We start from the raw sequence: 144,179 nt of genomic DNA, 5'->3' as shown, positions 1-144,179 counted from the left end.
CGAAGTGTTTCAGAACATATCGCGTTTGATAGATGGCGTTCAGGAGGAGCGATTTCCGGCAGCTTTTGCAAAGCTAGGTCCTCGCCTGCAGTAAGCAACACCCCTCCTTCTCTTCCTCCTCCTCCTCTCAATATTTTCAAACTAGTGCTACCTAAAGAGACGCATGATGAGAGCAGTGGTATTTGCAGCATGTGTAGTTCTTTACAGGCTCTATTTAAATGCAAACGCAAGTGCACATGACCTCGTGGTATGCGACGCGGATGCAACGATGACTTGCATTTAAATGCGACGTTTCGGGAGTAGTGAAGTAAGCATGAAGGAAGTGGTGAAGGAAGCATGGTGAGCAGAGGTGAGCACACACAAAAGTATGAAGCATAGCGATGTAGGCTTAATGCTCCAAGACACCTGACGAGCGCGTGATCAATCAATCACTTGCACGACTTGTGTTTCATATAGACCGTTTTTTCGTAGGCGCCGCCATATTGTGAACGCAGTGGCGCCGCCTATGAGCAGCGCCATACTGGCTTGGGTGAAAGCGGTCTTTTGCATGGCAGGTATACGCTTGGCGGTAGGTTCTGGCGTTTGTTTTCGCGGTCGTGCGGTCTGTTTAGTATGACGTGCGTCTTCTACGTGGTAAACGGTTCTGTGAGACGTGCTGGAGTGGTTTAAGGCGTCATGGCCGGAATTTCTGTAGGCGTTGAGGTGTACAGAACACGCAGCGCGATATGTGTGCTCGCATATTTGAGCCTACAATCAGCCTCGGAGATCAATTGGGTATTTCTAAATGTTCCAATCACTAATGTGACCTTATTGCAGTATTATCCTCTATTTCTAAGCTGCGGTTTAGGAGCCCTAAAACATACGCGACGATCGTAACAGCCTGGGTACTGTTCTGCTACGAAAGGAGCTGTGCTGTTTGACAAGCGTTCAAACTATTCACTGCAGGTTACATTGCGTGACTACTTGGTTGGATGGGTGAGGTTTCCACCCATGAATAAAATAGTTTTGGCTAGTAATAGCAGCATACCTTACAGTCTGAATTAAGCTTGTCCAACAAAGCGACCGTTTACGAACTGCGCGAGCGTCCTAAGCAGTAGTAGGTGCTGGATTACAGATATCTCTGTTCTATATAGCGCATGGTCCAAGTATACGGCATCAGCGGGTATATATTTACAAACGTTGTGCGGCGTTAGCCCGTTTTCTCGTGCTTTTTAGAGAAAGAGGATGATAACCGAATTTTTTTTTCGGTTGTGTTCGTTCAGTTCTCTACGACGCCCTCATACGTATTACGGAAATTTTGCGCTCAAAAATAGCCATCGCATTCTTTTTATGCGAACCGTCTCATATATTATGGCTGTATACAGGCCAAAAAGGCAATGCCAAAGCTCACAGCTTCTATGTGTATCGTGCTGGCTCACCAACCGCAGTGGTCGCTGTGTTGAGAATCGCCATGGGCCTCATGCAGCAAGGCTAGCGTAGACATATGGTAATTTCAAGCATACTAGACTTGAAATGCGTGAGAACGATGCCAGTGTATCACAAATATTTGATAGCGCCTGCCGCTCAGATGTTTCGTGGTTGCCTTAGGTTGGCCGTGCACGAGCATGCGCTCTTATGTTTTACTGCCTACGCCAATCGATCAGACAGTGAGCTGATTTCGCTTTACAGATTATGCAGCTCCAAAGCACATATTAGAATCTATGTGAAGCGAAGCGGTATACGCTGTGCGACTGTGCTATGCAACGTGTGACCTGATGCAATGTTTATTGTTCTGCACCTCGCAGGTCCCAACTTTAACCAAATTCAAAGTTTATATTTAGGTACACTACACCGTCCAAAAATGCAACCACCAAATCAGGTCGGTGACACAGTGTCAGACGTCGAGTCAGCAGTGCCACGAGGACGAAGGCGACCGACGTACGATGCTTGCGAAACGAAAATATATATATATATATGTATATATATATATATATATATATATATATATATATATATATATATATATATATATATATATATATATATGGAAGGAAGCGTTTAAGAATTCGATAGCGTTTGAGTGGAACACATATCACTTGAATGGGCCGCCCCGTGTACCACAAAGAGCGATTTCATCTTGAGCGCCGAATAGAAATTATTTAACCTTACGTGAGATCTTAGATCCTATGTTGTTGGATGTTTGTGGACTGCAGGCTCTAGGCGTCAGATGCTCTAGGCGTCAGATGTCAGGCTCTAGGCGTCAGATGCACTACACATCTGACGCCACTGTGAAGGCGGAGAGTCACACTTCTCTCCAAGAAGAAGTGCACTGGCTCTTTTCTTTCTTTTTTTTTTTGAACTCTCACCTATTCTTGTGGTGTAGATTGGTGTAATACCTTGCACACACAATCGTCGCAGCGCAATCTGTACGCCCTGAGCTTGTCTGTTTTCAGTGTCCAAGGCTGGTGAGATGCCACGTAAATCACACAAATTATTTTGAATTTAACACGGCTGATAGCTTATAGGAAGTTGGCCTCAATACAGCGAAAAACGACCGGAGAGCACCAGACCGAGAAAGACACATACACAGCGCTCACTCACAACTAAGATTATTTCGTCATCACCGCGCAATATACAGAATGTTGTTTTGTTTTTCTTACAGCTAGTCAGTATACCTCTACTAGGGTGGCTAGCCTTCTAGCCACCCTACCTCTACCACCCAATGTGTCTTTCGTGTTCGTGGGCAACAATTCAACCAATCACAGCTCTGTGTGCCACTGGGTTCCTTGTAGCACACCAGATGGCGCTCACCTCCACGGAAGCGGCGGCGCCGGCCGTGCAGGGGAAAAAAAGAAACAGAATGTTCACCGTCACGCATAGCATTCGCCGCAAGCGTTTCCCGATAAAGATTACGGTTTCACAAACTGCAGCTGGCGCTTCGCGGCAAGTGCAGCTTCTGCAACTGTGATATGCAACGTCAGTATGCACAATTGCGTGGTGCTCAGGCTCGGCAGGACCCAGTTCAAGGCTACGTCACATTGGTCTATGCCGGAAAACAGGTGTTACCACGGCTTCGCTGGCCAACCACCTTCACAGCGGGGGATTAGAGCCCATTTTTTATATGCACCAAATTTGCAAATATGCCTGTGGCAAATAGCACAATTATAATCCTCGATGTACATTATTCGGTGAAGCGGCCCTTACATATACGAGAAATAAAAATGTTTAATTGTGTAATTACCATAATTACCCTAACGTTTTATTTATTTGTTTTACGGCGCATATATTAAGCGACGAATTGTACCTAGTGAGTTCGACAAGCCGTACTCGGAACGAATTTTCTGGACTGCACCAGTTTCGAGATATTAATTCTCAATGTGTCCGACGAAATACATAGGTTTTCCGGTTACATTTGTGCTTTAATAATGCATGAAACAGCGTTCTCTTTAAAAAAAAATGTAAATGGAACGCCAATGCATTTCATCGTACACTTCGAAAATAATATGTAGAAACTGGTACAGTGCTGAGAATATGTATCAAGTGGATACGCCTTTCGAACTCCCCGGCTATAATACGTAGACTGAAATATGTGTCGTAAAGTATTTAGTAAAAAATAATTAGCGTAATTACGTTAATTAACAAACTTGGCATTTTCATTTCTCGTAGAAGTAATGGCTGCCTCATCGAGTAATTTAGGTCAATGGTTAGAATTGTGCTATCTGTCAGAGGGAATGTTTAAAACTTGGTGCAGCTAAAAAAAACAAAACACCCTATACATGGTTGAGCGGTCTACGGAAAACGAAAGGCGAATGAAAAGAAAGTATGAAAGATAAACACGAAGGATTAAAGTGGATAAAAAGTACTTACAATATAACATGACTGTACATAGCATGCGCACAACCCAAGCAATGCCACGAATCGAGGAACTCAATCCTCTTTGACAAAGCAACCAGAGGCTTGCTAACACACGTGTCACCTAACCTGGCTGTTTTCAAGTCCTCGAGGATTTCTCGATTAAGCTCGTCCCAGTGACCTTTACTAACCTCACGTCGTTGCAACTACGGTACGCAGCTGTATCCACGGTAACGAATGCCAAGGTAACGGCATGTCGTTTTGCACTGCTTTAATCGCGATTATGTCGTACCAACTCGCTCAAACTTCCACTTCAGCATCCTTTACATCGAGGCTTTCTAATGTTTGGCACTTGTTCTACAAAAAGCAATTGCCAAGGACTTTTCACTGCCTGCTTGCTTTGCAAACGCAGCTGCATTGATATGTCGCCGTATCAATAGCAATTTATACGGGTTCCGTGCCTATCAGGCTGAGTATTGTAACCGTGTTGCATATCAACATGGTGGTAGCGCGATTTTCGTCGCACCCCACATTAAATATAAACGTAGACTGGACCTTTCCATAGATCTATTTCACTGCAAAACTGCTTGGATCGAAACCGATGCCTTGTCTTTTCCAAATTATTGTGGCGGAATTATTATTGGCTGTATTTACCGTTCTCCATCATCTTCCATACCTGATTTCCTTCGTCATCTTAGCTTTTTAGTTCTTCAAACAATTACTAGTGAAAACAAGCCTGTCCTAATTGTAGGTGATATAAATATTAACTTGCTCGATGTCGACAATAGTACTGTATGCGCTTATTCGGACTGTTTTTCTGGCTTTGGGCTTGAGCAATTAATAACTTCGGCCACCAGGATTTCCGCTCTAGGAAGCAGCTCCCTCTTAGACCATGCCCTCACTAATATTTCGCCGTCACCAGAGTCTGGTGTAATTGACATAGACATATCAGATCATTACCCTGTATTCGTCACATTCAAATCTAACCCTCCTAGGCCAGATCCCTGTTATCTTACGTCTCGTCTTGATATTATAAAGTTTGTAGATGCAATTGACAAAATTGACTGGACAGTTATAGCTACCAAACTAAATCCAGAAGAAGCGCTTCAGTTATTTTCCTCTTTACTTTTAAAAGCTGTTCATGCTAACACTGTCACTGTTAAGTGCAAAAAGAAATTTAAATTTCCGCATAATCCTTGGATCACTAAGGGCTACTTGTGAGCATGAGTAAAAAAGAAAACATGTATAGGAAGACTAAAAAACAGCCTTTCAATGTTAATTTAGCATTACGCTATAAGAAATATTGAAACATGTTGAGTAATTTATTGAAGAAATCTAAAAGGCAATATTACGAAAATGAATTCATGAAAAATAAGTTTCATCCAAAAGAACAATGGCAATTTATCAACGAGTTTTTGAATGTACCGCGTTCTGGCAGTTCCATTGAAGAAGTAATCTACAATAATGTGACTATCACTGACCCACCTAGCATTGCTCGTGCGTTCAGTAATCACTTTTATGAAATTTTTAATACTACCCATGTTCCTTCTGTTTATCATACGAGCCTATGCGATAAATCTTTCTTTTTGTTCCCTGTAACATCTGAAGAAGTCCTTACTGAGATTTTCAACTTAAAGGACACAAGTCCTGGTTTTGATGGAATTTCCGCATTTCATTTAAAGCTTGTTGCTCCGACTATTTCTGATGCTCTCAGTAACTTAAGTAACCTTATGTTCAAGACCGGTATATTCACTAGAAGTCTAAAAAAAGCTAAAGTCATTCCTGTTCATAAAAAGGGTGACAAAGCTCAAGTCGGGAACTATCGCCCTTTATGTATTTTACCTTCAATTAGTAAAGTTCTAGAAAAATTAATACTTCGTCGTATTAACATTCACCTTAACAAATTTAGCTTGCTGAAACCCTGTCAGTTCGGTTTTCGTTCAGGAAGCTCGACTAACTTATATTCGACATTCACTTGATCTCGGATACTTTGTTCGCTCGGTCTTTTTAGACTTTGCTAAAGCCTTTGATACAATAAACCACAAGGTTTTGTTTACTAAACCGGAGTCTGTTGGCATTTCTGGTCCAGCTCTTAATTTATTAAAAAGTTATCTGTTTAATTGTGAATTAACAGTGTACGCAGGTGGGGCTTTCGCTGAAAGCAAAATTATTAACAAAGGAGTGCCTCAGAGCTCGAATTTAGGTCCACTATTATTTTCCATTTATATAAGTGATTTACCTGACTGCCTTAATTATACCCTGCCTATATTATACGCCGACGATACGACTGTTGCCCTCTCGGATAAATCATTACTTTCGCTAACTTTGAAACTAAACAGTGACCTGTCAAAAATTACTGAATGGTGTAACGCCAATTTTCTAGTTATAAACCCTACGAAAACGCAATTCATGTTATTTAAGTCATCGCAGAGACATTTACCTTGCTCTCCGACCATAACTCCGAATGGGCATGACATTCCTGCCTCCACTTGTGTTTCTTTCCTCGGCATCAAATTAGATCCCCACCTTAAGTTTACTAACCACATTGCACACATCAAACAAAAAACAGCATTTGGCATTAGAGCACTACTCAAATCACGTGCATTTTTTTCCCAAAGAAGCATTATTATCGTTATACTTTGCTTTCATTCATAGTCATATCATTTATGGTATCGCTTCTTGGGGTAATACTTATCATTGTCATCTTTCCTCTATGCAGCGCATTCAAAATCAGGCTATCCGCATTATAACGCGAAGCCATTTTTTCTCTAACGCTTCTTCACAACTACGTACAAACCGCATTCTTCAAGTTACTGATTTGTTTAACTATCATTTAGCGATATTATTTTTCAATTACTAACTCAACAAGTTTCTTACAACTTTGTTAGTTCTGATCTCCTTTTTAATCCCAATAACACAAGGTTTGCAGCACAAAGAAATTTCTTGTTGCCTTTATGTCATACGAATTACGGAAAGATGGCTTCCTCTTTTTGCGCGCTTAAGCTTTGGAACAGTCTTCCATATTCCATTAGGTTGTCAACTACCTTGTACTCTTTCAAATATGAACTCAAGAATTATTTGCTGTCTGATTAATTTCCTACAATGCTATTTTGCTCTTTAGAAGCTGTGGAATCACCAATGATTGTGCATCTTTCCTCTTCCTTTTGTCTTTTATGTGTGTCGTCACTCAGTTTCTAGGTTATATTTTGCTTATTTCATGATTTGTTGCTCTGCTCTGTATTCCGCTTTATTTTTTGTATAACTTCTAATCCAAGGGTCCCGGTGCAGTCTCTGACTTTGGGACCCTTGTCTGTATACCATATTTTGTAACAAATTGTTATGAACGAATAATAAACTGAAACTGAAACTGAAACCGTTGAAAATGTTACATAGCGACAGTTATTATGTAGCTGTGGTTAACGAGACAACGACAACATTATTGGTACCTTCGCTGTTCTCATTAAACTAAACGCGGTAATAACAGCTCTGAAACTTCGATGCATTCTTCCGTGCAACAAGGGGATTGCGCAATAAAAAAACTGAAGAACCTGCGTTTAGTGCAAGCTTTATTATATGAGTGAAAAAAGATGATGTCAGTATACTAACAAAAGTAGAAAGAAGCTGCAATATCTCGTTTATGTTATTTGAGACTGGCTTGTCAAGTCTAAGTGAAATTCGAACACAAAGAAACTAAATAGAGGGTACACTTCTGCAGATCTAGAGGGTACACTCAACTATCTGCAGATCATTAATTCTTAATGTATCTTCGGTGATCAAGATAGTCTTCTTCCGAGGGTTCTTGTATTGTTTGGGAAGCTAAAGCTAACACTTTTATATGCAGCCATAAAATTTAGTAACTACTTATCGTTTCACGTAAGGGCTGCTACATGTCTAACAGGTGTTGAACACTTTCTGAACCTACATCTCTCGTAATTCACACACACAAAAAAATGAGTTTTATTCTGTTCACTTTCCACATACCTGTTCTTGTTTATTGATGACATGTTTTCTTTGGCGTTTTTTGCTGTTCAATTATACGTTATTTGTTCGTGCTTATTTCATCAATATTGTACACTCAGTTCACTACATAAAACACATTGTTTATCTTCTACTGTAATTATGATTTTATAGTTATTATAACAAGATTTGCCGATTTCAGGGAATCTTATCACTTCCTTTTTTACGGTGTAGGAAATCTTAGCACCAAATCGAGCATATCGCCGCCTTCTCCAGTACGTTATATTGTTGTACGAATGAAGGCTGGTGATTGGTGAAGTAAATCCTTCCAGCTACGCTTAACAGTTCGCTATCGTACGCGCGGGCCATTCATTTGCAAATTAAACGGGAAAAAGGGCACCAAAACGAAGTGCAGCACTCCCCCTCTGGGACCTCTCACTATGTGCCTTACTTAACCATGCACTCTATCACACTTGAACTTTAAAATTAATTGCAATGAAGCGAACCTGAAAACTGAAACAACCGTCAATGTGTGTGTCACACTGATCACACCATCACTCGCGAACAAACAGCTGCCAGCACTCGGGAAAATAAACGGCTCAATCGGATGGCGTATCGCAGAAGAGTCCTCGACGGCGTCTGTCGCTCGGCGGCAGTAAAACGAGGTTCTGCTAACCCTGCTGCTGCCGCCTTGAAATAACGCTGCGTTCATTTTTTTAATCAAATGGCGCCGAAGCTCTCAGAAAGTTTCTTATTTGTCCGAGCTCGCTGAAGAAGGGCTTTCTTTTCTTTTCCCCAGCGAACGTTCGTTTGTCTTGGCTACAGAAACAGATGTGCCCGAACTTCTGTCTCGCTGATTTCATTTTTTTTTAAAACCTAGCCTGATACTCTATTTATACATCTTTCATCAGCAAGATTTCGCCGGCGACGGATTTGCCGGCACTGCAGTGGCGTTTATAAAGTAAATGGTGACACTATACTTTCACCGTACGTCTCCTCCTGCATGAACTCTAGGCATTTCCTTAAAATATTTTTTTCAACTCTTAAAGGACCTCCTCTTCGTCTGTGCGTACGTGTGCTTCGAAATTCCACGTATACGCATATATTTTATTGTTTTATCAGGTTAGACGTAAATGAACGTACTGGACATTTCTTTAGGAACTTCGGGCTCGGATGGCTGTGCGGACAAAAGGAGGCGGTAGCGAAAGCCAGCTTATGAGGCGGCATTGGGCTGTTCGGCAGGCACCTTCTTTACATTATTTGCAAACGACGCGTAACAACCGCGTACTGCTGTAGATTGAGAGTGCAGGATTATTGGGCAGAAGAAAAACGTCTGTGGGGTAGCTGATGGTTAGGTTAGCAGACTTATTGTCAGCATACTGACAAGTTAACTGGCTACTTGCGAGAAGCGAATTCCTGGAGGACAAAGAAAGCCATTGGGCTTGCTACGTCGCTCTCTCTTTATACTAGATGGTGAGAGCTGCGTGCCGGAAAATACGTCTAGAAATGTAATATGTAATAAACAACGTGGTTTTATAATGTCCCGAAACTCTACCGTGAGCTATGAGAGACGGTGTATTGGAGGGGTACGGCCCCAATTTGATTGCCCAGGGTTCTTTAATGTCCACTCAAAGCACATACACGTGCGCTAACTTTGTTTGCGTGCCCCTACCACAGCACCGGCTCAATGCTACCACCACCGCCGCTGCCACCATAATTGCCACTAAAAGTACTACCAGCGCCACCATTACCTCCGCAACAGGAACACTAGGCGCCAGTACTTTTTGCAAGATGTCGAGAAAATCACCTGCAGATAAAGGATCTAAATGTAGAAATGTGCAGAAACATACAGAGCGAGCAAGACAGTGAGAGAGAGGTGAAAGAAAGAAAAACAGAGAGCGAAAAATTGGTTTATTATCCTACACTGGGGAAGTTAGATTAAAAGTCGTGAGCCATTCTACTCTGTGAATGTGGATGGCCAGCGAAGCTGTTTAGCACACGACGCAGAGGTGACATAAAATTTTGAACAAAGGCACGAACATATTTATTGTCCTGATCGGTGGTCATCGTGACGATAGGTATATATGCACACACATTCTCGCATCACCTCTGTGATTAAGTGCGTTCGTCACGTAAGACAATGAGTGGCTCATATCCTTTTAAGCAATGGTTCATACCACCGTAAATAATAAAAAAAAATCAACGCGGCGTCCCCATTACGACGACAGAAGAGAAATGAAACTCTAAGCTCGAATGATGAGAGGCAACGGAGCCAGCTCTGGAAGAAGACGACCACGACGCACGCGCGACATAGGCACCAGCGCGTTCGAGCGGTTGCGCCGAGGCATAGCGCCTAGGGGCGCAAACGAGTCAGCTGTGGAACAAGACGACGATGCTCGAGCCGTTGCTGATGATAATAGTTTTCTCTTGCCAATGCATGGATCATGCCCCTTATGCAGTGAGTGGCAACGGAGCTAGCTGTGGAAGGAGACGACGACGAACGCGTAAACAGTGGCACGAGTTGCCCCGAAGTGCGCCAACAAACTTTAGTTCGCAGGTTGTTCGGGGACGACGGAAATGCCCTTGCCATATGCAGCCTCGCTGTAAAATTCGAGGCAATTACGCCCTGCGAAGGTGGATGATCAGTGGAGCTGTAAACACAGTGGTAATAAAACGTGTCGTAAAGACTTCAATGGCATCACTCATTGTCACTTAGTAAAGGTGGTCAATGGCTTTGTGGCCGCTATCATATACAGTAATCGGCATACTCGCAACTGCAATAGTAGTAGTAGTAGTAGTAGTAGTAGTAGTAGTAGTAGTAGTAGTAGTAGTAGTAGTAGTAGTAGTAGTAGTAGTAGTAGTAGATTTAGTAGTAGTAGTAGTATTAGTAGTAGTAGTAGTAGTAGTAGCAGTTCATTTGCTGCTGCTATTCGGCTGGCCCGGTCAATCAGGTCTCGCTGGTCGTCCAAGGCTGTGCGGGAAAGAGCGGCTTCCCACTGGGATGGGGAGGCGTTGGGTATTGTAGGAACGCCAGGTGGTTTGGAGCATTCCCACGTAGAACGGTAGAGGTTTGAGTATCCTCCACAGAAAGGACTTTTGTCGGGACACTCCGTAGGGTAAAATGTGTGGTGGAAAGCAAAGCTGGGGAGCGTATTAGTTTGGAGCTGGCGCCAATTGAGCGGCTGCATCTGCACGGTTTAGTTTCACGTGGGATAAAGGGAACGATCCACGGGATAGTATGTAGAGATGAATGTACGTGTATGTAAGTGGTACCTTTTCCACTTTGTCTGGGTTGGACTGGCCTCCCAACGGCGCCCGGAGGACGAGGCCTCGGGCTGTCGCATAAACGTGCTCATTGCCAGGGAGAGACGCATGCCCAGGTGTCCAAAACTAGTGGGATATGTTGGCTCTAGTGTAGAAATTTATGAGCCATCGGGGAAATCCGGCCCTGTGCGTAGTTTCGACATGCTTGCTAGGAATCTGTAAGAACATAAATTATCTTATCTAGGGGTTGAGCACTGATGGCAAGGCCTATAGCGCATTCTTCAGCTTCAGTGGAATTGTCGGTGCGTATTGTGGCTGATAATACTGCTTCGCCCCTCCAGTTGGCCACCGCTGCCATTTCAGCTGTAATGGGGGGGTAACACGTGGCGTCTGTATAGGTGTCCAGGTCGTTGCTGTATGCTCGGTGCACTGCCATTGCGCGTGCAGCGTGCCTGCCCTTATAGTGTTCGGGGTGCATATGCCGAAGTACCGGGCCACTGTAATGCTTTCTGGGATGTTTGGTCTGATTGACAGGGGCTCGCGTGGAGCAAACTCTGATGTCGGGTGTCGTAATTGTCCGAGTACGTGCCTTCCAGTCAATTTACGTTTCTGTCGTCCGATCTGATTGACGTTTTGAGCTTCAATAAATTCGGCCATGGTGTTGTGCAAACCAAGCTGTAATAGTCCGACTGTTGAGGTGTAGATTGAAATGCCTGTCGCCTTACTTTGATAATGTCAAATCCATGCACGTACGCCGCTGGGTGGTTGGTTGGAAAGGATCGGTGTGGCATCGCAAGCGATATGTCTGCGACACGAAACGCGTAAACCACTCCCTTTTCAGTGCCGACAAGTCCACATTGAAATTGCCGACAACGAACGCAGGGGTAGTTAATCGCAACTAGCCTACGTAAAGTGAGTAGCCATGAACCCTACGGGACTATGAGCCATTGCATTTGTGCTTGCTTACGGGGGGTATGAACCATTGATGATAACAGTTTTCGACATGCTGTTGTGTAAGTTGTATGCGTGAGTAGAAAGAATGTAAGCACCATTCGCTCCACTTTGCTGAGTGCTTGAAGGCTCAGCCTTACGGGGCTTTGAGCCATTGCATTTTTTGCTTGCTTAAGAGGGTACGAGTGCTTACGGGGGCATGAACCATTGATGATGATGCTGATAGCTTTTGTATGTGGACATGAAATTTCTACGGTACTCTTGCCATATGCAGCTCCGTTGTAAAAAGGAAATATAGAGAGGCTGAGTACATGCATAACGATCACAGCCGTTCACAACACACGATGACGAACAAAAGAAAAGTGCAGCGAAACAAGAAGAATTCCAGGCTTCCCCTTACTTGGGCAAAGCACGGTTAAAGTCGCAGCCTGCGCTGACGACACCCCCACGTTTATGAGAAATGAATCAAGCTTTCGTTTACTTTGCTGAAATAGTTAAGGAATGCAAGTCGATGTATGGCGCCCAATCGAATTTAAATAAAATCAATGCTTCAATTTTTGGCCCGACATGGAAGACCTTCCGCCAAATATTTAAATAGTTCGAAAGGCGAAAATACTAGGCGTCCTTTTCGATCAAGGAAAAGTGTCACCGCAGATGTGAGAAGTAGCCTTAAAAAGAATGGAGAAAACACTCGAAAACGTAGCAACACCGGATCAATCAATAAAGAAAATAGAAATTATCAAACAAAAGTATATGCATGCGGGCATTCCTTGTAGCAAGAATACCTATCGTTCCCCGGAAAGCGGTAAACCGAATCACAACGTTGGTAAATGCATATTTATGCGAAACCAAACAGCTACCTGTAAAAAACGAATTGCTTCGTTTAAAATAGAGACAGAGGACGACAAAGCTTGCAAAACCTCGAAATATTCTGGCGTATACTAGCTATTATAAAAACCACATCAAGTATACTCCAAGACAACAATCTTCAAGGACGTGACATTGTAGCATACTGGCTAAGCACGCTCCGGAAGTACTTGGACATCAAACAACACAAAGCTTCAGACAGGACAACCATCGACCTTCCGCAAAATATAAAAACCATGGAGATCATAATAAAGGGAGGATTCCCTCAAACAGACAGACACCTAGGAAACGCTGGTGACGCAGATAAATTAGACCTCTGCATGGAAGAACAGAAACACACACGAAGGGAATAGATAAAAAAAATACCCAAGAAATGAAATGGTCAGTCTGGTTTAGAACACCGACGCCGCAAGAAGTCAACGACTTCGAATGAAAAATATGATGGCAAGTTACTCGTTCCAAAGAGAGAGAGAGAGAGAGAGAGACGATATAAGTTCCGCATAACAACAAATGAAAAATGCCCGAACTGCTCCCGAAAAGAAATAGCCAGACACTCACTCTTCGAGCGCATGTCAGCCCGCCCAGTATGAAGGATGGTGCAACGAACATTTGAAATAAACTGCGACAATATATACCCACACGAATGAAGAATTTTTTTTTTTTTTTGCAAATAGTTACGCTTCTCACGATGTTTGTCATTTGAAAAAGAGGAATGTACCAGCAGAAGGTAAAAATCCCAAAAGAGCAGCGTTGCCCGCCATGAAAAAAAAATTACGCTTTTAGGATTGCACTTTCTGTCAAACGAATTAGAGAAAGACAGGGAAGCGTTCTTTCTACAACCATATGCACAATATGATTTAAAACAAGGGAAGGTAAACTTGAATCGCCAGTCATACCGTATTGAGCAACATAGAAAAAAACACACACACAACAAAATGCGCAAAGAATCAAAGAAAAATTTGATTTGCAAAAAGTTCATTACAAATGTTGTATAACTGTATTATGTTCTATATTATTTCATATGATTCAAATGTGTTGTCAAAAGGAACTAATTTGTAAAGTAAAGTTCATTGCATACATACATACAATTACGCACTTATGTAATTTTATAATCCTGTGCACGATTGTGTTTCTTGCTAACATTGGTGAACCTTCGGAAATAATAAAGAAGAAATAATTCGTAAACATAATAGAAAATTCTGTGAACTTCTCCTCTGAGCATTGATGTACACTGACACTATAAGGTGAATCGAATTTACTTTGTCATGAAGTTGTATATAAAATGATCTTGTAAATTACCACAGCATATCAATGCTTTGACAACTGTCTTCTCCATAGATATTTCTGGCGAAAGCATGCCTTCTCACGCTGTGAGGTAGTTTTTTTTTTTTTTTTCGGTCTACGTAGAACTGGGTATCACAGAAAACTGTCAGGTTGTTCCTAAGGCATTCGAACAAGTACTGTTTGCGATGGAGCTTCAAGACGGCTTTCTCGGAGTCTCGAATCGACGCCCCGGAGACGCCCTGCCACTCGGCATTTCTTTCACGCATCGCTGCGCCGTCGGCAGCTAGGAAACGTGAAACCGTGCCCAATTTTCCAGTCGCATCTTCCATTACTGGCGTGTTTGCGGGCGAGTGAGACGTAAAAATACGCTTCCCTGCCGGCAGCACTAAAGTGTCGCAGGCAAAAGATAGAAATTGGGAGATATAGCGAGCAGCGATTACACGATTATAGTAGAGTGCGCGCTCGGTTTTCGCACTACTGCGCACGGCTGGTGACACCGGATGCAGCGACACCTATAGGCAGTTCCAAAGAAAGCTCCCGAAGGAAGAGATTCGACCGTGGGCGGGCAGTGAATGATAGCGATCGTCCTCAAGCGACGTGTCACTCGTCACTGGAACTTCCGACGACATTGACCCGCGTTAGATTATCATTTCCCACCTAACGCCAACGGATCTCCCTTTTTTCTTTTTTTTTTTCCCTTGCTGAGATGAAGATGGATGTAGAAATCTGTCAGCGTGTGCCGCCGAAAGCTGCTCTTTCTCGCTTGTTATTCGATTAAAGTGAAAAACACGAAACGGTACGTATTACTTTTCACCACCGAATGTATAAAACTTGTCACGAGAAAGTCGAAGCGCAAACAAAGAAGTCCCGTGACAGTCTCGAGCTAACAAGAGAGGAGAAACAATGGAAACGCGTGCGCACAACGCCAGCCGTAGTCTTGTATACACAGCGCAGCAACAGCACGGATGCGCGACTGTAGCGCAACACTCTCGCATGAAAAAGGCAAGATGAAAATTGGACGCCACGAGTTGGTGACGGCTATACTTCTATTTTGTTAGGGATCACGTATAACCAAATCTCTCCTAAGAAGATTACCCGTCGAATTACGCTCTCAGCAGCGCAACGTGAGGCCGTTATGAGCAAACACGAAATAAAGAGGAAAGGGATTCTATTACAAACCGTTCTGCCGCCTGGATCGTATAACGTTGCGCAAATAACGTGCGGCGTCGTTTTGTAACCTTGAACCTCGGGCAGCATAGTGCGCAACAACAGCGAACCAAATTGCGAACAGGCCACAGCTGGTTGCCTCGGCAGCCACTAAAGCGCGGGAAAAGCAGCGCCGCGAACAATTCAAAGAAGCGCAGTCGATCCTTCGTGCGCCGCAAAGTTCAGCGACGCGGCGAAGCCCTTGAGCGCAATCTCTGGAAGGCGTCGTCCTCTCTTCATCGGGCGGCCGTCGCACGAAGCCTGGCTCGTTCCTCGGGGAACGTATTGGCCTTTCATCGGTCCACCTCGACACATTTATCTCGGCGGGCGTCCAGCAACGCCGTTGTGTTTGGGACCAGCGGGCATCGTCTTTCCCGGAAAGCGAAGGACACCCACCCCGCAGAGTCATCCACCCAAACGTATGACGCGACGACCCGCAACTCAGCTATATATATATATATATATATATATATACTGACAGCAAGGAACGAATGTATAGGGAGCCCTTTTCAGCGTCGCGGCCGTGCAGCGAAGCTCGGTGGCCTCCTTATGCGGCGAGCACCTCCAAAGTAGGCCCCTGCCACCTTCTCTCCCTCTTCTCCTATCTGCCCCTTTCCTCTCCCGTTCGCCACACGCTCCGCGTTCGAACATCCGCGACAAAGCGGTATATAGTGCGTTATGCAGAGGGTCCTGTCGCAGAAGAGGACGACATTGTCTCCCGTTTAGGGATCGAAGCGCGAGAAGATGACAGGTTCTAATTTGGGGAGGATCGCTCCCTTTACCTATCGCGGGAAAAGGCGATGATTATTTTAGGCCTGCGCACTTAATACATAAGCCCTGCCACGAGTTCTGAAAAGCGATGTTACGTTCTCGAATACGACTGGAACGTCATACGAGCAGCGCTAAAGATAGGACAATGCAAATGAATGAAAATCGACTGGCGTGTATTCGAAGATACTGCAATACAGAGCAAGTATACTACAAGCTACAGATAACAGATGACCATTTGAAACAACTTCGGGGCTATTTGAGACGTCGTATTGGGGGTCTCCGTATTAATTTTTAACCCGTTGGGCTTTTTCACCTCCCACCAAATGTTCGGTTTGACTGGTTGACTGACTTATTAGATCCGATGTCCCAAAGCAACGTGTACTTCTTGAGATACGCCGCAATGGAGGACTCCGCAATAATGTTGGACCACCTGTGGTTATTTTAGGCGCAACTAAAAATATAAGAATACGATCATTTCTGCATTCCGATCCCGTCGAAGTGCAGCCGTCGCTGCCTGTTAATCAAACCCGCGACCTGTGTTCAGCAGCAGAACGCCATGGCCACTGATCCATCGCCCAGATGACAGCTACGACGGCTCTATTAGGCACAGGGCCAGCAGCTCCTAGTGTATAGCTGCCATATGTTTCAGCCGCTTGGCATCGACGCCGGTGCATAGTTGCGCACCTGTGTGTTGTCTGCTTCGCTTTGCCCGGTCTTCTCCGCCGTGTCTGTAGAATGTTAAAAAAAAAATAAAAACAGTAGCCCAAAATTGCGCTCGCACTCTGGTCCCTTCGAAAACGATATTAAAAGAAAACGTTGATAGACGTCGGTAGATCGCACTTCCTGGAGAACAAAACGTGACATTTGTCTAGAGTTGAAGACGAGAACGCCGGAAAATAAGTGGAACGCGGGCAGCGATCACCACGTCGAAAGGCTCCAGAAGTTTTTCCATGAGATCTTATATTGCGACAGAATCTGTAACAAAGACCACCTAATCATTTATTTACTAAAGAAAGCGGAATCGCATGACCTTTAGAAAACAAGTGATAACATTTCTGGAAAAAGTTTAAGGCCCTCATGTCAGAAAAAAGTTGACAGTCACTTAAGTATCCTTACGTGATTTGAATGCCAATGCAGTATGACTTCACAACTCCACTTTAACCCACCTTGCTCTAATTTGTAGCTACCTTAATCCACTTTAATCCACCGTGCTCTAATTTGTACAATCTTTAAACAACTTTAACTCGCCTTAATCCTCTCTAATCTATCCTAATCCACTTTAAGCAACTTTGCTCTAATTCGTGCCAATTTTAATCACCTTAATTCACCTTAATCCACTTTAGTCCACCTTGCTCTAATTTGTACCTACCTTAATATACCTTCATGGCCTGCTTTCTTTCTGCAGGGACTGCATGGTATGGCCGACCTGTATGGTATATTTGTTGTAGCAACTGTAGTGGCCTACTTTCTTTCTGCACGAACTGTATGGTATAGCCGACTGCTTCACCTTCATTCACTTTAATCCACCTATCTTCTGTATTACTACTGACTTCACACAAGACGCTGATGGCGTCAGTATGATGATCATAATTTTCTTACCACTCGTTGCGGACAACATCGGCTTTTCTGGCTCATGAGATATAATGCTTTCGCATTTTAAAAAAAGTCGCAGTTTCGCACGGAAGGCGAAGCATCCATTGCGATAGCAGATTAGTATAGTGCTATACGAAGCAAGGACAGTGGCTTGATCGACCATACAAAATTGTAAGCATTCTCTTACTAAATTAACAAGCGGGATGTCAGGCGCGCACAAGCCAACATGAATACATCTCAGTCGATGTCCGTGAAAATGGCCGTCAAAACGCTGGAGTGAGGAAGCTCGGTAGCAGCAGCGAGCGAATTCACCTTCGTGCTGCCTCTGCTTTCAGCGCGAACTAAGCGGCAAAAAGACAGCGCACACGAAGCTATCAGCACTTAGCCCCTATCGCAGATCACTTTCAAGATAGATAAGTCCCGTGCCATACACAGCAGCCGCCGAAGTAGAACGCCACCCCCCCCCCTCCCTCCCCTACCTCAGCTGCCTTAAGCGCGAATGAAGGTGGCGTGCTTCCTCCCCGTCTTTCTCCATTGCTCGTGCGAGATTGATTCGCCATTGCAGGCTCACCCTCGCACCCTTCCACTCACACATACAGCATGCGGTGCGGGAACGTTGTTATCACTCTTAGGCTTTACATGAAATATCACGGCGACGGCGACGGCAGAAATGCGCCTGGAATGTACGTTTAATTGCTATTCAATGAAAGACAGAGAAGGAAACCTAGTCCAAACAAGCTAACTTACCGCTCCGTTCCCGACGTTACACTGATGTCAACACCGTAGTTTCAACGTAGAACAAGATAAAAGGCGTCCGGAATTGAAATCTGACACTCACTTTCTCTCCTAAGAAAGTATAAATTATCCGCAGAACAAATTCAGAGTGAGTTTCCAAAAGTTCAGTAATGTATAAAGTTAGGCAAGTTGGTGGCTAACCATCATACATACCGTTTGGGTAAGCAGCGTACTGACAGTACAAGGCGGAGTGACAGAATACATGACACTGTGTCTCTTTATACACATTTTGTCTCTCCGATTTGTCCTTGTCAATTCGTTGCTACACTCACACGGTATGACGAGTTTCGAAAAGTTGATCGCCCAGCGTAGACTGATGCTCTGTTCTGCCCTCAGCTTCACTTTAATGTTTGCCATGCTCGGTCAGCATAATGTGTGTCGCACCCGACTCTATATGTTGACTCGACGTTGGCAATTAATGCTTAAGCAGTGTAAAGTCTTCGTAGACCTTTCTCGGTCACTCTTATATCTTGCTTTATGTACATCGAGGTTGGCGAGGGTGAGGATGCTATCATATTTTATGATAATGATGCGTATTTTATTTAACGGCGTTTGCGCCATCTGTGGTGAAAAGGTTACGCGAGTCAATTTATGGAAATGTCTTACCATGACAACTCGCTTTTTTTTTTCTCCTGCGCATGACGTCACATACACCGCCCTTACTGCCGGCGCTTGCTGCCACACTTGCGAAGAGGTGACCGCGTCTTTCGAGAAAAGAAAATCAGGTCTAAGCCTGCCGGCACTCCCTGCTTTTTACTTTGAAGCCGTTCTGAAGACGTTCAGCGTCTCACGTCTCGGCCCTTTACGAGACGTATTCCCCGTAATGAACTCATTAGCGCCCATGCGCACAACTTTCGAAGCCGAAGCAAACGGTGGCTGACCTCGGTTACGTAAACTCGTTCGTGGTGGCCTGACGTCCTTGCGCAAGCGCTCTCGACATTTGTTGAACCGCTATGCCCTCCGCAGCTGTCCTTGGCGAAATCAACGACGAGCGAAGCAATCAGTGCGTTTCGTACAATACTCGGCATGAGAGCAAGCTGTAGCTGCGCCGTGAGGATCCCTTTTGTGCCTCTTGGCTAATCTTTCCGCGTCTTACAAAGCCAGGCAGCACTCAAGTATCAAAGAATAAATATAATGAGTCACTGTTCTGTGATTGCTTGACTATCTGTTTCGAAATTACGACGACCCCGCACGTATCTAGGAGATCAGGCCGAAACCGAGAATTTCGTATTCTAAGTACTTCTAACGGAAAAAAGTTTTGTATGCAGGGTTATTATGCGAATTCGTGTGGTTGCTCTGATTTTGGTCGTTAATGCAAATTTGAAATGGCGCTGAAGAAATCGCGAAGTAATAAGTGAGAACCCAGTCCGCTACGCCAAAGCCGATTTTAAGTTTGCATGATATCTGGCAAAGTTAGTTACGCCAACGTATGGTTTAATCCTTATAGGCGTCAAAAGGACGGACGGCTTGATAAATTCGCCTTTGACGTGTGCGCGATTTTGTTTCTTGTTGCGTCATCTAAAACAACTTAGTCTGTAGTTGCAAACAAAAATCTACGATATTATTCTGAATTGGTCTTGAACTGCAACGATATGCGTGTAAAGCCGTGGCGACTGTTGGCGACACTTTACGCATTTCGAAGCGACGAGCGCTCACGTTACCGGGGCTCGAGGTTGCGAGCTCGCGCTGTGCCGGCGGGTTCTGCACATCGCGCTTGCGTGAAACTGCGCACTGTCAGCGTCTCTGACTGTTACAGCGTAACAGTGAAAGTTTAGAATGCAAGTTGTCACGTCAGGATCGTACGCGGTGGCTTCTATACGAACAGCACATCGAAAGCTTACGAATCCAGCTGCATTCGGAAGAATTTTAATTCGGGGATTTCACGCGCCAGAACCATAATTTAAATGTGAGGCACGCCGTAGTAGAGCGACTGTGGATTAAATTTGATCGCCTGGGGTACTGTGCGACGTCCGCATAATTCTAGGTACACGAGCGTTTTTTTCAGTTTCTCGTTCATCAAAATGCATTCGCCTAAGCCGGCATCGAACTCGCCACCTCGAGCACAGACGCGCAACGCCATTGCCACAAGGCCACCGCGGTGGGTAATTCAGAAAATAAATAAAAAGGCCCTATACGAGGCTGATCAGCTAATGTTCCAGCAGGTGCTTCACGCAAATGTAGTTTAATTCGTTGCGTTCCGCATTCGCTTCCTCACGAAAACCAATATCAGAATCGGTCCTAACCGCTTGTTCTACACCAAGCTTCAAACATCGCTTCTTGAAGTTAACGACGTGCTGCCTCCGAGAGTTTCCCATGGTTAATGCTTCCACACTTGAACGTAGTTGTCTTTCTTTTTTTTTTTGACAGCGCGCCCGTCATGACGGTAAGAATCGCCTCGGCTCTCATCCTTTGGAGCAGACGCTGTGTGCATCGTGTAGAGAAACTCCTCTGTGTAAATTGCATTGGTTCTCAGAGCAGTATTGATTATTCTAATCATCCCTGCATGGCGACCCCGCATACGGTTCAGTAGCAGATATGACCAGTGGAGCCACTGAAAGAGACCAGCTTTCCTCACCATGTATACAATAGACATTTCCCATGAAAGCCCTTCGTGCGCCGCCCTCATCATCCACGCTGCAATGCTGAAAGTGCGCATTTGCACACTTGCGCGCCGTTGGTGTGGCTTCGAGCTGTAATGGTGTGTGTAATGGTGTGGCTAGCCGTGGTGTGGCTTCTAGCTGTAATGCATACACGTGCCGTGTATTCATTACAGGTTAGCCAAACGGCCCCTCCTTACTGTAAAGTATAGGCAGGCACGTTACCTTTCGGGTAGCAGTCTTGCTTGCTTGCTTGTGGAGCTTACCCACTACGGGGGATTGGCCAAGAAGGCGGTGTTTAAAGGTTAAAGGAAAGGGGGAGAGAAAAAATCAAACCGAAAATTAAATCGGGATGGAGTATAACGTTCATGTTAATTTTTAAAAAAATTATAGGGTTTTACGTGCCAAAACCACTTTCTGATTATGAAGCCCGCCGTTGTGGAGGACTCCAGAAATTTTGACCACCTGGGGTTCCAGAAGGTACACCTAAATCTAAGCACACGGGTGTTTTCGCCCCCATCGAACTGCGGCCGCCGTGGCCGGGATTCAATCCCGCGACCTCTGGCTCAGCGGCCCGACACCATAGCCACTGAGCAACCACGGCAGGACTTAAAAAAAATATTTTAAAAATACTAACGTGACAGATATAGGAATATTTTTTTAAATTATACATAAACAGCAAAGTTTGAATTCTTACTTCTCTTCTGGGGGGGGGGGGGGGGGGGGGGGTATTAGAAAGACTTCGAAAACACAATCAGGGATTTAATGATCTATCCAGTCTTCAGCCTGCTCCCTGCTTTCTTTTTCTCTCTTTCAATTGTATATGTGTATTTCAACCAAATAATGAAGAATTACGGCAGAACCATTCTTGGGTTAACGTCTTTGTAAGCGATAGCTTGCCTATTAGCGGTATTTTAAACAGTATTAAAACGTGTTGAATCACAATCACAATCACAAGACACGGCTAGACTGACTTTGCAGAAACGCGCCAAATCGCAAGAATACGATGAGAATTGCACAGCAAATATCTCAACGTTGCCAAAGACTGGCTCATCCCCTCTTATATATATATATATATATATATATATATATATATATATATATATATATATATATATGTATATATATATATATATATATATATATATATATATATATATATATGCGCATTTCTCCCGTCGCCGTGAGGTTCCGTATAAAGTCCAAGCGCGATAACACTGCCGCCGCGCGCCCTACGCTGTATGTGCGAGTGAAGGCGTGCTAGGGGAGGCGACGATCGCGGCTCAATCTCGCCCGCACGAAACACAGGAAAGTGGAGAGGAAGCTCGCCGTCTTCCGTCGTGCGCGAGTCACCCAACGTTGCGAGGTATCGCGGAGGGGGGGGGGGAGATACAGAGGGGGCGGCGTTCTACTCTGGCTGCAATTGCGCATGTGGCGACTGCGCGTAGTCGCACGGCCGTATCTTGATAGCGATCTCCGTTGGGGCAAAGTCTAGGTGCGTCGATGGCTGGTAGCTTTGTGCGTGCTGTGCGTTCTCGGGCGCTCACTTTGCATTGAAGCGATAGACAGCACGAATGTCACTTCGCTCGCTGCTGCTGCCGCGTTTCTTCACGCCAGCGTTTAACAGCGAGTTTCCGCGGTCATCGAGTGAGAAGCGTTCATGTTTGCTTGTACGTGCGTGACACCATGCTTGTTAATTTACTTAGTGTGCCTATGCTTGCAAGGTCATACGGCCGATAAAACTACTATCCTCACTTCGTATAGCTATTTTGCTATCGCAATCAATGCTTCGCATATCGGGCGAAACTGCAACCTTTTATGAGCAAATGGTTGCTATGCGACACGCCTTGCGGAACAAGTGTCTCAAGCGCTGGCTTTCACGAGTTCATTATGCCTTTTCAGGCGTGCGTTCGCTGTCTAATGGTTGGAGCACCAATCTTCCATGCTGGCGAGCATAGGTTTGAAACCGAGACCATGGATATACTTATTTATTTATTACTGAGTATATTTTTAGTGAATACTAGTGGCCCCAACTTGTCCATAAACTGGCAAACCGCACAGTGGTGCGAACCTCCAAAGGAATACGTCGCTTGAATAATAATACTATTAATAATAATAAAAAAATAATAATTCGCTGGAAAAGCGGACAGTCCAGTTGAATGCATACAATGCATTACCATTCATTCGGCGTACAACCTCGGTTTTAGTGCGCCAATGTTTAGCCCCAAGTGCGGTGTCCGTCATCTCCGAAATTCCGTCATGTCCGTCATGTCCGAAATTTCCTCAAAGGTGGAATTGGGAATCCAACAGCGCAGCTGCCTGCCAGCGCATGAGTAAGGCTCTTGCGCCTTCGCCTCTAGCTTACACGCCAAGTGCACTAACCTTAAAGTTAATTTTGAGATGTTACAGGCCAAAAACAAGACACGATTATAAGACACGCTGTAGGGGGGACTCCGCATTGATTTCGACCACCCGGGGTTCTTTAACGTGCACCCAATGCGCGGTACACGGGCGCTTCTTGCATCTCGCCTCCGCAGACATTCGGCCGCCGCGGCCGGGATTTGAGCCCTCGCTCTCGAGCTGAACAGCGGAACGCCAAAGCCACTACGCCAGGTTGCATGGCGAGTTGAGCCAAATGTACTGATACGTTTTTATTGCGATTCGAGCACTATAGCTTCAGTGCTCGGTCAATTATGAAATGCGCGTGTTATCTGCATAAGGGCAGATATTCGTGCGTTGCAGGCGGTTCGCGTGTTCTGACTGTGAGCAAAAATATGGCGCCGGTTGAAAAGCGAGCCCTTCGGTGGCTTAATTTCTCAGGTTTACATTATTTATTGTGTTGTACGTTCGGCGTCTTTTTGTGGTTAGAGACGGTTTCATGACCACTGATGAGGCAAACTGCAGTCTAGATATTATTTCCCTTGCTTTATTCGCACGTATTACTTTTCTTTTTTCCGAGGTTGTGTACTGCTGCGCGCACTTTCAACATCATGTCGTATTCGTAGCCCGTTACCTTTATTTTGTTTGCGCTGCAAATCTGTGCGCCTACTTTTGAGATGCCGGTAATTCAGGCTGCTAACATGTTACTCCTATCTTCTGTTTCGTATTACACTAGTTGCTGTGGGGGAGCTAAAGTAGAGAGTATACCACGACCACGCTATTTGTCAATGTCATGCAGCGTAAAATAAACTAAGTAATTTTTACTTCATTTGTGCGTATCTTTTTATACATTCCTGGGGAAATAAATTATGCTTATTGGGTCCATGCACATATTACAGGCAGATAATTACTTACATATAAAATATTTATAGTAAGAGATTCAGATTCAAATAGACAGCAAGAGACCTCATGCTGATTTCTCTGTTTTTGTAGCAGGCAACGAAGTGTTAGGTGAGTTGTTATAAGTCGATTTGCTCTAACGGCGGGAAACTGGTTGGCGGGAAAAACTGAGATTTTGGTCCCATGTTGCGACTTCAACGAAAAATTGCTAGACGGAGACTTTAGGAGGAAAAAAACCGACACGCGTCTGTATCTTATGCAAAACTGCGCGTGAGCACGCGCGCGCAATTTGCGCTGCGTCTACCGTGAAACGAAAGTGCCTGATGGGAAAAACGTGTTGCGCACTGCAGCTTGGCTTGTGCCGCGAGAGGAGCAAAACCAACATGCCACGCCAGATGCTGTGCACGCATGGAATGAAAGCTTGCTCGCTTCGCAGTTTCATTTGCATTTCTTGCTTTTGTTTTCACTTTTTATTTGCGCGGGTCTTTCTTTTTTCCTGTTTCAATCTGCCGGGCCTTTTCAGTTTTCTAAGTATTCGTTGTTGTTGCTGTTGTGGTGGTGGTGGTGGTGGTGGTGGTGGTCGTCATCATCATCATCATCATCATCGTCGTCGTCGTTGTTGTTGTTGTTGTTTCAATGCCTGGTACCATGTTTTTGCTCTTGATTTGATAAGGCATGTTCCTTTTGTATCGTTCTTTTTTCTCGTTGGGTAATTAGGTTATAAAAATTACGACGACGCCGATGATGATGATATTGGTGGTGGCGGTGGTGGTGGTGGCGGTCGCGATTATAAAAACGATGATGATGATGACCTGATGGTTCGTGGAACACTATGCTCCATTTCATAATTAAGGAATCAACGCTGCGAAAGCTACGCAAGTAGTCCGGTGCCTGAACTCTCACTCCGTGTGCCTCGCGGTGCAGTTGTTTTTGATGTGCGGCGCTTTCTGCCGAGTAACTATACTTCATGCACGTTGCGACTACAACTTTTGGAAGTAAAAGTTAGCTCAAAACACGCATTGTTTGTGCACCTCTGTTCTTCCAGCGTATGCGACGTACTGTGTTTCGGTAGCGAGCGCGCCGACGACCGGTGCTGCTGTGACCGCTGGTCGCAGACAAGTGTGTCCCTCCGCTCGCTCGGTGGTTCAGATCTGCGACGCCTTCTATGCAACAAACGTGTCGTATCTTGTGACATAACAGTACGAGACCTAATGTTACATCAAACTTACATTATGCATACGTGTAAGATTCTTCAATATGTTATAGCACAATTATTTGTGCTATCAGATATTATGCGTGGAGTGAGATAAGTCTCCCTAGCCTTCGTATATAGCATTGCCTGCTGCGGGCGAAACAGGATACAGGGCATTTATTCACTGCAAAACAATTTGCACCTTTAAAAGTGAATGCTGGTGTAAAGCGGTATATAACTCACACCCTTACGCACTGTGTAAGAGGGTAAGGGTTTGAGTTGTATACCGATAATTGCCCCACCTCTTCGTCTCTGTCTAATACACACACACAGACACACACACACACACACACACACACACACACACACACACACACACACATATATATATATATATATATATATATATATATATATATATATATATATATATATATATATATATATATATATATAGTCATATCATGAGAAGCCAATAAACACTCACACCAAGGCCAACATAGGGGAAATTACTTGTGCTCAATAAATGAAATAAAGAAACGATAAGTTACTGGAAATGAAAGTGGATAAAAAAAAAAAGACAACTTGCCTCAGGTGGGGAACGATCCCACAACCTCCGCATTTCGCGTGCGATGCTCAACCAATTCAGTTCCCCCGACGCCGTTTCCCCATCCACTTTCTTGGGTATTTATGTTTCGTATTAGAACCCTGGTAGTGTTAGCCAGCGCCACCACTCACAGACCTTGGCGGCGGAAGTGGAACATCCTATCTGCCGCAGGCGTCACGAGAACGTGATCGTTCCCCATTTGCGGAAAGTTTTTTTTTTTCATCCACTTTCATTTCCATTTCTATTTATTTATTTATTTATTTATTTATTTATCGGATGCTCCCACAAAAAAGGCCGGTCGTATATGTACCACATTGTACATATGCTAAAGTGGACGGCGCGGCGTTCTTCCCTTCTTGGGGGTTTCTTCCGTGTCACATGTGTAACAATCGGCACTCTCGGGCAGAGCGACGCGGCGCCCGTGACAATACGTGAACACAGCGGCGCAGACATCGATGTTGGCGAGTGTAAACAGAACCAAGCTGCGGGCCGAATTCCGTGGTCGGCACGGGTAACAGCTTGCTTCGACGTGGTGCTTCCCGGAATCGCGCGCCCGAATTCGCGTATAGCAGTGTTGGCCGCAGATCGTCTCTGTCAGCGCCTCGTACATCGGTGCGGCGTGCGCGAACCACTATCGGGTCACACGGGCAGCGGCAGTGGGGGCCCCAATTTATGACTTTTGAGTGCACGCCACGGACTCTGCGGCTTTCTCAGTCGCGGTCAGCACGGAAGAAAGGGGCTCGCGAACATTACTCCGTCAAACGAGCAGGCGTTAGTACAAAAGCAACATCCGTTCGTAGGTGACACTGTAAGCTATCCTCACGTCGAGTAAGAGTTGTTGTTTCACATATGTATGCCGAGCCGCCGGCTTTGTCGGCATTTTCAGGGTCGATGATATAGTTTTGCCGATGGCGAGAGCACACTTAAGTGCAACGCTGCTTCGTGCACTGCGCAGGAGGCCTAGAAGTATGCTGTCGCCTTACCAAAGCCCGAGGTTCTTGAAGAATAATTACAAGAATATAGAGCACGCTGGTAACCTCAGAACCAAAGTGACGCGTTATAGCTTACCTTGAATCGGTCGCGTTTCATTTTATAGTGACGGCGTACTGCGGGCACTTAACATCGGATATTGCCAGCTGCGAGCATCGAGGTTTTGGATTTCGTCTCTTTCCACGAATCCCAGCGCACAATTTTGATACGCTGACTTTGATACCTCAAAATGTTGATTGCTGCGAAGGAAACCGTACGCAAAACCCACAGCGGCGTTTCTGACATGCTGGAGCGAAGTTACAACCAATACGAATTAGCCTAATTGATTACTATACAAATTAATTTTAACTCAAATACCACTTCATCTTCTTTTTTTTGTACTAATGCAATCTGAGCGGTCAGAAATAAAGGTGATGAAGTTGTTCCAGTTTCCCTTGATGTGAAATGTGTTTGACTTGGTGCGTGCAACCTTCTTAACGTTTTTAGCGGTTAATCTTTATAGCGAAACCAACACTGCATATATATTGGCTTGGGATAGCCGACTCTAGCCAGTTAGTTCTCAGAACACTAGCCATTTCTCACAACTGCTCTGAGATAATAGAAAGCAAGAAACTAAAAAAAAAACTTTAACGTGACTCAATTCCGTGCTTTCTGGCAGAGGAGCCCGACAGGCACGTCGAAAGTCGCATTGAATGGTGGCACGTCTCTCTTCGTCCACTACTTTGCCGCAATTTCCGAGCGCTTTCTCCCTCGTTCTCGTTGGCCGCTACGTAGCAGCAGGCAGCGCGCCGCGTGCCGACGCAACCCAACGGCACCTCGGCCCGGTATCGATCCCGAGCACGCCGCGCAGGCGGCCGCGTCGTCGTCCCAGTGTTTTGCGGCACTGACTGCCCGTCTACTTGTTGCCAGACTCAAGAGGGGGCGCTGCAAGCCATTCTGCTGCCACCTTCGCTGCCCCGCTTTCCCTCCATTTTCGCTCCTGGGGAAGAGAGCTGCCCAATCCCGGCGATTCTCCCACGCTCGTCCCTTAGCCGGGAAACGCGTCGCAGCGGCGCACTCCTTTTACCGTGGGCGAGTCCCACTTCGGGCACCGATATTTGGGCGCTTGGGAAACTACGCGCCATCTGTCGGTGGGTGCGTGATCTTTAAGGAAGACCTCGCGCCACCTTTGACGAAGGAGTTCTCGTCGCGAAGTCATGCCAATAGGTGTCACCTCATTGGCAGGAGCGTCTTCCCGAAGAGACCTAGGTTGAGAACGGGTTTGCCGAGCGCTTCGCCTCGGAGTCAGCGTCGCTGGCGGACTCGAGCTTCGACTCTTCCCCTTTCGCGCCGCCTCCGTTCGCTCCGCTGTCGGGGCGCGGGGAGCCCCGCCGAGGAGAGATAGATTCGAACGCCGCGCTCCCAGGTGTGCGTCGACGAACGCGGATGGGTGGGCTGCTCCTCCGTGTTTTGGCGCGGTGGATGACGACGACTCGGACCCTTCCCGAACCCGCTTCGGACCTCCTCGGCTAAAGTCCGGATGTTCTCGTCGGTGTCGTGGTCTTGTAACAAAGGTACGCTGCACCCTGACGTTGCTCTTTTTCTTTTTTCTTCTTTTTTCGCGCGTTTTGATTGGTCGCCAAACACGATTGTCATCAACGTCATCTTGTCGAATCAGAAAGCAGAAAGGCTGAAACTCAGCTCGAAGTTGGTGATTTGCATACCACCGTTGTCGCTTGTACCAACCCTTCCAGATAAGAACTGCAGTAAAAAAAGGACGTTTTCGCGCCTTTGATGGAGATGGATGTTAGTGTCTTTGCAAGTATGCCCGATTCAGTTAACAGCCAGCCGGCTTCAGGTGAGTAAGGGCATGGTTGAACTATGTAATTTGGGGAAGAAAGAAATTGCTGCTGGCGGCAGTGTAACTGTCTAGCTCAAGCGGCTGACACCTAAGTGGTGGCGAGCAAAAGAGGCCGAATTATGAAATTACAGGACAGGCAGAGAGGACAGCTAAAATGATAGACATGGCTATGAGAAAAGGAAATTTACACTATGTTTGTGACTAGTCTGCCTCAAAAAGAACATGCATTTTTTTGGTGGTCTCTGGTGAACCGTGCATCTATCGTGAAACGATGTCTGAATATTAAAAAAAAACTTGCAGAACTCAGGTGCCTTTCCTACTAAGTCTCATGTATAAAACTGACGTTTTCAGCTGAGCACGTGGCACCTTAAGAAAAATCATCTTTGTAGCAACGAAAAAGTTGGACGTTAGAAGATTTGAATTTAGGATAGCGCAACTTCGTGTCTCAAGAATCAAGCTTCAGAGGTCGGTTATTTGAGGGCTGCCTTTAGCACTCTACTGTATTCAATAGAATCGGACGAACTGTTCATGCTGTTCATTCTTTCATCTATTTTTTATTACTCCGCCAATTCAGTAAAAACAGCTCATAAAAATTTGCTCTTCTTTGACGTCGATTATATTAAATTGTGAGCGTGAATTGCTGTCCTGATAAACGTATAATGTTTATCGCAGCCTTGTGGGAGAGCGTTCCTATCGTCTGTGACTACTTTTGATCCGCACGCGAAATGCGAAGGTTGTGGGTTCGGTTCCCACCTGCGGCAAGTTGTTTTTTCATCCACTTTAATTTCCATTAATTTATCGTTTCTTCATTTCATTTATTAAGCACAAGTAATTTCCTCTATGTTGTCCTTGGTGTCCTGTCTGCTCCTTTCTGTGTCCGTGTTCACTTCGCGCTAGAAACCAAGATAATGTCAGTGTTTGTTGGCTTCTTATGATACTTTTGATCCGGTCGCACCGAAAATGCTGCAAAAGCGCGATGTTATTTCTGTGATTTGAGTTTCTGCTCTCTGACCTAGTCAACTTCGACGAGAACGTTTTCACCACCGGGCCATTAGCGTGTGGGTTATTTCAGTTGAAAAACATTCATTATAGTGCAGTACAGCATTATAAACAAGGATCGAAGAAGTGATTCAGTCATTGCTGAAGGCGAGGGCTTTCGTTACCAGTTTCTCCTGGCTAAAGAATGCGTACGCCACAAATTTTACTCCGAATATACTTCTCGCTCTTTCTTATTTTCTTTCTGAAACAGCCATTTGTCTGTCTTCTTCTCTCTGGGAACAAAAAAAGAAGAATGTGCGTACGAGGAAACTTTTTCAAGTTTGGTCATTTGAAGCAGAACAGTAAGAAAAGCCTTTTAAAAGTACAAGAGACATTCAGCATCTTGAACTGCATTGGTCAAATATGAGTAGCCGCAAACTTACTCCTTTTGATTATATAGTCCTGTAAACCTTTGATAAAAGAATATAGGCGTTGCGCGAACATTGATGTAATCTTAAGTTATGTTGGCAATCAATTGTGAAAATTTCAGGGTTAAAACCACCTTTCATCACACATACAAGGGCCATCGGAGCCTGGAAATATTTAAGCGTAATATTCATAGCTGGAAAAACTGCCAGTTTTGTAACATAGATTGCTTTACCTGCCCTAGTTCCTTAGTGGCTATGGTGTTCCGCTTTATAAGCACGAGGTCGTGAGATCAATCCCGCCGGCGGCCGCATTACAATGGGGGCGAAATGCAAAAACGCCCGTGTACTTAGATTTAGGTGCACATTCTAGATGCCCAGGTGATGAAAATTGATTCAGAGTCCCCCACTACGGTGTCTCATAATAGGATTGCGGTTATGGCACGTAAAACCCCATAATTTATGTTCATACGATAGTTTCGTAGATACCGGCCACTTAATTTCACATTTGTCAGTGTTCTGCAATGTCGACAACACATGTTGGGAGCTACAATAATCTAACTTATACTAACATAACGGAAGTCGCAGGGGCGAAAGACGTGATAATTATTTCGAATGCGACCTCACCTAATTTCGAAGATAACGTTGCGCGAAGTCACAAGATTGCTTTGCTGGCTAAAAAAAAAAAAAAAAGGTAGCTGGCGTGCCTGCCTCACTCTAAAGAAAAGTTAGAAAAAGCTCGCAACTGCAAGCAAATCCTTAGCAACAGCAGTATTTGCTACCTCTCACAGACAGTTACTAGCTGGTTACTGTGACTTGTTGCCAGCTATTTACTAACGCTGGAGCCTTGCTGGTGCAGTCAAGGTAAGTTAGTAATGGCTGCTACCTCATCTTTCTCGTGATGTATTGTGACGGCAATACTATCATCTTGCTGCAAGATTTAAACTACTGTTGTTCCTTTTGTTAATTTAGACTAAAATTTATCTGTTATCTCGTCGGCACATTCATCTAGGCATTATATAGGTTACACGAATTTATGACCGCAACTTTATTTACTTATCAATAGGTAGAAGTGCTCATCGCAACAACGTGTTCTCGCCAAGACTGCGGTAGTGTATAAGTTTTCGGTAACTCAATTTTTTTTTCTTCAAGCTACCTGTTTGTTCTGTTGGGCTATGTGTTGTTCTTTTGTAGTGTGTTTATTGCCGGGTAGCGTACGTCAGTAACCCACAGCCTAATGTTTCTTGTATGACTGTGTACAAATAATTGTGTAATGATAAAGGAAAACGAACGTGCAAATGCGATACTGCTTTTTAGTTTTACCTGGATAAGCCTAATAGAAGGTGCATAATTGAGTCCCGGAAGTACCGCTTACGTACTCAAGACAGACCCCAGTAAACTTTTCATAATGAAAATCCAGATGCATTCGTGACACTACTAGGTTTTGGAGTCAGGGCAAGATCATTACTAGTAATGGCTACGGCCTTTTTTCTAGTTAGCAACTGTTACAAAAGCTACCGTTACTTACTGCAGTTATTAACATGTTAATAAAATATGCGACAGCGAGTTAGTAACCACAACAACCTTCTTCTGCTAACATTATAATACATTTGGTTTTACGCGAAACACGTTACCGCTATACAACGTCGAACAGAAACAAGGAATACCTACAGTCAGCGTTCCATACCAGCAGAAGCTCCACACTGCAATAACTGCTAAACTGGACACTACAAGAACAGCCGAACTACCGCTTGCAATGTCTGAGCATTTTTCTTAAAATGATTCCGGATAGCAGCAGAACAACCTGACTCTTTTCTACTGCGCTAGCAGTCAAGGAGGGAAGCGTTGATAGATGTTAATATATCGCGATTCTAAGAGATTTCACACAGGGTGACCAGTGTTCCGGCAGGCGAACCTGTTTTTCTCGAAAGTAAGGCTCATCATCCTCAGCTGTTTCTTTTTTTTTTCTACCCGGTTGGTGGATTGGCATCACGTGGTGTCGCTGGTGGCGGGGGCAATCTGTAAAAAATGAAATAAAGGAATTAAACATACTGAAAAACGAATGAGCGTTGACGTATTGGCGTTTGCAGGGTGTATACAGAATACGTCAGTATTTATTCCTTTCTTCGGTACATACTTTTGCGTATTGTCATTGCCAACAGCCTGACCACGTGAAGGCATTCCATTACGTGGGTACTATTCTGGACCTGGAAACTGTGAAACTCCGCCATGCTGGCATTTTGAGCCAATCGGGAAGGCAGGCCCCGTGAGCCAATCGCCACTAACGAGACCCCGAATGGGATGATATGGCAGACCTTTACAGTGTCCAGAGGGCGCATGCCGTGTCAGTTTTAAGGGCGTAACTTGCTTTTACCGTGTTGTGGCGTTTACACGAATGCGACAAGTGCGGCGTCCCGTCGGCATTTCTAGCGCATCACATTCAGGTAAACGGTGGCAATGCGCTTGAAACGCGAATCGCAGTAGAGGGTATAGCTCGAAACGGGCAAAGTTGTCTCGGGCGGTGCGTAAATGTAAATGCCGGCGTGTATAGCGCGCATCGAGGGAGCGAAACGGTTGCCGCCACGAGCCGCCCTCAACGGCGGAACGCATGTCGCCGGAAACAGGTTCTACCTTGTTTTGGATAAAGGAAGATGCGCCATACGTCAACGACGTCGCATCACCGTGATGCACTAAAAAAATGCGACGCGTTACGGTCGCATTCACGCAAACGTTGCTGATGCGTCGGTACGCCTCTCTAATGCACTTCACCGTGGTTCATTAGGTTTCTATACACCGCACTACGTTTGATCCACTTATCCAGCTTGTGTGCATAAAGGTGTGATTACTCGAATTGCCACACTACGGCGTAATTTGTCTCGGGAAGGCAAAGCTCAGCGAAAGCGAAATACATATATTATATATACATAAAGAGAGAGAGAAAAAAAATATTGACGAGGACGTAACAGAAGCAACCTGAAAAACCAAAAAACCAAGAGTAAGAAGAAGCTGCGTTGATGACTTCCGGCGTGGTTGGACTTATTGCTTTGTTACACAAACTTCATTCGCTTAATCGAGTTGCGCTCAACACGGTACAGCTGCCCCGCACGAAGAATTCTCTTCACGTTCTGGCTTCCAGTAAGGAGATTGGACATTACGCTCTCCTTGGGGCGACGCCTGAGAGTAGCAGGCCATGGTCTTTCGTTTTCCTGTCGCTGTCCGCTGTAACAAAGAAATGCAGGAACCAGCGGGCGACCAGGGGCTGCGCCGCGAGCGAGAAATCGAAGCAAGACGTTTACGCTAGTCTCCCTGTGGCAAAAATCAGAGCGAGATTTTCAGTAACGTGAGCTCGTTTCTAGGGAAAATAAAGCAGTAAAAAAAAGACAGCCTGAAAACAGTCGCGGTGTACGCGTTTGAGTACGCGCGAATTTTTTTTTTTTTTTCTTTGCCCCGTCCTGCCCAACGGTACGCGGCTAAGAATGATTTCAGATGTTGAAAGTACACTAAAGAGAAGCAATAAATCAGTTTATATTGATAAAGTATTCTTTCAAAACACCATGTTGTCCTTAATTTTGAGGTGAGTGAGCGAGTGAGTGAGGGAAACAACTTTATTCGGTCCACAATAGACGCGAGTAAACTCAACATCACCTAGCTAGGCCAACTATATATATATATATATATATGTAAGCTTTATTAAAAGAATAATCAGAATAATCGCTAATGGTCGGGGCCCCTATAGTCCAGGGCTCCGCTGGCTCTTGCCATCTTCTCAGCTCTCTGGATGAGCTTGCGCTCGTTCTCGCGGGCCGAGCTCGACAGCAGTGCCTCCCATTGCTCCCTCGTGGTGTTCGTGTCGGTGTGTTCTATGCTGTGTAGCAAGGCAAAGCTCGCCTTCGTGCATAGAGTTCAGCGACAGCATTTCCCGGTAAACATTACGGTTACATGCATGAGCTGCAGTTGCCGGGAAGCGTGAGAAGCAATCGAGGATCTTCGAATGCTATCGTGCTCCCCTCTTAAAGGCGAAGCACATGCGTCCTCCAATTCTATTCCTTTTTTTTGTGCTTGCGCACAGCGAAATATTCTTAGAAAAGAGGCGACCAACCACAGGTGCTGCAGTGGGTTGCTAACCAGCCAGATCACCACCTTTCCCTACAGTGTTGCAGTGCTCTCTGAGCCCATCGTTTAGACATCGCCCGGTTTGGCCGACGTAGTGTCTGCCACACGATGTTGGCCCCTGGTATACGACGCTTTCTTTGCAGGTTACGAAGCACGTTCTATGCTTCTTGTCGCAGCCAACCCTTTCTTTTTATTAACGGGGTTGCTGCTTTTTGCATAGTTTTCTCAGCTTGTTTTTCACGGCCCCGAACAAGCTAACAAAACTATGCAAATACAGTAACCCGGTTGCTGATCAAAGGATAGCCTGTGACAAGAACGATAGAACACTGTTCATAACCTGCATAAATGGCGTCGTATAGCAGGGACCACTATCGTGCGGTAGACACTACGTCGGCCAAAGCGGACGGTGCCTAAACGATGGGCTCAGAGATCACTGCAACACTGTAAATAGAAAGGTCGTGATATGGCTGCTTAGCAACCCACTGCAGCACCTGTGGTTGCTCGCCTCTTTCTGAGAATGCTTCGCTGTGCGCAAGCTCAAAGAAGAAATAACGAGACTGCTAATCTAAACTGCAACCATTGAGAAGCTAGACCAAGACTGTGTTAGCATGCCTCCACTATCTTTAATGATGAAATCGTCGTCATATCTGAGCACATCTCTGCTCGTGCATGCCTGTATTGCGGCATGGTAAATAAACAGGGATCCCCCTTCCAATAAACGTTATGTTGACAGTTAGCGCTTGTGTGTGTCCCTTCCTGCCTCCGTGTGAAAAAGTTTCCGCGCAAAAACACTATACCAATGACGTCTCACCAACAAGGCCAGAAGTCGATCGTTGTTCCGTCATTAACTCCTTTAGAATACAATGACGTCTGTCTTTACCATGACAAAAACAAACTAGATATAGGCCCATCAAAATACATGATGTCACGTCTATAGTTGGTGCGAGAATTTTAAGGCGGCGTCATCATCCCGTTTTTCTATGGCTTACAGTGGCCCCTTCTCACCGTGAAGGTGGCTTTCTTTTTGGTATTGCAGAAGCGTCATTTACTTATACAGCTCGACAAATATTGTCCATTTATTCTCTCTTCAGGCTTCGGATAAATTTAACGCTCTGCGTACGCAATCCGGCTTCGTGTCACTTCAATATGCCGAGCACTGCTCCGCACGACCACTTTGCTGAAGACACTGTACCATGTTTGACGGTGTGTTTCACTGACTCAACCGGCACAAAATATGAGCTTGGATAGACGTCGCCAGCTGGGAGAAATAACAGACCGTTAAGTCGGTGCTGTACTTTGTGTTAACGAATTGCTCTTTTATTCATGCAGCGCCGAGTCATCAAAGACCGTCACGTTTGACTTCCGCAGAATGAAGCGCTTGTAGATGAGCACGGCGTATTTTTCTGGCTTTACGCAAAACGCACTTGTCGTTCCTCCTAAATGCTCACAGTCGTGTGTAATTTGCGAGATGTATTCTTCATTATCGTTAAAAGTACGGTGTGCTAACTTTTACAAACACGGTCTGTCGGAGTTCTGTCAGGTTCTGAACCCGACAGAACTCCGATCAGATAGTTAGACAGTCAGCGCGGTGAAGCCAGCGACCGTGCCTCGAGGAGCCGATGGTGTCGGGTTTTATTGGTCATGTGTTTACGGCTACTAAAACGATCGAACGGCATGACCCGTACCCGACGGCCGTAAATTACATGTACGTGCGCTGCCGCCATTGTCGAGCCCTGCTCGTATTTTTTTTCATTCCACGTTTTTTCTTTTCTTTTCGCTAGTGTATCACTTCCCGTATCTTTAATTGCCTCATTCGAATCGTTTTTTTTTTTTTACGAGCGTATGCTTATGAGTTATCTTTTGTGGCATGATAAAAAGCAGATGTTGGTGCACAAATGCGGCACCGTCTGCTTCCGGCTTCGTGAAGAAATAGTGTTTTCCTTTTCTAATTAATAATAATAATAATAATAATAATAATAATAATAATAATAATAATAATGGGCACGTGCGTGTGTGTGTGTGTGTGTGTGTGCAGGAGAGGTTGTCAGTTAGTCAATATATATCAAAGGTAGGCCTACTCAAACTAACGTACAGACAAGGGAGAATATCAAAACAAAAAAATTATTGACTGGCCTGCTATTTGGCCTGCTACTCTACTTAAGGGAATGGGAAGAGGGGAAGAAAAGGGCTCACAATGGGGGGTAATGGAAGGAACGAGGTGAAGGACACATTGCATAAATGTTGCACAAGCGTGAGTCGAGGCCCGTGTCGCCTAAGAAACGTGAAAGAGCACGCGTTGTCTCTATCGTCTGCCAACTCTGTGGCCATGCGTCTAGCAAGAGGTCTTCCGACAGTGGTCTATTGCATTAATGTCTCAAGGTAGCTGCCATTGTCAGTCTTTCGCGCGCATACTCATGGTACACCCCAAGCACATGGTCTATAGTCTCTACAACGCCAGACACTGAACAGTCCGGGGAGTCTGTCCGTCCAATGATGTGCAAGTATTTGCGCGTGAAGGCGACGCCTAATCGCAGTCTGTGTATCAGGCAGGAATAAGGGCGTGGAGTTCCACGTGGAGTTCCAATGAGGCGTGGGATCCAGCCTTTTAAGGCGGACGTGACGAGCGTCTGGCTGGGCCCAGTATCTTCTTGTCGCACTCCTCATTAATTCCGACAGGAGGCATGTGATGTCCGGTCTGGAGAATGGCACTACAGTTCTCAGTCCATTGCTGAAGGCGTGCCTTGCTGCAGCATCGGCCATCTCATTACCATTGAGCCCACAGTGTCCCGGGATCCATTGGAACACTATGCGGTGGTGTTTTTCTTGAGCGCATGAAAGTAGCTCGGTGATCTGCAGAGCCAGAACCTGATATGAGGTGTGGCGCAGGAAGCATCGCAAAATTTCCAGCGCGGGTTTCGAGTCCGTGAAGCTGCACCGCCGTTGAGGTCGTTCCCCGCAGATGTGGCGAATCGCTTCCCGAATAGCCACGAGCTCTGCACGATTGATATAGAATTATGATATAAAACAAAACTTCAAGTCGTCCACTGGGCGGGTATCACCACAGCTGCTGTCGATGCCTTCGTCGACGCGGATCCGCCAGCGTGCGCATGAACATAGATCTTGTATTCTGACAAGGAGGATGCCAGAGCAAGTTGCCGCAGTCCGCTAACAGGAACCAATGATTTCTTTAGTATGCCGGGGACATGCACGCATACGGAGGTTGAACCATCGCCCACGGTGGTTTGACGGGGTGATATGGAAAAACATAGCCTGATGTTACCTGGGGTAGGTGCCAGCGGAGTGCACTTGTGAAAATGCTGTCCAGCAGTTCTTGCAGAATCGACGTCAGTGGATGGCGATGGTGTCGTGTAAGCGTAAATACACACGAAGTGGTTCGTGGAGCATGTATACCGATAATGGTCAAACGCGAGCTTCCTCAAGTGTGCCTTTGTTGGAGGCATGCCGTGGCAAGCCAAGGCATATTTTGCGTGCCTGCGCTCAATACGAAATAATGTAAAAAAACAAAATGTATATGAAAGCCGCGGTTGGCGATGACGCATAGTTCACAGAGAGTGCGTTGAGACATATGTGAGGTAGTGTGTTAATCCTCTTATGCATAATTCTGATAGTTTGTGAACGCGTACCGGGTGCTTCTACAATGAGTTTAAGTAATATATTAAAATAGCTGTTTGGAAATTAGAAATAACCGGTTCCATTGGAGACATAGTGCCAGTGGTGCCGACCATTGGGCGACTGGTGATACGTGGTAATTCATCGCTACTTAATAAAAGTCAATTACTGAACTTTGAAGCTGCTAGTCTCCGCGGACTCATCGTAATTGGGAAATGGAAGCGTGCTCTCCATACAAAGCATATAAAATTCTGGATCTGGAGAAATGCGATTACCCGGAGAACTGCGGCATGGCGAATTTCGGCTACCAGAGCTCGCGAAACCGAAACAGGGAAGCTGCTACGAGAGCAAAACCGCGTCCCTCGAGGCGAAGTTTTGCTTACGTCACCCAGTAGCAGGCAGCCAGCGCTTTGCAGCTCCGTGCTCCTATATTTGGTCCATAGTTGATCTAGCTCCCGCATTTGGCTATCTTTTTCTGTTCGACAAGTTGACACGTGTGTTTCTAGGCCTGTTGCTTGTTGAGGTGCCTGAGTATGACAAGGCACACTTCTATCGATCCATTCGTTTGTCTCTCTTTCTTTTTCTTTTTTTCTCAGTGAATTCCGGAAAGGGGAGCTACGTTATTTTGACATATTTCATCAATTGAACAAACTCACTCATTCTAGTTAACATTACCGTAGAAGTCTCGCGGCGTTGTATCAATGCTCTAAAGTTTATTGATTGATTGATTGATTGATTGATTGATTGATTGATTGATTGATTGATTGATTGATTGATTGATTGATTGATTGATTGATTGATTGATTGATTGATTGATTGATTGATTGATTGATTGATTTGTTTAAACAGACTGTGAGCAGTGGAGGGTTCTGTATTAGTATTGACCATCTGAGATTATTTAACGTGCACTCAAAGATATCTGCCAAAGTGTCTATCACTTGTATTCAATAATCCTTAATTGGCACCTCGAAGACGCCTTGTTACAGGGTGTATGACATGAGATATACATCCGCAACAACTCCGGGTAATTTTTGAAACAAGAAGCCCGTACGAACAGTTTGAGCCATGCGTTAATCGCATATCTACGTAGCAGCGGCACAACGCCACGGCCACTGAGCCATCGCGGTGGGTCAGTAAGCTCTTTTCAGCGCCGAAACCTTTATATGCAGACGGACCTACGCGCTGCGTCATGCATATTACGTAGCGCTCTATCTATTGGGGTCGGTAGCCAATGCTATGCATATGTGGAATGTAACGCAAAAAAACATACCCCCTCTCCTTTCGAGGAAGGACAGAAAACTGACTACTCGCTCTTCCGGCACCGTGTATACTAGGTGCGTCTTTTTATGCGGAGAATTTCAACAGCAACTTTCATATCTAGGCCCCTGCCGTTTTCGTTGGTAGGCTACGTGGCTAAGCGTGCATTAAAGCAAAAAAAAAAAAAGAAGAAAGTATTAACGCTAAACTTGGAAAATGAGTAAACTTTGCTAATGACCTATTTAATTACTACCTTTAGGGCACCTATTTGCGATATTGAGGTCGAGGGATAGTGAAGTCGTAAGTTGCTCTGTGCGCTTCGTAAGAATTAAAAGGAAATATGAAATACATGCTCTCCTCGTCAAACTTAATAAGGCCACCTCGAATGGGGCCAGATCTGCCACCTGACGGCGATTGGGGTTCTCCTTACACGCACAACGTTATTCAATATCAACTAATTAATGAATGAGGCTCGAGATGCGAGAGAGGACGGGCTCTGTCATCGTGGTTTTGGGAAATCATGCGCAGTAGAACCCGTCATCTGCTCTATTATACATACTCTGTGTTTCAGCGAACACTCGAAAATCTTTAAAAGTAGCCTGTGGCAGATATCACCATTCTAGTTTATGAGCCGGTCTACTCAAATCGGCGGACAATACTTGCACAAGAAATTGAGGTCCTAAAGCGACTAATTAATAAAAATTTACTAATTAAGTGTTTAATTAATTAAATTATGACCCGTATTGCAATTTACGAATTCTAGCCGTGGAGTCGCGAGGCGGATCCACTTGGAACGAATTTTCAAAATTACAACAGTTTCGAGACATAGATTCCCGAACTTTGCGGAGAAATGCATGGGCGTTCCAGTTAATTTGTTAACAAAACGTCGTTTCATGCACTGAAGCACACAAGTATCTGGAACGGCCATGCATTTCTCCGCAAAGTTCGGGATTCTATGTCTCGAAACTGGTGCCGTCCTGAGAATTCGTTCCAAGTGGATCCGCCTTGCGAAGTCCACTGCTAGAAATTGCAAAATGGGTCATAAGATAATTAGCTAAAAGGATAATTAGTGAATTCTTGTCAATTAATCCATTTTGTATTTCAATATTTTCGTGCAGGTAGTGTACGTCGCTTCGAGTAGACCGGCTCATAAACGACAATTGAGCAACCTACCGCAGGCAACCTTTAAAAAATTTTGAAAGTGTTCGCTGCAACACCCTCTATATAGTCGCTAGAGAACGTCTTGTGGGGACGTCGTGTCATTCCCACATGAAATTGGCGAAGCAATTTCGCGCACGTGCCTGAAGTCCGGCGCCATGAGAAGACAGATCGCACGATAACCGGTCGCAATGTCGGCAGCAGCTGCTATTCGCTGCAGATGGCGCCCTCATTTCCAGCCCTAGACTCGCCCGAAGATGAAGCCATCAGCTAGCTCCGGGACAACGCAATGTTTGTTCTTGCGCAGGGAGCGCAGACGCACCAAATGCGAAGAGAAATCAATGTAGTATACCGTTGCGGTACAAACACTTGGCACCGCGAGAAAGCTTGAGAAGTGTCGCGGCGATAGAGAAATGGTTCTTCGTTGAAGGAGTCATCGTGTAAGCGCTGCTGAACGACGACAAATACAAAGTAAATAAACGGGTGATAACAGCACGGAGCAAGCTTAGCGTGCTCGGTGATCACAATGGACGCCTTTCCTGCACCGGCTCTTCCCTTTTTCTACCGCTTTCTTCCCCGTCGACAGAGCGACCGCCGCCACTTTCGACCATGCCATTTCACCGCACGCGACACATTCGTTGAGGCCAGGCTTATACCTTCGACGAGCTGTTTACATCGCTTTGTCTACCACCGCCACTGCGATGGAGTGTAAAATGACAATAAAAAGTGGGCTATATATGTACACATAATAAATAGCAGGAAAGAAGAGAGTAAGATGTCAGCACAATAATAGAAAGAGAAACGAACTGCCTGCCAGCGGTAATTTATGACTATTAATCAAGAAAGTGTGAAAGATCCATGTTACATCTCAGGAAAACCACTGTCATTCAGTTCTTTCATGTGCTTCTGTGTACTGAAGGACTTTGTTAAAAGCGCGCAGTATCCTGCAAGCTTCCTCGGCTGACTTATAAAGCTTACCTCGCATTTAAGCGGCACGTAAATTTAGCTGGCGTACAGTACTTTCTATACGAGGTCCTAAAGTAAAGACGGTAGTGAAATGCTAATGGTGATTACGATGATGATGATGAGGAGGAGGAAAACTTTGGAACCCGGATGGTTCTTGTATACGTGTCCTAAAAATTGATACGCAAAATGTCACACGCGCACTACTTCTTAGTACTTTCTGTTGCAACTCTCTCCTTTTGCATTTCTCCTTTTTTTTCTTCTTTTTGCAATACAATGTAATGCCCTGCGATAACGCCAACGAACATCACCGAGCATAAGCCGAATATTGGCTCGACTCATCGTTAGAAAACTGGGCTAATGCGCTAGATTACTCCTGCGAGTTCTGCGATCCAATTGAGCTGGATATATAGGGCCATTTATTTCGCATGCTGAACGCGTGGGACCCATCTGAACAGCCTCCATGCTCTGTAGAGAGGCTTAGCGACTGCGCAACCGGGGATCTTTCTGCAACAGCAGTCGGTGAACGACTGCTCCATGCTGTCCATGGTGCGCTGTTATTCACAAAGTTCGAGGATTTAGAAGCCTCTATGCAGGGCGCTGAGCACACTGCGTGTGTTCAGCGGAGCATCCGCTCAACCACCGTCAACAGCTTAACTACACCTACACTTTTAGCTTCTCCGAGAAAGACGTCTGTAATGAGCGGGATACATCCTGCACTGTTTGGTACTTTTTAAAAACTACGGGCCTGGATTGCAGACTTTGAGCATGCCAAATTGCTTGCGATATGTTCTACATCTTCCTTCTATCGTCATCGTCACCCATCATGCAGCTCTTCCCTCTTTCTTTCCCTCTTCCCCTTCCCCCAATGCCGAGTAGCTGGCTAGAGGAATATACCTCAGGCCGACCTCTCAGCATTTCGTATCATTAAACTTCTCTCTCTCTCTCGTATGAGCTATGTGGACTCGACTATACCACAACAAAATTTTTCTAACACAAGCCCCTCGATCAGCAGAGACCGCCATCTTCTTTTGCTGCGGTGGATGTTAATTGTTTGGATGCGTATGTCTAGGCATCGTCGTATGTATAGTAACGCCCACCGAGAAAGGTTTTTTTCCAAAATGTTCTTGACGTTTGCCTACTCAGTGTTTGCATATAGATATTCTATAATGCAATTGCGACAGGGGCGAAGAGCTCGAAACGGGTGTCGTTTCTGTAAAACATCGTGTTGTCCTCTCGTTCGGCCGCCTCCCCGACTTCAGCTATAATCTCCCTGCACTACGAAGAAATGCGAAAGCTGCACCATCACAATCATATAGGAAGGGGGGAGGGGGGAGTCGAACTCTGGATCCTGCGGAAGCTCGTAGTTGCACGAAAACCGGACGCGCACGCGTATCTCTTAAACACGTGTAAATATTCATGTTGACATTCAGTCGATTTTATAACGAGTGGCCACAGCTGCCAAAGAAATTTTTCATGAAGAAGCTACAGCATTTCCATGCGTAATTTTGTAAGGGCTAGGACTGGTTCATAAAGCCATCATCCGCACCAACCCGTCATAGTTCACGGCAACGGCATCCGTCATGAGATAGCATGTCCTCTCTTGTTGCTTCTCAATAACCGGACGGTGGTGACATTAAAAGCATAGGTCAACGTCACCAACCCCAGAAAACAGCGGATCCGTGATGCAGTGGAAAGCATAGCTGCACATTTCGATATCTGGCAAGTCAGCATCAACACTTCTCACCACTACAGGCATTTGGGAGAGGACGCCTCAATCAGACGAGAAGCACAAACACATTACTGACACCTGACTACACGCATTATATAAACAGGTACGGACTCCCTAACTTATAAGCACTGCGGAGTTCATCCATCGAATAAACACAACCTGTGGAAGCGCAAATGATCCTGTCTTGCGGTAGCTGGTTCCAGCTTGCGCCTGCAAATTTCCTAATTTCATCGCCCCACCTAATCTTCCGCTGTCCTCGACGACTGCACTTCACTTCCCTTGGCACCCAATCTGCAACTCTAACGGTACATCGTTTATCTGCCCTATGCATTACATGGCCTGCCCTACCCCATTTTTTTTTCTTAATTCCAACTAGAATATCGGCTACCCCCGTTTTCTTTATGATCCACACCGCTATTTTCCTGTCTCCTAACGTTACGCCTAATATGCTTCGTTCTATCGCTATTTGCGCGGTCCTTAACTTATTCTCAAGCTTCTTTGTTGACCATCGAGTTTTTGCCTTGTATGTTGCTACCGGCAGAATGCAATGATTGCACACTTTCTTTTCAACAACAGCGGTAAGCTTCGGGTCATGATTTGGTAATGCCTGCCGTAAACACTCCAACCAATTTTAGGTTTATTCTGTTGTAAATTTCGTTCTCATGATCAGGGTCGCCAGTGCCCGTGAGGAGGGAGTGTCCCGCCACCTCTAACTTCAGAAAGACCGCGCTTTCAAATTTACCACCGAACAATTGCCCCGGCAGGTGGGAGGAGTGAACCGCTCCCCCGCGAACGTTAGCAAAAATACAGTGGGCGCTTCAGGGGCAGCGCATCAAGAACGTGCTTGGTTAGCAGACATAATCTGCTAACATAATGTTGCGTCGCGTTAACATCGTCGGTGCTGATAGCAAACGTCCGTCGCATCACTACAAAAAGCGAAGAGGAGCATCGCCGAGGCTTACAAGTAAGACGAGAACGGGTGCGTGTTCTCGGTGCTTGGTGAAATAAGGAGGGCGTCAATGAGACTCACGAAAAGTGCAAATCTCTCTCTCTCTCTCTCTTTCTCTCTCTCTCTCTCTCTCTCTCTCTCTATATATATATATATATGTATATATATATATATATATATATATATATATATATATATATATATATATATATATATATATATATATATATATATATATATATATATATATATATATATATTATCGGAAACGTGGCGAGAAGCCCCTCCTGCCATCGCAGATCTTTAAAGCGTGTCCTACACCAAGGGTACAACAAAAAAGACGTACCGGCGTTACTATTTACAAGAACTACACCAATTACACCGTGAGTCATTCGACACTTGCTTTCTCACTTGATGACGAATGATGTCGAAGAGCTTCGTTGCGTATCTGATGGCATTGCTGACGTATTCCTGGTTCAAATTAAATACAGCTGAGTAGACACCGTACTCGCTTAAATCTACATTAATCCTGGTGCCATGATAGAATATATGAAGAAATTGATATTGCTTAGCTCGGTGAATTACACTCTTAATGCGGTGCTGCATACTACAGCAATACCAGACATAAAAATCTGCTGATGGTCTTGCCAACCAAGGGATAATTAAGGCACCAGCCAACACTCGCAAGCATTTTTTTCGACATTCTGTGCAAGAAGCTTAATTTGATTTTTCTGGTCATGTTTATTGGTTATTCAGTGAGATCCTGTGAACTTTGCGGCCTTAATCCTTTGTCCACTTACTTCTATAGTATTCTACAAACAAACCACACTTAAATGTATAGACCAAACCAAGCGAATCAGACTTGTTAATGTCTTTTGTATGCTGAAAGAGTACACAGGCTTTATGTTGCCTAGAAGACAAGTCTTTAAGCAAGGTGAGTCGTCTACAAGACGTCTACTATGGACATCTGGTTGACCATTATACAGACTGCCTTAATCCGCCTACAGACTGCAGTGTAAATCCATATTTACTAGGAAATAACAAGCAAAGAGTTACGAACACATGCGCAACAAGCCGATACGTTACGAGAGCCAGAAACTTGCATCAGGATTCTGAATTGCGCTTACCTTGAGCGTGTGAGCCTGACGCGGTCACGACGCGTCGTCGTCTATGCAGGAAGTGCTTCCAGTCGTACAAGGTCTGCGCTAAGCCACGGCGTACGTTAAGCTTTGCTCGTGTGTGCGACGGTGATGTGGTTATAAGGAGTGCATACAGCGCACGGGTAAGGTTACGGCGTCTGCAGGCCCGAGTGTTGCGGATAGTATATGTACGCAAAGCTTCTGCGCGAGTAGTGCAAGGCGGTATCACGCGATCTCGAGATGTGGAGATTCGCGCCGGAATGATTGCACAGGTACTGGGATCGCATTTATTTTTTTACCTATTTGTTTAGAAACGCGCCACATAATTTTCGCACACTTTTCGTATCTCACTAAATCATTTCGAGCAGCATAAACGAATGTGAGCGCGGGACACAAAGCAGGACAACTGAAATACGTCACAGCGCTCTCGCTGTTTGCGTTGCCGCGAGAAAACAATAAATAAATAAAAAAATAAAGCTATCTAGTGTGTGAAGTGAATGTAGATATCTTATAAACTAATTATCGATATCGAAACTAGATATCTTATAAATTTCCTGTATTGTCTCTTCTCTCCCTTTTGCTTTGGGCTAATATATGGATGCCCTAAAATGTTCCACGACATGTTATGCTTATACACAATTTAAAGAATTTTGGTGGTCCATATTAAATGATCTACCAGAATGCACGGACATATGCGAAGGATTCTAGCTAGCAGACGTCACGTAGCCTGCCTTCACGAGCCAACTCTCAGTGAAGCCTTCACTTTTTCTCTCTTCTTTGTCTCCAGAAATCGGCCCAAAACGTGACTTGACACTCGGCTTTACTCAGTGCAGTGTATTGGGTTCCCGGTCGGCTTTAATCGGTGCGAACTTGTTCGGCTGCTTTGCTTTACCACTCTGTGCACATTATTTTCCGATATGCTTGGCAGCCGCACGTTGATGTTGCCCTTCTTGACGCTTACGGAGGTAACGCGCTTAGATAGCAGAAAGAGGCGGTGGGAGACGGAAAACTTGCCGCAACCTGATCACGTGTTAGGTCGACATTCTTTTTTTGGCTTCCGTTGTATTGCGTAACGCTCCTTCCTAGTTTTTCCTTCCTCTGTGCTTGAAAGTCTTTCATAAATTATGAGATAGCCCTTGTATTAGAGGAGAATAATATGCTATCCTTCGTATAATAATCGCATAGTGAATGCGTATTAAAAATTACAGTGTACCACCCCATCTGGCTTCTGCAAATGGACGCATGTTATTGTTGTTTCAACTATTTTCATCGGGTTTTGTATTTCATTTTCTAACCGCTTCGTGCAATATCTTTTTATCGTTCTGGGGCACAATTATCGTGTCACATCAGAGGTTCAGCCAGCCTCACCTACAGCTATACCAAGATTTTTTTAAATACAATGAATAAAGAATACACGAACATCAAAGAAAAATGTACTTGTATATTTCTTTTGCGTATGTCGCCTCGAAATGAGCTAAGCACAACACGATAGCTCACGTATTGAACAAAAGCAACGGCACGTTTGTTTCTGCAGTTCATGCGACCGCGTTCAGAAGCGAGACAGGCACGTGGTGAACTTATTTATAGTCATAGCCTGTAGAAACTAAGACAGGATATAAATTTTCGAATCATGATGATTACGAACAAAGTGTTCAATAACGCGTCGTTTTTCGATTCAAAATATATATGCAGTCGTATTTAATGGCAGCGCCTATGATTTTCAGCAGACACAGTGTACCACTTGTCTGTAATACAAAAAGACATAAAATGCAACCGCATGTTAAATGCCGGGGCATCTGTTTGAATCCCGCTATGCCAAACGTTGTCAGAAGAAAGGTGCTCACGTTTGCGACTTAGTGACGGTTATTAACGACAAAATTAGGACACTTTCTCTACGGATCGAACGACCTGGCTTATACGTGTCCTCTCTCATCGCCATATAAGCGCACTATCAATCGAAGAACACACGTAAGGGTATTTTCAAACGCCTTTAACATCTTGCAGGAAGGGCATTTTGTGAGGTGTAAGAGCACTACCACAAACCTAAGTGTGGATATCGCGTCCCCGCAATAGCAGACTCACCAGGGCGATATGAGATCTAAACTTGTTTCGCGCATATTGACATCCCCTTTTATGCATAAAAAAGAGACATCAGATCCGCCGACACTTTGGTAAAACGCTTCAATTAAACGTTATGCAAAGAGACACACACGAAGCTTGCCATTTCATTTTCAACTACGCGCAAGGGTCTGTCCACGTTCTTTCATCGCGCAGGTTCCGAGTCATTTGCTTCCGCGTTAATGCGCGTTTAACTGATCGTGTTCTACACCGCGTCTTGCCCGAGTGCTCGTGCCTGCCCTGCAAGGCACATTTCCTTGGCTTCAAGAATGCGCTTCTTTCTGTCCTACAGCACGCAGGTGCAAAAGCCACACACACTCTCGCAATGTGAGTACTTACGCGCTCAGGCTTATCTACGCGCTCCTACCCAAGCCAACGCGACCCGCGTGATCCATGCGACCGCGTGGGTCACGTGGGTCCCCGGGATCGGTCCCAGTTTTCTCCGTGGGCAAACTGGGGCCGGTGAGGAAACTACTGCAAGCTGTGTTTTACTAAAAATAAATACGCCCCTCAAGGCGGGTACTTGTTGCAGCGGGATATTTAGGTACCGTACGTTTCGTATTTTTTTGCGTAATTCCCTAGAGGACAGCGGTGGTCTGTGGTACATCTGTACGGGTAGTACACAGGACATCCCAGCTAATGTTAGATAAGCTCTTAAAAATAGAATGTACAATATACGATGACGCAACCAATGACATTGTGTCAGCAGTAACGTACCGCACCAGGAAGACTTTAATCACGATTGAACGATCGATAATTAGATTAGATTAATTAACAAGCTTTTTAATTACTGAATTGAGGACGCGAATTTTGATAGAAAAGCAATAATTGTGTTGTAAAACATCCGGCTCAGTTGCTTTTAGTGTGCTATGTCTCGCGTAATTATTTTTTCAGCGTTATAAAGAAAACTCGCGAAATACGAGAATAGTCAGATGATTGCGCGTCCGCACGCCAGGACACCGGCGGGCCCAGTCGTTACTCGGAAGAATAAGCTCTGCTCGATGCCTTTGTCCTCCTCCCGAATGCCGCTGCGCATTGCATTGGCGTCACGCGGAAAAGGCAGTTCACAGTTCGCGTGTAAATACCGATGCCTCGCCATCTTCACGTGGCAGCCGAACCAGGCGTTGAGCAGAGTTAACCTAGGTACCGTACTCTTTCGTTGTGTAACTACGTAGGGAACAGCACCGGTCACTGGGAGATCTCTAGGGGTAGCATACAGCGTGTCCTAGCTAACATTAGCCAAGCTCTTAAAAATAAAATATAGAATGTACAATATAGTTTGGGAAGGGCTGAACAGAACTAAATCGGAAAGAAAGGGCGGTGGAGTCGGAATGCTCACACATCATGGAGCCAAATGAGAAAGAGTAAATTCAAGGTGTGAAGAGCGTCTTTGGTTACCAGCCAGAGCGAGTGGAAAGAAAACTTGGCTGGGGGCGTAACGTATTTATGGACGACAAAAAAAAAATCTGCAAGGAGAAGAATCAAGAGTTAGTGGAATGCCTAAGTGCTGGTAATAAGAGCTCGGGAGTGATGCCGAAATCATCCTGCTAGGTGACGTGAATGCCCACATGCAGTATTTCGGCGGTAATAACGACAACAACGGGAAGTTAATTCTAGAATTCTGTGAACAACGTAACCTCGTTATCGTGAATACTGGGCCTAAATGTGACGGCCAGATCACATGGGTAGTTGCAAATAGGCAATCGACCGTTGTTTACTGTCTGATGACAGAACGAATGTCGAGAGAAATGGCCACTGACGAAAAAAAGTATAGCAGCATAGGGGGCGACCATACACGCATCAATTTGAAAGTGGGATATTTAGTTGGGAAGGAGAGCAAAGAGAGACCAACAGCCAGTCCAAGTGTGAACGCTGAACAAATAAATATAGTCAGAACAGTCGAGAAAGAATTTGGCAAATGGCCAAGCAAGGAGTAGAAGTATGGTGAGCATCTAAGTGTAATGACGAGAGAAATCAGGAAAGAGAAGCAACACGTTTTCTGGAAAGCAATAAGGAAATCTAAAAAGCTGGTGGGGCAGGAAGATACGGGAAGTGATTGATGAACGACAAAAAGCATCACAAGAGCATATGCAGGCAAAAGAAAAGCGCAGTTGCTTCAGCATAAAGTAGGCAGAAAAGGGGAAATATACCGGGAGAAAGAAACCACGGTTCAAATATTGGTTCAAGGAATAATTAAAGGTAAGAATGAACATTGGTTGTCAGAAATACGTGAGAGAAAGAAGGCCGCACCTAGAATATTTTGTAACCGCATTACGTTATTAAGCAGGAATACTGCAACAATACAACAACATATCCTTGACGAAGGTGGAAACAAACTGGAAGGGGAGGCGGCATTCAATTACATCCGAAAAATAGCAGACGAATCATTTCCAGGCAATGGTGAGGTGGTTTCTAAGAAAAATATAACATGAACGAGACCCAGACGGGAAAGGAGCTCATGCTGAGAAATTTCAACTGGAAGAAAGCTGAAGAGAAAATTTTTGAACGCACAGCCACATGGTTAGACGAGGTTCCCGCTATGCTGATCAATTAACTAGTGCCAAAAAGTAAGGTAGTTCTGTCGAAAGCGATACAAAAAATTCACCGACAATTACGATACTCACTAATGCGAAATTTGAGCGCAGCTCTATACATGTTTTCATTTCGCGATATATTCAGGCATCGCACCGATCACCGCACCGAGTGGAACAGCCGCGGCACTATGCATAGATCGGCCACACAGTTGCCGCTTCCCTGCAACTGCAGCTTGTGCTACCGTAATCTTCACCGGGAAGCGCTTGCGGCGAACGCTGTGCGCAAAAGCAGGTGTCCTGCGTCTTTTTTTTTCTTTTTTTTTGCTTTCCCCAGGACGGCTGGCGCCGCCGCTGCTGCGGATGCGTGGACGTGACCGCCATCTGGTGGTGCTCCAAGTTCGTTTCCTCCTCTTTCCTCCTCGCGCTCTCTCTGCTATCGCAGTCCTCTTTTTTTCTCCTCACCCTTTCGCCATGCTCTCCTCCTCCGCTTTTCGCCTCATGCTTTCACGGCAGCCTCCGCCTGCGTTTTCCTCCTCACGCTCTCTTCGCTATCGCCTTCTTTCATTCCCCACTGCACTCCGCGTTGACTCGGTTACGCCGACGAGGCACGCCGACGCTCAACGCATGATCTGGTGCAGAAGATCTGCGCTCTAAAACGCTTGCAAGACAGGCGAATACCAAACAGTTGGCGACAAAGTAGAATGCATTTAATTTATAAAGTAAGGGGGGAAAAGATAGAATTAATTCATATAGACCATTGACCATTACATCGGTAATATAGAGGTTAGCAATGCAAGCTATTAAATTAAAAACACAGCAAGCATGGACAAAACATATTCGCACATTGGGATATCAGAAGAGCTTCAGAATCAGTAGACGTATTGATGATAAAAAAAATTAAATTATGGGGTTTGACGTGCCAAAACCACTATCTGATTATGAGGCACGCCGTAGTGGAGGGCTCCGGAAATTTCGACCGCCTGGGGTTCTTTAACGTGCACCTAAATCTAAGTACACGGGTGTTTTCGCATTTCGCCCCCATCGAAATGCGGCCGCCGTGGCATTGATGATAACGTATTTGTGCTTACTCAGTGTAGTGAAATATGCAGAGAAGAAAGAATACCTGTACACGTGGCTTCGGTGGACATTACCGTAGCGTATTGCAACGGAAGCCGTGACATATTGTAGGATAATCTGGAAGGGGAAGGCTTATAGGCAACGACTCTATACAGCTTTCGAGGGAGATTTACCTAGAAAATACCGTTTGCGTTGAATGGAATGGGATAAGGAGCGAGGAAAAAGTTGTTATAACCAAGGAACTGAGGCAGGGGTGCCATCTATCCGTACTGCTGTTCCTAATTTACATGGTAAGGATGGAAAGGGCGCTGGAGAGAACCAATATCGGGTTTTATCTCGCATACAAACAGGCGGGCACAATAGTAGAGCAGCAGCTTCCAGGTTTGTTTTATGCGGACGACAATGTGTTGCTTGCTAACAAGCCAAGTGATGTGCAACATCTGGCTAATATCTATGGACAGGAATGTGAGAATTTACGATTGAAATTTAGCTTTAAAATCAGGTTTTATGGTATACGATGAAAACAGTGAGCAGACAGTGTCAATACTAGGCCAGGAAATGCCTCGGCTAAAAGAATGCAAATACCTTCATGTATGAACAAACGAAGGCAATACATATAGCGAAGGCAAAAAAAAAGCAATAATTGCAAAAGGGAAAAGAAATGCGGCCATAATGAAACACAAAGCGCTATAGCGATATAATAGGTACGAAGTGCTGAGGGGTAATGCGGTTGGGAAATGCGGTTGTTTGCTTGAAGTCAGGGGTGCAATCAGACAATGAAACGTATGTCGGACGCCTCGCATTGGGCGCTCAGGGGTAGACTATAAATGAAGCTTCAACGTGTTGTTGTTTTTTTTTTTTTCATAAATGAAGCTGTACAGGTTGACATGGGCTGGACAAGTTTTGAAGTAAGGGCAGCTCAGAGTAAGATTGATTACTAAGAACAACTGAGGAATATGAAAGAAAGTAGATGGGTTGCGAGAGTACTCGGGTATTTCTACAGGAATAACATTTACTCGCAGTGGAGGAAAGGAACCTTTAGGCGAGCGTCTGCGTAACCGAGCGGGCGAGCCCAGCGAAGGACGGAAGGGCGAACGCGGAGCGCAGCGGGGAATGAAAGAGGCGAGGGGGAAAGTGAATGAGGAGGGTGCAGCTGTACCTTGAGGCGAAAAGCCAACGAAGAGGGTTTCGCGAAAGCGTGAGAAGAAAAGGGTAGTGCGGCGACGATGGCTACGAGATGGCGCCAGAGTTCGCGCGCAGTCCGGGAGGTCCGTCTGCGGCGGCTGCTGTGAATCGCACCCACGCGTCACCCACGCGCTGCCTCTCGCGATCTCCAGATTAGTGAGGCAGTGGCGCCACTGTTCGCACCGTGTGAAAGGCGCCGCACGAGACAGATTGTCCGCGCCAGCCAATATATCGCGGAATGAAAACACGTATAGAGCTGCGCTCAAATTTCGCATTAGGGATTACCGTAATCATCAGTGATTCTTTCTTTTTTTCGGGAAGACAGGTAGGACATCGGGCAAAATAAGAACAAGAGCATGGTAGCACAGCCCACCACCCCGTCTCAAAGGGAACGCGCATAGCATCCATTCACCCATTCATCCAGGCGGCTATTTTCATATTTCGCGCGTTTTTTTGTAACTCAGAAAAAGATAATTACGCGAGACAAAGCAACTGGAAACAACTGAATCTGGTGTTTTAAAACACAATTATTACTTTTTTATCAAAGCGTCCTCAATTCAATAATAGAAATATCATTAATTAAACGAATCCAATTATGTATATCTCTATTTTGAAAAGAAAATCCTCCTGGTGCAGTACGTCGCTGCTGACAGAATACCGTTGGGTGCGTCTTCGTATATCCTGTTTCATCTTTAAGAGCTAGGTTAGCGTTAGCCGGGACACCGTGCAGATGCATGGGGCTACGTAAGCCGATTCGTCTGCCTCTCGACCTACCCGGCGGTATACGCAGACGCAATCCAAACCTCGGAGGCAAAGAAAGTTTCGAATTACAATTAATAATATGTTCAACTAAGAAAAAATCTTGTTTGACTTCTGTCGGCCACATACCCCACCTTCTTAATTAACCTACGTCAGGTTAGTAGCAGTCATCAGTTTGAAAACTACTCGCTTTGACCAGGACGACTGCAACCAAAGAAACTTGCTGGTCGGCAGGCCAAGCAGACTTGGATACATATATATATTTGTTCTGTTTCACATATTCCCCACAAAGCCTTAGATATTGATTAGGCGTTTCAGTTCTTTCTGTCCGTCTCTCTCTTTTTCTGAAGGGAGAAAATGAATGCATGAGGAGAGAAAAACAAAAGGAGCCGGGGAGTCCTAGATTATAGCAGAAGAAAGACTCCACGAAAATTTATTTCTTCGGAGCGATTTGCACCGTCGATTCTGATTCGACTCATCCGGTTTCCCAAGAGCCACTTTTTGGTACTGCAGTGTTGCTCCTCAGTTTTCCATTAGCAACGAGAGAATCGTAATGTGAAACGAAAAGCGATTCTACATTTCCGGAACGTAATTATGAAAAACAATCGTGCGGTTTCCTCATCCTGGGTGATGGCTTAGCCCTAGAGTAGCGCAAGCGCTTTTATCTACAAAACGCATCGCAAAAATGAACTAAGCGCACACAAAAGCGGACTCACCGCGAATGCGCTTCGATACGACCGTTTAGCGAAATTGAAGTTCTGGCCTTGGAGACTGTGTCGAATCTCTGTAAGTTTTCCTAAATATAAGACAAAATAATTTCCAAACGAATGGAAAGTTATTGCCCCTCTTTTCAACACTTCGAGCAAAAGGGATTTTCGGGGTCAGATTTAAAAATGAAAAGTAAACATCGGGCCACGCCGAAACCGAACCGCTAAAGATAAATAAACTGTACGCTTTTGCTTGCCAAGACCACCATATGATTATGAGGCACGTCGTAGTGGGGGACTCCGGATTGATTTCGACCGCCCGGGGTTCTTTAACGTGCGCCATATATGCACGGTACACGGGCGTTTCTGCAGAAAGCGTGTGACAAAACTGGACGTTCGTTTTCGGGACATTTCAAGCTCTGGTTTCAAGTTTCCAAGTTGCTTGTTCTAAGTGCGCCGCTTCGCTCTTATTTAAGGCACAACAACCAACAAATCACAAGAAGAAAATACTTATATTCTAATGGCTATAGTACCCTCGAAAACGAAAGCTTCGTGCGAGAATTTTCGGAATATACACAAAGAGATCGTAGAATCACTGCACTTTGTGGCGATCACGTGGACAGCGCGCTGGGATTAGACGGGACGCGGAGCCACTCTGTTATTTTCTTTCTCGATTCACCGCTTAGGCGCTCGCGTAGAAAGAACACAATGGAGCTCATATCCTCCATTAAGAGCTCAGCCGTGCGTTACAGTGGTGCATTCGATATTCTAGCAGCGCCGTCGGTTGGCTGCCGCTTGCAGGATGTAAAGAGCCTAGGCTCGAACACGGCCTAGGTTCTTCTTGCTGGGGACAGTGCCCGAGACAAAGGCTACAGAAGCAGACGACGTGAGCGCTTGTGTGGCCTGATTCTGTCGAGCTGTTGAATTTATCAGTCGCAGTCAACTGCTTCATGTCGTAATTTTTCACTGCGCTGTGCTTCTCTTTCACTTACGACGACAAGTCTTAGACGCTCCAGCTATAATTAATGTCATACAGAAGAACTTTCGAGTTAGGGACAACGAGGGGGGAAGGCGGGGGTAAGGGGTTTGTTGCCGTGTGCGCCGCCTAGTGCGCTTAACGAGAAAAACGTAAGCCGAGGAGCCGGAAATGTTCCAAGCAAAACTTGCTAACACGAACGTTACCGATGTCGTGCCCTTACCAGACGCGTACCTGGCCGCTCTCAACGGACAAAAAATGTGTCAGCGTTTGCAAGTAGTAAATAACAACATGTAAAATCGAAAGGAAATGCGCCAAGATTATTAATCGTCACAGCTATCGCGGTGAATGCACTACTGACGGAACAGTACTGACTGGCTGTATAACTTTTTTTTTCTAATGATGAGGGTGTTTTCGGTTGATAAGAGAAAGTGTTATCCTATCTGCGTTTGTTTTTTTAAGCTTACGGAGTGCGGGACAACTGGTGGCAGCAGCATTCGTAGCGGCATCTCGAGTTGCTCAGGTATCTGCCGCGTCAGCGACCGCAGACCGATGACTAATGAGATGTTTTGTACTGCAAACTTGCTTTATTGTAAAATACCCGTTTAAAGTGACGCAAAACTTCGTGTCTATGTCTGGACCGTCGCTGACGATCTAGCTTACCACTGGCAGTAGCGACGCTAAAAAAGAAATTGTGAGTATGCAAACCTTGCGTTACTTGCGCCTCAGTGACACGTGCAAACCAGTGACGACAAACTACTGCCTCCTCCCCGTTGCGGACTCGTGCATCGGCCGTTATGATCCCGTTCGCACGGAAGTTTAAGCGGCGATCAAACAAAGCAAAACGCGTCACCATCCATTAGTAGCTGGACGAAGGTATATTTTGGGAAGCAAAAGTTCGCAGCAAGAGTCCTCAGATTTCTTTCGGGGAACTCTGGGGAAAAAAGAAGCACTCGTCACTGTTCAACTGTAGTTCAAGTACAACTCGTTAGGAACACTTCTGTCTTGCGCGGGCGGCCTCACCGAACGAAGAAAACAAAGAAATAGTTGCCGTACGTCGATGCTTCTCGCTGGCCACACTTCTGTACCAGTAGCGACATAGAAAATGGGTATAAGTTATACTTGACAGGAGGAAGCGTAAGCTTGGGGCCTATACTCCGGTTCCGTCTATTTGAATACATGCAAAGCGCAGAAATGATTTTGCAAGACAACGACGGGACCGGTTTGAATGAGCTCGTTGCATGTGACAGAGAATGTAACTCTAGCAAGCCGAAGATTGATTTTGGACGTCAACTTTTCTACAAAAATTGCCAGAAATCGGCAAGCTTAAAAAAAAATCGAAGCATTAAAATAGCAGTTCCTCCGCACCAAAAGCCGATACCGCTTTTCTGCAAACTGCATCCGCTAGACAACCTAAAGTTGACAAATTTGGTATGTGAATTTACAGCTTATGTCAATTTGTTGCAATGTTTACGAAATTCTTGCAAAACTATTTCTGACAAATTACTGGTATATTTCAAGGCGCTGTATAATACATAATTTTTTGCCCGCATATGGTGTATATTTAGGTGCAGTTTAAAAAATTGTGATATAATTTTTTTATTGCTCAGTTACAGTTGCAAACATGACACTTGGCTTTCTTTAATTTTTCTTCTTTTTCAGTTTTGTGACATTCAAGTTTATTTTTCAGATACTGACAGAAATAAAATTACGCTGCCTACAATCACTGAATTCCAACTTCCCTGTTCCCTAAATACAACAAACAAATCGGTAAAGCGGCTGGCGAGGAAAATCGATTCTCTTTTTTCATGCATTTAGATAGGAGCTCCCGCGCTAAGGCTTCCTCTTAACATTCTTCGTAAATCGTCCACATCCCGGTATGTGTAAACGCAGATTTTTTGTTTTTTTTTTTTTTGTTTTTTTGCATTCCCGTCGACCCGCATGCAATGGGCAACGCCTGTAAAGCTAAATGCCTCGAACGTTTCAAGTTTAAAGTTTGCTAACATGCTAGAGCTTGTTACACGTTTCTTTTCCAAGGTGGATATTTACGTGCTCTTCGCGGAGTCCCCTATTCGGAACAATTGGCCGCGGCGGAGCAGCCGCTCTCCGAATGCAACCAATTCGCTGGAATTGCTTCGACAAATACGCCATCCGTAGTTTCTTGTTTATTATTACAATCTTAAAATGATCTTCCGAGGTATTACGGGCCACAACCGGGGTCTGACAATTTTCCCTCAATCTTTCGAGCTGGCGCGAAAATAAATTTTTTTTCGCAAAGCCCTTGTTTCGCAGCCGCCACGCGCCGGCTCCCTGTTTGCTGTTATAATCCTTCCCCTCGCTGCTCTTGAAAGGCTTAATTTCGTCAGAGCAGCGGCGGAACCAAGCAAACACTGCGGCCCGCCTCGTCCTCGCGCCCCCTGCGAACACGCCGGACGCTTCCCACCTCACTGACACGAACTTTAATGAAGCTCCTCCGCTGTATTTCGCGCGTTTCTTGCTTAATTAGCCCGCGCTGGCTCGCGTACTGCCGGCAGTCCAGGACGTTTTTCGCGCATTACTTGCTGGCTGCCGTGGCACAAATCCCGAGTGCAATTCAAAGCAAGCCGTAAGTATGCGTTTCTTCTGTTGAGAATTTTTGGAACGTCTTCAGTACGACACTTTTTTGTGTTGTTGTTGTTCTTGTTCGTTTTTGTTTTGCTTTGTTTTCCTTCTTCTAGCCCGATTCCGCAGCACTCTGAAAGTTGGCGCGGCTAACCAGGGGCGAAATTTGCGACGCTCCTTGCTAAAGCCGATATTTCAATCATTCTCTTGTCTTATCGCTGGCGACCTAACCTCAACTACGCATGCGGGTGAAATAAGGCCGTAATTCGACAGCACCCTCTTCGTTGGTTGTATTGTAGTTTCGACTGTTCCATTTTAGGCCACAGTTTCTTATTGGTAGACGGAGTACTAATTACCAGCACTCTGCGAAGCAAATTGAACCAAAAATTTTTGAAGCAATCGAGCACTTTCTTTATAACAGTGGCGAGCGGATACTCTGCTGCCGTATTGCTGGAATCACGCATTTTCTACAGTGGCTATCACTACTCGAGAGTTTTTTCTCCTTAACTGTCTGCTCCAAGAAAGTGCAGCTTACCGCGACAGCTTATTGCGCTTCTGAACCTATATTTATTTCGCGATAGGATCCAAAGCTTATGTGCACCGTAAATTCAAACTATAAACCACTTTGTTCTCGTGAATGAACACTTTCCTGATGTCTATGCGCAACCTAAATGCATATATATATATATATATATATATATATATATATATATATATATATATATATATATATATATATATATATATATATATGTATATATATATATATATATATCAGCCCGCGTGCTGTCCATTAATAAAAAGCTGTGTTGGAATAAAAGGACGGTCGTTAATTAAAGGGTAATCGCTATCGTAGAACACGCAAAACCAAAGCTCGCATGATCACCAAACACGAGATCCACTTTCGAGTCCCTCGCAAATCCTATAGGGGGCGAACAAATGTGCACTTACCACCAAAAATGGTACTTCGTAACGTAACACCTCCGCGTCGAATCTCCTATTTTTCAGACTTTTCTGTTTGTTTGTTTGTTTGTTTGTTTGTTTTTTGCACTCATCGCCAGACAAATGTACACTCTCACTTTTACTAAGACAATGTTTTCGTCTAGGTTTCCCGCTTCCCTCTTACGTGTACGGCTATTCTAACGGCTTCGCCCAGCGCTCGTCGTGCCGCATCTCGGTTTTATTTTATTTTTCTCTCTCTCTTTTTGAGGGCGTAAGTGACTGGAAAATAGAGAGAGAGGGAGAGAGTCAAACAAGAAGAATAAAAAGAAGACGTGGGGCTCTCCAATTTGGCTAAAACGTTCCCGTTTCGATGGCGCGGACGAAGGCGGGTAGCAGTCTTGTCACTACACGAAAATCCTTACGCAGAATTTTTTCTTCTTTTTTTTCTTTAATTCCCTCTTTGTTTTCTTAGTTCCGGTCCATGTGCCCACTGACGCACGTGACAAAGCGTCCGCCGATGGTGGACCTGAGGCATAAATTTTTAAAACGGGGAGAAGAAGACTCCGCGGGAAGGCGTTTAAGTTTTGCCAGACACACACACCGCGCAGCAAAATGCCTGTGCCGCCAAGTCGCAGGAGTGGGATAGCGACCCGGTTTTCGTTCTTTTTTTTTCTCTATCTTCTTTTGAAGGAGGGGGGGGCACTATAATATTAATCATGATAATATAGGCGGCTTCACAAACGAGACCGCTGTCTCACCGTCTTGCGATAACATTGTTTGTGTTTTTGCCACTGTGTTTGTGTTATGGCTTGAATAAAACAGAAATGTCTAATTGGCGAAACAAATCGGAAATGTGTCCTTTTTCGTGGTGGTGTTCCCTACTATAGACACGTGATCGACATGTTGCAGGATGATTTCAAGGTGGAGTAGCCAAGTTTTCACAGAAGCAGCTCTTCTGTGGAGCACTGCACTGCTGGCAATAGCAGCATTACGGAAGCAAATATCTGAAAAAATTGAGCGCCCCTCCTCTACTGGGAGCAGGGGTGCAAGCGAAGCTCGGGATGCACGACTCGTCGTTGTCGTAACGCCTCGGCTTCGCGCTCCCTCACGGCGAGGTCGGCACGTCGACGACGAGCCCTTTCCCGAGCGCGTTCCCTGCGGCGTTCATCAAACGCCGCCTGTTCTTCGGCCGAACACACGGCGCGCGCCCGGCTCCCGCTTCCGTTCCTTCAACGCAGCCTGCTCGTCGGCAGAACGAACCAAACGCGGCCTTGCCATATGACGGCCGGGCCTGAACTGGCGAGAAACGGCGGGCGCGAGGCGAGCGAACACGCGAACACACACTTTCCTTTCTCCGGAGGGAGGGAACGCGTTTGATTGGTTCGCGCCTTGCGCTGCGTCTACTTCTTCATGCATATAAAGCCCCCTATTTAAAGGGCGCGTGTGACCAACCAACACTGGTGAATCGGCTAGCGTGGTGATCGCGCAACCTGGAGGTCGGTGGCTCGAATCCACAGCTCTACAAGAAATTTCTATTTTCGCGTGGCTTGCGTTTTTTTTTTTTTTCCGTACGGCAACACCGACGCCGACACGAGTGAGGTTATACAATTAATTTAATTATGGAGTTTTACGTGCCAAAACCACTTTCTGATTATGAGGCACGCCGTAGTGGGGGACTCCGGAAATTTCGACCACCTGGGGTTCTTTAACGTGCACCTAAATCTAAGTACACGGGTGTTTTCGCATTTCGCCCCCATCGAAATGCGGCCGCCGTGGCCGGGATTTGATCCCGCGACCTCGTGCTCAGCAGCCTAACACCATAGCCACGGAGAGGGTGAGGTAATACAAGCTTCTCCCGAAAAATAAGGAAGTGATATAGACGTTACCACGTGTAGACAATTACCGGAAATTCCCACGATGATGCAAACCGCGACCATTTGAGCTCAATAACTATATACTAAAATAGAAGAAGGCAGGGAGGGCGTAGAACGAATTTGACAGTGGTATGGCAACAAACAAAACTCAAGAGCGTAAATTTTTCACCACAATACCTTGAGGCTGAAACAGCTTTAAAATAATCCTGCGTGTTTAGAAAGAGGTTATTCAACAACTACCTTCAAGACAGCCAACGCATGACCCTCATCAGACTCAAATGCATATTTTCAGTGCTAGCTGAATGCTATTACTAAACCTCGGAAGCTTCCCTGGTCGTCATGTAGCATTAACGCAAGTATGCCCCTACAGGTAAACACTAACTAGCCAGAACCAAAGCACCTGCGGTGCACTCCTTCGCAGCATGTACTTTTTAAACTAATATATCCAATTCAAACAACTGAAGGATATAAGATAAGGTTTAAAGATCGCCATTTTCGCATGCTGCACGTTGAAGGGGCGGCTCTAAATTGTCGCAGGTGAATTAGGCTGCGGACACACGAAGTGATGGCGTTCGGCAATGCCACTTTAATTGGCCTTACGTTCGAATAACATAGCTTCCAATGAATGTGATCGCCCTTGTTGTGATCGCTTCACAGTTGGTATTTTGCTCCTACTGACGGCATAAAGGCAGCAGAGGAGGCTCTGAATTTGTCAGTGGTAGTGGCGAAGATTGATGGTCACTTAGATATCCTTACGTGATTTGAATGCGAAAGCATTAGGACTTGTTAAAGTCACCACCTTAATTAAAACTCAACCTTAATCCACCTTGCTCTAATTCATACAAACCTTAATCTACCTTGCCCTGATTTGTATCAACCTTAATTCATTTTAATCTATCTTAATTCAATTTTGGGAGTGGGCCATGGCGTCCGTCCGACGTCGTGGCTGTACACCGGGGGCTTTCGCAGTGCGAGTCACAGCAGGTGCAGCGCTGGCAACGTGACGTCATCACTCGTTCACGCGAGTTTTCTTGCAATCATCGTTAACGCTGGACGCTCGCTGGACTTTCCGTTTCTTGGGGCATATAAGGCTTCCGCCTTAAACGCTACTTATAAGATCAAGCATATTTCAATACAACCTTAACGTTTTTCAAAACGTTCTCAAAACACTGCCAACTAAGCCCTCTGGTACAATTACAATAACCTATAGGTATATAGAACTCGTCAGCTGTTACCAATTTCGCTGTAGAGTTAGAATGTCTGAAAATCGAATTTTACTGTTAAATACAACAAGGAATCTGCATATGCGAGCTCGACGCATGGAGCACTTTCCCTATATCAGAACACATCAAGACCATGTGCTTACACTTATTTTTGCTTGACTAACTTGACTGTAAAAAATGCGTGACTGGAAACTTTCTGGGGCCATGAACTCACTGCTGTCACAGCGCAGACAAAAAAGGACCGCATACAACGAGCTGAGAAGAAACAATCGTTAAACAATGTTCGCAGAGAAATGAACGAAGCGCTAAGCAGCCTTCAATCGCACGCGTGCGAGTAAGCATTCTGTCGAGAACAGGCTAACAAACGCAGGCATTTTTTTCACCGTCGTCGTACAGTAAAAAAAAAAAAGAAAACGAGGCCAAGGAACGCTGAGCGGTGTCCTGACTACTTGGCTTGCATTTGTAGGGTCGCCCGGGGAAGGATAAAAATCAGCACGCTCCAGACTCTCGCCGTCTCTTACACGGTGCAGTCCCGTGCCAGATCTCGATTTGGACGAACGGACAGCCGCATCGCGAAGCAATATTCGCCAGGCTCGAACTGCACATGCAACCTCCGAGTTGGCCAGGAGTACGTGCCAGGATGACCTTGGCAAGCAGCGAACGTATAGGGCGTATGCGCGTGACGTCATCCGCAGGAGCGCTAGCGGCGTCCGCCATAACTTGGGTCGGGAGTTCATGCTGCCTACGCGAGCAAGCCTGCGTCGCCTGCGTCGTCAAGCGGCTACCAGTACGCGTGAACCGCCCAGCATCCTTTTGAAATTGTTTTTCTGACTTGGCTATCGAGCGGTGCATCGTATACGTCAACAAGGCGCTGAAGCGCGTACGTGCGTGGGTTGAGTGAACCATAAGAATCACGCTATGAAAACAAAGTGCGCTTGTGGCATTGTATCGACCCACTCGAACTCAAAGATGATAAGCTTCGGCGCGATCTCGGACTACTGCCTCGGTTGGATCTCGCAGACATTAAGGATTACTTTGTGAATGCAATGAGCTGTGTGACCCGCGAGCAATTGAAAGCCTACAAGTCGATGCAAGGTCGCAATTATCTGACGACAGGTTGGGTGCAGCAACCGTGCGTAACATGATCGCCTTCATTACGGAATTTACTGCGTGTGGTCCCCTTGCGTCGTTAAAGGTAGCGTCAACGTTTGCGTCACTCAAATAAAGATAAAGAAAGAAGAGAAGAAAAAAAACGAGAATTAAACACTGATTCCACAGCCTTCGTAATTTTTATTTGCGTCAATTCTGCTAGTCTTGCCCAAACAATTTATTTTTGCCCTCCCAGATTTGACAACCACAATCATTCAGTGAAAACCCACTCCCACCACGGCTTCTCGCTAAAGAAGACGGCCAGGTGTTGGCTGCACACTGCACCTGCAAGGCAGGCCTTGCAGAGGCACGCTCGCACATAGCTGCTGGGCCCTTTTACATTGAGACTGTAGTGAAGAAGAGAGATCACCAGGTATCGAGAAGAACCCAATCTAGGCAACATTGCTATCGCCGAGCTTCTTTCTTGTGTGATTGTTGCAGCCAAACGCAGCACAGTTCCCCGCACCGAAGCTCAGTTGACGCACGGCTACGACGCGTAGTCTAACCGGATACGCACGCACTGTACGTAGACCTGTTCAATAAACGAATACCGACAGTACTGCGCAAGAAACACTGAAACGTCCGTGCTTATATTTCAATGACTGGTTAAGTCCATAAGGCGAAAAGCTGGTCCAAAGTTAGGGATCAGATGTTCGCGCGAGAAAGACTGCTGTCGTTCTTCCGAGGCTCCGCGACCGACGCGACTGTAAACATGGCGCGGCTGCCTCGGCAACTCTGTCGCCGCCTCACAGATCGAGCTCACTGCGCGCCCCATATAGACGACAGTTGGTAACAGGTTCTTCCGGTTCGCGGTATTGTCGATAGCAGCTGCGTATCGGTTTCGGTCACTGCCTTTATTGGCCATACAGGGTGTCCAAACTATCATGCACCAAGAATTAAAAATATGCATATGCCACGCAGCTGGACAAAACCAAGGTGATGTTGTTTGCCGTCGCCTTGAGATGCTCAGATTATTTTTGCATTCCGCCAAATTAAGCAACTAGTCTTAATCAATTAATCAACTTCTCAAATATTGTACTTAGATTAAAAGTGTGAATGAGAAAATTTTAGAGCAACATGGAATACTCCCGATACAGCTTTCTGATGCTCAATACGGGCTACCTAAGGGTGTTTTTTCAAGCGTGTAAGAAGCCCGCGAATACGTGCAAAGTGCCTCGAACGGCCAGCCCTGCGGCAATTTTGCGTGTATTCGCAGGCTTCTTTCACGCTCGGAAAAACACTTTTATGTAGCACGTACTGAGCAACAGAAAGCTGTGTCGGGAATATCGCATGTTACTCTACAATTTTCCCTTTTACACTTTCAATCTAGCTATGATATTTGATAAGTTGTTCAATTGATTAAGATGATTTATCCCATTAGGTGGAATGTAAAATATAATCTGTGTACCTCCAAGCAACAGCAAACGAGAATACTCTGATTCTGTCCAGCTACGTGGAATTTGCATATTTTCAAATCTTGGTGCCTGGTAGTTGAGACACCCTGTGTATACTGCCTAAGGGTTTGAGTGTCTAGTGCGTTAATCCTTTTGCCCAGTAGCCTCGCCGAGCGCAATGCCTTCATCTATAGAAGTGCGTCTTGAACTTGATCACACAGAAAAAGGAAAAAGAGAACTGATTCCTCTCACACATTTGTCACTTATTCTAATTCTTCTTATCTGAGGCTCTCTTTCTCTGTCCTTACTTCTGTTTTTCTTTTTTTCCTGTTTGAGCAGACCTGCTTGGATCTGATAATCACGTTCAACAGCTGGATGACGTCACGATCGAGGAGTATGTTTATAGCGAGTTATAGTTGGCGAACCCTCCGGACATAAGGAAAAATATGATCCGAAGATAGGAGTGCGAAACGCTGCCGAATGCGCGAATGATAGCCTCCGTCTCTTTCTTTTCGTCGCGTCGCTGCGGCAATGCTCGTTGCAAGGTTACGGCGGCAGTGCCGTGGCAGTGATCCAGAGTGACTCGCTCCTCAGTGGAGGCCGCACGCGTGTGACGTATATAATAGGTCAAGGGCGCAACGCTTGCCCCTGCTTGCTTCACGCAAAGGCCGCTGTTCCGCGCATGTAGGCAAACGAGTGGGGAATAGAGAACATTGGCGGTGTCCCTAAACGTGTTAACTGTTACGGAATGCCGAGTTACCGAGGACGGAAGCTGCATGCGGCAACGCTGGTAGCGACACCTTCCAAGTTTTTGCCCATTTACAATACTTTTGAAGCGTTTTCACGTAGTGTGAGTGTTCGCGTGTTGCACGTTGACGATTATGTCGCCATCGGCGTTTTGCGCCATAAGTTAAGTAGAATATGGTTTAGGTAAGGGCAGCATTCATTCATTCATTCATTCATTCATTCATTCATTCATTCATTCATTCATTCATTCAACTGAAATTTTACTCGAGGGCTAATATAGGTGTAGGTAATTAAGTGGAGGGAAGGATGTCTAGTTCCTCAGACTTTGTGTTCTTTCTAGTTAAACTCTACATCAGAAGATGTTGCTACCGGCGTTGTTACTGCCGCAGACTTCTCCGGTAACTCTGTCGTCCGCAAACGGTAATACGTCTACGTACACTCTTGAGCTCTCTAATGGCCAACAGCTCCCTATGCAACATACGTCATTCTTTTGAGACGAGACTGAAAAACAACGGGCCAACTCCTCACAGGATTGATGTCATGATTGACGTCGCGATTGACGCCACAAGAATGACGTCACGCTGGAAGGCCGATATCTCTCACGATAAAGGTTCCTAAAACAATCACCAGAGATAACTCTCGTACTGTGGCCGTTTGGAAAACACTGGAATGATGGGTAGTGCTACATGGTTTTGCCTAATTAATCTTCGTGCTTGTGGCTTAAGACGTTCTTGTGATGCTATTCATTTATTGCATTTTATCTTTCCCGATTTCCTATCAACTATATTTTTCTGTACACGTATAAATAAGAAGCCAACACACACTGACACCAAGGACAACATAGGGGAAATTACATGTGCTTAATAAATGAAATAAAGAACAATAAATTCATGGAAATGAAAGCAGATGAAAAAACTAATTGCCGCAAGTGGGGAACGACCCCACAACATTTCGCGTGCGATGCTCTATCAATTGATCTACCGTGGCGCCGTTTCCCCGTCCACTTTCTTGGGTATTTATGTTTCCCACTAGAACCCTGGGAGTATTAGCCAGCGCCACCACTCACAGACCTTGGTGGCGGATGTGGAAAATCCTTTCTGCCACAGGCGTCCCGAGAACGTGATCTTTTTGGCGGAAGGCAGCCAGTCAATAAACCCACAGATGCTACCTCAAGGCATCAATGTTGCCGGATTCGAGACCCTCGTTATGTAATAAACGAGAAGAAAGGAGTTAACCGAGGGGCCTGATATTTATTAGTCGTATCATAAGAAGCCAACAAACTGACACCAAGGACAACATAGGGGAAATTTTTTGTGCTTAATAAATGATATAAAGAAACGATAAATTAATGGAAATGAAAGTGAATGAAAAAACAACGTGCCGCAGGTGGGGAACGATCCCACATTGGGAAGGTTGTGGGATCGTTCCCCACCTACGGCAAGTTGTTTCTTCATCCACTTTCATTTCCCTTATTTATCGGTTCTTTATTTCATTTATTAAGCACAAGTAATTTCCCCAATGTTGTCCTTGGTGTCAGTGTTTGTTGGCTCCTTATGATATGAATAATAAATGTTGGGCCTCTTGGTTAACCCCCTTTCTTCTTGTTTTATACGCGTATAAAATCACTTTCAGCGCACGTGTCTATTGACTGCGAATTGTTGCATTTATACCGCAATATTCTGTAGAATATCATCCATTTAAAAGGTCACAAATCCGTATTTCACTCACAAGGACGAACTTTATACAAATCCCTGTACTGCTCATCATTACCGTGATGACTGAGCCACCATACTTGCAGCTCCAGTAGACACTAGCGCCAAATTTCCCTCTAGTGATTGGTGTAGAAAACTAAATGACCCCTACAGCCTAATGAAGAATTGAAGTATAATTTAATGCTGGCTATTTTTTTTTCGTCAGCACTATTGCTTTCTTCATATGATCATCAGAGTGGGCTAGTTGAGGATAGTCCATCTCGGTGATGTCAGTTAAGTGGGGCGTAAATCAATGCCTTCTGGATGGAACAAGATCTGGAGATTTGGAGCGACGACGTCGTTGCCGCCACTATTAGACTTACGGTGCGGGCCAAGGCACAAGGCGTTCCTTCAATGCTTCGAAATTTAGGAGTTCCGAAGACACAACGCGAGCCTTGCAGAGTAGCCACACAATATTACAGTGGCCATGATCAAATGGGGATGTTCGCCTCTCAAGACGGTCTTGACTTGAATCGACTTAACGCTATCCCCGGAGCATAGCGCTCGACGTTGTAATGAGGACAAAAACACAAAACTGTTCGACAGGCTCTTCAAGCCTGTAACTGTGCTGCCCATTTCAATGAGCAACATACCCTGGCATCGTTTATGTTGCGCGCAGGCACCTCAACAACAAGCGTCTCAACACTGGCATGATGAGAAGGTCGCAGAGCATCGCACATCGGTGGTGCACGAGATGAGGTCGAAGGAAAATCGTCAGTGCTTGTGGCTTGAACTCGACCTGCTTCTTCAGCCCAGACCGCTGTACACATGTACACAACTGCACAGCAGGGACGTTTGTTTTCTGTGTGCGCACAACGCCAGCAGAGGCAGAGGCCCTTGGTCTCTCTGCAGGGCCGATTGAGCGGAGCGCGATGGTGCGTACACTTGACTTCGTCGCTTTTTGCCGCCAAATGCAGGGCGCGTCTGTCGCGTCTCGGGAGACCTTAATCCTCCGCGCCTCGAGCCACGGCCGGTCTGCGACTCCGCGTGGTTTCCCGTGCTCGAGCGGCCGTATAATTGCCATCGCAATAAAAGACGCCCGGTGGTTGCGTGGGCGGGAGAAAGTAATAGGATCAGTGGTGCGAGGAGAAGGCTGAAGCAGTTCATCCACCAGACGCCGGGCTTTCTGAGCGCAATCTCGTGACCAACGATGCATTAATTAGATGATGCAGCGGTTAGCGCTTTTGCCACTTCAGGACACTGAACGTTTACTAAACTACACCTACCTACGAGGATTTCACCGGTCAGCCTGAGACTAAGGGGGCCTGACATTCAGGATAGCGGTCGGCATCTTAAAAAGACCATCGTTGCTGCGATGGTCAACGCGGACAGGACTAGCTTAAGAAGCTTAAGAAAATGTTTAGGATAAGGGCGCAGATAGGGGCGCGAGTTGACAGCTTTTGAGGGCGTTAATTACTCCTTCGGGCACCAAAGCGTCCAGCCGTCCTTTACGATCCTATTTTTAAGGCGAAAGTATTAAGCGGCTCATACCCCCGGCGGCCTGGAAGACGCGGCGCGTGGTACACAAAGTCACGTGAGTTCGCCTCGCGCAGACACGCGCTCGTGCCACTGCTCACGCGTTCGTCTTCTTCCACAGCTGTCTCCGACGCCGCTCATCATGCAAAAAGAAGAAGGCAAAGTTAATTAAGATAGAGTTAATTCAGGCACTCGAACCCACGGCCTTCGGTGGGAGTCGAACCCCCGAGCTTATGTAGAAGTCGAACCCATGACTTTTGGTGTTAAGGAGAAGTTAATTAAGGCACAGTTAATTATAGTAAAGTTAATTAAGGCACTCGATACCACTATATTTGGCGTTGATTAGGGCGAAGTTAATTAAGGTATGGTCAATTAAGGTAGCGTCAATTATGGCACTCGAACCCACGACCTCTGGTGGGAAAAAAGAAGGAATAAAAAGTAACAACGCATTTGAATGAAGATGTCAAGTAATTTAATAAATGTCTCTTGAGCACGCTGGCTTTCGCTTTCGCCCTCTTTGGCGTATGCTGAAGTGACTGCCGACTTTCCCCTTTATTTTGTATGTGACGCACTGGTACATACGCGCATGTCTTAGATCTCAAAGAGGCACTGCGACCAAAGACCGCGAGTTTCAATGTTTGGCGGGTGTGTCAATGTTTTAAGCTTCGCGATGCGTACCGGCCAGCAAACTTACAGTCATGGCGTTACTTGCCTGTTCCCTCATGTCGTGACGCCGAAATAAAGTTCCTTGAGAGGCTACTGTCAGATGTTCTTTCTGGCAGCCTGGCGAATTTCATAAAACCATTTCGATATTCCATTACTCTTTTGTCCTTTTCACCCAAATGACTTTGTTCCAAGAGTGGATCGAAAGCTTTCTATTTCGTTTTGTTACTAGAATTTTTTTCACTAGAATTTCATTATAAACGTTTCGTTTCCATCGCTATATTCACGACCACAGGGCTTTGAAGGTGACTGATGCTATATGTGGAATCGGAATGCTTATGGTGTATGGTGTATTAAATTGGCATGGGTTTGCTGTGGCGTGAAAAAAAAGTCGCGCCAACAATGTGCTGAACGTATCCGCAACCACCAACGTTTTCGAGCACGGGATCTACGTCAAAACAAAATTTCATGTCAGCCAATGCAGTCACCTTGCAACAGACAAGCGGCATCGGAAACTTCTGCGTAAAAATTCCATATTTCCCTCCACCTTCTCAAGCTGATTAACGAAGGTGGTGTTTTTGCCACTTAACTAAAACGTACCTTCTTCGCAAAACCCGTGCTCCGAAATCTTGTCCGGCCAGCTGCACGCTTAATATACGCTAAATATTGGCGCCATTTTTGCAGCATTCGCGTTCTTGCACTCCCTGAGGCCACCGCAAAGCTGAACGGTTTGCTGGGTGAGACTGGTTACACTTGTTTAGCATAAACCTCCGAATGTTTTAATAGCGATGAACGATTTCGCTGTGGTTATACTTATATGTGAGTATAACCTTGCCACGTGCCTTTTCCATACCTCGGCGAGCGAGGCTTTCGTCTTATAACGTTTCTTCTCATAAGGTAGGAAACCGGACACGCATCTGGTTGACCTCCCTCCCTCTCGTTTCTCGCCGTCTCATTTTCTGGCTCTTGCGCTTTCTCGCCTTCGCTGTTTCAGACACAAAGACCTATCGGAACGCGGGTCGGCGCGGTTCTGCTGTCAGAACAAGAGTGGCGCCCAATTTATTTCTCAAGTGGCGAAACAGACTGTGCCTTAGGGATCAATTTTCTCTCCCGCTACACAAGAACAATGTTGCAGAAAAAAACAAAACCCTCGAATTGAACAAGCGCAGGCCCGCGGTGGGGTTCAGAACTCAGAACCATCCAAGGAACTTTCCAAACGCGTCGTAAATCTTACCGCTGCGCATGGACATGACCGTGACAAAGGCAGATCAATCAGCCAATCTCTACTTCATTCGCTGAGCACGCTGCCGTTTTCCGACTCGCTGCGTTTTGTGTTACAGTGGCGGTGGCAGCGGTGGCAAGGTTTGTCGCTCACAGAAAAAAAAATAACGCTGTTTTTGTGGAGCATGTCGCTTGATCGCCATACCTTACCACCGCAGCTTTGTCACTGTGATGTCTTCTTTTTTCTTATTTAGAGCCGCCCCTTCTGCAAACAAACCTGCTCTACACACCGCGGCGGATCAGGCTTCATGCCGTTGCGCTCTTGTTACTAAAGGAAGTTACCTGTTATACAACACAGGTAACCGTAACTTATGCAATCGTCCACACTAATAAGCAAAGCAAACAATTCTTCGTCCGCACTCGGCGCTACTTTTCCCTCGTCCTAAACTCCTCCTCGAGCGCGCACCTCTCCCTACTCGCCCCCCCCCCCCCCTCCCCTTGCGCGCGCGCAATGTTGACGCGCATCCTCCCCGCCTTCCTTCCTTGTGCGCGTGAGAAGGCGCCGCCGCACCAAGAGAACATCATCCTCGGCTCACCCTCGCATCCTTTCCCTCGCACTCACGGCATATATTTCGTGGCCGCCACGTTATCGCACTTGGACTTCTATACAGGATCTCACGGCGACGCCAACGACGACGACGACGGGATGTCGCCTTAAGTGTCCATATACTTTCTATCGCAATAAAAGAAACATTCCTAGGTCGTGGACGCGATTCCCAACGGTTGCGGCCGCATTCCGACGGTGGGCCTGAATGCGAGAAAGCTCGTGTACGACTATTTTGGTGTACGTTAAACCACTCCGGGTGGTAAAAGTTATACCGGAGCTCTCCGCTACGGTCCCGCTACGTTCATAGCCCGCAGTGTAGTTTCGGTGCGTTAAACACCGTAATTACTTACTTCATAAAAGGCTCACTCGTTCATTCATTCATCATTCATACAGCGAGCAGCTCTTTGTTTACCGATCTCGGCGATAACTCTGTGCACTTTCGATGCTCCCAAAGCACTCGCGCCTCGGTGAAAGCAAACGGCTTCCTTGCTGAATGTTACAGACTTATCAACACACGAATGTGTTCACATATGCACGGTCCTGATATTGTTACTCCGAAGCTTAGCTCACTTACATGCGACGAACGCATAGTACGCAAGTTCCATAGCAAACTCGTGGCACGCACTAGAAAGCAGGGGCGCATAGGGATGGCCTCTTCGATTTCTCTGCGCTTTCTGAACTAGTTGCAGTGCCAGTTCAGAAAACTCAAGAGCAGTGGAGAGATTAGCGCGCGTGTTTACTTCCAAATGAATAGAAAAGTCTGAACCTTGTCTTGCAAGTTGCACAGAAAATTCCGGGCACGCACTACGAAGCAGGGGCGCATAGGGATGGCCTCTTTCATTTGTCTGCCCTTTCTGAACTAGTTACAGTGCCAGTTCAGAAAATTCAAGAGCAGTGCAGACACCAGCTTGTGCGTTTATTGCCAAGCGAATAAAAAGTGAGAGCATTCTCTTCTGCTCGGCTCGTTTAGCATGTTTGGCTCATCGTTGCAATTTTTGTGGTCGCAGTTTCTTCTCTCGTCGCCACAGCGTTCTCCTAGAGTTTTCTGCTTTGATGCTGCTCCACATGTATTGATAATCGTCTTGCCTCAGGTGTAATGTGTGAACACGCGCGCACGCATACAAACAGAGGTCGGCCGTCTTCTTGAATGCGGCCATGTCTTCTTACTGGTCTGCCGCTATAGTTACAGCTTCTCTAAAAGAAACGTACAGCACTAACCATCTGCAGTGGCGCTAATGAGAAAAGAGGAGCAAACCCTTTTGACAAAAGAGGTTCTTTTAGGAAATGAGCGCTGACAGCATGAGCAACGACGAGAAGCACGGCGAGAGACAGAAGCTCGTCAGATGCATTTTACGACGCCTAAATAATTTTCCCTACCTGCCGCTTCATAAACCCAGCCGTTCTCTTGCCTTACAAACAAGCCATCGCCGTTTCAAACCGCAACAACATTTCGCTGAACGTCGATAACACAAAGCTGCAAATTGGCGTCAGTCCATCGTCTGCTCAAAGCGCCGTTGCTGCGCTGCCATATTGCTGCTCTTTAAGTGCACCTCCTATAGCCAAGAAGTGCAAACTGGTCGCGAACTTGCCAAGAACTCTGTGTGCACTCTCACAAAATAAATAGCACAGTGCAGATGGCGCGTGCTGCACCTGAAACACAAATTCGAAGGTGCTGCACTTTCTGAACGAGTGCACATTGTGCAGAATGTGCAGGGATGGCTCACGTGACGTTACGTACGCCATATTGTATACGAGAATCTGGTGGTCTCGATGACGTCAGTTCATTTTCTTTTCCATTTTTCATTAACGCGTTTTGGCCCTTCGTCATTGACTCACACGATGACTTGCCCTATTATGACACGGATCTACCATACGGTGGGAAGAATGACGAGAAATTGATATAACTTAAGGAAAAGAATTCCTGAAAAAATACGGCCCCTTCGGGTATAATTTTCCATTGTTTGATTTTGCATCGTAAATTCGTTATCGTCTGTCGCGGTTGATAAGTGTTCGTAATCTCCCGCATTTGATAATTTGCACTCACGTGGAGCAACTGCGGGCAGTATTTGAAATGCAGCATAAACTTTAGTAAAATAATAAAATAAGAGGAGAAGAGCCGTTATACAACACAAGGCACCAGGTGCAGTATTTTGCAGCGACCTCTTTCTCTTTCCATTCATAATTTCTTATCATCCATGCCATCTATATCTTTGTGACTGTACTTCGCTATATTCGCGATATTGCTGCGCCTATAATGCGATAAAGAAAATGACAATAAGGTGATATGTCATCGTTTTTAAACAAAACATTAACGAAAAGAAAGTGTCTAGCGCACGATATTGAAGAGAGTCCTGGTTACAGTTACATCTGATCGGTACTTTTGGCCCCTGGGTTTCTGACATCGCGACAATGTTAAGCCAGCTATATACAGCCAGTTGGCAACTATACCGGATGAACGCAATCATATAGTCGCTATATATTTCTAAATGCCTCTATACCTGTAGTTGGTAGAGAGAACAATGACGGATTAAAGCAGCAGCGTCTATTCTAGTCCGGTTACTCTAATCTAGTCAGTCCATACGTTTCAAAACACAACAGAGACAACGACGGCTTCAGAGTAAGTGACGAAGGGTGGAAGCAATACAAAATGAAGTGGTTCATTGCCAAATAGTGCCCCAGAACGTATACACGTTAGACCAATTTGTAAAAACAATCGCGACGTCGAACTTAATATTGGCGGAGTCGGCAGACCAGCATTACCAAACGCCTAACCTAACCTAACCTAACCTAACCATAACCAAATGGTTGCGTTAATTCAGATCTATACATCTGCGAGCACGTCGACGCCAAATGGTTGGAGGAAACGCAGGTCGTGTATGTTAGAATGAACCCGACCTTATACTATATTCTAACGTTACTGGATTCCACAATAACCCAAACTGAGGCACCTGCGCACTCAAAAGCGTACACCTACGCACAAAGCTTTCATTGTTGCGTAAGATTGCGGAAAGACAGCCGAGCGTGCGGCGCGTTCCGTTCAACTGCAAACGGCGCACTATCCTCAACCCCACCAAGATTACAAAAGACCAAACGCGTAATCTATAAAGACATACCAGATTTTCGCGCGGCTATTTTCGCTTCCGAGGACTTCTCCACCGTAGGAGTTATATTTCGTATAAAGCTTTCGATTTAGCCTTGCCGTTGTGCAACGGGAGCCAAGCATTCGCCTCATTTCGCATGAAATCGCAAAGTGCAGTCATTGTGACGGTGTCATCTGAAGCAGTCTCCTGAAATAGCGACAGCACGGGTAGACCACGCACGTGCGACACTCGGCATCGGATATTCAGGAGGCAGGTGTTTCGGCTCTTTCTCAAGTTCCTCCGTGATTCAGATATGAAGCAAGATAATGGTGAACCGTGTGTGGGACTGTGGGTGTACCAACGGAGTGGCGTGGGAGGAATGGTGCGAAGCCCCAATTGCGTCCTGTTTAATCCCGTCCTCTAACTTCGTCTTCACTGCAGTACGTGTTGTGATGGAGCTTCAATGACGTCCCCGTAGCGACGTCAGAGATTAGCAACACCCATCTATTTCTTCTCTAGGCTCTGTCGCTCTCTGTTCAATCACCTGAAAATAAAGAGGGTGACTTACAGCCACATTCAAGCGGTCACGTACGGCGGCTTCGTTGCGCAAATATGTGTAGGTAAGTTAGAAACTCTTGAGAAACATTAAAGCAGGCACGAAGAGATTGAAATTCGCACGTATTCTCAGGGTGGGATAAAAGGTGTGCACGTTCAATTACACAAGCACGGGCAACAACACAAATTAAGAAAACGCGCACGTGCATCTATGTATTTGAGTATATTCACAATGCCGAAACTTGACGGTACGTCACGAAATTAAACAATAAAAGAAAGGGGATAAAAAGAAGGCCAGAACAGTGCTGCTTAGCTATGCATGTAGTATGAGGACGCAGCTCACAATTGTAGAATACTGTGTATGCCACAGCAGTGCCATAAGTATAAGCGCAGGAACTGTTCAGAGGGAAGTTCCTCGCTTGCCGTATCGATTTCAATGCTGCGTTGAAGTTGCCTTACTTCTACAGCTTTATTACTATCATTACTTCTTTAGCCACCGGGCACAACACATCGTAATATAGCACCAAGTTGACTGATTTCTTAGTTTAACGCTCCGCAGCAGCACTTTCGATACAACATAGGCGCCGTGGTTACAGGCTTAGGAACTATTTCAGCGACTTAGCATTCTTTAACATGCAATCAAATCTAAGTTTCCGAGCTTCCATTAAAAAAAAAGAAGTCTGTTTTTAGGTACCGCAACCACGATCTGACTATTAGTCACACTGTAGTTGAGTTTTAGTGAATAATTTTCACCACCTGGAATTATTTATTGTGCCCCTGAATCTAAATACGCACACGGCCGTCTTTTTTTTTTTTGTTCATTTTGACCCCACCGAAATGCGGTCGCCGCGTCCGCGAATAGAACCCGCCATACTTAGTGCCCAGCAATAAAACGCCACAGTCACAGTGGAAGGTGAGATCTTGCTGCTGGGCTGCTAGTGGAACGAACATTATTGCGGTGTATCGGTGTTCTTTGCTGGGCTAGTTGGTGGAAAGATGTGATGGAAGCAGTACAGAAGTTTGGAAGAAAAAAGTAGGTGACGGGACAGAGCGTTTTGATTGATTGATTGATTGATTGATTGATTGATTGATTGATTGATTGATTGATTGATTGATTGATTGATTGATTGATTGATTGATTGATTGATTGATTGATTGATTGATTGATTGATTGATTGATTGATTGAGTCGGCAACTACTAAAGTATGCCACTTCTTTTTTATTAGCTGTGAGTCATGGGAAGCTTGGACCCAGAAACGATAGGCTTTCCCGAAATCGCATCCAAGGTCGCATCCAAGTGCGAGGCAGTCAAACCCTACTCCAACCCCACTCCTCCTTCGTATATATATATATATATATATATATATATATATATATATATATATATATATATATATATATATATATATGTATATACATCGGTCATTTATCATAATCTGACGTTCTTGGAAATAAATACGGAAGAAAACTCCTTACTGTTATGTCCTGTGGTCTTGTTTTTCTTTTTTTTTATTCCAAACATTTTGGGCATGTTTCCTTTATGAATACTACAATGGCAAATTCAAAGAATTGAAGTTGCGGAACCGGAGTCCAGAGTGCGTATCCCGCTTCTGAGGTTAGCCAGGCGTCTCCTTGAATGGATCGCGTGGCCCAAGTTGCTGTCCCCATTGTGCGCCGGGTAAAAAGCGCCCTTTCTTTATTCGTTTGTCATTTCCTTTCTTTTATTTTCTGTATTCGACGCTTTTGGTCTAAAGCCGACCGACGACGACAATGACGACAAATACAGGAATAGCCTTAGTCGCTACACGGCTTTGCCCAAATTCGCATCCCGGATTTTCATCCGATAGACATTACGCGGATTGGAAAAATGGCAGAAACGGCCCGAAAACGGGTGGAGGTGCGCACCCAGCAATGTGCTAGGACGAGTCGAAGAAGAAAGAGGAACCGGGAGGCAAGCGAACGCTAAGACGGAAGAACTTGAAAACGTGGAAAAATAAATGAAGAAAGTAAGAAAGAAAGATGGAAGCGAAGTAAGCACGATACTCCAACCCCAAGACGTACGTGCCTGCTTTGTAGTTAAAATACGGCTCGAAATTATTTAGCAGCGTGAAATTGCGGGATTCGGAAGTTCGATCGCGAAACCGTCGAGGAGGGTACCTAGGCCGCGAAAGCGCATTATACTTGAAAGGTATCACGCGCACTGAAACATCAGCGCACGAGCGTTCTGGAATTAGAGCTTTGCTGTAATGGGTTCGCCGAGTGGGAGGTTGAAATGGAATCGTGGAACTATAAGGCCGCTTGCAGTTTCGGCTATACGGCTGTGCCATGGCATTCTGTTCTCTACACACGCTGCTACGTTCACGCCGCCTACATTCTGCTTTATACATGTTGCTAGACGTAAACCCTCAAACAACGTGTGTTATGTATCATTGGCTTACGAAAATGCTACGAAACATATAGTTTATTCCCCGGTAGTGAAGGCATAGCAGTACAGAATAAACCATATTCGCTGTAATCGATGTCCTCGCCTTTGTTGAAAACATCACTAGTAAGAACAAACAATGGGCTGCTTTGATTTACTTGCAATTGGCGACAAACTTTTCCAAGCCTAAATTCACCAGCAGCATTCAACATTCGTGCTCCTGCCCCTTTATCTACACCCGTCCATTAAGTAATGGGATGAACTGCCTTCTCACGTAATGTCAACAGCGCCGTTTTGTATTCTCACACGAAAGCTTCGTTGAACATTCAATAAACGCTCGCTGTAATATATTTCTAACTCTACCAACGAACCTTTACCTGTTGATCGCGTAACTTGTGTTCTTGTTTTGAAATTTAAATGGGAAAAGTGCAAGGGGTTTGCATCCGTGAACAATATCGGCCTCTCTCTGGAACAATGTTGGGGTGACGCAGAGGCCCCATGTACTATGGTTATTGTAGGCGAAGCTTGTTCGGAATTCTTGAACTGTCATCGGGCGCAGCACTCCGGTGCTCCGTATTCCGTTAACAATTCAGTATAACGTATTCCGTTATATCGAGAGTACAAAACTGTCTTGTCAAAGCACTAAACTGTAGTCAGCGAGCATACTATTTTATCGTCGACGTGACGGGCTTGTTAAATCGCGGCGTGTCCCGTCCCAGTTGCTATACCCTGCCTTCCTTTTTTTGTTGTTTTTATTATTATTTTATTTTACCTCCCGGTGAGTGGACTGCAACGATGCGGCTGCTGGAGCCACCACACAGCCTTTCACCCTTGGTGTTCTTGCCTTCTCTTCCCTAGACGGACATTTTCTCGCAGAAAACCGGGTAAAACGCTTTTGCAGAGTTTTGCTACTAGCTCGGCACGCATCGACGATACGAAATGAGTTCCCGCCGCTTTCAATGTGAAAAACAAGCCATCACCTTCCACTGCTTGGACACGTGGGCTTTAACTCTCTTCATTTTCTTATTTTCCTTTCCTTTTTTTCCCTTTTTTTTAGTTCGTTCGTTCGTTCACCGCCGTCTAGCTGGTACGCTACTGTGTTATTCGACGTTAAATTATTGCGAAAAGCTGAATGAATAAATAAATAAACGGGAGGGAAGGTGGCTTACATCTGTGGATTCAGTAATAGGGTAGCGCCATCAGTTGTAAGGCTCGTAAAATTTTAAAACCCGACTACGTGGTCTTCAATTTTCGTTGCCATTTCGCTTGAACGGAAGGATAGAATTTTTTAGTTTCATGAATTACGAATACCCTGACAAAATCACTATGCTGAAAAGTTAATACCACAGCTATAGCTGCACCGTTATGGCCGCGCGGGTAACAGAACCACGGCAACGGCTTCGACATGTTATAATTCATGCGGAGACATTTGTTGCAGCTAACTTCTTTGCTTTCTTTGGAATTCACACCAGCGAGAAGAACAGGCATGAATACGAAAGTAGGGATGGAATTCGCTTCAAAACCTTGGAGATACGCCCATATGCCTTGCGACAAGTTCTTCCGACAAAAAAGAAAAAAAGAAAAAGTATGAACTAAGCTAAGTTTCAAAAGTAATTTTTCTTTATGTTACTAGGGTCAGAAAGCCTGACTGAAAAAGAAAGCAAAACTATAAGAATAAAAGGCAAAAGCTTTTCTCTGCAAGACACACGACCGCTAGCCAACTTCGAACTGTTTTCTGTATGTCTGCAATATTTGCAGAGAATGAAGGAACAGCGCAGGATATATGCATTTTGTTAGCGAGTGATATGCGTACCGCAGTTCTGTGCACTGTGTCTAATATGTTTGAGTTTCTAGCTCTGTGTTTTGATTTTAGTGCACGTCCTTTACGCTTTCTAAGCCCAACCCCGCAAAACTTTTCTTACCGTGGCTACTGCTGCTGCTGCTGCCCTGATAATAGCTCACGCACTGCACAGCACTCGTATAAACGAATCGGCTTATACGTAGCGTCATCTGTACGACCCTTACAGATGTGCCGGGGGCCGGCTCTGTTCTCTACGAATTTACGCAGTGAAAGTACAAAGATACTTATATATCCTTACTGCAACTAATATACGCCTCAGAGCGCGTAATTCCTTTATTAAAGCGAAGCTTTTTGCGCCTTATTTCCCGGAATTTTCTGCGACTGCTCAGTTGGCTTCTTGCCGAGTAAACTGGGCCGATCCTTGAGTGTAGTGCAACAGTAAACAGCATGGGCCGATTCCGGAAGTTGGCGGGATGAAAGAGTGGGCAGATCCCGGAGACTTGTGTGTACAATCTGCGGCAGCGTAAACCACGTGGTACTGATTTCCGCGTCTCGCTCATTAGCCGGGCAGGCACGTAATCGCTATGCTTAGGACAACAGTATTTAGAACATTTATTTATGCCTACTTTGCGAAGACTTCGTTTCACGTGAGATGAAACACTGTCTATCTATCAGTAGGCGATCGAGCTAGTGTCTGTCGAAACTAGCTAGCTCGCCCATTGAGCTCTGTCGAGTGGCAGGAACTGATTGACGGTGCAAGAGAACGCACTCATCGGCAAGCACACGCTTAGACACGCAAACACCCAAGACAAACACTCATACGGCATGTAAGTGCTCACTACCAACTGTTAATTCGCCATATTGGTAATCCAAATTTGTAAACGATCGCCGCGCATGCTCGCTAGATACGTTATTAAGTAAGACCACATCTACTTCAGTGCGATATGTTATAGCACGCCGATTACCATCGGGACTCTAACAAGCTGACCTCAGAAGGAAAAATGGAAAGAAAAGGCTCACTGACGCATCGGTTCTTATCCATACTTCAGAGAACCTTCCTAAAACCAAATGTGCTGTTGCACTTATGCTTCTGTTGAGAGTACGAGTTTCACCTAATCGTGTCTCACCCTCCCACCCCTCTCCTTCCACACTAAAAACATCTGCAACGAGATGCGCAAATTTGTCTTCTCTTTTTTTTTACTTTACTAATAGTAGTTTAGCAAGATTAATTACCAACTGGCCCAGCTACAAGTTCTGGACTGGCAGGAACTGCAGCAATGCATGCTTCAGTTTCTCCGCTTTCTGCAGGACCCCGGTACTTTTGTCACCGTGGATTACCTTGAATCTATAGGTCACCTACCAAGGTGCCGAGCAAAAGGCGCTGGTCGTCATTAAAAATAATAATTTCTGGGCTTTTACGGGCCAAAGCCACGATCTAATTTTGAGGGACGCCGTATAGGAGGGGGGGGGGAGTCCGCATTTATCTTGATCTTCAATAAAACTTCAGTTGGGGCTAGTTGATTCATAGTATCCTTAGGGTGAAAAAAAAATTAAGCGCAGACATCCAGGACAACCCGCAAACAAGAGACGAGACAAGCATCAGCGCTGTGCTTGTGTCTCTCTTTTTTTTTCTTTTTTTTGAACGTGCAGTCAAAGCACGGTACACGAGCGATCTCGCATTCCGCCGCCATAGCAATGCAGTCGCCGATGCCTGGATACGAACCCGCGACTTCTCAGCTAAGCAGCTCAATGCCACCGCCACTGGGCTACCGCGACGGGTCTGGTCGTCATTGCGGAGACAGATGCACAGGAGATGTTCGATATAGACTCCTCGCGCGCGCAACAAGTGGGTGTGTCACTCCTCGTAATCACGAATGAACAACGCTCTTTTGTGAACGCCACACCCAGCCACAAGCGAAAGAGTAATGTTACATCGCAGCATGGCGTGGAGGCTCATTTTACGGAAAAAAAAAAAGGGAAGGCAAGTCGCCAATGTCATGGAGGTGTTCGCCAGGTCCTACGCACATGCAAGAACACAGCGGGGACGTAGATAAAAGAGAATCGGTACACCCGCGCAGCTTGACGACGATTGTTCCACGTGTAATAGGGTCGCTCGCATGGACTGTAAGTATACATATATGTGGTACTCGTATATGGCTGGCGGTGGCTGTGGCTCCGGAAAGAAGGCGAGAGCAGCCGCATTCTCCGCGACAACGAGGAGCTTGAATGCGCGCTCTCTCCTGTGTCACTTCCGAGAACCGTCGTCGTTTGGCCCGGAAGAGATTAGCCGCGTCTGGGCTGCGGAAACAGCGCGTAACGAAGAGCTCCGCAACGCTTCCTTCGCTCCGGTTCCAGAAGTCAGCCGAGCGCGCGCTACGATAAGAGGGGCGAACCGGAAACGAGAGTTCGTAGGTCGGAATCGCTGCGACGATGGAGTGTGCTACCCAAGTTTAACCGCGTTAGGCTTAAACTACAGCGACTAAGTGGCAGATTTAGCGAACGGCTCTGTTCTTTCTTAATTTGCGTGCGTAAGAGAATGCTTTTTCTCGCTCTGTCCTGCACTTTGTGTTTCGTGCTTTGTCTATGCAAGTGTGTGTGTGCGTGTGCGTGTGCGTGTGCGTGTGCGTGTGCGTGTGTGTGTGTGTGTGTGTGTGTGTGTGTGTGTGTGTGTGTGCGCACGCGCGCGCGTAGGCAAGATATTCATGTTGTTTAGAATGACTTCCTGCGCGGATTGCGATAAAGTTGGCGTGTGAGTGTGCGCATAGCACATCAGATCAAAACAGATAAGATCGTTCGAGGGTATAACTGGCAATGTAGGTTAAGCGACGTGCGAGTTGTAAGCTCGGCTTCAACCATCCGATAAAGATGGGCTTCTGCAATTGGTCAACTGGGGCAATCCAAAGGTCGAGTGCGTCTTCATGGTAGCAAGCAGACCAGCATCGATTTCCTCAGACACATGTGAACACAAGCACGAATGGGCAAAATTACGAATTTAGTGAATTAAATCGGCGCGTTTTTTTCTTTCGTTCCCATTCACTGCTTCTCTGCCACATAATCATAATGCGAACGTGGGCATGTTTTTTTTTTTATTTCGAGCCTTTCTTGTGTCCCCGCTCTTCTTTCCGTCTTTACTTCCACTTTCCCTTCCCCTAGTGCAGGGTAGCAAACCGGAGGCTCTAACTCTCTAACCGCCCTGCCTTTCTCTCTCTCTCTCTGGACATGGTTCTATCCAGAGCGCTCTGATATACATGGTCCTCTTATGTAAACGGCGACACGACACGAAGATTGGGGACTGCTTATTCAAGCACACACACCTCTCTCTCTCTCTCTCTCTCTCTCTCTCTCTCTCTCTCTCTCTCTCTCTCTCTCTCTCGCTCGCTCTCTACCCGTTCAAATTATTATGCGTTGCCATAAGGCAACGCATAACCAGCTCCTGAAATGCAGTGCTTGCAGGCGCGACCGTAACTTCACCATATTCGCGGCCGCTCCCCTCACAGGGGTACTTGTTTCACAAAACCGTCTTGCTTATGTAATCAACAATTTAGGTATACTTCGAAGACCAGGAAAAAGAGGAAAGGGGTTAACGCTGCCCCCTGTCTGCACAATGATTACCTTTATACCGTACAGTTACGAGCGCACTGTGGTTACCTTGAACCTTTATGGCCTACGGCATTTGTGTTCAGTTAGAGGAATACCTAATCGTATTCTCGTGGGTAATTACAGCAGCTAACACAACAAATGAGCTGAAATATGTTGTGTGCCAGAGAACAAGTGCGCTAGACCGTAACTGAGATTCATATTAACGTGGTTATAGCCTGGTTTTGATCATCCAGCGCAGCGGCGGGCAAATTAGTTCCACAGCCACATTAAGACACATTAAGGTACGTCCCCTTGGTGTAGCATGCACTATCTTCACTTTCCAATGCTTCGTCGTGGAAGATCTGCATTTGTGCGTGTGCTGTGGGCGGAAGACGTTCACGATAATTTGTTGCTCCAGGCTCCCACTTTACTCCCGGCAGAAGCAGAAGCGACGCTACAAAGCGGGGTCGCTGGTCCACGACCAATTGTTGCTTCGCATTATGCGCTTGGACCGTGGCCTGTTATAAGCAACGAAATGAGACCTTGCCATTGTGAAACACTTTGTATATATATGTTTTCGAAGTACTTCAAGGGAGGCTATAGAGAAAAATATTAAGTCGAGGTGGACTGAAAGGTTAATTAGGCTTCTGTAATAATGAATTCGTCGTTCAAAGCGAGGACGGAGCTTTTGTAATCCACAGAAAATGACGAATATAGAAAACTGGAGTAGCGCAACACTGGTATAGAGGCAGTTCACGTGGAGATTGCGCCAAGACGTACGTTTCGGCGCTAGTGGTTCAAATTTAGGAGCAGCAGCAGGACAGTCGGCGGCAATTTCCTATAAGCACTAAAGTTATACAGAGTGTTTCTACGAAGGCTTTCAGTAATGTTCAAAAAGTAGCCGCTTTGAAATAAACAGACGGTTTCGTCAGAGGCATGACATCAACGGCGGCGACCATAAGGTGACGGGGGTACGCGATAATTATTCGCTTATTAACAAAAAGACATTATTTGCATTTTAGGCATTTAATTTTAGCGGGCTCATCGCAATTGGGAAATTAAAGCGAGCTTTCCGTACAAGTCATATCCAAACGTTGATATGGCTTGCCCGGAAAGCTCTCTTCAATTTCCCAGTTACGGTGAGCCCGCTAAAGTTAAATGTTCAAAAGGTAATTAATATTTTTTTTTTATTAATTGACGACCAGTTACCGCTTATCACCTGTCACCCGATGATTAGCGCGGCTGACGGCATGTCTTCGAAAGAACAGTCCTGCTTTTTTTTTCGTTTTTTATACGGTATTTAGAAGATGTCGCCTTGAATTGGCGCTGGCTACTCCTTTTCAAATAGGGATATAAAAAAGAATAAATCATAATAAAAATTACGAAATCGTAGTAACGCAAATTTCAGTCACATATGTACACTAATGTCACATTATAACTGAAAGCCAATTCAGAAACACAGCAACACAAAGTCACAACACATGTGCACTAAAGTAAACACAAAGTCCCGTCACATAACTATAGACTAAAATCCAAAATCCAGCCTTTCTGAGGCACCTTATCCCTGTTTATCACCTTTACACCACAGAGACTAAAATCAGGGCACATAAGAAAGCACGGATTAGATTCATGTGAAGCTACATAAAACCAGGCGTTGAATTGGCCAAAGCCGGCAAAAAAAAAAAACTTCTTTTCTTTGTAGAAAACCTCGGTATAGTGGCACACAGAAAACTATGATAAACTTCTAGACGAATAATCTATCGATCTAGCTCGACGTATTAATTTTTTACTGTCCCATTAATATTCTTACAGCACCAGTGACACGTGTTTGATGCTCTCCTATCATTTGCCTTTCTGTTTTCCCTCTTGCAACTACAAACTACATTGCTGTAGTTGCAAGTGCCATGTACCGTTTCTTGCTCTGTCTTCGTTCTAGTAGCGCAACACTGTCATACAATGTACATTGTAGCGTTTGCGCCTGCTTGTGTATGCTTTTTGTTGGTCTTTTTCACACAGACCTTTTTCTTTGACCGAAGCGGAGCGGTGGAGAGCAAGCTGTTCTCATTTCATCCTCTTCCTTTGATCTCTACTTACCCGCTTTGTTGGCCCAGCACCTGCGTCATCCTTCGGCTCAGCTCGATTAGTGGTCTCGACGATAATTTCCGTCACGCCTGAGGGGTAAAAAAAAAGGGGGGGGGGAGCCCGTGGGGAACTTAGTTATAAGTGCATGTTAGCACTTAGCACCTGGCTCTCTATCACGGCGTCGCAATTTCGGGCCTATAGGCATTGCTTCAGGACCGTTCAACTCCATTAACTATCACACGAAGGCGGTCGATCTAGCTTGAAGCGCATTCAGTATAACGTTACAACTTTCCGCACCAACTAAGCTTTGCACGCTAGTTCTTCTGCAAGACTCAAGAGTAGCTAGCCCGACGATTATTCTGATTAACCTCACTGCCCTTCGCCTTTTTTTTTTGTCTCTTTCTCTCTCCAGTGCGGGCTCCGCTGTTGAAAGCACACATACACCATTTCCCGGTTTGTCGATTGTTCTCGCTTATCGAACGGAAATGACGCATAAAGAAAGCTATTCTGCTGAGTTTCGAATAGGAAGTCAACCTGTGGTATGTGGTGCACATAGCACGAGGTAAAAGGGCACGTGGAGCGAGAGCACAAAACGTTCGAGTGGGCAGGGGGAAGGGGGGAGAGAGAAAAAGAAAACCGTATAACAACGACAAGAGCTTCTCAGCTGATTAGCTGGAATCCAATGTTCCTGCGTTAAATATTGCTGAACGGATAGCCATTGTTCATGTCCTACTAGCACGAACCTTGTAGCACCAAGAAAACCAGTTCGCAACAGAAAGAAAATAACGGAAAGACAGAAAAAAAAAAAGACAACGAAACACTCTCCGCAAAAGATAAGCGTTTAGAACCTTCCATTATAGTTTCACTGATGGGCACGTATAGGATACGGGTGCCTCCTCGAGCGTTTAAGGAAACCAAGCATGCTGCATGAAACCGAACCCGAGTCTTAAACAATCCCCTTGAGTCAAGACTCCCTAGTTACTCCGAACTATATTTCCGCAGCCTACGCCCCTCTATTTTTTTCCCCGATAACTCGTGTCAGTGAAGACTCTGAAAGCATCTTGCCACAACAGAGAATAAAGTTCCGCGGAAGAATTCCGGAAGAATGCGCACCCGAGTGCTTTCCCGGCACCGTTGCTCTCCTGTTCTGCACCACAAGCGAGCCACGCCCAGCACAGAGAGAACGCAGCTGTGCACTCAGCTATAGCTGAGCGCCTCTCCCTGTGCGAGTTTGGTTGAGTTCTTCTGAAGTTGTAGCTGTCACGTTAATGCGGCCTGCAGGTTGCACTCCGAACAACGAAAAGATCGCCGCTCGTCGTGCTTGACCCGAGAACGCGCCTCTTCCGGCAGCGTATAGGAACCGATCACTCAAGAAACTTTGGTGCCCATCTTTTGTTCGCTGCCGTTTTGCTCAGCGGAGCTCGTAACTGCGTGTCTGTGTAGCTCGAAAGCTTAAGCTGAATACCCCTACGTCGCTCGAAAACTCCGTGCTACCGACGACGACAACGACGTACACGGCCGTCGTCGACCTACTCGCTGCAGCTACAGCTTGACCTTTCCTATCGGATGTAGCTGTTTTGCTGCTGTATAAGCAGTAAGACGCAGTCTGTGGAAACGAACGCATCGGACTCGCATTCAACGAGAAAGGACAGGCATAGATGACCTTTCTGGGAACAACTGCGAGCCTGCGTCTCTTCCCGTGTGTGTACGTGTGGTATTTGCATATATGTTTACATGATTATAGTAATTAACAGTCACGGTGCAATGTGGTCCAGGGAATATCCTCTTCTGGCATTGTATAGGTCAAACGAAATACTGAGTTTTCACGTCTCCACTGGTTTTCTTTCTTCTTTAAAAAAGATTTTGTTTAAATCAATTTTTCTAGAGAATTGTCATACTGATTGCCACTCCTTTAGTCGGCCATGTCGCCACCCCTCTTAACCAGTGTTGGTAACTTAATAAGCTTAACGACAACTTTGTCTTCTTGGAGTCTTATCGGCTTTCTCCAGGGCCCCTTTAGACACTGTTTTTCACTGAAGTAAGTTGCCGGTATATTGCCCTGGTAAAATTCGTTAAGGGACATTGGCTCAGTCCAATGTCTCTGGCCCTAATATTATTGCAAAGCGGTATACACGTGCGCCTCTATTTGTTTTTTATCGAGCCAACAGAGTCAAAGCTGTCTTTCTTGGCAAAGCAAAATTGTGCGATTTGCCATTGTCTTCGAAAATGGGATGCTGTTTCCGTTTTCCCTTTCCACCGTCGATTAAGCATAAAAGGAGGTAATTTAAAGCTATAGTTCAGCAACAAGTAATGAGGCAGACGTATCACAACAACGAACACATAAAAAATTAAACGTTCCAATTGAAATCATCACCGTCACTTAATTAGCAACTTTTCGCTAAGAACGAACTGTTTTAGACGCGACTTCGCGAATTTTGCTCAGTTACCATTAAATTATAGCTTACTCGCCGCAGATTTCGGTTTCATGCAGCACACGACAGCTCGCAAGGCTTGAACGCGCCCCTGGTAATCTTCGCATCCCGCCTTCTTTCACGTCCACGTCATGCGGAAGCAGCAGCAGAGGCATTAGTTCTGCTAACTGTGCTTATACACGAATTCAATGGGAAAGCACAGTTTCGTTTGTTCGGATACTCCGTATCGCGCCGAAGCAGCGGGTGCTCTCGCGACTGCCATTGTTTGGATTTCATTGACCTCTGCGCTCGTCTATCCGAGCACTCGCTTTTTCAGTCGGTCGGCGTCGTTGCACAGCGACCGCGGTTCATAACCACTTTATAATTTTCGCATTCCCAGTGCTTCGTTTACTGTCCGTCCGTCCGTCCGTCCGTCCGTCCGTCCGTCCGTCCGTCTGTCTGTCTGTCTGTCTGTCTGTCTGTCTGTCTGTCTGTCTGTCTGTCTGTCTGTCTGTCTGTCTGTCTGTCTGTCTGTCTGTCTGTCTGTCTGTCTGTCTGTCTGTCCGTCCGTCCGTCCGTCCGTCTGTCTGTCTGTCTGTCTGTCTGTCTGTCTGTCTGTCTGTCTGTCCGTCCGTCCGTCCGTCCGTCCGTCCGTCCGTCCGTCCGTCTGTCTGTCTGTCTGTCTGTCTGTCTGTCTGTCTGTCTCTCTCTCTCTCTCTCTCTCTCTCTCTCTCTCTCTCTCTCTCTCTCTCTCTCTCTGTGCGCGCGCGTGCTTACGTGCGTGTGTGTGTTTGCAGACACTTAAGAAGGGATAATTTCAATAAGTATAGAAGTATACTGAGCGACAATACAAGCACAGAACATACAATACAACGATAAGGAGTCAAATTGCATTTTAAGCTATCGAAGCCAACACCATTTACTTCGACGAATTCGAACCGCGTTACTTGCGCTCCTCCCACGCGGGTTTCGAGTTCATATTCCCCAGTGTTGTGTGATGAGCAGCATGACCTAGCAACCCACTGAGTTCCCAACTTCGTGCTATAGGCAGCCGTTAAGGTGTAATACACATAATAAATTTTCACCTACGTTGTGTTATTTATAGCGATAGCTGTTTTATTATGCAAGTTTGTGTCAGTATATTCAAAAGATGGGCATAAAAGGAAAGCTCGCTGAATTTTTCTTTTTTGTAAAGCTATTTGTATTGTTCTAGGACCTTCGAACGAGATTCGACGAAAGATGAAATGTCGTTTTTCCGAAGCGTTCCTAAAGCGTTCCTAAAGCGATCGATAAACGAGCTGATGGGAGAGCAATCGATCCATCTCCATTGACTCACCCTCGCTGAACTGGCCAATTTACCGCAGATAAGCGCTTCACTTCACAATTTTTTTTTTCCGGGGCATAGAAGGCCCATCTTCAAAGCATGCACGGCAAGAAGTTGCCGAAAGTTGACTGGTTGAGTTTACGTTAAAGGTTGAATTTGCGAGTGGTTGAGTCAACATAACATTTTTTTTTGTAAGGAAGCAGGCTCCAATTATTTGTTTTATACTTTGTATACTTTAGTTTGCAATATATGATTCGTAGTTACGGAACTCCTAACGCAATAGCTGTGTAGTCCGTCTGCTTTCCACAAACGCCCAAAGAATGTCTGCAGTGATGACACCATGGGTAGACTATTTCAGTTTAAGCAGGCAGAGGGGATTGGGAAAGCAACATTCAGCACGCTATAGAAGGAAAACAGGTTGTTAGAAGCAGCATCAAGGGATAGGACACTGACAAGAATTTTCAACAGGTGCACCTAACGTTCGGTCCATCGGGCGAAGAGGTCGGAAATTGCGAGCTGGACGTAGAGCTCACAAACTCTAGGTGTTACGCAGGCGAAGACGCTGTGACTGGCATCGAAAATTGACGCTTTGAAACATCACTTTCGCGAAGCTGACACTTGCTGTCATGTCGAAGCGTTCACTCCAGCGACGTTCCTTGTTCAGCTACTCTACTACGTCAAGAATTTTAAGTCTTCTATGCTTGTTTACTTTGTCTTTTCTTTCGCTCTCTTTTTTGCCAGCGTTCTCTCATTTTTTTCTCCCATTCACGTACTATTCCGCCACGTACGTATTTACGTGGCGTTTCCTGGGCAACATTTTGGGTTCGCATCAAATATACACAATGGTAATTCGAATTCTCACTTGGAGAGTGCCCACTCCTTCAAGTTCTTCGTGGACATACATTTTCCTTTTGTCATCGAACATCGTCTAGTGGTTCTTTATTATTCTTTTTTGTGTGTGTGTGGTTATCTGTAAATTTTAGTCGTGCGCTGCTGGATATTTAAGCTATACATTTAGGGGACGACTCGAGTGCTAGTGCAGACCCCGCTGCAAAATGTTTTACGCACTGAGGGAGATTTTGCACTCGCGTTGAGAAAGAATCATTGTAATACGAAAAACATGACCGCTAATTCGAAATCGATAGGCAGGACCATTAGGCCAAGGAAGGTAGAGAAAACGTAAACCTTTACTCGATTTCGATTTCTCCTGTGTTCTTTCACTTTCATCTCGGGATAATTTCGAGATCTTCGTGGGACTACAAAGGGCAGGGTTTCTTATCGCAGAAGCTGTTTTGTTTTTCTTTATTTTTGGAAGGGAGGGGGGAGGGGCTCAGAGAACTCTGAAATACAGCACAGTCGTTCCTACACAGACAAGTCGTAGAATGTAAAGTCACGAAAATCCAGCGACGCTGCCGCCACGTTCCATTCAGGCAAGAACAAAAAAAAAATGGAATTTGATGATGTGTAGGATGATTATGATGAGTATGAAGATGGTAATGATTATGACTACAATGATGGCGGCGATGACTATAACTGATTGTGAATAGGAAAAAGAGGATAACGACTATTATGATGATGGTGGTGGTGCCGTTGATAATGACTACGATGGTGATGATACTTATTATCCCGATGATGATGACTAAGATGGTTATAGTAATGACTACTATCATGAGGACAATGAATGTGATGATGGTGACGATGATTATGACGATAATAAAATTTGGCAAACGCCACTGGCGGGACATTTCCCGGAGGCTTGATGAAGTTTTAAAATATTGCTTGGCCACGTCTGTTGTTCTAAGAATAAGGAATATGAGGTGATGATGACGAAGAAGGGTATGAGATATCACGTATTCACGTGGCGTTTGCTGGGCAACATTTTAGGCTCGCATCAAATATACACAATGTTAATTCGAGTTCTCACTTGGAAAGTGCCCACTCCTTCAAGTTCTTCGTGGACATACATTTTCCTTTCGTCATCGAACATCGTCCCATCGTTCGTTATTATTTTTTGCTGTTATGATGACGAGGAAGTTTTAACAAACTACGCTGGCGTGAGTTTCTCCGCAAGTCAAGATTGGCCAAGTATTGAAAAATTGTTTGGCAAGGACCGATGTTTAATGTGGCGAACAGCGAAGATAAAGAGAGAAGCGATCATGCAATCGCCTGCACTGTCTGCCTGCACTATTTTCGTTAAAGGTTTACAGAAACGAACCATGTTTTAAATTTTAACAATCAACCTCTCTTTAAAGGTCCCTAAAGGTGAAATAAATGTTTGCACAACGAAGCGAGTAACGACCACCGTGAACACCTGACTCTTACAGGCACCCTTTCTTATTCCGATATTGCGCAGTAAAAAAAAAATGAAAACGATTATAATCCAACCGGCGCTAGCGGAATGCGGCTTCTCACTGTGTGCCAGCTTCACTGATTCCACCTTTGGGGAAAACAACGCCACAAAGATGAACGCACAAAGCAAATGTGACATTCGGATACAGTAACTGAAAGAAAAGATAAACCTCGGCGGCTGTTCTTGACTGCCTTTGCACCCTGCGGGTTCCACACATCGAGACTTCTTAAAGAGAGAGAGAAAAAAAAAAGAGCGTCGCAACTGCTTGTATTCGATGGCGGCTTTGTCTTTGCGTTCCCCGGAGAGCAGTGAAAAGAATGCGCTCCTGAACTTTTCGGGAAAAGCGTTTTCTCGGTAAGAAGCGCATCATTGCCAAAACTTCTGTTCTTATTTGGCTACAAAAGCGAAATATAAATAGAAAGAACTGAAGAGAAAGGGAGAAAAGAAAGCAATCTCTCTTCGAGATTCGCACTTGAGTCAAAAGCTCTCGCCATTTTTATCAGCATGTTTTCAAGCTATTAAATCTTAAAATGATCTTTTTTTTTTTCTTTTTCTGGCTGCCCTCATATCGACGGATGCAGAGGAGTTGTTTCATAGACTCCTCACGCCCGCAAATGGGGCGTAAACGTGGCACCCATTCCAATGAGTAGAGAATAAGTATTTTCGAGCGCCACACCCAGCCTCGAGGGACTCACTAACGCTGCATCGCAGCTGGAAAAGTGTTGTATATGAGCTGCAGGTTCAGGGAACGGATCGAGTTTGATGTTGTGCTGGCGACTGCTCGGGATCCAGTTAACCTAATTCATCTTTGGTGTCCGCTCGTGGCATGGGCGCCAGAGCTTTATTGGTATAGGGTCATGAGTAGAGTGGATGCTGGCTCCCTCGCACAGTAAGCGTTGTGCCCTTGCTGGTAAGGAGTTACTAGCCAGCTATTTCCTGTATTTCTTCTTTTTTTTTTTTTTTTTTGCTGTGATTGCTTTAAAGTGTGCAAGCTAAAGAAAGTAAAGGATACAATAAAAAAAACAGGCTGTAGTTAGATAAATTGGCAGAGAGAGAGAGAGAGAGAGTGGTGGAGTACAGACGTATTTCCGTGACGTCACAGACATTTTCTTTTGATTGTTTTTGTTGTGTTTAATGATAGGTTGGCACCTATGCGGGGCACCAGCCACTATTCCTCTTTGACGTAATAGTTGTGCTCGGAATGGTCCAAAGAGAGACAACTTATCAAAAAAAGAAACGCACAGCGACATCATTTCTAAAGTTCGTCGCAGACGTCACATCGCTGTACCGTTCACAGCTTCCGCGGTGCCTCCGGACACTATAGCCGAATCGAGATAAAATTTCATCGCGCTGGCCGCGCAGCAAAATGGTTACCCCGACGACATCAGCTCACACTCCTTGCGGTCGACGCCCGTTATACCCGCGGAAATGCGGCACGAACGAGCGCCTAGAAAGCCGGCACCCATCCGCGCGAACTCGACGACGTGTGGCGCCGGCTATACCGACACCCCACGGCATTCTAAAGCCCGCAGGAGGCGCCGCAAACGCGCCCAATTAGGGCCCACATTGACGAGCGAAGCGTCACGGGCGCGTTCCACGGCTTCGGGGATGCATACGCGTCGTCGATTAATCAGGCAACGAGGCTCGCCTTTACAGCGGGCCCGGACGGTCGACGTTTCGTCGTCGGCCGCTGGCGTTCGCAGCACTGCCGAGGTATAGCTGGGCTATACGCGCCGCCTCCTTATTCTTGGACGCATGAGAGGAAGCAGCTGCGAGTCTGCGTGGCGATGTCCGAGGACTGCGACACGTACGACACTTCGGGAACAAGGAAAACTACTTACTCGACGAAAGCCGGGAAAGCGGAAAGATTCGCAGTGCCACTTTCGCGCGGGGAGAGCGGGCGTTATAAGGACAGCTATAGGTGCCTCCCAATCCGGATAATGGACGGGACGACACGGCGAGACACTTCGCTGCACTCACTCTCGCATGCACTCGCGTTTGTTCACGCTCATACTCGTGCCGCGAGCATGAATGAGGGGCCGTGAATGAGATTGGATGTAGGGTAGGTTGGAATGCGAGTCAGTGGGGACGAGTCGACGGTATAGTACCCGCGCGTGTGGTGGATGGGGTTGAGCGTGACCGAATACCCGTGGGAGCAATCAACGAACTGTAGCGGGTATTCTGAGGGAGCGGTACTGGGGTTTGAGGCCACTTCCATTGCGGCCATTTCCCACGTGGCACCTAAATTACACGCGTGTCGCGTAGGGAATGCCCTCGGGTTAGAGGATCCGTGTCGTTCCCAAGCGATGAGCTATATACCAAACTGGTATAACATCAGGCCTGAGGGCGTGTTTGAGCCCACCTTATACCGGTAGGGTCCTGCGGCTGCTGCTGCTCCTACTGTTGCTCTAGTCTGTCTGGCGCAGACACGGTGGATGCTCGACTACATGCAAGGTCGTGCGTGACTGGAGAACGGGTGGAGCCCCCTTTCAGTGATGCGATGCTCTAAGCAGACGAGTATGATATATGCTGGGGGCCATCTCTCACAATCAGAAAAAAAAAACCGTTGGGCGCCCGGAGGCCCGAGAATTTGAGCTCAGTACTCACCGCGCACAAGGAAGATGCCCTACTACTGAACACAAGCTACAAAGCATGACGTCACGAAGTTACGGCCACGCGCTGCCATGCTATTCCGCGTGAGCAAAAAATAAAATAAAATAAGTTAACTACAAGCTTTATTGGCGCTAACTTCTTCGGTAAGCACTATTATTAAAATTAAATTGTCGGGCTTTACGTGCCAAAACCACTTTCTGATTATGAGGCACGCCGTAGTGGAGGACTCCGGAAATTTCGACCACCTGGGGTTCTTTATGGTGCACACCCAAATCTAAGTACACGGGCGTTTTCGCATTTCGCCCCCATCGAAATGCGGCCGCCGTGGCCTGGACTCGATCCCACGACCTCATGCTCAGCAGCCCAACACCATAGCCTCTGAGCAACGGCGGCGGGTAGGCATTATTATTAGACGTGGCCAAGTTTTCAAAACTTACTTTGCAAAGATTTTTTCTTGAAGTGCTGAACAGCGCAGTCTCAAATTGGTAATCTGCTTAGTAATGTCTATATCATGCCTCTTTGTTTACAGACCTCCAGCTTGTGCATAGACTATCGCTGCGGCGTTATTTAAGTTATAAAAGGGGCCCGCCAATTCATGAATGCATTTATTTATTTATTTATTTATTTATTTATTTATTTATTTATTTATTTATTTATTTATTTATTTATTTATTTTATTCCGTCACTGACGTGAGTGAGTGGGCACCGGGCTCCCCAAAACGCCATAACAAGCCGGCACTGAACAAAAGAAAGGCAACGAAAAAGCCAGACAGTCAGGTGACTTAACAGCACTAAAACAGTTTAAAGCATAAATGGCATAACACACATTGACATAAAGTAATCTCACATAAAAGTAGAGAAGACAACTCACAGAAACAGATCACAAAAAGAAAAAAAGACACCAGAACGTGAAGCCAGCTCACATAGGTACACTAAATACAGAAAACACAAAGTCAGTCCACAAAATTCACATGAATTAGGCACATAAAAGACCGACCTTCCTGTCTAACAGGCATAGGATCCTCGCGAAGTAGAATGAATGAGACTTCTCTGTTGACGCGATTAGCGGAATTAGCTAATCGGTAAACGCAGTGACGGCGTTTATGCGCTTATAACGTGAGGCCCGCAGTGTCGTTTCGATTAGCGCTAACACGTCCTGTCGTATGTGCGTGTGTGCGTGCGTGTGTAGAACTTTATTGGGGAAGAGAAAAAAAATAACGGGAGCGAAAAGGCTGCCTAAGGGTGGGTCCCTTGGTCCAGAGCTCCGCTGGAGCGGGCTGCTCGTTGGGCCTGATCTAGAAGAGCTGTTTGCGCCTCCGGATCGCAGTCCGCTAGTCTCCATGGCAACGAGAAGTTTGACGTTAGTGCGAGTGGCGAGTCCACTGCGCGAGGGCGCCTCCTGCACTACCACGTGACGTGCCTCAGTGTGGGTTTTCTTGCCCGCACCAGGGGCAAGTGTGCTCTGGCGCCGCCGATGCGATTTCGCTCTGTCGGAGCAGGTTTTGGCTAAGTGCTGGTTCGAATCAATTCAGCGCCCTCCTCTTCCCAGACCTGTTGTAATCAACGCAAAAGCTCACAGACGCCACGTGGCTGTCTTTGTCAGTTCGCTCGATCGAACGGGGCGCGAAGTCGAAGACGAGACGAATTTTGCAACTTTACAAGACGATCACTCGATGACTGGTGCAGTTAGCTATGAAGCTGTATCTTTTTTTTTTTTTTTTTTTTTTTTTACTTCGGGTGCAATGCGCTCTGCCGATGGACGTTGTTATCTAAGCATCCCATAATGTGCCTTCGCCGTACTTTGGTTACACATCAGAGAAGTTATTTTTTGGTTAGCTCGCACGGGATGTCCGTTCAGTAGAGCAGCGTCAGAAACATCGTGCTAATGCTTCACACACACATGCATAAACACACGGCAAAAAGAAAGAAAGAAAGTTGACTTCAGCGAATCCGTCCCTTCGACCCTAAACTCATTTTCGGCTACAGCAGCAGACTCTCTGTGCCGCTGAGTTGTTGATGATGATGATTCCCTGAACAATAGAACAAACCCAGTGTGCGAGATAAGCCAAATACCAGGAAGTAGGATTCTGATAAAAAGTGTGAACCAACATATGAAAGAGGCCGATCATAAATAAACTAAGATATATGTGTAACGTAGTAATAAGCATTGCATTAATGAAAATAAATAAAAAGAACATAATAATAATAATAATAATAATAATAATAATAATAATAGGAAGGGCTGAGGCTATGGATAACTGTTAAGTACAACTTTGTCTTCGTGATGCACCCGTCGTCATCGCCCGCTACAGTGCTGCCTGTTGTAGCCTCCGAGTTACATGCACACACGCCACCACTCCCCAATTCTGTGGGGTACTCGAAACCCTGCACAAATCAGCACTCGCAAAAGCTGTGCTATATATAGGAGAATGGTTGGCGTGCCCGGCTTTCAACTGCACATTGCCGCAGGGCCGTGGGCGAGTATCCTGGTGGTGGTGGTGGATACATTTTCGTTCTTTTTCTTCGCCCTATGTATACGGCTAGGGTGAAGCTGAGGATGAAGAGTTGACCTCACACAACGACGACAGGATAACGACAACGACGAACGGACACAACGAACCCTCTCGCGGGTCGGTACCTTATTTAGAAGGAGACAACCATAGCAAACATCAGTTTCGTGCATTTAACGGCTGTCACGGTAAAAAAGCAGCGGTTTAGCGCGACCTCGCCGAATGGCAACCCAAATTCCAGAAAGCAGAGGCCGGCGCGGTGGCCGAGCGGCTCGGTCCTCATTACGCAGCCCCGAAACGCTTTTCTTTCTTTTTTTTTCTGTAAGGACGCACTTCCGGTTCGTGGGGTACTTCCTCGAGGCAACGTGAAAGGGAACGCCCAATAGCTTTCAAGCGGGCCGTGTGTAGCGCGGGTAAACGCACGTGCGTCGCATGACATCCTTCGGTGGGTGTAAATGTCCGGCTTCTTGCACGTCCGGTTTGAACACGCTCACCGCGCCGTAATCGTTGTTTAATAAAAAAAAACGAATTCGGTGTTCCTTTTCACAGTGCTCACAACTGTATCATTTTGCAGCCCTCGTGCTCCGTCCTCCCCCTCGCAACGACCAACAGTTGTTGCGCCGACGACATTGAGCGCGCGCGCCGCTTACAATTAACGCTCTGAAAGTAACGCTTAAAGTTATGCTCCTTACAGGTAGAGCACGCTCGTCGACTAGGACCCACGTCGTCACCAACAATAGTGGAATTAGTGGCAATTCTCCAAGCCACCTATTTTATCTGAACGTATGAGACACCAACAAAGTGGGTAATGTGTACGGACTCCTAATTGGGTTTAGCATGTCTTAAAGATATTAATGACAGCCAACCACACGCACGAGTAGCGTACGCAGTACTGAACAGTTTAACTCAGGCTAATGAAAGAAGACACGAAGTGACATTGCAGCGGGTCCCGGGACGTGCTGGTATAGCAGGCAACGAACTATAGCGGACTCGTTGGTAAAATCGGCCCATAAAGATGCAGAAATTCAACTCATTCCTTTATCCCCAATGGACACGAAATGTATATTGAGGGTACTAAAGAAGGACTTTTACATGTCGACCTGGTTTAATAAAATTTCTATAAGGAATCAATTCTTTACGAAGTGGACCCTCAACTCAAATACCAGCTGGAGGTAGCACTTTCTAAAAGTACCAAGACACTAATTCATCGACTGCGCATTGGGACAACATGCACCAAACGTTTCCTATGTCGCATAAAACGGGCTTCTTCCCTGGCTTTCTCCTGTGGCCACGATGATGAGGATGTTCGCCATCTACTCCTCGATTGCCCCATATACGCGACGTAATGACGGCAAATAGAACAAGAGCTACACTCCATTGATCCTCACTTGCCTTTCTCACTCGCAAAATTGCTCGGCCCATGGCTACCGAAAATAGCACTGCGAAAAGCATTGAATGCACTCGAACATTTTTACGAAGAGGCAGGCATCCTTAACAAGTACTAGATATCGCACTGAATAGTCACAGGTTGTTATTATAACTTGCTTCTATAATTTGTAGTTATTAGCGCTTGTATATTACGTGTTATACTTTTCTTTTGTATTCTACGCGTGCATTATATTAACTCCGTGAATTTCCTCATCTCTTTATATGCTCATCGCAGTCTAAATCACGAGCTCTTGTGTGTGTTTGTGACTTTGCTTGTAAACTCATTGTGGTGCAACTTGCATTTGACTTTTATGTTGATATGTTCGTGGGTGTATAGAACTGTGTGGTTTGAATTTCTGACTCTATGGCGTGGTTTCTTTTCATTTTCTTACATATATGTTTATATTGTTGTTTCCACTATGCAAAAACGAGCAGCCGTCGCCATTACAAGATGACTACGTCTCTTTCTTTTATCTTCATTTCAATAAAAAAAGTTATGCTTTCAGGAATTGCTTTTAGACGCAGAGGCTGCAGCACACATGCGTGCAGAGCTAAAACAGAAAGGTTGAGCTGTCAGCTTCAAGCAACAAATCTAAAATTTAATTAACTGATCGAACGGGTGCTAAAAGTTCCCGACGGCGCTTTGTAATTTCGCTATTTGTATTTGTATCTGTATTTCGGCTTTCGCCACGAATATACTTTGCGGTACGTTGCTATCGTGAGCGCTCGCATGTGCTATATGCGCTGTGTTCTTTCATTTTGCAGTTTTAGTTCTCTTTGAAAAGCGCTAAAAAACTATTTACACACATCCGTCACCAAGGAAACAAGGCTACTACTGCTTTCACGTTTGATAATGTTCCTCAGCATTTGTGCGAATACGTAATTTCAGAGGCACGCGATGCAGCTCGTTAGTAAACTCATTACTAAACAGGCAGGCTGCCTTGCCTGGAGGTCACGCTGTTGGCAAAGCACGAAAAGATAATGATGTACCTTTGGCGAGCTGCTTTCCGCACAATAACAAGGCGGAGAAGGAGTCATTATTACTCGCTGCTATGAGTTCTCATTTTACTGACGTACCTTGTTCATAACTATGCACCAGCGTAGTTAGGCAGCAACTAGTTACCCGCCGTGGTTGCTCAGTGGCTATGGTGTTGGGCTGCTGAGCACGAGGTCGCGGGATCGAATCACGGCCACGGCGGCCGCATTTCGATGGGGGGAAATGCGAAAACACCCGTGTACTTAAATTTAGGCGCACGTTAAAGAATCCCAGGTGGTCGAAATTTCCGGAGTCCTCAACTACGGCATGCCTCATAATCAGAAAGTGGTTTTGGCACGTAAAACCCGATGATTAATTAAAAGGTAGCAACTAGTTCGTTGTTGCTTGCTTTCAAAGGATACGTTTTGAAAGTCTCAACGGAGAGTCGGCGCTCATTTATGCATACCTGTTTCGGATGTCTAAAGAAAAACAACGTAATAGTTAGATGAAAGACCGAGTTCCTAAATATGGGTTATATTCGTTTAGTTTATTTGTTTTGGATTAGACTATAACAAAAAAAGAAAACAGATGAAAGCCCTTCTGACATTGTGCCTGGTCCTCGGAAGGACCATCTATTGCGCTAGAGAGAGAGAGAGAGAGAGCGAGAGAGAGAGATACAGAGAGACAGAGAAGAAAATGAAGACAGGTAGGTTGACCAGTAAAAAAGTTCGGTTTGCTACCCTGCGCGGGGCAAGAGAAAGTTGACGTAATATAAAGACAGAAATATTAGTAGTGACGTTGCAATCGGCGCACAAAATTTTCAAACGGTACACGTCACTATTACAGTTTATCACGCAGGTTCATAGTCCACAGGAACAAAACAAGCATTCCGGCTGCCTTCAGTGCATTCGTGCATTGCAACCACTGCCTTAGTATACTTTTGATAGACAAGGGCCGGTTGTCCGGTCTCTCTAACGTGGTATATGTACGGCATTTACCCCTCCGTACTCCAACTTGAGTAGATGTACAGACTGTGTGCAATTGTTTTATCACAGCCGGAAGTGTCACAAGATCACATGTTCTACTAGATGCGCCACGAGGGGAATAAGATGTGCGCGTAACTGGACATGTTTAATTTGAATATCTAATTGAGCAGCTACAACTACTATAGCCCATGACAAAAATGACCAGCAGACTGAAACCACTGAATAACCGAGAAGTGCGCAAATTTGTTATGGAAGAAAACAGGGCTGCATGCGTTTATTTGACGCTTCTTTATAACCCTTTTTTTTACATATGCATTGCGGAAAGTCTACCGCATACAAAAAAAACGACACGCAGACTCAGTGAAACACGATATACAGGATCTCCCAGTTAAGTTTAGCCAGTTTTTAAAGAATATGCGAATGCAGCGTAGCTGGACAGAACCAAGGTAATGTTGTTTGCCGTCGCTTGAAGATACTCAAGTAATTGTTTTTCATTCGCCTAATTAGATCATTCATCTTAATTAATGAATCAATTTCTGAAATATTATAATTAGATGAAAAGAGTCAATTAGAAAATTGTAGAGCGACATGAAAAACTCCCAATACAGCTCTCTGTTGCTCGATACGTGCTACATAAAAGTGTTTTTCCGATCGTGAAAGAAGCCCGCGAACACACGCAAAGTGCCTCGAGCGGCCAGTCGCGCAGTAATTTATCGTGCACTTGTGGGCTTCTTCCACGCTCGGAATGAAAAAAAATATTTGAGTATCGCCAAGCGACGGCAAACAACATTACCTTGGTTTCGTCTAGCTACATGGCACTCGCATATCTTTAAACTCTGGCTAAAGTCAGCTGGGACACCAATGTATATATGAATAACGCACTTGCGAAAAGGATGAATGAAGAGCTGTAGAAACTGGCAAAAATAAACGCAGCTTTAGAAAAGAATAAACATCATATGCGATTGAAATGCAGAGTATGGAACGCATACATTACGCTTTGCAGATGGATGGGAATGTTACACTTAAAACACAGACGACATTCATTCTTACCGAAGTTGAAGTTTTTCTCGCGTTGTGGAAATTAACGTTAGAATTCGTTTTGCTTTCTTTCTGACGCTTCTACTATTTCTGTAATATTAGTGTTGCCGTATGTTTGCAACTGCAATGCGAAGGTAAGCAAGTTGGAACGGAGCTTACATTTAACTTTTCCTGACATATAGGCAACAAGAATGCCGTCCAGCTCGGCAGCATACTTCTGCCGGGCAAAAAACCTTTGCTTCCGCGATTTAACAAATTTAAACGCCGGCGAAGAAATTCAGGGTGAAGAAATCTTGCGGAGCCTGTGAAGATAAACATCGCTGTAAAAGGATACCCCCCCCCCCCCTTTCCGTTCCCGTCCAGTCCCGGCTGATGTCGTCCTACATTCCAGAGCTGAAGCCATAACGAAGGGTGCCGAGAACCATCTACCGGAAGTTACGCGCGTGGACCGGAAGTCGTCGCCTCAGCCGAAGCTCCGTCAGGCTACCGGAAATGCCTAGTATCCCTCTCTGACGGCTCAAGTATGACGAAGAAACGACATCAAGGAAAGCGATTCCGGGCGCGTTTCTGGGTTCCAGTCAGTCCGGGCTTTACGCGAGCGTGGAATAAGCAGACACCCCCACGCCATCGCTCAGCGACGCGTCTCGGATATCTAACATCAAAACATCCCTGGAAGAGTCGAGGATTCTCGAGCGCTGCACTAGAGCGATGGTCTTTGCTCCGTATGAGCTAACCATATTCTAAATGCATTTTACTGCGCCGTAGGTTAAGGTTTCAGCAAAGTGTGCTTCGCTTTTCTCGAACTTGTTATATCTTGCGATGTACCTCGTGGGTGTGGTATTACAGGCTTTGCTTACTTGTGCTGGACCTGAAATGCCAGTGACTACGCTTTAATTTTATATTGCCATATTTTTTTATAATTTGCAAGGCGTGATCGCTCTGCAAATGACGCATGTGATATACATTGTGCGCATTGTACATTGTGTGAACTTTCTCGCTAATCGTGAACGCGTTCCGAATTTTATTTAAATTTCGTATTAATATTCAGGTGAGTCTCTCTCGGTTATTCATCGTTTGTTTGAGAGGCTATCTTTTATATGATTTCTTTGGTTAAACGAGAAATAGTAACGCACATAATTCGTGATATCATCCTCACCTGCGCAAATATTTTACTTTAAAAAGCAGTGCAATACGATTGTGTTATTCTGGGATACCCAAGTTGCGCTTTTCCACATAAAGCAACGACTTCGAGTCATTGAAATTTATTGTTTTTGTGTCTGTCATAGATTCTTTTTTCGGCGTAAGCACAATGTGTTTCTGATGAGGAGTTGATCCATTTCAAATTTTGGTTCGGTGTATATAGCCCCGCTTAATACCAGACTGCATAGGTAGGCTAGGACATTTTTTTTTTTTTTTGCAGTTCATTTGTGGAACTTGCAAAACGTTTGCGGCAGGATGTACTGAGGAGTAATATAGATTTCAACCAGATATTTCATGCAGAACAGGCGTCATCTTTGCCAAAGACTCCGCCCCGTTGTCGAAGTAAACGCCGCACGCAACAACCGCGTCACATCCGGGAGGAGCTTTGCGTCGATCCTCACTCTCTTGCATGCGTAATCATGCGAAGGACAATGAAAATTTGGAGTCGGAGCAACAGACACGCTGAAATAATTATTCCAACTGATACTGTCTAGAAACACGACTGCCTCTTAACTTTTCAATACAAACATACCCACTTACTGCAGTCAACAAAAAGTGAATTATTCAATTTAAGTTCATTGGGCTGCTGACATCGATAATTATCATCTCGCTTTGTGTCCCCTTGGCCACATAACTTATTTGCACAGGTGATCTTTTTTCTGCAGCCCCTCCATCTGTATTGTAAAATGGGAAAATAAAATTGAAATTGAAATCTTCGCGTGCCTCCCAGTGCCTAAGGTTAAGAAAACCATAAAGCTTAATTTTGAACACCCTGTATTTATATTCGTTTAGTTTTTCCACTTATGCTTTCATACTGCTTTGTATAATTACCTTTTTTATTATAGTACTTGTATTATTACTTTGTATTATGGTATTATGTAATCTGTATTATCAGTACATTTACTCTAGTACTAATATATGCACTGTATTCGCTGTTTCCCATTTTTGCGCTTTTCATTCTACCCTTATGCTCCTTACTACCTATTTTGATGTTGAAACCAATTCTATTACCAAATCCTATATTTAGCACTCCCATGTAATGCCCAAATCCTGAGCCTTTATGGTAAATAACATTAATAAAATGAAGTATACATTCTGAAGGACAAAAGTCTTCTGGACTAGTATATTTGCTTCGGCCTATTCTAGCATGCAGACTTACAAGCGTGTTGTTTACTAAAAGCTTATAGATGTTAGCACTAAAATAATGTCTGGCGGTAAGTCAATAGGCAATTATAGATACTCCATAGAGTACATAAAACATCTGTGCACTTTCAGTAGATTGTCTATTAAACTTCTGCGAGGATGATGCACGAGAGGCAGTTGTGGCGTACGTGCATATGCTGTACCTCGTCGACAGAAAAAAAAAAAAAAAGCCGCAGCGAAGTGTGGCGTTCCGCTCGTATTTCCAACCTTGAATTTTGATGTTTTACTTTTTTCTCTTATATTAATATATTTGCGAACATTTCCTTTTGTTCTTTGTTTAGGGTACCTTAAGGTTATTCAGTGGAACGTAGTGTAAGATGGGCACCGTAGCTAACACAATTGCACATGGTGACAAATGTATTGAAATAAAAAAAGTATATGATAATGCACATACAGGAAAAAAGCATCGTAACAAAAAAAAACGTTTTTTGACACAATGATCAACGGCATCACGTAACCGATCACTGAAAAATATACAGAGTAAAGCGCTGTAAAACATCACGTGCGATATTGAGCCACTGATCGAGCTGCGGCCTAGTGAACTTGCCAGCTCAAGCCCGAATAGTCGACTATGGCTGACAGAAAGGGCGAGAACGGCGGGTAGAAACAACGGAGTCCTGGACTAGGGACTCCGTCCACCAGCCAGCTTTTTTCGCTTTTCTTTTTTTTTCATTTAGTAAAGTTTTTCCTCTTTCTCCTCTAGTATAACTTGACTGCTGCAATTCGTCACCTCAACTAGGATTATGAGTTCGCCAATCAAACCAAATGATCGGGTGCTGAATTTAAACGAAGGAACAATTTATTCGCGTATCTCAATTCACGTGGTTCTCCACAGTTTCGAGAAAACATGTCCGCCATCATTGGTAGAAGCAATTTAGTTGAGTTCAGGTCAACGAGGTTATGACAGACAAAAACACCGAACCCGCCGTGGTTGCTCAGTGGCTATGGTGTTGGGCTGCTGAGCACGAGGTCGCGGGATCGAATCCCGGCCACGGCGGCCGCATTTCGATGGGGGCGAAATGCGAAAACACCCGTGTACTTAGATTTAGGTGCACGTTAAAGAACCCCAGGTGGTCGAAATTTCCGGAGTCCTCCACTACGGCGTGCCTCATAATCAGAAAGTGGTTTTGGCACGTAAAACTCTATAATTTTTTTAAAAACACCGAAAAGAAAAAAAAAGCATGTCCGGAGCGATGTCTCAAGTAACAGCAAGGAAATAAACCAGGTTCACTGGCTTCCTGCATGAAGCCGCTGATTTCATTTCTCTACTGCACAGGTACGCACAGGACCAGGGTGTATTTCGGTCGAAACTCTGACGCCATACATTTTTTTTTTCATTTGCTTTTTCATTTGCAAACTATTGGTTATTTATACCATATTTGCAAGGCACGCTGTTAGGTTTGTCAATAGAAACTTACAGGGGTAACCTTGTAGAACATCGCAACCAATCGTAAACAGAAAGAACGAGGAAAAGGCAGGCATGTTAGTTTACCGGACCGCCGTCCAGTTTGCTACCCTCCACGATGGAGAAAGGACCAGGGATTGAAAGAAAGAAGGAGAAGTCAAAATGATAGAGAGTTGGCGTGCACAGTAGCAGACACAGAGTGTGTATAAGCGCCTTCTCAGGTCTATTTATTTTAGGAAATTCATTATAGCATACGTGCCTTTCTGGATTACTGATGAGTGAATCCATGCACCGAGTATGTTTCTTAAAATAAAACAGAGTGGTGTAGTCACCCTATATGTAATCACCTTATAATGGTGATGGCTACTCCTTTGTGCACAGCATAAACAGCAATATCAAAAATATATTCGTAGTCAGAAAAGGAAAAAAAATACAATGTCCTAGGGCCAAAAATCGACAGCGCTCAGTATACTGGCCACTGTATATCCCTTGAAAAAAATGACTATCGATTCGTTATTGAGATAACGTTGAGGACTTCTCGACTCAAGGACTTGTCAGTCATGTTTCAACAGTCATTATACTTACTTACTTCGTTCTTATTTACTTACTTACTTACTTGCTTACAATCCTCTACATTGGCAATACAATGCTAAAGATGGTGAACACTTCACAACAGAATTGTAAATGACAACATTGCATTGAAATAACGTTGAGTAATTATCCAGCTTGCGAAATATAGCGCATACCTTATATATATATATATATATATATATATATATATATATATATATATATATATATATATATATATATAGTTTTGTGCAAGAAGCATTTACATTTATCCAACCTGAGCACTAGTTTCTCGTATACATGGGCGTGCGAATATTCGATACGTTTTTATGATAAGTCAAATATTGTCCCATTCGATTCAGTCTTCGAGTACAACAGTCGCTATTAGTAAATGCAAATATTTTTATAATAGTTTCCTAATTATACAAATCGGCAACTACGCTCGATAGAACATAACACTGAAGCATATATGGGCGAATAATTCTATCCCGGAGGTCGTATAGTGAACGTAAAAGATTAGAAGTTCCGAGAAGTAGTGCATGCTATCCGTCGCTCAGAAAGCCAGATCGTTCCAGCTTTCTTAGTTTGCGAAGAAACTGCTTATTTGTTCCCAAGGCTTCATATCTGCCTTTAATAAAACAAAAGAAAGCTCTTTAAAATGTGCAATGTAGTAGCAGAAGCTTGCTAACATTGATAATGTACTAGGTTGTCAACGTCATTTTACATTATAGGCGAAAACGGCTGCTTATTACTCGAAAGTGATTCTAATAGTACTCGATAATAGATTCGATCCGCTTTTGGCACTACTTGATTCGTATTTCAATTCGGTCTCAAAATTTATCTTTCACACACACACACACACACGCGCGCGCGCACACACACACACACACACACACACACACACACACACACACACACACACACACACACACACACACACACACACACACACACACCTGTCTCATACCGTAACGTTCGGCGTAAGCTGCCCCTACCATGCCGGGGTAAGTTATTTATTTATTTATTTATTTATTTATTTATTTATTTAGCGGAGAGCTCGGCTGTTTATTCAGAGCCTACAATATGCTCACAAGGACGTGTTTTTCTTTTCGGCGCAAGTGGCAAATATGTGGCAAAATTGAACCTGTTTTTCCGGAACTGATGATTTACTGTGTTGTAGCCGCGACACCATGTAGCGGGCACATGGGGCTTTGCTTGCTTGCTTCACTGGAACCGAAAGTGGGAATGCGCTGTCCCTCCGGGCTTTCCATTTCATCGCAGGCTTCGGCCGTTTATATAACGAATACAAAGCTCGCGCGGAGGCCTCCGTCTCGCCTTTGTTTCTTTTCTTTTTTAACAAATGTATTCGCCCACGCTGACTCAGAGTTCGGCGAATTCGAGGGAATATGAAAATCCCCCCCCCCCCCCCCCCCCCCCACTTCGCGGGATATGCACAAGGAGATGAAGAAGAAACGAATTGTCAGCTGCCCGTGTACAAATGATTCAATTTCAGGTTCCAGGCGAAAGACGCCCTAAGAAAAACGAACCACTCCTCGTGTTCACAAAATCCCACGTTCGCTTCTCGTGGCATATTTTTCAAGCTATGCAGTGAGCCTTTGACAAGTCAATAAACAAGCTTGCTTGTTTCTCTCCCTTTCTATTTCTATCTCTGTCTTTCTCTCTCTTTGCGTAGGAAGCCGGGCTCGTCTTGTTCGGCGTTCATACCAGGGGGCGCTGTTAAGTATTGAGCCTTATTGAGCATTGGGCGCTCAAGGGAAGACTACAAATGAAGCTGTGCAGGGTGATATGGGCTGGACTAGTTTTGAAGTGAGGGAAGCTTGCAGTAAAATTGAGGATGAAGAACGACTGAGGAATATTGAAGAAAGTAAATGGGCTGGGAGGGTGTTGAGCTATCTGTACAGGAAAAACATTGATTCATAGTGGAGGCAAAGAACTAGGAAGCTTACCAGCAAGTATGCGGCCTGTAGGATGGGCAACACAGCAACAAAGAACGTCAAGCGGAAAATCAGAGAGGCTGAAATAATATCATGGGTGGCGGCAATGGAAAAGAAACCTGCCATGAGTAACTACTTAAGAGGAAAAAGCGAAATCAGGAAAGAAACAATTTATGATAACTCAAAGGGAAGCTCATTACTTTTCGAAGCGAGATCGGGATGCCTTAGAACACGCACCTATAAAGCGAGATATAAGAAGGAAGAAGAAGCATGTGCTTGTTGCGGCAAAGCTAGGGAAACTATGGAGCATGTTTTATTAGAATGTGAAGACGTCTGCCCAGAAGTCGATTTAGGCACCACTGGCCTCTTTTTGAAGCCCTTGGGTTCAGCGAGAGCAGTGGAAAAGTAAACATGTCCGCAATAGGCATTACTAAGAGGCGATTGGAGGATTGGTGGAATAAAAGTAGGGAAGTGACAAAAGACGGAGACGTACGAAAGCCAAGTTCGCAATAGGGAACCAGAAAATTTGATTGTGGGAGTTCATAGTGTTCTTTTTTTTTTCTTTTTTAACCTAGGTAGGACATTAGGCAGCATAATAGCAAGAGCTTGGTGGCGCAACCCACCACCCCGTTCCAAAGGGGACGCTCATAACATCCATCCATCCATCCATCCATCCATCCTTACCCAAAAAAAAAAATGAGCTAAGGAGCTGAAAATTGCGGAACGTGTTGGAAAGTTTGTCTTTATTCAATGGTGCGAAAATCAGCCGCCTATGTTCAAGCCTTTTTATATTTTTCACGTTTAAAGTGACCATGGCAGCAGCTCCAGAAACTTAAGTGTCGAGGTCATAGGACCTTAATCAAGTTTCTGTCACTCTAAAGGAAACAGGCAAGGCAGATCCATGATAAAATTTCCGAAACTGAGTGGCAGTGACTCTTCATATGCTACCGTTAAACGTTAAGTTGTCAATCTTAAAACTGGCCTTTTTGGTATTGAAAATAACAAATCCAGCGGAAGGCCGTTTTCTGCCTTTGTGCCTGCAAATGGGAAAGCCATCTATGAGACCATCATGGACTACCGCCGAATATCTGCCAGAAGTAGTGATCTATAAATATCAACTGATAGAGTTCGTGGCCTTATCCTCGACGACTTGGAACTGAGGGAGCTTGCAGCAAAGTGTATCCTTAAACTTTTGACAACTGAACAAAAGAGGAAAGGTGTGGAGACGTCACTGGGTGTTTTGAAACGTTTAGCAAAAAATGAACCACATTTCCTTGACAACCTCGTAACTGGGGATGAGACATGTATTCACTGTTATGATCCCGATACAAACAGTCTAAGGAATGGAGGTACCGTAGTTCCCCCAAGCCAACAAGGTTCCGTGTGCGAAGGTCGGTGCAGAGGCAAATGGCAACAGTTTTCTTTTCTTCTTTTTTTTAGATAAGAAGGAATTTCTTCTGCTGCACTATCTCCAACAGAGTTCAGTGAATAATTCAGAATAATGCTGTGTTTTTTATTGACGAAGAGGAGGCAAAACATCAAGGAAAGACGTCAGGCAAAGCTCTCCAGAGGTGTCATCTTGTTGGATGACACTGCCTCGCCACACACTGCAGGGGAAACAATGGCAAAACTGACCTCCTTAGGCTTTCATGTAATGCCCCATCCTGTCCATTCACCCGTCTTGGTCTCCTCACTATACTTCGTTCCCCAATTTCAAGAAAAGAAACCTAAGGAGACAACGATTTGGGAGTGTTCTCGAGGCAACTAATGCTTCAAGTGAGTGCTTATACAGGAGCAGTAGGAATAACTTTATTTGCAAGGAATTAGAAAGAGAGAAAACAAGAGGTGAAAGCTAGAGAGGTTAACCACATTAAGTGTCCGGTTGGCTACTCTGCACAGGGAGCGGGAGCAAGGGGAGAAAAAACGACAAAACATGAGAAGACAAAAAAAAAAGAACGCATCCGTTTGCACACTATAGTTTTTCGATCAGTTCCATTGCTTTTAAAAAGTACACTAGAGCTTTCAAAGCACTTCGCGCTGATTTCGGCTTGGACCAGGGCCCCAGAATTTGAGCTTCCGTAAAGGGACGGTTGTCGATCTTGTCGAGCGTAGCGATGAGGAATTTTCTTTGTACACTGAAACTACGAACATCGCACACAATGCACGCTATCGTCTCTTTGCCCCCACAAGCTTTATGTTCTGGACTTGTGGCCATTCGAATGAGGTAGAAGTAGGCATTAGCAAGGGCTTAATAAGCTACTGGGCAGACGTCGCAAGTGAATTGACTTCCTGGTGAAATACGTAGAATAGTTTGGCCAATTACAGCTTCCTAGCTCAATTTATTATGGGTATGGCTGAATATTTACCAGTAGGCCCTTTCCGGGGATTGTGAGCGATTGACCGATATTCTGTCTCACGAAAGCCGTGGTGACTCGGTCGTTATGGCATTCAGTTGCCAAGTAAGAGATCGCAGGTTCGAGTTCCAAACGAAGCAGCAAGTATTCTAGTCGGGCGATATTTCCTATTAAGCTTTTCTCTCACTCTTCGCCAGTCTATTTCCTCTCCTTTCCCCGAGCGTCTCGGAACAGTTAGTGCGTGAAAACGCGAGAGAGTTACGAAGCCCGCGACCGGCACTTCCGTATCCCCTAGCAATGACTACTACAAAACTAACGTAAATACCCCCGCAACGCTTATATGCGTCACTTGTCAAGAAAGCTTGATAGTCGAAAGTTTAACCAGGAGCCCCCCCCCTACAGTGTTTCGCATAGCAAAGTTGTTGCCTGTGGTGTTTATTTGGCACGATAAACGCCATCAATCAAAGAAAGCAACTGCAGCGACAGGGAAGGCAGCCGGACTCACGGGGCGTTGCAGACAGTGAAAGTGAGTTTCCGGGTGGGCTTGTAGTTGCACTGCGCGTAATGGTGCACTCAATTTTACTTCCTGCGTAAGATAAACCCCATCAATCGAACAAAGAAAACAACTGCAGCGACAGGAAAGCAGTCGGGCTCGCTGGGTCGTTGCAGAAAGTAAACGTGAGTTTTCGCGTGGACCTGCAGTTGCACTACGCGTAATGGTGCACTCAATTTTACTTCCTGCAACGCCCCGGCTGCTTCCTTGCACGACGCTATACATCCTTTACTGCGACTGCAGACACATGCTATAGATAGGGTTTGCGTTGTCCGTCCGTCCAGTCTGTTTACGCTCAAGACCGTTGCCGTCATTGATGTTACTGTGTCACAGTGAGGCCGCCTCGTCATCACGCTATGACGATGAAAATGCAATGGAAAACGAGAGCTTGTCCTCTATCGCCAGCATATTGCTTCCGTTGGACACAGAATCCAAGTCCCAGCAAACCGGTTTTGTATGATAACGCCACATAATGGTGCGAGTGAACGCATACCCGTTATGAATAGACAAAGAGAGAGAGAGGGAAAGAAACGTTTATTATACGAAACAGTGCCCCGAGCGAGGCGGGGTATCACCCTAAGGTGGGAAGGCTCTATTACATGACACACAGTCGCCCGCAAGTGGGCGACTATGTGTCATGTAATAATTGCTTGTTGACATGCTTGCTGAAACAAAAGCGGATGATATTGAACGGTCTCATAATATAGGTGCGACACCTTGCATGTTGCAACACAGATTCTCTCTGGAAATATGTATGTGCAAGGTTTTGCGCTTCACACGGTCTCTGGGAATGAAGGTTTTTCATGTATCCGTGAAGGTGTCCATGTATTTCAAAGGCCACGAAAGGCAATACTACAGCGCAGCGGACAAGGATGCCGTTGTACGTGTGCATCGCATATAATTTGTTCTTTAGGAAGAGGCGGTGTTGTTATTGTTCTTCCTCTGTACAAATGGCGCATGCCCTGTAATGCTGTAATCTGCTTGAGCCACATGTGACGTGGTTTGTTCGGCTCCTGTTTTTGCCAACTTTTCGAATGTTTTTCGAGTGTGTACCCCTGAACTTCCTACATCTTTGGATCCGTGAGGTCAAGAGGAGCCCACCGATACCCAACTTTTATGGGTGGGTGGACTTTTGCGACTATCGACGACGCCGTGACTGTGTGTTGAGACTAACCGCGTTGGGGTTAGCACGGCGAGTCATCGCTCGCCCGCCTCTGCTCATCGGAGGCTTTTTTTTTTCGCGGACTTTGTGATGGAGTGTGATATGGAAGGGGAGTTTCTTTAGCCCTGAGGCCTTCATTAAAGACTCCGGGTAGCAGCTCGTTGCCGCCAGACGTTCTTCAGTGAGAATTGTCGTAGCGCAAGCTTCGTGTGTGACGTCTTGTGATATCTAACTATGCTCTGATATAGTGACGCCACACGACCCTGTGACGTCATAGCGTTTTCTGTATAAGAACAAGCCGTTCTTGGCAATAAAGTCAGTTGCCTTTCTGCTCCTGGACCGTTGTCGCTCTTCTGCGTTAGTTCAAGAATGAGAAACGTGGACGCCTACCGGATCGGCGCGAATGCGATCGACGTTCAGCACAACGCCTGTTCTAACTCTCGGGGCCTCGCCGACCGTGCTGTAATTAAAAGCAAGATCATTCGAGGGGGCAGGATGCCTCCCCTGCCGGAGGAGGAGACAAAGATCGTCGTGTGCGGCCCAGGGGAGACCTGTGTATCTGCAAGGTGGGACCTATACTACCGTCACCGACGCCGTATGGCAGGCTGCCGGGCGCGAGATGGCGATGCGGTACACCGACGCGATACGTCCCAACTTTCAACACAATATAATGATGATCAGCACACCCAACAGGGATAACGTTGCACGCTATAAGTATACGTCATCATTCAGGGCATCTCCGTCGCCGGTCAACGCTTTGAGTGAGCGTTTACGAGGCACGAGGCAGCACCGAACGCCACGTACAAGGCGTCATTCGAGGCGTCTCCCTCAGCGACGGGCCCGCGGCGATCGACAAAAAAACTCGTCAACCCGGGAAGCCCCAAGGTGCACGGTGCCAAAAGAATCAAGAAGTACAGCACCGTGGTGGTCCTGTTCGAGGGGTACAGGGTGCCCAATTTTGTCTCGTACGGCGGCGCTATCGTCAGGTGCACTTTATTTTGCAAGCAAATGGACGTGTGCTACAGCTGCGGCGGACTCAGGCGCGCGACGTCACCGACAGCGCTTCCTCTGTGAGGAGCGCCGACTCCCCACCACCCCTACGGCCACAGGGACGCTCCCGCTACTGACAACAAGGTTACAAAGTTCTTCTACATGTCTAAAAAGGTATTTCCAGACCCTCACCCCAAGTTGAATATGGCGCAAGCCGTTTTTCTTAGACTCTTAGACCGGCACATGTCCGTGTCTGGCCGTTCTACACGAAGTTTACCCCGACATATATCGCGACAACGCCTGCCCGTCCTGTGCGCAGACCTCCAGTCTAGCCCACATGCTCTGGGAGTGCGGGGTGAGATACCCCAAGTTCAGCAAAGAGCAGTGGGACACATTTATGCATAGCCATGCTCTATACAAGCAAATCCCGGCTGTCCGGCCTGCCCACGACCGGGCTGGTAGGCTAGACCTGCCGGTCCCGACGTGGGACATGCCGGATGCGCGACGAATTCGCGTCCTCGCCGGACCACCAATAAAGTTCTTTCATTCATACCCATGGTGGGGGGAGTTGTTTTGGTGGGCAATTATTTTTCTTCATATTAGCAAAATTATTATTTGTTTTGACAACGTACTCGTATGCACTAGACAGGAAAGGGGAAGCGAAGAGCATGCTGGCAACTGCCACCGGAAGGCGCACAACGCCTGCTTACTCTTCAGAAAGGAGGAGACAGAAATATAGAAATGGAAGGTAGTAAGAAGGGAAGCAAAGCGGAAACATAGACGAAAGTGACAAATCTCAAAGAATACAGCAGAACACACAGTACAGGTCATGCACAGTGTAGGGCCAGTCGCTTTAGGTCACGCTGCTAAGAAATGTTAAAATAGAAAAAACAGTGTCTGAGGTCTTGTCATTTGAAAACAGAAATAAGCTACAAACGTGAACCTAAGTTAGTTGCTTCTAGAAAAGTAAGGAGAGTGTTATGCGGCTGATCGCGTCGAGACGCACAACCACTGGGGCTACAAACATTCATCGAGTGTCGTACACCGCAGGCCAATGAGGTGATATTTCCTCACTGCCGACGGGCTCTACGCAATGAAAGTTGGAAGCTCCAGTATCAGGTGCTGAAGCGTCTCGCAGCAACCGCAAAACGTACGTGTTATACTGGCCGCACGTCCTTGTCGGTATCAACGTTCACACACGTTAACACCAGTCAATCCTTAACTTCACTAGTTGTGCTGTAACGTGACGAGGCAAGCCTCGACTGCGAACACGGGCCGGGAACGTTCCATTTGCGACGCGCTCGTCTGGATGCTGTTTGAGTGGGTGGCGACGAATCAGCAGACAAGCATCATCAAGCTTGCACAACATTTCTGGGCAGACGCAGTCGTTAGGAGCGCAAGTTGAAGCCAGCCGATCAGACTCTTCACTTCCGGCGATCCCTACGCGAGACACCAATAAACTGGGTGCGACAACACCGTTGCTCGGGCTTAATTGTGGCTGTTCGCATCTGTTGGCGTGCTGCCGTTAAATTTGCACGCCGCAAAACGCAATCCCTCCTTAAGCATATGTGACCGCTTTGACTGCTAGAGGTGCCGGCTGCGACCAAACTATGACCCTGCAAGTTTACCAGTCATCTGACTCTCAGGCATAGCGTTACCAGTCCTGAGCGTGTCTCCTTTCTTCGTGGCCCAACTGGAACGAGATCATCGCGCTGCCCTTCGACTAATGCTTGGACCACCTCGTGAGACGCAATCTGCTGCATTACTCACTGAAGCGCATCAGTTACCCATGAGGCTGCAAGCAGACCAAAGAACCCTATATTATACCGAGCGCCTGCACCGCGCATTGAATGGTCAATCGCTCCTTGAGCGTCTAATTCAGCGCTGGTTTTCTCGCATGAAGAAAATGGCGGCGTTATTCTTGAATATTGCTCGCAGTTCTGAACATGCTGCTTCAGTTGCGCCTCCGCCTCCAAAAGGTATCGACAAACACGTATTCCCCATTTATCTCACGTTCTTTGACATGCACAAAAAGTCTGATATGTCTGCATCGATGGACCAAATGAGGCGTGCGTGGCAATTATAATGATGCGCGTCAAACATGGCACATACCCCGAATGGAGGATGTACCGAGACTGAGGTGGTTGGCCGAAAACAACGTTGAAAGCATCGGCACAGTCACTGCCAATAACGACGTCACCATGACAATAATTTGTTTTACATAATTGCTCACACGATTCACAGTTACCAAGTGCCCACTATAGACCCTTTTCACCGCCTAGTTCGCTTACTATATACAGATGGCTCAACACCCGCCGCGTCACCTTCGCGGTGGGTGCATTCCCGTTCGCGGCGGGAGTTTTCCGATGGCGGTGGAATACAAAAACACTCTTGCACTTAGCTTTAGGTGCAAAAGTGCACCAGATGGTAAAAATGAATCCGGAGCCCCAGCACTACCGCGTCCCTCATAAGCTATTGTGCTGTTTGGAAACCGTAACTACTATATATATATATATATATATATATATATATTGGATTTGTTAATTATGTTTTATGTGTGCACACTTGAGCAAGGCTGCTTCCTTGTTAGTGGATTGACAACTACGGCATTCTCACATGTATCTTTGTACTAAAAGCTGATCAACTCGCAGTGTCTTGCGGTCCAATGAAAAAGCATCGAAAAAAGATGTAGCACTCGTCAATGGCGTTCTCCTAGAACTCTGCTTTACGGTATCAACCATCCTCTCAGGTTTTTGTCGTCCTTGTCTCTTTGCGTCACAACGTCGCCGAATGTTGAACCATTATTGCTGCAGTGGAACAATTTGCCAAAATTTCTTTTTATCAAGAGCAATCTTCTTGGAAAAATGTGTTGGCCCGGGTAGGCGCACCCTGGTGACACGGCCGCAGCAGGAATGACGCAGGAGCTCTTCTTCCCGAGCGGCATCCGATGATGATGATGGTGGTGGTAGTGGGGATGGCGATGATGATGATGATGATGATGATGATGATGATGATGTCTTTGGCAAAAACCCACTCACGGGGACCGGCCAAGAGTCGGGCAGATGCTACATGCGTGCTACAGGAATAAATTTAGAAATCTATAATTTTGGTGAATAAATCAAAGCGAGTAAAGTCCAAGACGATTCAGTAGACAGTCATTCAATATATATATATATATATATATATATATATATATATATATACAGTACATATAAAATTATAACTGAGGCAATAAGGGAATGATTAAATGCACAATAGAGCCAACAATGAAATCGGTTCGATAATGATTTTTTTCTGTGGCGACGCATACTTTCTGTGTGACTGCCCAAGCCCAGACGCGCCGAAAGACAGCAGTACTGGAGCGTTCAATGGTAGGCCTAGCTGTCGCAATGTAGTCTGTGATGTCCTTTTTCTCAGGAAGGAGAAACGCCTGCAGTCCAGTAAGTAATGATCAGTCGTTTCTAATGCGTTGCAGAAATGGCACAAAAGAGAAACTGCCAGACCACATCGGTGCATGTGTAAAGTTAGTGGTGGGACTCGACATCGCAGTCTCGTTAAATGTCACTTCTGTCTGTCTAGTTTCCTCATCGCAAATCTCTTTAGTGGCACTGCACCATTTCGCTCGAGACGTCCGTTGTAAAAGGTGTTATGGCCTCCGAGATAGCTAATTTCGCAGCCGTGGCCTTCAAAAGGACTCACCGAAGCGGAAAAGCCATGACTTTATTGCAGCAATTTGTGAAATGATGTGAACACGCCGTTCAGGTCAGTCATACTTAATTTCACTTGATACGATAGCCTTCAACCACAACCCTCCTCCCCTATCCCAAATCACTATATATCTCCTGAATTTAGGTCATTAAACCGTTGTGGGCAAGCATAATTATTTGGGGAACACGCAACCAAACAATTTGGCGGTCTCCACGGCGAAATAATTGCTGTCGCAGTAAATGCGTTTACGGCTAAAGTAATCACTGAAGACCGCTTTCTTCTTAAATTTATTACGACATTTAAAGTGGGCGCCGTTTGCTCTATAGTTATACGTCACGCAAAGAGCAGTTAGTGAAAAAATACACTTATCTATGTAGGGAGCCAGACACAATTAGCGCCGCAGAAGCAGCGTGAAGCTGACAGATGTACATTTCGAGAAGGGATTACCGTCTCAGAGGAAGGCACTCAGTGGACACTACGTTATAGTGTAAAAATCGCACGTATAATAATCTGACAGGTGCAAGGCACGTGAATGACAGCTGGAATTAGCAGCTATCTGACTTGGCTGTTACAAAAACACGTTAGAAGCCTAAAACACCGTTGAGAACGTTTTGGTTATCCTTTGGCATAAGGCATAATGTGCGTGCGTGCGTGCGTGCGTGCGTGCGTGCGTGCGTGCGTGCGTGCGTGCGTGCGTGCGTGCGTGCGTGCGTGTTAAACCACCGTCATTTACTTGCTCTAATCTGCCGACGACACTCCCTATGTATTCAGAGAAAGTTCGCCGTTGTCCGTCTTGCTTAAAGCGAGCCCTAGGTCACGTCGGAGTTTCTGCCAACGCGTAAGCACCACGCTTCATTACTATTATATAGCTGGCGTCAGCGGTCACTTGTTCCGTCTTCCCTGTAATGGACCGACAATTTCCGGCCGGACGAGATTTGTCTGTCGAACCACGTTCCCTGTCGCGTACACTTCTCGGCATCACAGGCTCGTTTCACGCGCTGCCTCGCACAGTTATCTCGCGATCGTAAGGCTTACATTCACGGGCAGCTTGACTGGCATCGGCTTCTGCGATGGTGAGAACAAAGCTGCAGTTGAAGCGTCGAGGCAGCTCAGTCTAGTGGATACAAAATCGTCCGCTCGTAAGCCTGCACCGTCAATAACAACACTTCAGGCTTCCTAGAAAGATCACGTCATGTAGTTAATGATCATTTAGATTAACAAAATGATAGTAAAGTGTTCTTGCTAAAAAGGAAATATTATATTCTTAATGTAATCTACCCTCGTTTTGATATTACTAAACATTTGTTTTTTGCTTCGTTACCCGCCGTGGTTGCTCAGTGGCTATGGTGTTAGGCTGCTGAGCACAAAGTCGCGGGATCGAATCCCGGCCACGGCGGCCGCATTTCGATAGGGGCGAAATGCGAAAACACCCTTGTACTTAGATTTAGGTGCACGTTAAGGAACCCCAGGTGGTCCAAATTTCCGGAGTCCTCCACTACGGCGTGCCTCATAATCAGGAAGTGGTTTTGGCACGTAAAACCCCATAATTTAATTTCTTGTTTTGATATGTTTTTTCGAAAATAGCTCGCGGACTTGAGCAACAACGCTGGTTTTCCAGATAAAATAAGCTATGAGACTGCTTCGTTGCAGCTGACTGAAATATTGCTGATTATGATTCTTTACTGGTAGTCGTCTGTTACGCTGTTGTGTGTCACCCGACTGTTTTCACGCTGTGTAAGCGTACAGTAAATTCTCTTTGCGCTGTGTTCGTATTCTCAGGTGGTCCAAGTAGCGGTACGAATTGGAGTGCCACCCTCCCTGGAGTGATGCCACGGAGGGAACGCCACTCGGCCTTGCCCACGCGGCGGCCATGTGGGCCTCGCTTCTGGCTTAGAGTGTCTGACAAATATTAACCAGAGAAAACTTCGGCGCTAGTGTCTATGAGCGAGAGCTGGAAATGACGAGTAGTAAACGTACTTCCCTAAACTTCATCCTTCTGGCTTCAAACGACATTGCGACGTTGCAAGTGACTTTTCTAACAAAGTGTGCCATTATGAATGTAATAATCTATAGTGATTGCGCACGTGCGCGGGGACCACTTGAATTGCTGTGCCTAGAAATATATGAGTGCATTGGAGTTTAGAGTGACAGAGCGTTATAAGCTGTATCACAAGAACGGTCGAACCCGCAAGCACACGAGATTGGACAAACACATTTAGTAACCATCATTGCCATGGCAGGTGAATAAAAACAGCGTCCCACCTTTCATCTAGTAATTTTTGAAGGAGACTTCGTAAATAAACGCGTGCCGTGAGGGGAGTGTGGCAATTCACCCCAGCAATTTCATCGTTACTTTGGCACAGTGCTGACGTCGTTCATAACTGACACGGAACTATAAAATAGTTAGAGTAACAAGCGGCACAGCTTCGCAAGCGCGAATAAGGTTTCACTGGAAAGACCGCTGAAGTCGCTGTTGAACGTTGTGTCAGTTACTGAGGCAAAATAGCAAGAGAGACGCACCTTAAATTCCAGGAGGGTAACGTCGTTTAGCACGTAAACTAAGATTGTAAGAATAATTCGTACTTCTACTTTTAGCCGGCGCGCACGTTAGGGCTGCTTTCTTCGTACTTGCTTTTCATGGCTGATCATTCTGAGTTCATGTCTGGGTTCCTTCGAAGCCACCGTGGAAAATATTCCATCTGCGGTGCCTCCCAAGGCCCGCGTTAAAATTGGTTTGCAGCCGCGATGCCTCCGAATTACATTTTTATTTTCGTTTTTTATGGGCCATTGCTGCGACGATACATGTGCCGTCTTCCACCCTCCGACCCTTCTGTTCCTTCTTTTATACCTCCCAGCGCAAGGCGGGAAAAATCGATCGGGTGCTCCAATCTGGCCTAACTCAAACCTACCGCATGCACACGTTTTGAAATTCCCTCGAGTCCGCGCCAATAAATATCAGACCGCCGTAGCCCACGTATAAAACAAAATTGTGCGATCCGGGTATGCAATTATGGTTAAGGTAATGAAAAAAGCATCTTTGCTCAGCGGAGCAGAGTAAAAGGAACAGAAAGTTAGAAATTGCAAGAAACAGAGAAAAGGTAGGGGGAGGAGGCACCATTAATTATTTCATTCATTCATTCATTCATACATACATACTTCAAGCCCTTGTCGGGCCATTACAGGGTGATAAATTGTGGTTTGACGACAGGTAAAAGGCTACTTACAACGTCAAGTGGGGCACAGAACAAGCTAACGTCGCTTTTGAACCGTCACATATGAGAACGAAGTCTAGATCACACCAAGACAATGGGAAACGATACCAAAGAATACAATTAGAATAAAGAAAAAAAACCATGAGGCGTGTCTGCAAACAAATTCTGCGAGAATGGACTCATGCGGTTGCCACGTACAAGCCAGAATTACAAGGGTGATTTGTCGAGAGTAGAGTACAGCCTAGGCGTTTCGGTACATCTGTCGCTTAGCAAGGCTCGGGTAATATTCATGCGATGGTCTCAGGCGCGACAGTTGTGTGTGTGGTTGCCATAAAGTTCGGTGGATGTCTTTACGGATCGTTTGATCTGAAGGCTATATTTCTTTGACGGCAGAGTCCCTAAGCCTAAGAGCAAATAACGAATAATATGCCCAGAAATAACAGCTTTGAATGCTTGCTAACAAAGACAAGAGGATCCGTCACGTCATGTAGCAACTACTATGCGTAGCTCAATACTTACTGCCATATTTTCGATCGGCTGCTTGATCATGAAAAGGCTTCAGAGTGGGCTTGCAACTAAATCTGGAAACAGGTGTTGCTTTTTCTTTCTTTTCTTTTCCTTTCTTTTCTTTTCTTTTTGTACTGAGATATCTGCGAAAGGCGCCCAAGTAAAACCCGACTTTCTTATTTTTTAGGATGACGAAGCACGTTTAGACTCTCGGAAGTGGTCTCATATCTCGTGGCAATCCCCCTTGAATCAAAAAACGCCACAGGGCTCTGAGAAAGAGCCTACAGTTCCAAGATCTCTACCTCTGTTAAGGGTCTCTCATCTAGCCGACATCAAGCCGACGACGTCTAACAAACAACGTGTAACGGACGTCCAGCTGGCGTTTAACCGTGGACGTCTATTCGATGACGTCTAACCGACTCCAGACTTCAACTTTGGAGCATTTGGTGCATCCACTAGGTGGTAATGGGCTGACTTTGCGTTCCACCGACACTCTAAGGTTTCCAGAAAAGTGCTGTTACCTGGCAAATACATGTAGTGGCGTGCTACCGTCACGATATTTGAGACGTCTTGCCAGAGTTAGCACACTCCAGACAACAGCACAGCCTGACTCACGACAGGTCGGGGAAACCGCGACACTCGGCCACTGCTCCTCCGTGGCGCAATGAAAAGCAGGCTTCGTAAAATACTTTCTTGGTTTGAAGTCCCTCGACTGCGCAACTCACCAGCTTTATTTTATTTTATTTTTTTGCAGTTCTTTTGGTGAAACATGGCTACATCGAAAATCCTTTGGATCACCTTTATAGACAGATGGAATTCATTTCTGTACAACCGTAAAGTCCGTTTCCTCAGTTGTCACTCGCTCTCTTTTCTTTTCAAAGCGAAGCTTTCTATGCCTTACTTATTCGTCCATGGGCGCCGAAAACGCACCGCAGAAAAGCCAACTTACACATCTGCGTAGAACACTACATTAGCGCGAGATCTTGGGCCAGTTGGTGCATGATGAACTTGAAAAAGGGGGTACCAGCGAAACACAAAGGACGCGCACACAAGGAAAAGGTGTTAGACACGGACGGACGCTGGTCCGTGTCTAACACCTTTTCCTTGTGTCCGCGTCCCTTGTGTTTCGCTGGTACCCCCTTTTTCATGAACACTACATTTTACATTCGCAGTACCGCGGCGTCGACTGGCCGGCCGGTCAGTACCTGATAACTGCTACTCTGATAACGCTACTCTTGCTGAGCTCGTCACGAAGCGGCGAGCTCAGCAAGAGTAGCGCATGCGTACAAAGTTCACTGGAAGCGCAAGTTGCGTCTGCTAGGCATGACACCACCCCTGTCGCTATTAACTGAGCTTCCCTGCTTATCCGAGACAGCAAGTGCGCGTGAACACGGGCTCGACTTCGGATCTGGAAAATACAACCCTAAAAAGGCAGTCAAATCACATATGCATAGCATCGGGTGGCTCAGAATTTCTTGGGTTCGTTGCGTGGTCGTTGGCTTTGGACTTCGATTCAGTTTGCATTGGGGGAAAGCTTCGCGTTCAACCATCTTTATTTAAGAAAGAGGCTTTGACTTTTCTGCCGAAAGTCTCATTGACACTGAAACTGCAGCAAACCTTGACGCGCTCGTCTTCAACGAAGCACGAAAACAGGGTGCATCTTCTTTGTCACTTCTTTCTTAGCGCCTATGTGTCGTTTGCGCAGCGCTGATTTTGAAGAGTGAGCATTCAGCTTCCTACTCCACTTTGCCTTCGACGATGGCCAATTTTCTGGTCAAAGCAAGCTCCTGTGATCTGTTCCGTTTCTGTCGCGTTCAACGCATTCGTCACAAGCTTCCTATAGTTACGATTCCCGAGAAAAGTGCCTAACACGGGAAAGGAGGCTTAAATGAACTAGCTGCAGGGCCTTTTGCAATGTGCATACAAGGACAACACTCTGTCCACATGTTCGCTTAGAAGCCTCGTTTCCTTCCTCCTTATTTTTTATTTGTAGAATTAATTAATTATTTATTTTCGAATGCGAAACAAATAGCATCATTTGAGTAGTATCCGCGTGTAAAACCTTACATTCTTAATTTTGCGAGCAGCCTGCGGCCAAAGACGAGACGAGAATTGTCGTTAGCCGATTTCCGTTGGAAGAAAGCACTGCAAGGCCGCCTTTTATGCTTTTATACTTTTTACAATTTTAAGGTTCTAGAGGGCGACTGGCCTTCGCGAACGTCTTGAGCTGCTTGGCGCCGTCCGCGCGCTTACATATAATCGCCGGGTCTTTACTTCATCTCTTTCGCCCTACTTCCCTGCCTTTCCCTGTATCCTCTCTCTAACTCTCTCTTCTTTCCATTCCCCTGTATTGCTCCCCCAGGGAAAGGTGACAAACCAGATGCCTTTCCGGTTAGCATCCTTGCCTTCCCCCTTACGTTTCTTTTTTCTCCTCCTCGTATACTCCATCTATGTAATAACGAGCATATAATGACAGTCGGCCTCGTTTGCTTTCGCCGTCTCTGGGGCCTAGTAATTCCAATCTCTGCCCTCCTTATCGCGCAGTTCTCGGGCGCTGGATCAGCTTAGGTGTTACAAAAACACGAACGCGCGCTCTTTCCCGGGGCCCGCGTTCGATCGCATCGCCTCCAGCGGCTAGTCGTATCGGCCCCGCCGCTTCCGCTCTGCAGTTTACCTTCTTCTCGCGTCGCCTTGCGCCTCTTCCGCCGGCTCTGGATCAATATTCTCATTCTTCGATGCCGTTATTCCTGTCGCGTCCACAGCTCCCTGCGCCGGCTCCCCTTTGCCAGCCATTTGTTACGTCGATAGCTCTTAAGAGTACTTCGGCGGTCATTCGGGGCGGGTGTCATCATCGTGCTTGTCAGCCGGTTGTTTCCACGGCGGAAGCATACAGCTCGATGTAAACCCGCGATTAGTTAACCTACGCTACTTACAAGACCGGAGTTTCACGCGCTGGTGTGCGTCATATTTCGCTCTTTTTTTTTTCTTTTCTTCTACTCAGCGCTTTCCTGCCGCAGCATTGTACTCTTAATTTTGCTTGTTTCTTCTTTTTTTAATTTTTAGCGATATGCCCTGTAACTTATGCCCCTCTTTAATAGTTCGAAAAGCCCCGAGGGTATGAAAAATGAATTCTTCGTCACCTGGGATCACATTCAGGGACCGCGACGTGCCGTCATCGTTCCTATCGAGTCATCATCGTCGTGGTCTTCGTTGTCTTCGTGACGTTCGCAAGTCATCACTGCGGCAGTCCTGCCGTTGCCGTATAGTCCGTGTAGCCAGTTCCACCATCTGCTTTCAGCTCCCTTCTCGCTGCAACGAGGGCTGCGCGAGGGAAAATCCCAAGAGCTGCCAACATACGAGCTCACGAAAACTTGTATTGTCTCACAGCTAATAAGTTCGGCAATCCGCTTGTTCAATTTTTACGTCGTGAGGAGGACCTGCGCGCTTCACTTCAGTAACCCTATATGCAGCCAATCAAGCTATTAATTTATTTTTTTCATTTTTTTTCGTTAACCATGGCAGCGCTTCTAAGCTCGAAACTGGGCTTGCTGTGTCCGTCCTTTCCGTTACACCATCATCGTCGTCGTCCTCACGTAGTAGACGTCAGGCCACCTTGTCACCCTCGACGTAAACCTCTCCATACAGCAATGAAAAACGAAACTTTTTCCAACTACTGGCGAGTGAGCCCGTGCAACTGCATTTATGTGCAGCTGACAGCCGGACGCGCTAACTACTGCGCGCTATCAGGCCAGCAAACTTTTAAGCTGGCTTACCACTTCACATTTCTCACAAAACCAAGAAATTGAGTTTCTTTTTTTTTTTATCTCATCATTTACCTACTGCATACATATATCGTCATGAAGTATGGAAATTGTAGACATTATTAGGCCTATAGTTTAAGCTTGTAGCACTATTTTGCCGGATTTATAAGAGGAAACTTGATTTCTTAAAGTGAGTCGAAATATTGGAATTGACCTTGCGTGACCTTGCTGAGAGATTCTTGTATAATGCTTCGCACTAAGAAATGATCTTAAAATGAAATTATAGATAAGCACGGAGGCCCGTTTCACGCAGATACTGCAGCAGCGGCTTGTGAAATGTATTATCCGCGAACCATCGCTTATAAAGTCGTTAAGTTGGCGTGTTCTTAACACCCGCAACCGATTTTTTTTCGCGGACGGTGTTTCTCCTAGGGCATGCCCAAAGTATAGATGACGGACGTCCGCTGCGGACGCAGCAGCTGAGCACTTCGTACATTGGGCATAGGCTCTTCTGATGGCAGACTCCAGGTCCAAGCGACGGCGAGTTGTAACGGCTTGAAGTCTCCGGAGAGAGAGAAAATGTGCGGGGTTTGTGCCCCACGCAGACCCTATTGAGCAGGCTCTAAGAGCTGCGGCGTCCGTGCATGTGTCTCTGAGGCCACACCAGGCACTACTGTGGCGGACAAAGAAAACCGACGTTGTGCGCGTCTCAAAGAGAAAGGTTTTCTTGAGAAAATGGCGCCGTCATCGCGGACAGCCTATTGTCGTACGGAATGAGTCCAGAGCCGCTGGAATCGCTCTCCACTGGGGACCCCCAAAAATTTTCTTTCTTTTCTTTTTCTTCCCCTTCCCTGGTCTGGATACCGCGTCGTTCGTTAGGCTGATATCCACTTCGGCCAAAGAAGGCGGCACTGTTTTTCATTCACCGGCTACCGCGGAAATCAATACGGCCGCACTTTCGGCGCCCGGATCCCAATGGTGGAATGGGGCTCCTCCGATTCTCAGCTATCGGTTTCTCGGCGTAGAATACAGGAAACCGGCACGCGATCTGGCGGGGAGGCTTGCGCTTCATCGACGCGCCCATTGTTTTGCGGGGGAGACGGAGAAAAAGAAAGCTTCTCGCTAGAATGTAAGACTCGCGAGGTGACCGGGCAGGAACTTCGGGTCACGGGCACTTCTCGGTCTCCGCCCCGCTTTCCGGAGTCTTGATCGCGAAAGAAGCAGGTAAGCGGCATGCAAAAAATTAAAAAAGAAACTAGAATCTTCGAAACTGGTGGGCAGATAAAGCTTTGTGCCAGGGTCTTTCCGTCATGGTTTTCACGTTTTCCCCGCCCTCGCTACTTGCAACTCGCTTTCTTCAGAGACATTTCGTCTTTCTCTTGGTTCACCGACTGCATGATAGCTGTTGACTTTGTCAGTGACTGGAGCCATTTGCTTTTCTAACGTTGTGCACAGAAAATGCGTCATTGTCCTCTACAGACTGCACAATGGCGAATTACTAAGCCGCGACGGGACCGATAGACCTAGCTGCGCAGCGCGTGTTTTGGAAATAGTGAGAATAACTTTGCCTAATGAATAAGAAGGCCACTGGGCGGTTCGTTCATTCACGTTTTCATTCACGTTCATTCAGATGGTCGTGTTCGCAACCGTCCTTACCTGGAAGTCCTTACATGGAAACCGAGGAGCAGAACGCTGACATATATCAAGTAACGAGGGCTTCAAGTTCCTGCGTTGGCTCTTTAACTCTTGCGTGCGCTGGAGTAATCGGCATGGCGGAAGTCTTCGTACTGCTGTTCAGCTATAGTAAGGTGCTGAAATAAATTTAGCGTGTTCATAAATCTTTTCCACAGCATTTTCTTGGATATCGAGGTTTCACTGGCGTAAACGTCTGAATACCGTAACGCGAAACCGAACGCTCCCAAAACTGGAGCATTGTCGTCTTCTGTGAAAGATTTAAACGGCGCGAAAGACTTGCGAATAAGTCAGCGCGCGAATGTTCTCGCAGGAGCGGCTCATCTTCTTCTTCTTCTTCTTTCCTTCTCTCTCTCTTTCTTTCTTTTTCGCCGGACGCGGTGCTATTGTGTAGCGGCCCGACGTTTAACTTGGGACGCCTTGGGCTCAGCTTTTATCAGAGAGCTCTGTTCGAGAGTCACGAAATCGGTAAGCACAGGTTTAATTAGGAGGAGGAAAACGAGAGGGAAAGACAGAGAGCTTAGTCGGTGTAAGTGTTGGCTGGTCGCCGAGGGCCGAAGGATAGAGTAAAGGGAGTGAAAGGTGATGAAGGTAGAGAAGAGATCAAAAATATAAATAGAGAAGGAAAAAGGTGCGCGCACCAACGCGCTACATACAGTCGGTCACACAGTCTGAATGTTCTCAAGTAGCGCCAGGGTTAATAGGATTAGAAAATGTACGGGGGCATCGGTGCCAAATAAAAAGCCAGAAGAGCTTAAGTGTCGTCGCTTAACTCGAGGACTGACTTTGAGAAAATGCTGGCCTTTAGCTTGAAATTCATGACAAAAGATAGTCCTGGTTACTGAAAAAAAATGCCATCGAGGAAAAAGAAATGTAAGTGTAGGTTGTCCCAGCTAATGTTAAACAAGCTTGAATCTCTATATATCTATAAAGGTAATCTGGCTACAAATGCGCTGCTGCGTTTTTTTCAAATGCACCCGCCTGTATGACCGCGCGTGACTATAGCTCAGCGATTAACGCTTGTCTGTGTAACTGTGCAAAGTGGGAACTCCTCTCTCCTCTTTCAATCTCCTCCCCCAGTGCAGAATAGCCTACGGGCTCCGGGCTCAGTCTTGCGAGCCTCCCTGCCTTTCCTTTAGGACTTCTCTCTCTCTCTCTCTCTCTCTCTCTCTCTCTCTCTCTCTGTCTCTCTCTCTGGCTATGAGATCTATACGATGTTCCGTCATCTTCCGCCACGAAGGTAATTTTTGTCTGCTAATTACTTGGCTAAATATTAAAAAAAGAATATTTAAACAAATTAAACAAACAGCTTGGATAACTTTAGCTGGGACACCCAGCATTATTGTGCCCTTTTTCTAGAGCCAGTGACGGTATTTCTATTGTTGCGCTTGATTAGGTTGTTATTTTGCTTACTAACATTTTTCTTTTTTTTTCTTCTTTTTTTTACAGCCATATCGCAGAACTATAGTATCTGGTTTTGTGTGCGGCTTGAGAAAGACGCAGACATTCTTTGTAGGCTTTTGGAGATGTTCGTCTGACAATACACGTGTGATTGGTGACCCATGAAATGAGTAACTCATACATATCAAACGCACGCGAAAACAAGCTACACAAGTGGCAACAGGCAGCAAAAATGTCTGCTGCTATGCTCGAGGTCGCGTCTTCAATCTCTGCCGCATTTCGATGGGGTGGAATTAAAAAGACGCTCGGGTACTCTGATTTAGGCGCATGCTAAAGAATTCCACGTGGTCAAAATAATCCCAAGGCCCCCGTTAGGGCATGCTTCATCCACCTGTCGTAGTTTTGGAACGTAGAACCTCGCAATTGATCTAAAAAAATATTTGGCGACGCTTAAGCATCGCTTTTAAGAGTGGAACGCAATAGCATTCAAATACATCCCTGACTGCTTCTCACACTTCCCGGCAACTGCAGCTTATGTAACTGTAATGTTTACCGGGAAACGCTGGCGGTGAACGTTATGCACGAAGGCGAGCTTTTTGGTAGAAACGCGACCTGTTACGTGGGCCGAACCCGGAGGTGGGACCCAGCCAGCCACGTCAAGAAAATTACGTCAGTTTCGGGTTTCTGTTATTGCTTCGCACTTTTAACATCCAAGTCGGAGAAGATTTACCATAAAAGGCACGTGCTGTCAGTGTTTTGTATCATCACATTTGTTTGCGGGCTGTAATTCTCGAACTTCCGAGGAATAACTTTGTCAAGAATGTAAGACAAGGTATGAGCAACTTTAGTGATAGAATGGTGTGGCAATATAACCCGCATATGCTACGTGTCATCTAGCAAGGCGTGGCATATGCACGTACTTAAATATATACGGCAGTTTTCGTTCACGGACAACTCCGCCGACGCCAGACTTTCTGAGACACCAAGCCCTTAACGCTGCCACGTTAAAATGTCTGGTCGAGACCAGCATACCGCTAGCATACTAACAGAGCTTTCCATACGTTCAAAGCACTAACAGTCTTGCTCCAAGGTCCAAGAACTTAGTGTTGCTCAAGAAGCTGGCATGTAAATTTAAAGCAGACCTGAGAATGGCTGCTGAGGTGTTGAGAGAGAGTAAGTCAGGCAAACAGAATCATTCATCGAAATTCACATAATCGACGAGGCTACTTGCATAGACTAGTGAAAAGGCAAATTCATGTCATGAGGTCATCACCCACTTGAGGCGTCGCACTATATTAGTTCATGTCGATAGATTCCTTTCACTCAAAGCATCTCTCTCTCTCTCTCTCTCTCTCTCTATATATATATATATATATATATATATATATATATATATATATTGCGCTTTCGGCACTTCATTGCTCCGGCCATTCATTGGAACTGGCTCGTTTCCAGTATTGATGTGAAACTTGCTCGTCCACTTCACATTTCTATATGGTTGGAATCTTCTTTCGAATTTTGAAACTTGTTTGTTAGGAATGCAAAGTTGGGTCACTTGGTCGAGCCACATTCCAAACCAAAAAGAAAATCAAGCGGTGCTTGTGTTGTTTCTCCTATTTGTTATCCTGTGGCTAGTGCTGCCTTTTGCAGTTTCTTTCTAGTTCTTTCCCCCTGTTTTGATAGCAGCAACGCAGTCGCAATTTATTTATCTTTTCTTGCAGACAGGAAGGGGGGGAATGTGGACTGGCTCTACATAATTTCGGCAGGTGCTTTAGACCTGCACTTATTAGGAGATATCGTACAAGGTGTTTTCTTTTCTTTTTTTTTAGATAATACAGATTTTCTATAAAAATAGCTATGACCGTGAGGCAACTGTAATCTTCGCATTCGAGCCTTAGCACGAGACGGAAATGCTTGGCGCATGCTTAAGTTACTCTGAAAGGAATAATGTGTTAATTAAGAACAAAATTTGGTAGAAGGCGCAGTGCTTAGACACCTAAACATCCCCAACTCCTGTGCCAACGACTCTCTCGTGCAGTGCCAGACGCTGTCGTTATGGAATTTTCCTTTGAAAATTTAACCTCCCGCAACGTGGCGTTCGCAGAGCGGCCGGCGGCCAACGAGCAGCAGCCCGGCGGCGGCATGTGACGATGTGGGCGGCCGAGAACTACGCGCCGGGCCTGATCGCCATCAGCGAGAGCGCCGGCGAGAACCCGCTGCAGAGCCAGCGGCCGAAATGGCGCCGCCTGTGCCGCTACCTGGGCGTGCTGGCGTTCCTCTCGGTGCTGGGCATCGGGCTGTGCTTCGCCATCGCGCTCACGGTGTCCCAGCCGCCCGGCCGCGCCTCGTGGGAGTACCTGCTCATCTCGAGCCCCATCGTGATCCCGGGCCTGCTGGCGCTCTACCTGTGCACGCGCCGCTGCTGCGGACTCATCCTCAACCTGGTGTTCGCCTTCCTGGCGCTGCTGTGCGGCGCCGTGCTGGTGGCCACCGAGACGCTCGCCTCCATCGGCATCATGCTCACCATCGTGGGCGGACTGATCCTGGTCGTGATCCTGGTGACGCTCGTCTACGACCGCGTCACGGGCCGCTCGTACGATGACGACGACGAGGAGGGAGAGCTGGGCAGCGGAATCGGCGTCGGCGCCGCGGGCAGCATGCGCAACCGCAGCCTGCGGCGCCGCGCGGGCGACCTGCTCTTCGGGGACGACGTGTCCCAGAGGGCGTACCCCAACTGCGCGCCGCTGCGGCGCAGCTTTCGGCTCGCCTCGCAGAAGAAGAAGCACCACCCGCACACGCAGGTGCGAAGCGCGGCGGCGGTATACAACAGCCAGGAATGCTTTCTTAAAGTATGTGTGCGTGTGTGTCTACATGTGTGCGTGCATGTGCATGTGCGTGTGTGTGTGTGTGTGTGTGTGTGTGTGTGTGTGTGTGTGTGTGTGTGTGTGTGTGTGTGTGTGTGTGTGTGTGTGTGTGTGTGTGTGTGTGTGTGTGTGTGTGTGTGTGTGTGTGTGTGTGTGTGTGTGTGTGTGTGTGTGTGTGTGTGTGTGTGTGTGTGTGTGTGTGTGTGTGTGTGTGTGTGTGTTAAGGGGGGATTGTCGGATTTGTCACGAAGCACAAAGCATTTATCTATGTAGATTTCGGAAGTTTTTAGGCACAATTTGTCAGTCTCCTTTCTCCGTACTTTGATGACACCCGTGTGGATAGAAGTAGACAGACCAAGAGCCGCGCAGCTGCAGCTGTAAATGAGTCGATACCCCGTCTTTCAGCCGAGCCTGGAATAAATATTTACGACCACTGTTCATGCCACACGTAGCAATCTCCCTCTCGATGCACTTTACTTGCATGTTTGCCCTAAGATTCATAAATCAAAGAGCACATGGCAAGCGCGAGGAAAACCTAAATAACGTATAACTCACAAGAAGTCCTAAATCTAGCCAATGCCAGAAAAAGGTGTACACTTGCTAGCTCTGCTACAGCTCCTCTTGCCAGCAGCGCATGAATCACGACAAGGCATACACCGGGCATGATTCTCAACGGCACATAGATACTTCGCCCGATCATTTCACCTCCGCATATAGACTAACCTCACGTCTGTGCTCTTGTCTATCGCCGCAGGTGCAGTTCATTGTGCCCGAGCTGCCCCCGCCTTCATCGGGGTTGCACTCGCGCAACAGCCCCGAACACGGCGTGCACACCCAGGGTTCCTCGACCGCCGCGGGAGTCGAGCGACCCGCGACGCCTGATGGCATGCCGCGCGGCCATCATGAAGCCAGCGTCGCCAGTACCAGCGGGAGGCCCGGCGGAGCCTGCGAAGCCGCACACGTCTGCACGCACGCCCCGTCGCCGCAGCCCCAACTCGTTGCCGCAGCCTCCAACGAGCAGACGTCCTGAAAAGAGCCTTGTGAACGATGCGCGGACAGACGCTTGCTGCGGTGAAACACAGCGTTCAGATTCTCACCTGTTACAACTCCCAGCCTTCTCAGAGGACTCGAGTTTTCTCTCTCTCGCTGTGAAGAATTTCAGGGTCTTCGCTCGTTAACCTGTCGTGCTCTTTCGCCGCGTTTGCGGTAGACAGAATGTTCGGGATGTAGACGTTATTCCTGTTACGAGCGTTTAATTGTGTTGAATCCTTTCTTTTTTTCGAAGAAAGCTAGGGTTGACTGATAGATTGATTGTTACAGGGCTTATGGTACCGGTATCGAACTGTACCATAAGGAGCTGAAGGCACATACGCCAAAAGTCGACTGCTAAGCTCGTTGAAGGCACATGTTTAGAGCGCAATGAAGAATCCCAGTATCATGCCGCCGGTGCCCACGTGTACTGCGGTTGTCTCCGTCTTCAGCGCACACGCAGTATATTTATCTATCTTCTCCACGCGGCGGCGAGCAGCAAAGCCAAGTTTCCGTTTTACAAACGGCTGCTTGCTGCAGCTGACGGAGTGTCATGCGCAGCGCCGCGTTTGTTAGAGTTGGTCACCGCTATAGCTTGCTGCGACGGAGCACAATCCACAGCCTGTGAATCAGCAATGGTTAGTACTTGCCACTCTTTCGCTCTCCTGCAGTCCGTCTCTGATCCAGAGCACGTACTCAAGCTGTTTTCACGTGATTTCAATAGTCAGATGCTGTTTCGGCAGTACCACGCGACAAGCTCGCACGGCTTAAAGAGAGGTCTAATCTCGGTGTTTCGTTACGTTCGGTTTGCTGCAGCGTGTGCCGAAAAATGCAAAGTCACTGCACAAGTGAAGTGAACTGTCGCCGCACCCTCGCAAATGGGGCTCTCTAGCACAACAGGGCAATCTAGCTTGATTCCTCAACGTTCGTATGAGGAGAATCGCTTGTTGGGGGAATTGGCCGTTAGTACGGCTGTGATTGAACCAGAGAGAAAGTATCAGACCTTAAGAAGGTGCACCCGCGCTGACATACGCCGGGGTGGGGTCCGCGAACGTTCCAGAGGGTCAATACATGTAGCACATTTGGAAGTGGAGTGTGACAGGTGGCGAAGGGGTGTACAGAACACTACGATGTCAGCATGGTTGCCCGTACAAACTTTGCCCCCACATTGCAGCACCAGAAACGTAACCGTTTGTCACCTTGCGTAGGCGTCCCCGCTGTCACTTCTGCCACCAAGCATTTCCCATGGTTCCGGGGAACTTTCTCCACGCAAACCACATGACGGAGTGTTTGAGACGGATGCCAACACTTCCACCTGAGGCTTAGGCTAGATGGACTGCAATAGGATGAGCATCTTCAAGAGGGTAACGCCGGGTCTGATCCCGCAGTAATGAAAGACCTCCTTGAAGCTTGACCGCTAAACCTGATAGGGACCACTGGTCACGCGTTTGAAACCCCCAGTTTATATTGCTTTGGAGTTGATGAAGCTATACATGCTTTCTGATAATCTGTGTCTTGACGACAGCTGCAGTCACGCGTGCATGACTCCGCGGGGTCAAGTGAAGAGCGTTCGTAAGCTTAAGAAAAATACCAAGTTCAGTCTGAACCGGCTCGTGCCGTAGGTCGTAAATCAAACGCTTGGTTTTTCTGAACGAACGTAAAAGGCAATGTCTTTCATTTACTAATAACGGTGCGTCTTAATTTACCTGACTGTAACTGTTTCGCGTCACCTGACCCATTGCACATGTCGATAGACACAGTGGGCCTTTCAAACAGTGTTTTGTCTTGAGTGCGCCGAGCATTTCAAGCTTGTCCCTGGGCGATAAAGTAGTGTTGTGCGTATATCAACCGAGTAGCCGCGAGTTATCACAACTTGCTTAAGACCTCCTGTTTCACGCGAAGCACTGAGCTATAATGTACATACGATACATTCCTGTCCCATGCGCACTATATACACGCAATATGAGCTGTAACGTCCCCGCGCATACTACAACCGTCCGCCGCGAACTTTCAAAGTTTGTCCAGTGTCCATTGTGCACACGCGGTAAATGAAAGAACGAATTCACAAACTGACTATCCTACCGAATTCAGCGACAGTTCTCCAATATCTCGAGTCTTGCTTTAATACAGAATGAACGCCGCGAAGCTTGCTCGGCCTGTAACGATCAAGTTCACGGATTGACGGCGATTACCATGGAGCTTAGCTTGGGGGTAAGGTGTGGAGGTTGGAAGCCTTTCCTTCCGGCCTACTCCAATTTTCTTCTACGTATATGTGCTAAGTTGGAGTTTCCGTGCAATGCACCCAGTATGTTTCATTCGTGTCTTTCCACTTTTTATAAGTATTCCTTCGTGCATATAATGTGACATACTCTCTGTCCTAAAGTAAGTGGAAAGGCTCGCACAGTCTCTGCGAAAGGCATAACGCAAACCATTTCATGCCTTGCCGGGGCAGTAACATTCGTGGCGCGTTTGAGTCTTCTTCGACCTAGCTCTGACCTCCTAAGTTGCACCGGGTCTCGGAGGTCACGTCTTGGCAGTCAGGAAAACAATACTACTTCTTTACTAGAGCTCTCTAGATTCTCAGAGTGCCAGCATTGCCTAAGAAGCACCACCGCATGGCCTGGCGACTGCTAAGATCAAGGCGCCGAAGCGGTCTATGTCTTTTGTTTTTTTTTTTTTTTTGCATATAATTTTTATGGTGTGAACGACGCGTTTCTCCCTTTAATCGGCGTCACTTTACTGAGCACTCGTGAGAGCTTTCTTTTTTGTGTGAAATATGTGTTAATTCGAACATCGCGCATTCTTCCTTAGCATGTGAGGGCGTTTTTCTCGATACGGGTGCTAATCGAGGGATTTATGCTAAATGGATGTAATTTATTCACTGATCGGCTTCGATTGTGAAATCGGTACATGTGCCCCGAAGTGAATCCATAAAGTTATTTAGTGAAACACTGTTATTTAGCTAACATCACTCTAACCTTTTTTGACTAACTAATGTCCGCCTTTTCAATCGGTTCAGCTGATTTGACAGTATCGCACTTTCTGTGGCAGATGTTTTGATAACTATGTTCTACTGAAAAAAAGATCACCCGGTATTTGTGGCACGTTTTATCGAGTACGAGTTAACTAAGTTGATCGAGTTTCAATCCGGCTCGATAGTATACTGGCCACACGCTATATCGGTCACGACGCCAGCGGAGCGACCGCTGCCCATGTGCAGGGGTGTTAGGCGAGCAACTCTACGGGCCTTCGTTATTTCTTTATTATTATTTTTTTTTTGTAGAAAGACAAGAAACGGTTGTTCTTCCCCTGTGAGTGCGGTTTCGCGTTCGTGTGCAGGACGATGACCCCACGATAACCGTTTTCTCTCTCGCCGAGCTGCTTCGCGTATCTGGATGCCACACCTGGAGGCGTTTTACGACATGCAAAGCCGTCTTGCCGTGTCGTCGACTGGAACGACACCACGGGAGCATCTTCAGAGTACACACTTTCAAAACCCCTGTAGTGTCGGTGTGCCGAAGCGCGCCTCTACGCACGTAGAACCAAAGGAACACCGTCAGTAAATATAGTCCGGACCATCTCCTCCGTATGCCTCGCCAACTCCTTACCGCTTCGTTTTGCTTACCGGTGTACTTTTCAACGCTTCTCGCGAGGTTGTGCCGACTGTAGCTGTTATTCACGCATTTCTTCTCTCAAGCGAATCGCGCGCAGTGCTTTGTACGCGTATACTCGTCGAAATGGTGCGAACTATGTGTATGTGTGTACGTAAGGTATACAACTAATATAAACCACACGTGTACATAAATGCAGTATTTATACTCTTAGATGACGTTCATGAGCGCTGGTACGGTGCTTGCGTAGGCCGTGCTTGTTGCGCCGTCTGCACTGAAGATAAGCACGAAAAGATTCTTTCGTGCCGTGGGTGTGGTCATGTTACCAGTGCTGAAAATGTGCGGATTGTAGCATAACTTGGTCGCGTAATCAAGAGTCTGACGGAACGCCGGTAGAAAGCATGTCAGGATCTGCAGGGATCGCGCAATGTCAACTTTCTTTCTTCTGACATTGGTCAGCGGAATGTTGTCCTAACAACAATTCGTCCGTGCCTGCTAAGCACTTCTGAAATTCGAGAAAGCGACACGACATAGATTTCTTGTTTTTTTTTTTCTTTTTTCTTTTCAAACCAAAACGCAAGCACTTCGGATGATCTGCAGTGCAAATCAGGTCCGCCTCTTTCGTACTGGTCTCCCTTGTAAATACACTGCCTGCTTTGTTCGCGCGGCGTTCCTTCCTATAGTGGCGAAGAACCACAAGGCCTTTAGCCAAGCTACCACACCTTGTCACGATGGAGAGTATTGATTTGAGCTCAGCGTTGGCAAGTACGATTTCACGGCGTGCATGTTCCATTTACGTATGGAGAGACGCCATTAAGCGTGCTTGTCTGCGTGCAGCGCAGGCAGTTTCCCATACTAAGAAATCACCTTCACGTTCCCACCAAGCATGACCAAATCTACGTGTGCATTTCAACATACTTAAATAAAGCGTATGACTAAATGATGTAACCGAGATAATTGCACGCAGTCTTACAACAGCATGTGGCACCAAACCACCGCGCGTACACTTTCTCTTTGTAGGGCTGTGTTTGTTTGTCGTGAACTTTCATCTTTCTTGAAAGAAAGAAAGAAAACCTTCACTCGTTTGGTTAAGATGAACACATATAGCTGAGTGAGTAAGCGAGAAAGTACGCGTGTGGTTGAGGCTGCAAGAGAGATTACTTGGCGGAGATATTAATCACATCGCCTCAATTAGCTCCCGCAGCGAAAAGCAGCTTGTTGTGCAGGCATGACTGGCCATCCGCCAAGAACGTGCAGTGTGTTCCGGGGCACACTTAGTCCCGATCCGTTTTTAAGCTTTATTGTCGTCGTCTCCGTGAGGACTGTATAGCGCTTGGTAACTGTCTCTCCTTGACTCGCTAGGGGCCAAAGCAGCGTGTACTAAACCGCGCGAATTACGAGGTTTACAGGTTGCGTGGATTACAACACTCCGCCCGAGATGTATTATGTGTGTATGATTTGTACATAGGACACGTGTGTGTGTAGCTGAATGAATGCTCCGCGCAGACCCCGTAGCACCACGGGTGCCAAAAAAAAAAAAGAAAGTGTGAGCAGAAAAAGAAAGAAGAAGAAGAAAAAAAGGAGTAAGCGTACCGCTTCTAAAATTGTTTGGCCTACATTGGCCCTTTTAGTTTTGCCATTCCTCCCCATCTCTATCTCATCTTTCTATTCCACCTTTTCTGTCCCACAGTGTAGGGTAGCAAACCAGACGCATCTCTCGTTAACATCCCTGCCTTTTCCCTTCATTTCCTCCTCCTCCACAATCAGAGGCAATTCCTGGCTATGACAAACGTTATGGACAAGAAACATTGTAAAAAAGAAATGTCGTGAGTAATTTAGCAAACGAGTTTGTCATCTCCACATTGCCACGACGCACTTAGGAGTCCAGGAAAAAGGCAATTTACCTAAAGGAGCAATATGAGAGAAAATGCACCGAGTTTATTTTCGGGAAACGCTTACTCGTGGCGTGTAGATTGAACCTGACGCTCGAATCGATATCAAGTAGCTCTCCCCACTTCCCCTCGCCCCTTCAGGGTTGAGCCGGTACTCCTGCTACAAGTTGTCGGACTCGTGACAGCGAGGAATTATCTACTATACATTATCTACTCTTGTCCAGCGGAAAATGTGTTCAAATGCCGAATACGCGAAGGCATGTCTGTAAATACGTGGCGCGAAGGGCGTTGTGTATGGGCTTCTCGTGATCTCAATAAAGTTCCCCAGCATGTAATCTCAAACTTCTTATAAACAACACAAGGCATACGAAGTGGTTTGTCGTTTGAAGCGGTCTGTCGGGTTGAAGCGGTTTGTCGTTTGAAGTGTTAATCTGCCTCATCCCTTTACATCAATCGCCTTTCAAACACTTACTGTTTCAAGGTACTCGTAAACCTCATTTACATAGCACAGCAACAAAAGATAAATAAAATGAGATGAATGTATTTTTGTTACTTCGTGTTCTGCACAAAAATATCTGGAAAACAAGAACTGTCGGGCACTTCTCACACATTGCAGCCATTTACGCGAGCGCGTAGGATTAGACTGATTTTTGACGGTGTGCAGTATAGAATGGAATGCCGGGAACTCTAGTGTAAATATCAGCATTCTCACTCAGCATTCTGCAGAGCTAATTTCACGAAACCATGACGCATAAAAATAGGGTAGGCTGAAAAATTATCGCACTGTGTACTAGCTGACACCACGCATACAGCATTAGGTGGCACGGAGTAAAAAAGTCATAATAGCAGACCATAATTCAACAAGACCACCTCAGGCCAGTCACTATATTGTTTCTTTCCCATTCCCTAAGCGTCATTTTTTTTCTAGGCAAGTTTTACGTTCATTCACTTCGCAGCAATAACGCGAAGCTTTAGTGTGTCGCTAATCACTTGTAAGGCATGTAATTTACTGCTTCTTTTTTGCTCCTAAGCCGGCGTATCAATAAGGAATGGGCTTTTACGGAAGGTTTTTACTTGGTAACACTTGCTCTATTGGTGGTAATAGCGGGATACGCATGAGAAGAAACCGTGCGAGACAAAGCAAAATGCAGAAGTGAAGGAAAAAGCATGCAACACATCCTTCTTTTTTTTTTCGTTTACTTGCACGTTTGATCTCGTTTGCGTTACTCCCAATAAGTAACATCATCAGCGATCGACGATCCTCTTTTTCAGCAAAATGAACAATCATATATTTATTTTCTTTTTTTTTTTTTAAGTAGTTGACCAAGAAGGTTGTAAGTGCCGAGCTGTTCAATGAAATTAGTTCTCGTTCTGCTTCGACATGAGAATAATTGCGTGACAGTACTGTCCACCAAGGACAGGCCGAACGTTCGTGTGCTCTCAGTTGTGAAGACTTTAATAAGGTATACCGGCTGTTGCGAAAAATAAGTATCTGCTTATCGCTTCAGTGGAAAAAAAAAGAAATAATATAAGTGGACTGAACGCTCTCAGAAACGGTGGCTATGTCGTGAAAAGTGCGCGAGTGTAATGCATCCTGCCCAGCCGGTTTGGAGTAAGACATTGCACCCCGTGTAACTTTTGTCGCATGCTTCTCTTACGTCAGTGTGTTAAATAAAGCCATACAAGTGTTCTCTTATGTGCTTCTTTACATGACCCTGTATTCAAAAACTGCTTCCGCGTTAAAGGTATACGTGCCATGTTATATATTGCTGCAAAATTACCATGTTCATTGTTACCGCTTTCTCGATTGTGAAGAAATAAAATTTGTTTGCCAAATGTTTTAGAAGTCCTGTTTTCATTCAAGAAACCTGCTTGATGCACTCAAGATTTTTGTCAATTTACCGGTAGGACTCTCTAAATATGCTAGATCTGGCTTTAGTGCCACAATGTTTTATCTCGAGCGTCCACAGGTTTACTGACCGGTGGAAGAGAACACGTTCCTACTTACGTTGCTATCGAAGGTCTAATCAGTATTTCCCCACCCATAGTTTCTCAAACAATTCACTGGTCCGCATTTACTAGTCTCTCGTATGGCGAACTGTGGCCTTCGCTCTTCTCCTCGGCAACGTCACCCCTTTAAGGCACGAGCTCTTCACCAAGGCCTTCGAGAAGTGGATGTTGGAGAATACTCTTGTGGGACAATCTCAGGGGCCGGAGTATTGCTAAAGAATCTGTAAGTGTACGAAGCTCCTTTCATGCAAGATTGGGCAATGGACGAACCATTCTCCATGGAGGACCTGGAGGCTGCTCTGGAAAATTTCAGGCGTTCCTCTTCACCCGGATCCGACAATGTAACGTACGCTACGCTACGCCACCTTGACCACGAATCACGGTAGATTCTGTTACGTCATCTCAACCTTTCATGGAGTGACGGTGTTGCTCCCTCTGAATGGAACGGTGGCCGTCTTGTCCCACTCCTAACGTGAGGAAAGCCTCCCCTTGCATTAACATCATATCGGACGAACCATTCTCCATGGAGGACCTGGAGGCTGCTCTGGAAAATTTCAGGCGTTCCTCTTCACCCGGATCCGACAATGTAACGTACGCTACGCTACGCCACCTTGACCATGAATCACGGGAGATTCTGTTACGTCATCTCAACCTTTCATGGAGTGACGGTGTTGCTCCCTCTGAATGGAACGGTGGCCGTCTTGTCCCACTCCTAACGTAAGGAAAGCCTCCCCTTGCATTAACATCATATCGGCCTATTGCTCTCGCCAGCTGTGTCCTCACGCGCTTCGAGGGGTTTCTCGAGAATTTTAATGTTTAGGCGTTCAACGTGGCCCTTCGTCGGTCGACAGTGTCATTGATCTTGTCTTCAAATGAACAATTAAATTATCCAAACGCGGTCATAAAAAGCCATAGCGCTATTTTTAGACCAAAAAGTCGCTTATGATAACGTTTCTCATGAAGCCACCCTCGACGCGCTCGTGGCTCCTGACACTGGAGGCCACACTTTTCGGCAGATTTGGAGCTACATGACCCGAAGGGGCTTCTTTGCATTCACGGAGGATGGCCAAACTACTGACTAATACAGGAGCTGTGGAGCTCCACTAGGCGTGTTAAGCCCAGTTTTGTTCAATCTAGCTGTGATTGGGCTAGCGGAATGCCTGCCACAGTCGGTCAGTCTGTCAATTTGCGCATATGAGATTTTCATCTGGGCTTCAGGAGTAGCTCGTCGACAGGGTCACGCAAGATTACAAAAGGCTACAACGACGACGTCTACTTATCTTCAGAGACAAAGCCTCGGCGTCTCAACAGCAAAAGGCACGTTAGTCACCTACACAAGGAAATCAATGACTGGATGTCCGGTATCTATTACCGGCCAGTCTACCTTATACAAGAGAATCCTTTGGTTTTTCACGGATCATTGTTGGCCGCTACCATTCCTGGAGCACCCATGTGACCTACCTAAAAAGGAGACTCCTCTCGATCAGTCACTTTTTCAAAGCCGTCGCTGGAAAATACATGGGGACCTTCGGCATGTTCTACGCCCCAGCTGTACACAGCGTTTTTCATGGCTTTCTTGCGTTACAGCGTACCGGCGCTGTCAAACACCGGGAAGCAAAATCTGAGAGTGCTTGAGACCATGCAAGCCCAAACGCTTAGAGCCTGTCTTGGTCCACCGCGACGCGCCTCAACAGCCACAACACCGGTCCCCGCCAGGGATTATCCAATCAGTACCTATATCGCCACAGACACGCTTAGAACCCACCTCCGACATCTTTCCCGACTCCAGTCTGAGCGCCTTATTGCTCTTTGAGAAAGTAGACCAGAAGCAACAATTTCGAGCATCGTAGCCTCCTATCGTTCCTCTCTTCCATTTGATTTCTCGCCTGCAGCAAGATCGCCGTGTCCTTCGTGGTTTCCCCCGCAGCCACAAGTGCACCTCTCCATTCCAGGAGTTGGATCTTCCCAACACCTGGAATCATGAGCATCAACAGTCACCAAATTGCTGTGCTATATTCTGTGATTCAGAGGCAGTTCTGTCATCACTTGCATTAGCACTGCGTCGCAGCCCACATGAACAATTGCTGGCTGAGGTACGATTACACACACAACTGAGTCGTGGACAGAGGGCACGATATGGCATTTCAGTGGCTACTTGCGCACTGCAACGTCATTGACAATGAAAGTTCCGACAAAGCTGCCCACGAGGCACGTGGAGAATGTGAAAGCACCTCGATACTATTGTCGACAACGGATCCAGCTTGGCTCCTCAGCAGTCTTGCCCCTATTATCACTCTAAGAATATGTAATACACCAGAGTTCACCAGCCGGCGCCTATATGCCTTAGACACACGTATGAAAATGCAACTTTTACCCGGTTTTAAACGACGAGAAGACAGGTCACTGGGCCGCCTGTGACTATGAGTTTCTTTCACGAACGCCTACTCATTTCTAATTGGCATGGCGGACAGGGCCAATCACAGCCCACGTGGCGTAGAAGAAACGATCAAACATTTCCTTTGTGACGGCCCGACATACGAAGATGAAATTATTGCCCTTCGGACAGCTTTAGGGCACTTAGATGACGGGCCTTTGACAGAAGAGAACATCTTGGGACTGAGGCCTATAGTGCGTCCGCTGTGTCCAAAGACACAAGAGCGCTACTGCGTTTCCTTAAATGCGCCAGCCTATTCATATAGTGTAACCAGTGCAACGTGTGAACCTATCGATTCCTTCTCATCTTTCAATCCCCCGTGTAGGGTAGCCTATCGGGCTCGGATTGGTTAATTTCCCGGCCTTTCCCTTATAACTTCTCTCTGTCTCTCTCGCTCACTCTCTATCTCATCACGAATGTTTACGCCATGCTTTCCTTTGCGGCATCCACATTCGGTTACTGCCACATGTGAGCGACACGACGGTAGGGTTCACTGCTAATTCTCACCATCTAGCTTTCTAAAAAAAAATTGCGCTGTTACATTTGTGTTCCCTCTTATTCTTACCTCATTTATCATTGCGCCCCATGTAGGGTAGAAAAGAATGCGTTCATATTGTTGATCTCTCTACCTATTCTATTTTCTCTCTCTCTCTTAGTTTGTATATCTTCTTCCTTATTTTCCCCCTGTATATATCAAACGTTCTTCTTTTCCGTCGATGTTGTCTCTGTTCGCACATAATACTTCTGTAACACGTTTTGTGCACCCATCTCATTCCTAGTCATATTACCACACTGAGTGTGTGCCACATAGGCAGAGGTTTACACTTACTTTATATTTTACAGCAGGGGCGGGTTCCCGCAACGATTGGCGTTCTATATAGTTTCATTTTTAACGAAAACGCTGTTTTATGCAACTGAAGCGCAATAGTTTTGTGAGACGTCGTGCGATTTCCGCAAACGTTCTGGATAAAACCACAGAAGTAGAAACATAATCATTCGAAGCTTCGCTCATCGCCTGGAAAACGAGGGAACAGTCGACACCAGTAGCGTCACAAGGTGCGCGGCCCTGCGAAGAACAGCAAGTGCAGCTGAAAAGAGCTGAAGATGTATTTGGCAGGGGGTGAAGAAAACAATCCCGTCGTATAGACATGACAAAGGGACCATTTAAAGTCTCACAGAAGGGAGCCCATTCAATGGTGGCAAGGGCGTTGCAATGGTCAAAGGCCATCAGGTTGAACTGGTATTGTTCGTAGGAAGTAGAAAAGGCCGTTTTCTTGCGGTGCCGTTCTTCCACAGAAATTTGCCACTACCCAGAACCGAGTGCGCCAGAAGAAAACAAGCTCGCAGCATGTAACCAGTCCAGTGCGTAGTTAATACGAGAAAGGCAACGTACGTCCTTCTTCATAACCCGGTTTAGACTTGCGGAAACGAGCGAAAGATAAGGAGGGGCAGGTTGGCGCAATTGTTGACGACTAGGGTCGACGGTGGTGGGCAGGAAAACGTGACACATCATGAGGAAGCGAGTAATCCGGCATGCGGCTAATCCCTCATCCGCTAGGGACTGAAGAGGCGACAGAGATAGGTAGGCGGCAGGTGAACGAAGTCGACAAAACCGAGGCAGAACAGCCGGGCAGGTGAATCTTCAGGGTCCGGAGGAATTTCAAGGCGCAATCTTGTCGCTGACCAGCCGAAAAGGGTCGCGTAGGCATTGGGAAAGTAGGTTCCCAGAATCGGATCGTATAAGGACATCGTCCGAGAACGTTAAACAGGACGAATTTCTGGTGATCGGCAATGGTGACCAGAACAGAACGCATACTAAGGACAGTCGTAGCACAGCCACCAGCGACGTGAATTACAGGTGGCTCAGTTGAAGTTGATTCGTTCTTGAGTCAGCAACAAACATTGCATATAATTTATGGCTGACACTTACTTGCGTGCATGTATCTATGAGGGTTTTAACTGTTGCGGAACTACAAGAAAACGCAGAAGAAAAAAAAAACTAAGGCACGAAAAGAAAAGAAATATTCTGGTAGCCAAGGTACTGAATCCGTACCACCATACCAGAGCACGTAAATCAACAAATCCCAATCCGAAGGCTGTAGTTTTCGTCATTCTTAATAGTACCATGGCATCTGACCAATTATAAATATACAGCGACGGATTTCACTCCCCTTCCCATGAAATTCTATGTAATGAGCAGTCTACTTGGCGTTCCTACTCCAACCCGTGCTCTAACGACTCCGGTCCACTGCGACTTGAGCCGCCGGCGAATTTAGGCAGAGAAAGCAAGCGAGCCCCCTCCGGCGTTCGTGTCCAGTGTTGGCGCAGCGATGTGGTCAGCCTATCAGGCGCGGACCGAACCCAGCATATCCTGCGTTCGTGACACATGAGTTCGCGCCAGCAACCCAAAATGTGCGTGGGCGGCTAGAATACTCCCTGAGGGTTAGATCCACATCTAGATCAATGCTGTCGGCGGCGCGGTCGATTGTTATCTACGTCTGCAGGCGGTATGTGGCTCTGCCCCCGACAAAAGCGTTTCCGTGGCTTTCACGCGGAGGTGTATGGAAAAATACCCACTAGTGTTGGGTGGTCGTGCCCTTCCATACGTCAAGACGCAAAGGTTTCTTGGAGTGACGATCGATAGGAACCTCACGTGGTCGCCCCAAGTAAAAAAAACTGAGTGAGAAGATTTCTTCGGCGTCGCACGTATTCCGATTTTCAGCCGGATCACAGTGGGGCAGCAAATGTCGATCAATGGTGCTCCTCCATAAGGCCTACGTCGACGGAACACTACGTTATTACCTCCCGATCCTGCAGAAAATGTCTCCCACAAGCAAGAGAAAGCTTGAGGCAGCACGAAACAACTGCTTTCGCGTATGTCTTGGCCTTCCGAAGGGGTCGTCCCGCTCAGGAACTGTAGCAGAAGCTGGATGCCTGCCTCTCGAAGTGCTATCTTCGCAGGAGACACTTCGGATTCACCTCCGCCACGTCATTCATACGAAGACTCACTTTTTAAAGGATATTTCTAGAACCCGTGCTACATCTAGCTTTGGGCAGGCCGTCGGAAGCATATCTATTTCGATTCCTTCTCAGACGTCACAAATTATGCCACGAAACATTTCACCATGGACACTGTCCCCACTGGAAATCGTGCCATATATACCTGGAATCAGTGCGAAAAACAAAATGCCTCAAGCAGCGACTTATCAGATAGCTTTGGCATATATGCACAAAGAATACGCAGCCGCAACGCACATTTTAACAGATGGTTCTACAACTCCACATCGTTCATCATGCGGACTTTTTGTTCCCTCTACAGGGCAACGATTCTCGTTTCGTCTTGAGCGAGCGACGTCATCTACTTCAGCGGAGCTACATGGCATTAAGGAGGCCCTTGTGTATGTACTTCGACAGCAGCCGCCAAAGACATGGGTGATTTTCACAGATTCAAAAGCAGCCCTACAAAATATGTGGAACAGGCACAAGCGTTGCAATAATCAACCTGCAGCATGTGACATTGCTTATCTTCACCACAGGGCTAAGATTGCTGGGCATTGCATAAAGTTCCTGTGGATACCTGGCCATGCCGGCATTTCGGGAAATGAAAGAGCGGATGAAGCTACCAGAAATGGACTCCAATACCGCAAGTTCAAAAGAAAATTTTTTACAAAAGGCGACGCTTCAAACATGGGGAAAAAATATGCCTATCAAGAAAAAGACCGCTTACTCCTGCCAAGTCGCCTACGGTGGAACATCAGCCGTTATTGGCATGTGTCCGGCTCGCGTGTCGCCGCACATCATATTTATCTCATCATCGTTTTATTTTATATTCTAGAGCACTGCCCTCACGACCTCATTCTGGGCCTTGACTTTCTGTCTACACATTCCGCTTTGATAGACTGTTCTGCTGGTGTTGTGCAACTCGCTCTACCTGCTGCTATTGACCCTCCCGATAGTGCTCCGATACAGCTATGTTCCACAGAGCATATTCGCCTACCGCACTGCGCCGTTACCCACATAGGTGTCTCCCCCTTTCCACCTATACCAGACGGTGACTACATCGTATCCCCTAATCCGGAAGTCCTGCTCTAGCATAACGTCGCTTTTCCTCACACCGTCATTACCATTTCGGACAACGCGTCCTGCCTTACACTTGTGAACTGTGTACTCTGTACACAAGTACTCCCGCGCGGAAAATCCCTGGCGAAAATAACGCCGGCCAGAGACTACAACATTTCGGCTTTAACTTGTAACAGCTCCTCGTGTTCAACTCTTGCTTCGTCCCTGTCCCTGCAGACTTGAATGTCCTAACAAAAATGATTGCTCCCGACCTTCCGCCCCAGCGTGATAATGAACTACGTTGCCTCCTCGCCTCATACTGGGACATATTCGACCTTGGAGAGCACCCTCCAGGACAAACATCTGTCGTAAAACATCGAATAAACACCGATGATGCGAGCCCGATCCATCGGCGACCCTACCGCGTCTCACCTACTGAGCGACAAATCATCCAACATGAAATTGACAAGCTGCTTTCTCGAGACATCATCGAACCTTCTTGCAGCCCATGGGCATCCCCTGTTGTACTAGTTAAAAAGAAGGACAACAGTTGGCGATTTTGCGTGGATTATCGACACCTTAACAAGGTAACCAAGAGGGACGTCTATCCGCTACCACGCATTGACGATGCCCTGGATTGCCTGCATGGAGCACAATATTTTTCGTCCATCGACCTTCGCTCCGGCTACTGGCAAATTGCCGCCGACGACATGGACCGCGAGAAGACAGCATTTATTACTCCCGATGGCCTGTATCAGTTCAAAGTGATGCCTTTCGGTTTATGTAATGCCCCGGCCACATTTGAACGAATGATGGACGCCCTCCTAGATGGTTTCAAGTGGTCCATCTGCCTCTGTTACCTGGACGACGTGATCGTTTTTTCTCCGACTTTTGCGACACACCTCGAACGCCTATCGACGATCCTATCTGTTTTTCGTCAGGCGGGGCTACAATTAAATTTGTCCAAATGCCACTTCGGTCGTCGGAAAATCTCTGTACTCGGGCATCTCGTCGATTCTTCTGGTGTACACCCTGATCCCGATAAAATACGGGCAGTGAAAGACTTTCCCGTGCCAACAT

The 144,179-nt window shown here is 46.0% G+C and overlaps 1 protein-coding gene across 1 annotated transcript; it reads left to right on the top strand.

Annotated features, from left to right (window-relative positions):
* The first annotated feature begins 28,411 nt into the window (after positions 1 to 28,411).
* On the top strand, positions 28,412 to 136,434 carry LOC126537009 (uncharacterized). The gene is made up of 3 exons (XM_050184106.3): positions 28,412 to 28,737; positions 127,305 to 128,001; positions 128,819 to 136,434. Exons 2-3 carry the CDS (start codon positions 127,351 to 127,353, stop codon positions 129,092 to 129,094), a joined length of 927 nt encoding a protein of 308 aa, XP_050040063.1. The 5' UTR covers positions 28,412 to 28,737; positions 127,305 to 127,350; the 3' UTR covers positions 129,095 to 136,434.
* The last annotated feature ends 7,745 nt before the right edge of the window (positions 136,435 to 144,179 follow it).

Source organism: Dermacentor andersoni, chromosome 4 (assembly GCF_023375885.2).
Source record: "Dermacentor andersoni chromosome 4, qqDerAnde1_hic_scaffold, whole genome shotgun sequence".
Classification (NCBI taxonomy): domain Eukaryota; kingdom Metazoa; phylum Arthropoda; class Arachnida; order Ixodida; family Ixodidae; genus Dermacentor; species Dermacentor andersoni.
This window is presented reverse-complemented; position numbering and strand designations above follow the sequence as displayed.

Coding starts and splice junctions, on each gene's coding strand:
- LOC126537009 (XM_050184106.3), top strand. CDS start 127,351: ATGTGGGCGGCCGAGAACTACGCGCCGGGCCTGATCGCCATCAGCGAG. Junction 128,002..128,818: donor AGCACCACCCGCACACGCAG/GTGCGAAGCGCG, acceptor CTATCGCCGCAG/GTGCAGTTCATTGTGCCCGA.